The sequence below is a fragment of the Tamandua tetradactyla genome, chromosome 5 (genome assembly GCF_023851605.1).
Source record: "Tamandua tetradactyla isolate mTamTet1 chromosome 5, mTamTet1.pri, whole genome shotgun sequence".
Taxonomy (NCBI): Eukaryota; Metazoa; Chordata; class Mammalia; order Pilosa; family Myrmecophagidae; genus Tamandua; species Tamandua tetradactyla.
In genome coordinates, this window is record NC_135331.1 from 136,038,723 (window position 1) to 136,182,901 (window position 144,179).

At 38.6% G+C, this 144,179-nt stretch overlaps 1 protein-coding gene and 1 long non-coding RNA gene across 3 annotated transcripts; both read left to right on the top strand.

Moving 5' to 3' along the window:
* The first annotated feature begins 733 nt into the window (after positions 1-733).
* On the top strand, positions 734-9,880 carry LOC143682765 (uncharacterized). Its single transcript, XR_013175268.1, has 3 exons — positions 734-817; positions 8,494-8,587; positions 9,787-9,880. It is a non-coding gene; the product is annotated as an uncharacterized LOC143682765 (long non-coding RNA).
* A 13,614-nt stretch (positions 9,881-23,494) lies between these two features.
* On the top strand, positions 23,495-95,974 carry SH3BGRL2 (SH3 domain binding glutamate rich protein like 2). Of its 2 annotated transcripts, none has more exons than XM_077162300.1 (4): positions 23,495-23,678; positions 64,576-64,761; positions 88,142-88,222; positions 91,659-95,974. In XM_077162300.1, exons 1-4 carry the CDS (start codon positions 23,670-23,672, stop codon positions 91,668-91,670), a joined length of 288 nt encoding a protein of 95 aa, XP_077018415.1. In that variant the 5' UTR covers positions 23,495-23,669; the 3' UTR covers positions 91,671-95,974. The 2 variants fall into 2 exon arrangements, with proteins under 2 accessions (XP_077018415.1, XP_077018414.1); XM_077162299.1 differs by lacking the exon at positions 23,495-23,678 and adding an exon at positions 23,695-24,083.
* Positions 95,975-144,179: the final 48,205 nt, after the last annotated feature.

Here is a 144,179-nt window from a genome sequence, read left to right on the forward strand (position 1 = left end):
GATCACAATTCTTCAAGTTATAAAACAGGATAAGGGGGTACAAGTGGAACCAGTCACAAGTTAACACAAGGCTTTTACAAGCATAAGGAAAAGAAACAATCATTATCAAAGATCAAGCCATCTGGGTTACAGCTCATTGAGTTTCAGTAGAGTTGGTATTTACTAGAAAGTAAAAATGTATTTATATAATAATTCAGTAATTATAATTGTTTGTTAACTCTTAAGTACTCAGTTACCACTCTGCCCTTTTATATCGTCCATTCCTCAATCTTGAGGGATATCCGGGCAACAAGTGCTCTGACTTCTTCATACGGAAAAAGAGCATTGACCTTATGGGGTAGAGAAATGAAACTGGTTGTTCTTGGAGTAACTGGTACTTCTAGTTTTAAGACATACTTGGTATAGGAACAATTTAAAGGCTTTAAGTGTCTGAAAAACCAACTTAAAAAGTAAATTGAAAATTAAAGCTTTAAATAAAAGTAGTAGAAAGATTCTGATTGTGTAATATAGTTGATGTGTAACTATATTACATTGGGGAAAATAACTTTTATAGATTTTTGGATAGCCTGGGATGTCCCTTAAGGATTTTAGGAAGAGTGTTGACAATATTTGCCTAAGATTTGCATAAGAGTAACCTCCAGAATGATCTCCTAACTCTATTTGAGGTTTCTTAACCAATGACAGTTTATTTTGTTTTATTTCATAGTACCAGGGAGGCTCACCCATAAGAGTCCTGTCCCACAGTGCCAGGGAAGCTTACCTCTGGAGTCACATCCTATGGTGCCAGGACAACTCATCCCTGGGAGTCACAGCCCAGGTAGTGATTATGTTTGCAGAGGTCACATCTGAACAAAAAGAAGGTTTGCAGGGGGTGACTCTTAAGTGTTAATTATAATTAGGCTTAGTTTTATAATTATGGAAATAAGTTTCATATGTGCAAGCCTCAAGATTGAGACCTGGCTTATTAGCATATTTTCTTATGAGACAGGACTCATCTATCTTAATGTTTATTTTAATAGGTTTTTCTGTTGTAAGTTTAAATAGGGATAATTTGTTTTCTAAAAAGGAGTGGATTTTAGATTGAGACCTTGAAACATTCTCTGATTATAGTTTCAGTAAATTGGGAGTCCCTCAGTGCTTGGGAGAACAGCAGAAATTCCACCAGATGGAGTCATCTTTTTTATAACTAATGCTGCTTCTTTAGCACTTTTAGAGCTGGAGAACCTTAACTTAGAGTCTTAGATGTCACACAGACACCAAAGTTCCAGGGAACAATTAGGTTACACATACAGAGTAAAGTATCTCAGAATTTAAAAGTAATAATTAAAGTTTATGAACAAATGTGACTACTGCAAGAGCTTACAATCTGGGCTCTAATTTTCCCACAAGTAACTTTTTTGATTAAAATTTTTTTTTGATGAGTACTTTTTAAAAATGAAGCTATTTCTAGAAATTAAAAAAACATTTGACAGTGAACTTATTTTGGGGTCATTAATTATAGACTACAACAGAAGTTTTGTTCTGTTTCATTCTTACACTTTTAATGGGGTTATGTTAATTAATAGGTACAACATTGCATTGATTTGCCTTGCTTCTCTTTTAAAGTTTATTTGTTGTTAAAGATGTAGTTCCAACTTGTAGCTGACTGCATGCATTTCTACAAAAGCATCAGAGTAAAGCAATGTAACTGAGAAGGAAATGTGATTGTTTCTGTGATATATGACATTTAAAAAAATAACTAAAACTAACAATTTAAGAAAATTTATTATTTTAACAGAGAATAAACGTTTAGTTTGCACAAATATGTTTGATATAAAAGCTTTTTACTAAATTTTAGTCAACATTGACAACAATAAATAAAATTCATTTCCACAAACCTTTTTTTTTTTTTTTTTTTTTTTTTTTTTTTAAGAGAGAGGAAGGAAAGGAAGGAAAGGAAGACAGAGAAGGAAGGAAGGATGGAAGGAAGGAAGGGAGGAAGAAAGGGAAACATCTTTATTTTTATTATATTTTGTTTGTTTGTTTGTTTTTTACATGGGCTAGGGCCGGGAATCGAACCGGGGTCCTCCGGCATGGCAGGCAAGCACTCTTGCCCGCTGAGCCACCGCGGCCCGCCCAAACCTTTTATATTTATTTAGATTTTGCCCTATACATTTCTGCTTTATATCCTGTGAAAAAGTTATTTTTCCTTTTGAAAAACTGTACCTTTAAATAAGTTTATTACATTTTGTCAGCATTGATTATGAAAAACAAAATCTATTTTTATAAGTCCTTTATAACTTTGTATATTTATTCAGGTCTTGTCTTATATATTTCTGCTTCTTATTCTGTGAAAGCTATTTAATTTACTTTAGGACAAAATTATACTTTCTCTTTATCAAAGTATACTCTACATGCTTTATACACCTACACACTTCAAAACAGATCTTTGAACTGCTTTTATACATCGTATAAAACAGAATAAAGCTTGTCAAAATAATACTTTTTTCACATTGAACACAAACTTACACTTTTCATCTTAAAGATTTAATAGATACAATGTTAGTTTATTTTATCAGTAAACTTTGTATAAATTTAGGGTAATGTATCTAGATAGAATAAAATTGTATGCATGTATTGCATTTAACAATGATAGTTCATAGGAGATGGTTTCCAGAAATTTTGCTTTCTTTAGTTTACCATTTTACCAGTATTTTAGTGAGATATATCATTTATAGTATCTGAAACAGCTGTTTTAATAGTATAGTACACTAAAATTATGAATGACTTCAAAAGCATACTGATTATCAGGCTTTGAAAAGCATAATTATTTAATTTGTTCCAAGCATAATCCAGGAAACCTTTTCATAGCTCTTAATAATATTTTCTTTTACTTACTGGAGCTTTCAAATTTGGTAATTGTATTGTATTCAATTACCCTCATCCCAAGGCTATAAAAATGTTTTGATAATGAGTTATCTTCTGTGGTTACAGTTGCAAAGGTATTATTATAAAAAAAAATTCTAAATTGGGGAATTACAGGACAAACTGTGCAAAACATGGCCTATTCCACAACATTCTTTCAGTCCTTATCACTCTTTATCTCCAAGCTCAGTAAAAGGAATGTTTAAGTCAAGCCTACACCTTTTCCCAATACTTTATGCACTCAGCCTTTCTCTGATAGCTTGCCTTGACTGGTTTACTTTTTTTTTTTTTTACTATTTCTGTTTGAATTTGGTCGAAGTTCAGGAGAAAGCTGTGGTAGCAGGGATAGGTGAAATAAAAGAATATGGAGGATTTATTTTTCTTAGTTATTTTACATTTTAAAAGCTGGAAAAAACTGTTTTAAAATCAGTTTTGTTTATTTAAATATCTACATGGCCTTTACCAACAGTCCTTGCCTAGTTGGGCTTTGATTCAGAGCCCAGGTTCTCAAAAACTTTTACAAGGTACTGCTTCTTGAATCTTCTTGGCTTAGGGAAAAAAGGTCTGAGTATTTGGGTTTATTGGTCTGAATGACAAGATTGAATTTTTTCTAATCCCACAGAGTTTTTAGTAGAATTTAGGAACTAAATTAAGCCAGAACACAGTAGGGGAAAGTAGGAGGAGTTTAAAGAACACTAGAAATTCATTTTTCTTAATATCTTGGGATTCTAGAAGTACATATACGTATATATATGCACACTATTTATCTTTCTATTTAAATAGAGCTCTTTTAGGAAATTTTTGTTTGTTAGTTTGGTATGTACAACTGGAGGTTGGAAAATACACATTGAACAAACAGATACAAATAGAAAGACACACAAAAAACAGAAACACAGAAATGTGACACTCACTAATTTGAACCATCATTTTTCTTTTTTCTGGTATGACTTGTAAGTAAGATATCATCCACATACTATAATAATGGAACAATTCCTTCTCTGGATTTAAGTTGCAGTGGATATTGTTTAATATGATTTATAGTTCCAGCTGTTGGAGTTTCATTTGAATTGGGATTACCATTTTGCATTTCGAGGTTTTCCATCAGCTTAAGTCTCCATCTTCTCACTTCCAAACCTCACAGAACACACATTTTCTAGGTTTCTTTCTCTGCTGTATTCCATTCTTTGCTTTCATAGGAGCCTGGTTCTAACTTTTTAAAAATGATTCACAAATGTTTTTTCTTGCTGAGTAATTCTTTGAAGAACACCTATTCTTTCAAAACTTATGATATGCCTCTGCTTTTATGGCTTTTAAGATTTTTTCAGGGATGGGGTGGTTTGCCCCTTTTTCTGAATGAACATCAGTGCCACTTGCATTGTACAAGTTTGTCCTGGATGCACTATTATTGATAAACAATCTGGAGAAAAAGTTATTTGGGCCTGTAGTTTGGTTAACAGATTCTTCCCTAGCAAGGGAACCAAACATTTTAGGTACATACAGGAAGCCACTGAACATTCCTTTTATAGTAGCTGATTGGTGGGAAATCATGTTAGGCTTTTATTCACTCTCCTGTATTAATAAGAAAGTCAATGAATTGTTCTCCTACCTGTACTGTCACCTGAGGTTCCTGGTGGGAGATTCAGAGAGTGGGGTTTCTTCAAGTAGAACCACTGAGCCCCTTTACTCCAGGTTGCTGTCTGGTGCATTGTCTCATTGAGGCATCTGGAATTTGGGTTGCCCAGCTTCCGTTGGTGTTTTTCTCCAGGGGCGTTGAGGGAAATCCCTCTTTCAGCACCCTTCTTTCATGTAGTATGCACATTGGTTGGTTCCTAATTTCTTAAAAATTTCTCCTATTCCATGGGCCCAGGGATCTTACCTTTCTGCTGTTGTCTCATACTGGTTGTCTTTGGTTCAGTCTTCTATAACTTGATCTCTGTATTACAAATATTCAGGAGTTATAGCATTTGGTTTGGTAGAAAGTAAGGAAATATTTCATTGCATACTGAAGCTGGAGCTACCTGGGCTACGGTGGCTCAGCAGACAGAGTTCTCGCCTGCCATGCCAGAGACCCGGGTTCATTTCCCGGTGCCTGCCCATGCAAAAAAAAAAAAAAAAAAAAAACCACCAAATATGAAGTATGTGAATTTTCTTTTGTTGACATTTTCCCCTGCTTCCTCATCTCCAAACCTCAGAGAATACACATTTTCTAAGTTTCTTTCTCTGCTGTGTTCCATTTGTTGCTCTCATAGGAGCTTACTTCTAACTTGTTTAAAATGGTAAACAAATGTTTTTTCTTGCTGAGTATTTATTTCCTTGGGAAAAAAAATCTATTCTTTCAAAGCTCATTCCTTAGGTTATTTGTCTCATTGCTGCCTCACTGTTTTTTTAAAAAAAAATAATGAAGTAACTCATTTGGTTAAATTGAAATGTTTTTGCCTTTCCCTAAAAAATGCTTTCCTCTGACCTTTATGAGAGTGACATTGCAAAAAGAAATTAATGCAACAGATTGTGTTTATCAGCTAATAGATGCACCTTAGATGTATGACTATTGCCTAGCTCATGAATTACTTAAGCTTTTATACATGCAGAATAAATTGACCCATCTCTGAATACATCACCTATTAGTCATTAGAGGATAACTGTTTCACAGGAATCTGAAGAGTCCTGTGTGAGGGTCAGCATCCATTTTAACCTTGAAGTCAGGAACATGGTGAAGCAATGATAATTCCCTGGCCTGAAAGGAAGGGGAGACAAAAGGAATACATGTGAGGAAAGAGGATGCAAGAATAGATGTGAGAAAAAGTGGTGAAGAGGGAGAAAAAAATAGAAGAATGGGGGAGGTATGGAAGATAATGCAGGTCTTAATATATAAATAATAATAAATATAAACTAATATTTATAAATACATAAGTAAATAAATAATAAAGGGGTCTGTGCTGGTTTGAAAGGAAGTATGGCCCCTAAGAAAGCCATGTTTTAATATAAATCCCATTTCATAAAGGTAGAATAATCCATATTCAATACTGTATATTTGAAACTGTAATGAGATCATCTCCCTGGTTGATGTGATTTAGTTAAGAATGGTTGTTAAACTGGATTAGGGGATGACATGTCTCCACCCATTTGAGTGGGTCTTGATTAGTTTCTGAAGTCCTATAAAAGAGGAAACATTTTGGAGAATGAGAGATTCGGAGAGAGCAGAGGATGTTGCAGCACCACAAAGCAGAGTCCACCAGCCAGTTACCTTTGGAGATGAAGAAGGAAAACACCTCCCGGGGAGCTTCATGAAACTGGAAGCCAGGAGAGAAAGCTAGCAGATGATGCCATATTTGCCATGTGCCCTTCCAGCCAAGAGAGAAACCCTGACTGTGTTCACCATGTGCCTTCTCACTTGAGAGAGAAACCCTGAACTTCATCGGCCTTCTTGAACCAAGGTATCTTTCCCTGGATGCCTTTGATTGGACTTTTCTATAGACTTGTTTTAATTCTCAGCCTTAGAACTATAAACTAGCAACTCATTAAATTCCCCTTGTTAAAAGCCATTCCGTTTCTGGTATATTGCATTCCAGCAGCTAGCAAACTAGAACAGGGTCTAAACTATACCACAGATGCTATAGGTTTGATAGAAAGAACGGTCCTCTGAGGATTGGAAGCAATGCTTTCCAGTTCTGCATATCCTGCACATGTGCTATCCAGGGAATCTAAGGAATTTGACTGTAAATCAAGTACTTTGGGAAATGTAGTGCCTTTTTTTAAAAGTAACTAGTATTTATTTATTGTGTGCTTATAACATAACAGACATTATTCAAGCACTTGAATGGATTATGTCATTTAATTCTCACTCAAGCTTAGGAATTAGGTTCTATCATTGACCTCATTTTACTGCTGTGGAAACTGAGGCACAAATAGCTCTGTAATTTGCCTGAGGTCACAATGGGAGTTGTAGCAGTTACTGTTTGCTGCCACTCATCCCCTACTGTCTTCTTCTTGAGCAGAACCCAGGTAGTTTGGGTTGGCAATATAACCCCAACCCCAGTTCGGGGAGAGGAATCATAACAGACTAAATCAGTCTGGTTAGCCCATTCTCCAGCCTTCTACACATTTCCCAACCGCCCTTGCAAATGACCACGTGACCCGTTTCTGACCAATGAGATATAGGGAGAAGTCTGCCGGGGGGGCTTTTGGGGAAGTTTTGATCCTTGTTAAACGTAATGCACGTTTTCTGCTCTTCTCTTCTTTCTTCTTACTTGGGTTGATGGGATGAAGATGTCGCACTTGAAGTTGTGGCAGCTACTTTGCAACCACAGGGAAACAAGTCTTAGGAAGAAGGTCATTATGCTGAGGATGGCAGAGTGGAAAGTGAAAGGAGCCTGGACTTTGAACACATTCTTGGGCTACCACGCTAAACCTGGATTCACCTCCCCGCAGATTTCTTAAGATGTGATGATGTGAGGCAATCAAATATTGTCAGTACTGCTAGAAATTTGACAGGCTTGGCCAAATTTGCAGCTGCATGTACATCAACTGATATGGGAACAGAACTAGATTTTGGACATAAGAAGCCTTTTTTGTTTTAGGCTAGCAGGTTGCTGCTCAGTACTGCAGAATTCCATCTCCTCCAGCACTGCACATCCTCGACCTTGACTCCACATACACAGTTATTACTTTTAACCCAGGAACAGAGGCAAAATGTAGCAAATTTTAGGACTATGAACACTGATGAAGTTTTAATGAACTAAAATATTGTTTAGTCTAACTTTACTGTCTAAAACCAGAATGATGATGATAAATTTTGCAAATAAACCTTACATCACACTACAAATATTCTTTTCAAAGGACCTATATTCTGTGTCTCTCTGCACTGTTTTCACACAACTACTTATTGACCTTTATAGTCTTTTCCAGGAACTTTATGCTAAAATAGCTTCACTTTCCCGCACACACATTCTCTGTTTTATTAATCTTCATATTCCCAGCATCAAGTACCTAGTGCATAGTAGGAATTTGATAGATACTCTGTTGTGGAATTAAAATTGCATAATATCTCCTTCTACTAAATAATTATCAAATTCATAGGCCATTCAGGAATTACAAGGACGTATTAACATTTTCCTGGTCTTCAGAGATCATTTCATAATAATTATTTAAAATTTAAAGAAATGTAAATTGATGAAGAAAAGAAATTTGATAAGTTAGCAATAAATGACAGGTTTTCAATGAATAATTGAACTGAATGGAATGGGATTTTAAAAAGCTACATGTTCTAGGAAAATGTAAATTGTCATTGAAATAAAATATTTCACTACATTGTTTTTGAGGCAACAAGAAATTAGTGAACTTTTAAAATATGTCTGATTTACAGTCAAGGAGCAATTAACATTGAGGAGGCAAGAGTTCCATTATTAAGTGTTTCATTTTGTCATAAATATAATGATATCAGATGAGATCATGGCTTCTGAGTATGGTGAGTTGCATTCATAGGGAACTCTTGCTCTCTGACATCAGTATTAAATGGAATTCCACTTAATATAAAAACCTTTCCCCCTCTGAAGATGCTATTTAAACCTAGAGGCTCTCATTGCATTGCAGGTCAAAATAGAGTGACATCTGAAATTTAAGCTGTACTGGAATGAATGAACTGGATGGAGTTAACTCTGGACAGAGATGGACACAAAGATCTAAAGTAAATGAGAGGTGAACTAATGCTAAGATGCTCTTGTTTTTCTCGTTCTTTTTATTTTATTTTTAGGGAAGAGTAGAATAATTTAAAGATAAAGGTCCCATTGTTCTTTTCAAAATCATTATGGTTTAAGGTGGTAAGAAGTACCACAAGTGCACCCTTCAAAATCACAGGCAAAACAATAATAAAAATAATTACTACAGCTATAAAGACACTTTATTTTGTTTAAGCCGCCCTTTTCATTTTCTGAAATTAAACATATCTATAAATAAACATTTATTCTAAATGGCCTTTATGCCTAGCATAATGAGAAGTTATAATAAATTCTGCAAACTCATTAGTAACACATTTATGAGAAATAAAAACAGTTTCAGAATTCAACCATAACCTAAATGCAAATTTTGTGCTTATTGTAACATGGTAATCATTTACAAAGTAGTTACCTAATAACCAAAGCATATTATGGAGTATTGGAAATACCTATAATTTGTGTTGCCTAGAACCATTTAAGCCATAGTCAACTTTCAATCTTCATTTCATTATAGTGATATCATCTCCTGACCCAGAATGCAATCTTGGAGTACACAACACATGCACAATATATTACAAAGAAAAAGTTGACTAGGAGAATCTAACAAGATTTAAAAAAAAAAGAAACTAAAATCCAAACAAACAAACAAAAAAACCCAACTACAAATCTGGTCTTTTCCTTTAAGGACTTAGTGTAGACATAACAGTATATTTAATTTTCATCTTCTCTCTTGGACCATAGTCTCCATGAGGATAGGAACTGGGTTTGATTTACTGCTGAAATCCATAGTATCTGGTATATACTGAATGAATATAGAATCAAGAAATGTGGCTACCAGCAGCTCTCAAAACTTCCTTGTTATACTTCCAAGATGGTGGATGTTGCCATTCACCTCACTTCTACCTGTTGCCCTTCTCTTGGTTTTCTGTAATTTGCAATGGGAATAAGGCATTGGAAAATGAAAATTAGTCCTCTTGTCAGGAAGGATAGGGAACCCTATTAGTTGGATTGAATGTGAGTTGAATTAAGGATATGTCATGGATATTGGTTTCAAGTCTAATTCCTTACTTTATGGTTTGCCTCCAGTTCTTAAAGGTTAGTGCTGAAAGTTTCATCTAATTCAGAGAGTTGGTTAGTATGGTTCTTGTTAATCAAAATTTTATTTTATCAGGGAAAGACAGCATCTGCCTGAAGAAGCAACACGAATCAGTGGATAAATTTCCTTATTATGAAATTTAAGCTTCATCATTTAACTTTATTGCTGCTTCATTTCAATAAAATATTTCTTTTATATTAAGTGTGGCTTAAAAACATCATTAATAAGAAATAGAAGGTCTCAACAAATGAATTACAAGTAAAGAGATTCAATCAGTCATCAAAAATCTACCTACAAAGAAAGCCCAGGGCCAGATGGCGTCACAGGGGAATTTTATCGAACTTTCCAAAAAGAACTAACACCAATCCTGCTCAAACTTTTCCAAAAAATTGAGGAAAAAGGAACTCTACCTAACTCATTTTATGAAGCTGATATCATTTTAGTACAAAAACTGGGTAAAGATGGTATAAGACAAGAAAACTACAGACCAATCTCCCTAATGAACATAAATGCAAAACTTCTCAATAAAATATTAGCAAATTGAATCCAACAATACATTAAAAGAATTATACACCAAGATCAAGTGGGGTTTATACCAAGAATGCGAGGATGGTTCAACACAAGAAAATCAATTCATGTAATACAACACATTAACAAATTGAAAGGGAAAAAATCACATGATCATCTCAATTGATGCTGAAAAAAACATTTGACAAAATTCAGCATCCTTTTCTCATAAAAGCGCTCCAAAAGATAGGAATCAAAGGTAACTACCTCAATATGATAAGGGGAAAACTGATAGCCAGCATTATTCTCAATGGAAAGAGATTGAAATCTTGCCCCTAAGATCAGGTACAAGGTAAGGATGTGCACTGTCACCACTATTGCCCAACATTGTGCTAGAAGTTCTAGCTAGAGCAGTCAGTAGGGGCAAAGAAATAAAAGGCATCCAAATTGGAAAGGAAGAAGTAAAACTCTCATTATTTATAGATGATATGATACTATACTTGGAAGATCCTGAGAAATCTACAGCAAAGTTACTTGAGCTAATAAATCAACAAGGTGGTGGGATATGAAATTAATGTGCAAAAATCAGTAACTTTTCTATATACAAGCAATGACCTAGCTGAGGAGTCAGTTAAGGGAAAAAAATCCATTCAAAATAGCAATTAAAAGAGTCAAGTACTTAGGAAAGAACTTAACTAGGGATGTAAAGGACTTGTACACAGAAAACTACATAACATTGTTAAAAGAAATCAAAGGAGATCTAAATAGGTGGAAAGACATTCCTTGCTCATGGATAGGAAGTCTAAATATAGTTAAGATGTCAATTCTCCCCAAATTGATTTACAGATTCAACACAGTATCAATCAAAATTCCAACAACCTACTCGGAAGATTTGGAAAAGCTAACTACCAAATTCATGTGGAAGGGAAAGAGACCCCAATAGCTAAAAGTATCCTGAAAAAGAAGAATGAAGTGGGAAGATTAACACTCCCTGAGTTTAAAACCTATTATAAAGCCACAGTGATCAAAACAGCATGGTACTTGCACTGTCACCACTATTGCACAACATTGTGCTAGAAGTTCTATCTAGAGCAATCAGTAGGGGCAAAGAAATAAAAGGCATCCAAATTGGCTTTTATTGGAAGCATTGACCAGTGGAATAGAATCAAGAGTACAGAAATAGACCACCAAATCTATAGTCAACTGATTTTTGACAAGGCCCTCAAATCCTCTGAACTGGGACAAAATAGTCTTTTTGATAATTAGGCATGGAAGAATTGGATATCAATAGCCAAAAGAATGAAAGAGGACCCCTATCTTACACTCTACACAAAAACTAATTCAAAGTGGATGAAACACCTAAATATAAGAAGTATCACCATACAGCTTCTAGAGGAAACTTAGGGAAACATCTTTAAGACATAGTAATAATAGGAGGTAGTTTCCTAAACTTTACACCAAAGCACAAGCAACAAAAGGAAAGTAGATGAATGGTAACTCCTCAAAATCAAATGCATCTTCACTTCAAAAGACTTTGTCAAAAAGGTGAAGAGGCAGCCAAGTCATTGGGAGAAAATATTTGGAAATCATATATCAAACAAAGATTTGATTTCCTGTATATACAAAGAAATCATACAACTCAACAACAAAAGAACAAACAATCCAATTATGAAATGGGCTAAAGATATGAATAGGCATTTTTCTGAAGAGCAAATACAGATGGCTCAAAAGCACATGAAGAAATGCTCATTTTCATTGACTATAAGGGAAATGCAGATCAAGACTACAATGAGATACCACCTCACACCTGTAAGAATGGCTGCTATTAAACAGTCAGGAAACTATACATGTTGGAGAGGATATGGAGAAACTGGGACACTTATGCACTGCAGGTGGGAATGTATAATGGTGCAGCCACTATGGAAGACTGTTTGGTGGTTTCTTTGGAAACTAAATGTCAAGTTGCCCTATGACCCAGCAATAGCACTACTTGGTATATACCCAGAAGAGCTGAAAGCAACAACACAAACAGACATTTGCACACTGATATTCATAGCAGCATTATTCATAATTGCCAAAAGATGGAAACAAACCAAATGCCCATCAACAGACGAGTGTATCAACAAAATGCGGTATATACATACAAGGGAATATCATGCAGCAGTAAGACAAAATGATGTCCTGAAGCACATGACAAGATGGATGAGCCTTGAGGACATAATGCTGAGCAAAATTGGCCAGACAAAAAAGGACAGATACTGTATGGTTCCACTTTTATGACCAGCATAAATGTATAATCAGAGGCTTATAATACAGAATATAGGGGACTTAGAGATACATAGACGCTAGAGAAGAGTGATCTGTTAGCTAATGAGGTTGAACTCCAATGTAAGGGAATAGATAGGCGTGAAGGTGGTTCTCTGCTGGGTCTGTAAGTAATATTCCCATATTGAAGATGAACAAGATTGAAAGGGGTTGTATAGACCTACATATCCCACTGATTAACCCTAGAAATATGAATTAGTTCTCACAAGAAGTACTTCAAAGATATGATTCTTGTATAAAGAGTGTTTAAGTCCAGGGTACAGGGGGAAAAACTGCTATTGCATGCTATGAGCTGTGTTCAAAAGGAAACCATCAGCACTACCACAGCAACAGCAGAGCTAAATAATGGGGGAGGGACAAGATTTAAGAGGACGTTTAGATTTCCTATTGGGTGAAGGTGTGTTTGTTGGCTTTCTGTCACTTGGGAACAATGAAATTATCTAAAACTGAGAATGATGAACTGTGGACTTTGGGCCTTCTACATGATGCTTGATGAATGCAGGTGGCTGAAGGATGCACTAACGGAGAAGTAGTTTATCGAACGATGGTGCATACTTATGAAGGAAGGTTGTGCTGCTACAAAAAGGAACAAAGGCATGAGGCATGCAACGATGTGAATGAACATGTGGGACATTTGGTGAGACAAAATAAGCCAGAAACAAAAGAACAAGAATGATATGGTCACCTTTAGAAAATGCTTACAAGAAAACAGGGGCCTAGATTGTAAGCTTTTAGAGTGGACACATTTTTAGAGTGGTGATTATTATTTCTGAATTTTGAGAGGCTGTTTTACATATATAACCTGATATTTAGAGGTAAGAATGAAGCCGAACAGCTTGGGGTTAAAGTAATTCAGAACATAGAGTAAGGAAGACAGTGTCTATATTTTAGAACCACACATACACTTTGAGACTAAGGGAAAAAAGATTTATTTGGTCTGGAACTAAAATTTTCTGTAGTTCATAATCTAATTCAACCATTTGAACAATTGAAACACAGGGAGCACAGAATAAGAAAGAGGTCCTTTAATCCTCTATAGATTATTGTAATGCTTGGATACATCCTAGAGTATATTAAGCAGATAATCAAAAAGCATTGGCAAAGTCTCCTGAGGGATGGGGAAAAAAAATGAAACTATTAAACCTTACCATCAAGGATGGTAACCTTACACAAATCAATAGTCTATGCCCTTGATCAGGAGGGCATGTGAATCTTGCCTTCTTTTGAAGCTTATGTAGATAGCAGAGAAGCTTAGACTACCTATAGACATGCCTAAGAGTTACTTCTGGAGGACCTTTGTTGTTTTTAGATGTGGACTCAGTTTCTGTAAGCAAGTGAAATCATTGCCCTCCCCTCTATGTGGGACCTGACATCCAAGGGTGAAAGTCTCCCTGGCGATATGGGAGATGACTCCTAGGGTTGAATCTAGACCTGGCACCTTGGTATCAACAATTCTATCCTGACCAAAAAGGGGAAAAGAAGGGTAATTAATAAAGTATCAGTGGCAGAGAGAGTTCCAATAGAGTTGAAAGGCTACTCGGGAGGTTGCTCTTATGCAAGCTGAAGTTAGATCTATCATAACCTGCCAACCACCAACCAGGATTACATTACAGCCAATCCTAAAGAACACCTTAGGGCAATATATAAGATTCCATAAGGGTTCCAGGCACTAGAGCAACTTTCCAGAAACCTACAACCTCCAGATGGGTCCCTGGTCCAGATAAATCCTAAAACCTAGCCCAGCCTCTCCGAAACATCAGATAGTTCCATCTCCCTACCCAATATTAGTGACAGGCCCTTCCAATGTGAAAAATTTGGAATCTCCATAGCCCAGACACCCCTAAAGAGAGGGATGGAGAGATCAAAGGTGGTGGTGGAATTATACAGAGAAGATAGGATTTAACAAATGCGTATGAATGCTGAATCATTAAATTGATGTCTTTTAGTCTCCAGTATTTTAGAGCAAGTGGAAGTAAAAACCTTTAACCCATGTCAACTCTGAAATATGTTCTACAACTAAGTGTGGTGCTGTGCTTCGAAACTTATAGCTTTTTGTATATATGCTATTTTTCACAAAAAAAATAAGGGAAAAAGTGGATTGTGATGATTAAACAAAATTATTAACCCTCTAGCCTACTATATCCTTGAGCAGCTAGAAGGACATATATGAGAGGATCATGTGGTATAGCCCATGGCAAACTCTCAGATCTTTCCTATAACCACTTGCTCAAGAGTGCTTTGAAAACTATTGCCTTTTTATTTCTTTGCTTTGTATATATGTTATAGTATACTAATAAAAAAAGTTTAAAAACTACATCATTAATGTGAAAAAATTATTAAATACTTTAACTGAACATGGTTTATACGAACCTTGTCATTTAGGAAGTTAAAAATCACACATATGAGGCAGAAATATTTGTAGGATTTAAATGCTTTATGCAAATACAGACAGTTCCCTGATATAAAGTTTATGATTAATAATAGCTAATACTTATTGAGTCCATACTATGTACCAGGCAGTGTGTGAAGAAGCACTTTATGCATATTATCTCCATTATCCCTCCAATGATACATGAGACAGGTATTTAAGTATCCTTAGTATACAGATGAGGAAGGTGAGGTATCAGCAAATTAAATAACCTGCCTAAGGTCACACAGCTGTGACATGACTCCGGGTCAAGTGCCAAGACCCAGGCTCTTAACTTCTCTATCCCTCTCCACCCCTCAGCTCACCTCCTCCTCTCCTACAAATCTGCCACCTACTAACAGCTAAATTTGTGGGCTCTGCTTTTGGAGGACCATTCTCTTGGAGTAGGATAAGGATTGTGACAGACAAATGGCATACTGAATGTAACAACTGAAATCCTTGGGAAACTAGGTAGTGCTAAAGTGCTGTTGAGAGCAGAGCACTCTGTGTGTAGGTGTGTGAACACTATATTTTGCCTATTTTTTCTTCCTGTAAACCTACAACTGCTCTATAAAATAGACTCTATTATTAAAAAAAAAAAAAAAAAAAAAACAAGAAAAAAACAGGGCAGCCCTGAAAGAACCAAATTATTAGTTAGATCAACTTCATCCTACACTCTGGGCAATCAAGGCTCCAGACTATTTAAAGGAACTCTTCTTTATTTAATCCATAAATAAACTTTAATAAAGGAGGTTTATGTCTGATTCCCCTTCAAGGTTCTGTCCTGGCTCTCTGCCCTTCCCTTCATTCTTGACTTCCAAATAAAAGAGCCTATATTGTTGCCTCTACTACCTCATTGGCCATCACTCCTCAAACCACTGAAATCTGACTTCTACATCCATCCCTTTACTGGAAGTGCTCTCACAAAGGTCAGCCATATCATAAACCATCATCATAATAACTAGTGCTTCTTGGGGATTTATTGGGAGCTAAATGCTGGGATCAGTGCTTTATACATTGGTGAGCCATGGAGCCATACAGGACCAGCAGATGGTTTTAGCTTAGTGGTCTCAGGTTTTGAAAATCAAGTAAAAAATAGAAAAAACCAGAATGAGATATGCTGCCCAGTTAACTATTCTCATGATACCCACCTCTTACACAATGGTAATGCACATACACTTGGCTCTTTCTCACCTCCATCAATTATGTCACCTGTCTGACCCTTATAGGAACATGACTTACTATTCCTGTTTTGTTTTTTTTTTTTTTTTTTTACATGTGCAGGCACCGGGAATCAAACCTGGGTCCTCTGGCATGGCAGGCAAGCATTATCCCTGTTTTACATTGATAATCTGGTTAGGACTTTATGGGTGCCAGGAAAAGAGACCCCCTTAAACTAGCTCAAGTAAAAGGAGGGGTGTTATTAAACAGATGTATTAGGATAACAAGTCAAGGGCAGGAATTGTGGTAGACTTGGACTCATGGAAACTGAAACTGGCAGTAAAAGAACCACAAGCCTCCATTTTTAGTGTCTCTGCTTCTGGTTACATAGTAGCTCCATTCCCCTCTTGCCACTGACAGGTTTTCTCTGCCTACACATCATTTCAGTTCCTTCATTGCCATAAAGTTTCTCATGCCCACCTCATCCCCAACCAGCTAGCTCCAGGCATCCTTTCCTTTATGTTCTGTGTTCATTTGCAAGTTGCCAGAATGTGATATACCAGAAACAGAACTGCTTTTTAAAAGGAAAATTTATTAATTTGCAAGTTTATAGTTCTAAGACCGTTAAAATGTCCAAATTAAGGCATCCAGGGAAGGATACTTTGGCTCAAGAAGGCCAATGATGTTCAGGGCTTCTTGCTCAGTTGGAAAGGCACAAGGCTAGCTTTCTTTCCAGGCTTCTTCAATGGCTTCCCCGAGGCTCTATTTGTTCTGTTGGCTCTGTCAGTTCTGGTAGCTCTAAAGATTTTTCCAAAATGGTTCCCTCTAAAAGGGCTTCAGTAAGCAATCCCACCTTGAATGGGTGGAGACACATCTCCATGGAAATCATCTAAAAAAGTTACCACCCACAATTGCGTGGGTCATATTTCCATGGAAACAATAAAAAAGATTCCACCCAGCAATATTGAATGAGGATTAAAGGATATGGCTTTTTGGGGTACACAATAGATTCAAACTGGCACATTCCACCCTTTGGACCCTAAAAAGACATGTTCTTTCCAAATGCAAAATACATTCATTCCATCACAATATCAGAAAGCCTTAAACCATTTCAGTAACAATACAAACACAATACAAAGTCAGAAACAGTACAAAATCTCATCATAGTCAGCTACAGGCATGGTCTGTTCTAAGGAAAAATTCTCCTCTGGCTCTGGACCTGTAAAACTCTTAACAAGTTATCTGCTGCCAATATACAAAGGAGGGACAGTCAGATTCATGTTTTCATTTCCACAGAGAAAATTGGAAGGAACACAGGGTCAACCGACCCAAAAGCTCCAGGCAAACTCCATTAGATTTTAAAGTCTGAGAGTCATCTATCCTTGGGCCTTAGGAAGTGGCACTTTCACCTTTTCCAAGGGCCTATGCAGTGGCCCACCTCTCTCCAAATACAGCCTTTAGGGACACTGGGGAGACCACCTTTTTCTCTGCTCCATCCTCTTCAAACATCGGGGCTGCACCTGGGCTCTCTGCCTTCTCCAGGGAACATGCTCAACATTTCCAGAACAAGGGGGTGACAGCCAGGCTCTCCCCAATCCCCAAGGAATATGCTCTACCCTTTCCAAGGCCTGAGGTGGCAAAATTCTTCCTGAGCAAGGAGGTGGAAGGCCCACCTTCTGCCTTCAGGGCAAACTCACCCTCTCCAAGTACATGGATGAGTACACTCTCCTGGCAAGTTTTCTTAACTTCAGACCTTAGCTTCCACAATTCTGCCTCAGAAGTTATTTTTCCTTTAATTTGTCTCTTTTCTCTCCTTTTTGGTCCAGACTGACTGTGATTCCATTTATACAGATCCCACAACACTCTTGTTGGTTTCCTATGCAATACACTGGGATCATGCCCATCAGACAAAAGGACTTTCCACAAATCCTTCCTGGATGCCATCCTTTCTTGTCCTTTAATGGCTGACTCCTCCCATGTTTGGTTAAATCCTCATGTGGGACATTATTCTCTGGAGTCTCCCTTTCTGGAAGCCCAGAGTTTTTCAGACCATCAATTTCTGGTTTCTTTATACACAAGGGTTCAGTTCTCATCTTTTCTCTTTCCTGTCATATTTTACTACAAGCTACAAGGAGAAGCCAGACTACCTTTTCCACATTTAGTTTGGAAATCTCCTCAGCTAAGTATCTTGGGTTGTCACCTTTAAATTCTAACTTCCATCCAATAGCAGTACACAATTTTGCAAGATTCTATGCCACTTTAAAACAAGGGTCACCTTCCTTCTAGTTTGCAATGGCACATTCCTCATTTCTCAAAGCTTTGTCAGAGATATCTTTAGAGTTCATATTTCTACCAACAGTCTCTTCAGAGCATTCTATACTTTCTTTATCAAGCTCCTCACAACTCTTCCAGAATCTTCCCCTTCTTGATTTAAAAAGCCATTCCAACATGTTTGGTATTTGCAAATATTGCAGCACCCCACTCCTGATACCAAAATCTGTGTAAGTTTGTAAGTTGCTGGAATGTGATATACCAGAAATGGAATGGCTTTTAAAAAGGAAAATTTGTGAGTTTACAGTTCTAAGGCTGTGAAAATGTCCAAATTAAGGCATCCAGGGAAAGATACCTTGGTTCAAGAAGGCCAGTGATGTTCAGGGTTTCTCTATCAGCTGGAGAAGGCATATGACAAAGTCTACCAGCTTTCTCTCCAGAAATCTTTGACGGCTTCCCTAGGGCTCTATCCGTTGTATTGGCTCTGTCAGTTCTGGTGGCTCTGAAGCTTTTTCCAAAAGGTTCACTCTTAAAGGGCTCCAGTAAGTAACCCCACCTTGAATGGGTGGAGACATATCTCTATGGAAACCATCTAATCAAAAGTTACCACCCACAATTGGGTGGGTCATATTTCCATGGAAACAATAAAAAGATTCCATCCAGATGAATGAGGATTAAAGGACTTGGCTTTTCTGGGGTACATAACAGCTTCAAACTGACACATGTGCCTACTGCTAACTGCCTCAGTCTTTCAATTTTCTATTTGCAAATTCCTGAAAGAGGAATTTTATGGAGTAGCATATTTTATCCTGGTCAAATATGTCATAAATTACTTTCAAGCTGCCACAGGTCATGCTTGGGCAAGCACATATATGTGGTCCCAGCATCTGTGGCTAGGTGGACTGGGGGTTTCCTTTAGAAGGGCTGTGGAATGGCAGACACTAAATGCCATAACTTAGGCAATATCCTAACCATAGTTCATGATTATAACAATCTTGAGTGGTAAGCATTATTTATGCTTATATTATAGACAAGAAAACTGAAGCTTAGAGTTATGTCCCAATTTGTACAAGGTACTAAGTGGTAGAGCTGTAATGTGAACTCAGGCTGCATAACTAACCAACAAAGTCAAAAACCTCATTTTCATTATCATCTTTCTTGACTTTGAGATTGAGTAACATTCTTTATTATTCTCTATGTCTTGAAACTTAAAAATATTCTCTTGGGTTCTGTGATACAGTACTCTTTCAGTTTCATATTTTTCTGATTGTTCCTTCCCTCTTTTTTTCTTTCTTTAATTTCTCTCCAATTCTTAAATATAGTTGTTCTCCAAGGGACTTTTCATGGTTCTCTCTTGTGTCTTTCTATACTTTTTCCTTGGGCAAATTCATAAGCTTCAACATATTTGGACATAGCCAGACCTCATGGTTTTTTAATGGGTTTCTTGAATAACCCCCAAGAAGTTTGTGGATAGAATTTAAGGGGTCCATGAACTTGAACAGGAAGAAATTCGCAGCTTTATATTTTCACTAAACTCTAACCAATATTTAGGAATTCCTTCAATTATGCATATAGCCAACAAACCGCTGTAATAGCAGCAACATGTGACTTTGTCACTAATAGAAATCACAGGTATTTTCATATTTTCTAGTTATTGCAAATATTTCAAAATTTTATTTTTCCTATTGCTATATCAAAATCATGGTGGCTATTAGACCCATCACTATATCTGGGTATTTAATGCATAATAAAGAAGTGTGTGTGTATACATATATATATATATATATATATATATTGCTATATCACAAATTTATGTGTTTAGTAGTTTGATAACTTTCTCAGTACAGTTTTCAGAACTCTTTTTTTTTTTTGGTAATCCTATGTCTTTTATATTCTGCATCCAGAAACTCTTTTTTGTTTAAGAAAGTTTCCACAGACTTCCTTAGATTGTCAAAGGGTCTTTGCATGCGCGTGTGCGCACACACACACACACACAAAAGCTAAGAACTCCTGCTTTGAAACACTCTAGCCAGATTGTCTACCATGACTTCTGAAAGGGATCCAGTACTAGGGATGCAAGAGCAACTTCCCTAAAGCTTAATGACCTACTCAGTTTCCTGAATCCTGTCTTCAAGTTTCAGTCACTTGTCCTATCTGTAGACTTGTCAGATCGGCATCTAATTCTGTCTGTGGTATGTTGAACTTGGCCCTCTAGCTGACATTCCAGATTGCTTTTCTCTTCCTAATCACCACTCCACCTTGTTTCCAAACTCTGGGTCTCTACCACATGGGTGGTGGATCTGGGTTCAAAAACCACACTTTGTTCTGCACATAAGCAGGGCAGAAAAGTAGGAGCTAATTATTACCATAGTAACCCTCTTGAAGTACTTCTGATCATATCCTTCTCTTCTTCAGAATGCTTACAAATTAAGGGCAAACTTCTCAGGACACTTTTGGTTAGAGGAAATTGAAATCCATTCAAGCCAGCTTGTGCTGGTTTGAAAGGATGCATGTTCCCTAGAAAAGCCATATTTTAATCAAAATCCCATTTCATAAAGGTAGCATAATCCCTATTTAATACTGTATGTTTGAAACTACAATCAGATCATTCCCTGGAGATGTGATTTAATCAAGAGTGATTGTTAAACTGGATTAGGTGATGGCATGTCTCCACCCATTTGAGTGGGTCTTGATAAGTTTACTGGAGTCCTCCAAAAGGAAACATTTTGGAAAATGAGAGATTCAGAGAGCGCAGAGAATGCTGTAGCACCATGAAGCAGAGCCTACCAGCCAGCGACCTTTGGAGATGAAGAAGGAGAATGCCTCCCAGGGAGCTTCATAAAATGGGAAGCCAGGAGAAGAAGTTAGCAGATGATGCCATGCTCACCATGTGCCCTTCCAGATGAGAGAGAAACCCTGACCCTGTTCGTCATGTGCCCTTCCACTTAAGAAAGAAACCCTGAACTTCATCGGCCTTCTTGAACCAAAGTATCTTTCTCTGGATGCCTTTGATTAGACATTTCTATAGTCTTGTTTTAATAGGGACATTTTGTTAGCCTTAGAACTGTAAAGTAGCAATTTATTAAATTCCCCTTTTTAAAAGTCATTCTGGCAGCTAGCAAAATAGAACACAGCTCAAGCAAGATGAGGAATTTATGCTAAGGATACAAGGATATCACACAGGCCTCAAGAGCAGGGATATAAGAAACAGAGTTGAACTATAAATGGGAATCAGCAAACTTTTCTCTAAAAAGCCAGATAGCAAACATATTAGATTTTGTGGATCATATGGTCACTGTCATCTGCAGCAGACAATACATAAGGGATGTGCTCCAATAAAATTTTACTTACAAAACAGACAGCTGACCAGATTTGATCCCTGGTTTGAAGACCACTGGATTAAAGCATTATCAGGATTCTCTCTGATATTCATCTCTGCCATCCTCCATGTGTTTGCTTTGTTGTTCTCTTCTCACGACTGGCTTCTTTGGTTCTCTTGGGTTTTCATGTGACAAATTTAGGCCAGAGAAAGTTTTCTTCCTCTCCCACTCCAATTCCAATTTCTTAAGATAGGGATGATGCCTGGCCTTGCTTAGGTTGGGTGCTCACCTCTAGACCCATCGACTTTGGCCAGGGGGTTGAGTCTTCCTCAATGAACATGGCTGTGAAGTACCAACCCCTACAACCTTTTGGATCAGAGAGATAGTAAGAGATCCCAGAAAAGGTCAAGGAGCTGGGCAGACAGCCAGGGTGAGTTCCTTGTTGCATTAATTCAAACTTACTCTTCCCTACCGGTTTCCATCATACCTCTCATTTCTCTCTCTGAAGCCAAATCATCTCCTTGTTGTTCTTCTCCCACATGCTGCATGTTCTTACTCTGCTTGGCCTGTGTCTGCCAGTTGAAATCCTACTTATTTTAAAGTCCCTTCTAAAAGGCCATCTCTTTTCCCTCTCTTTCCTTTATGTCTGCACAGCACTCTATGGGCATACCATGACTTATTCGGTGGATAACCCTGTACCTTTTACTTTGCTGGCTCAGGACTTGAGGTACTCAAATTTTAACCATTCTGGTTCCTTTCAAAGACTGGCTATAAAGTGTAAGCTATTTGTTGAGTTAAACTACACCTGTATAGCTGAACAATTCCAAACTGAAGAAAAATTTGATTTTTATAAAGACTTGCATTTACACAGGAAGCATGATAACTACTTTCAAGACAATTATATTTTATAAACATTTATTTCCAAATTTATGGTAACAAAACTAAAGTACATTTGCAGAGAGATATTAACCACAGCAAAACTCCATCTTACATTTTTGGACGTTAAGAAATAAAGTCCCATTAGGATTGTATTTTCTGTTATTGCCCTAAATTTAAAAAGAAAACCACAGAAAAGACACTTTAATGGGAGCAATAGGAAGGTTATAAACTGAGAAATATTCAAATTTGCTCTTCAAAAATAGTCTAAAATGCTAAGTATCTGTGCAAGAAATTTACCAAAGGGCCAGAGAGCTCAGAATCTAATTTCTTTCTTTCTAGAACTATTAATTAACATTGTTCCCAGAACAGTGCTAAACTCCCCTGCTGAAAGGAAGAAAGTAAATACAGTACTGCGGAAGAAAGCAGTTCACTTCCACAAAATCATGAGAGGCTTGTACTTTTGTCAAAATACAAAACACTGGCCCAAGAACCAGTCCTAAACTATTAGCAACTACATAAAAGGTTTTTATTTAACAGGAGTCTCCTGGGAGATTGCATTGGAATGTGCAGTAGTTCTGAAAAAGGCAAAGATTTGGCTCAATTGTAACTATTAGGTGCACAGAGGCGAAGCCATTGTGTAGGGTAGGGGTGGGACGGGTGGGGTCCTGATTTCCAGCGTTGATAGAAGGATTCTAATTTCTCTTGGCATTTATTTTTTCTACTGCCATTACAATTTTAGCAAGAAAAATAAAATATCGGTTGTGCTCTCATCTGGGTTTCTAATTTTCAGCGTTTGCGGAAAAAAGGAAACCTCTCATTTACCTAAAAGAAGCACCTTTCTGCAATCTCTAGAGCTGCTGGGAAAACAGAGGAAAGAGTCCAGCCCCACGGCCACCACCACCTGAAAAACAGGCCCAACCCATCCTGTGGTTTGCGGGCCGCGGGGGCGCAGTCCTGTCTCTTGGCGCGTTTCTCGGTGGCGATGCTCTAACCAGCAAACCACAACACAGAACCCAAGCTCGGACTTTGAACCAAGCTCTTTTGCCTAGTTTTTCTTTTTCCTCGTTCCGGGGGAGTCTCTCCACCCCATGGCTCAGGTACTTCCTGGCTTCTCCGGCTCCCCTCCAGCCACCTGCGCTCCAACAGGATTGACACACACTTAGGAGGGGGCTATAGTAAGCTCAGCCCACCAGCCACTTTGGGGAGAGAGCGAAACTACAACTCCCAGCAGGCCCCATAGCCAGCTCCCTCCTCCTCTCCCCACCCTCCACCTCTACCGGCGGTCGGGCTTTGCTGGGCTTTTATCCGCGGATTAGGCGGGAGGGAGCCAGATCCCGGAGATTTTCCCCGACGGGAGCTCTCTGCCGGGCGGCGGCTTAGAGCCGGCTTCTACTTCTGCGTGCGCGTCAGCCCGGAGCCCTCTGGGGCGTAGGGTCCGTCCCGGGCGCTACGAGAGGATGGTCATCCGCGTGTTCATCGCCTCGTCCTCCGGCTTTGTAGCGGTGAGCGCGGCGGGGGCCGGTCGCAGGCTGGGGTCGGGGCTGGCGGGGCAGGGGGCGCGGTTCCTGCGGGAGGCGCACGGCAGTCGCCCCTGAGCATCCCGCGCGCCGCTCGTCCTGCAGCTGGAGCCCGCGCGGGTGGAGGAGCCTTCATCCTTAGACTACAATGAGAAGGGCTGGAGGAGAGATGCGTGGCGGGGACCCTGGCTCACCTACAGGCCCATCCTGCGGGGCCTGAGAGGGAGAAAACGCGGCGGGTATAGTCCACTGGAAGCCCCTGGCTCTTAATTGTGTGGCTCAGGATTTTGGGTAAGGGGTTGTCCTAGAGCTTCGGAGGTCCCGGTTCGCGTAGTGTTTAATTTTTTCAGTTGGGACCGTTCAACTTGGTTATTTTCTATACCAGTTTCTTCAGCTGCTTGGCTTGCTAACGTAACTCCAGAACCAAACAAGTTAAAGCGGTTGATTGCACTCCCCCGCTTCTTCCCCGACCCCACATACATTTCTATAGTTTTTACCTGCGCAAAGAGAAAGGTAAACCAGGTCTGTTCTGAAGTGTTTTTTGTTTGTGTCACTTTTTTACCTAGTGTTTTATAAATATTTTTACATCTTTATGTAAATGTGTGTTTGTTTTCTTTCCTCTTGTAATGCTGCCATAAATTTCATCATGGGGACCTGTAAACTAGGGTCTGTTTATTTACTTAATTTTTAAACTACTTTTGTCTGGTGGATGTTCTTAATCTTCTAGGAAGATTTATTTTGTTTGGGAAGAAAAGTTTAATAGCCAGAGATGTCCTGATTATTGAGACATGTTTTCTTTAACCAAGAGTTAAAATATAGATTTAAGAGGCTCTTTGATGGAGATATATAATCAAATGCTTCAAAAAGTACATTATTGATTGCTTAAAACTTGGTCTGCCCAATTTCCTTCCCAGCAGTTCAACCAGATTGTTCCAAAATTTGTTTCAGAAGTGGGTGTTGTGGAATAAAATACTGTTTGCAAATCTTTATAATCATTAAGGCTTTGCAATTTCAACAGAAACCAACACTATACTACAAAGACCTCCATTTACTTTAGAAACAATAGGTGGGGAACTCCACCTTATCTTTTTGTGCCAGCCAAGCTGGTCCTCAGAATCCTGGTAGATAGTTTTTGGTGGTTCTAGTTCTAGTTCTTTGTGGTTGCTTAGTCATAACCTGCCTTTTATACATCTCCTCACTGAAACTACATTTCATATGTTTGGAAACCCCTACTATTTCATAGATAGGCATATTTTTTCAAATGCACGCCTTAGTAAGAATTCTAAAAAGCTTTTGGTTTCACCTTTAACTTGCATGCCTCAGTAATTGTTCCAATAGCATTTTATTGATTGTTGAAAGGGTACTTTAAAGTGTTAAGAAGCCTAGCCTACTCTGGGCAAATCAAAGTCAACACTTAAGGTAATTACTTGGCTTATCCTTTCAGTAGGTAGTATATCAAGATAGTTCTGGAACGCTGCAACTGCACTTCCTCAATTCCATTAATATATTTATTGCCTGCCTGCTATGTGCCTTTTTAATTTTTAAAGTTAATGTTATGCATTTGCAAATGAAGCTAGAGTTAAGAGACCAAAGTTTTAGTGGTGCTCCATCTCTGTCTTAGTTTCTCTTCGGTAAAAATGAAGGGTTTTAATGACTGAAATCTCAATTGCACACTAGTTTTAAAGTCCTTTAACTTTATCATTGGGTAAGTTTGGATAAATCCTTGTTACAGCTTCTTTTACTTTAACAATATAGTTATTAGCCTCAAGGTGAATTTAATCTTTCCCTTGGTCATTTTACTGTGGATGGCTTCGGTCCCTGCAGTGCGTGTTCTGACATGGTTTGATTTCAGCTGGAAGATGTACTCAGTTCCTACATACTTATAGCTTATAAAAACTAATGATCTCTTTTATTGGTCTGCTGTTTGAAGACCTAATCTTTTCTGCTCTCAAACTGTCATCATTCATTGAGTCTCCCAAATTGTAATCTTATCTCCTATGCCAGTACACAGTTTTTCTGTAGAAATATAATTTTGATAGTTTTTGTGATGTTACATTGATGTTCATAAGCAAGAATAATGATTACTCTAAGAAATAATGAAGTCATTTAGGTCACCTATTGGACTGGTGAGGTTAATGGTCCTTATAGTATCAAGCTTATAGTATGAAGCTTTGATGACATAGCCATAAAATATTGGGATATCAGCCACTTAATATTTTCTTTCCTGTAGTGTTGGGTTGACCATGGGCACTGTTTTATTCAGTGCCCAACCACTACCAACAAGCATGTGTGAAAACAATTTGATTTGTTGAAAGTCAGCTTAGTTTTAGCTGAAGTTTATTAAATCTCCAAGGAAGGAATGTGTTTTAGATTCTCAGCTGGTAAAACAAAACCTTACTGTGGTTTTGGCTTATCAGCGGGAATTTGTTGACTTAAAGTTTCAGAGGGTAGAAGGCTTGCTTCCTCTTGGGGTTGGCATCTTCTGGCTGGCCAGCAAGCTTTGGGGGATTCCTTGGATTTTCCATCATATGACAGTGCACATGGTAGTAGTGTCTTCTCCTTTCTCTTGGGTTCTTCTTAGGTTTCATTGACTCTCAGCTTTTGACTATTTCCTGTGGCTTTTTCTTCTGTGTTCAGTTTCCTTTAGTTATAAGGACTTTAGCCATCCTGGATGAAGGCTCACCCTCAGGTTTGACCCACCTCACTAATAGCATCTTCAAAGGTCTAGTTTATAAATGGGTTCATACCAATAGGGTTAGGGAGAGTTGGGACCTGAACTTGTCTTTTATGGGGGACATGATTCAAACTCCACAGAATATGATTAGAATTAGACTTAGCAAGTAAGTCACAGGAATTTCCACAAAGATGCTCTGTGACAACCAGCTATAGATTTAACTAGGCAATCTATATAGAGAAGCTCCTCATATTTTGTTCTGATTTCCCTGAGCTTTCCAGCTTCAGTATATAACAGTCGTAGTTGTAATAACTAACACGAACAGATGATTGCTCATTTATATTCCCCAGGTCCTGGTGAATTATACTTTTACTGGGAAGTGAAAATGCTGCCACATTATTTTGCTATGAATACCTGAAAATGAAATTTCTTATGTAGCTGTCGTTCATATTGTGATGAAGGACATTTTATTTCAGTTTTGAGAAAATTAGTATATTCCTAGAAACGTCATTTTAAAATTTAATTTATTCTGGGTGTACATCCGAAGGCAATGTCGTGGTAACCTTATACCAGAAGCATGCTAATATGATGTTTCAATTTTAAAACATTGCTATCAAATTACTTCACTCATTTGTTTATTCAGCAAGTATTTCCTAAGAGTCTGTTGCTTACCCAGTTCTGTCCTTGGTCTCTTGTAGGGACCTGGAGGAAAATAGAAAGGGTGGCTTCTGTCCTCAAGGAGTTCATAGAGCAGGTGGGGAGATAAGACAGGGAAGGTAAAACCAGCAGTAATAAAGTACATCCCAAGGACACATGCCTTTTTCAGGAACATTCTTACCAGAGAAAGAAATAATATAGGCAGCAGAGGGATTCATTGCAGAATGTCAGATAAGGAGGAAATGTGCCAGAAATCATAAAATATGCATGTGGGAGCCTTAGGCAGATGGCAGGGGGAAGGATTGGGTTAGATTTGGAACCTGGGAGAGGGTGCATGAGCCCACCTTGCTCAGGCTGGAAAGGGAGGTGTTTCAGATGGAAGGGTGTGGGCAGCAGAGGGACCTCTTGAGGAGAGGGTAGATTCTGGATCCCTGAAAAAAGCCCATGATAATAAACAAACTCCACACTATTCCAGGGGTTCTGAGATGTCTTCAGTATCTTCAGCTTGTTTGATGTCTGGAACCTTTTGTTCCCCAGGGAACAAGGTGCTATCTGGTAGGGAGGGAGCCCTGGAGTACGATTTTAGACAAATCTTTACCTCCCTGCTTGCCTTGCCTAACATTTCTATCTTTTACTCCTTGTTAAAGTTCCTGGGCTCAGTTGTTGGAGCTGGAAGAAAATAGCTTAAAATAATTTTTCTAGTGAAGTCTGGCCATCTCATTTTACAAAGAAGAAAACCTGGGCACAGAGGTTAAGTGTTTTAACCCAAAGTTATTTATGTCAGTCAGGGCAGAGCTGCAAGGTCTTCTGATTCCTGAAAGTGTTCATTCATGCATGTATTCACTCCTTCGTTCTGTTGTCATTGAGAATTGACTAAGTATTAGGCTCTGTGTTAGGTGCCACATGTTTATCGTGGTCAGGAGAACGGACATGGACTCTGCCCTTGTGGCACAATTTTTGGGCTAACACTCTTCAGTTCATACACATTTTCTTATGAAGTTAGAAAAATGGAATTTTGGCCAGGGCAGCAACTGCTCTTTCGGGGGGGGGGGGGGTGGAGGTAGAGGAGAAACACATTGAAACTATGCTGCCGTGTTTTGCATTTTGCAACTGTAGAATGCATTCCTTGCTGCTTTGTATGACTTATAACTACCTTCAAATCGCAACTACCAGTTAAGGAGTTGCATTGCCACAGAATGTATTCACTGAAGTTTCACTGTGTGAGGAAGACTGGGAAGAACGTTCCAAGACAGCTTAAAGTGAGGATGTGATCATGGAGAACAGACTAGATACTAATTCCTATGGAAGGTTTAATGTCAAAAGGAGCAAGTGAGAGTAAGCCTGGGCTCTTTAGGATCTTTAACTCATTGAAATCCTCTGAGCCACATAGTAAGGTAGTTATTTATGTCCATTTTACAGACAAGGAAGCTGAAGTTAACAAACCTGTTTGAGATTATAGTCAATAGTTGGTGGAAACCCAAGTCAAACCCAGGTGGGTGAGTTGCTCCAAGTTCTCCACTGGAGGCAGTGTCATGCCCTTGGGAGAAGACAGTACCAGGGATGGTAGACATCCTGCAGAGAACCCATCCAAATGTCAGTGGCCCCTGTTGAGAAGCAGTGCTGAACGGCATTGGCAGGAAGCGAGTGGAGCAAGGTTAGGGAAGTAGTGGGAGCATGTAGGAAATGATTAGAAGAAGCAGGAATAAGTTGGGGACAAGGGATAAATAATGTGGTTGTGATGGGAGGTCAGGCTGGAAAGATTGAAAAGAAAATGAGGGTAGAAGAAAAAAAGTGTTTGGGGCAAATGTATTGAATCTTAAAGTCAGCAGCTAGATAAGCAGTTATATGGAATTATGATTTATGTGTAAGATCTATTACTAGAAAGAGAGATCTGTCAATATCCGAAGTGAAGATCTGATCTCAGCTTTTCCCATTCATTATAATTTTCCCTGACTTTGGTATGTTTTTCCTATTCCACAATAATATTTTAAACTTGTAAATGTAATCAAGGTTATAGGCTTATTTTATGAATTTAGGGGCTTTATATCCATTTATATTGGGACACTATAAATGAGCATTTCAGTCTATTTGAGGAAACTAAATTTGCACAGATATTTATAATGTAAAATATAAGGTTGTTTCCATATTGCAGGAGTGTAAGACTGGATGAGTCTTGTTTTCTCCATGCTTTTCAATTTTTTCGGTCCAAAACAGAAAAGGAAAACAACTATTGTGGAGAATCAGCTGTTTAGTAGGAAGCAGTGGACATACTTACTCTAAAGAATATTTCTTCTTTAGATTTTTTCCATGATTAATTTATAAAAGTTTTTGAAATGAATTGTGTGTGTTTTTTTTTTCCCCAGTAAAGTTAGGAATGATTGACAGAGTGGAAAAAGTTTAGATTCTTAATAAATGTTTCACTTTCTTGAATGAAAATTAGTGTGACTTACTGGCTGTTAAGTATAAATAGTTTAAAATATATATATTTTTGAAATGCAAATTTTAAAAAGGAATCAACAGATGATCAGTTCAGCTGCTAGTTGTCAATTGTTTTAAAAATTGCCCTCCAACTTCTAAATTTAGAAGGAGACCCTTTCAGGTTTCAGCATTTTTTTCAACAGGCACTGCTTTAACCTGTGTTATTTTAGCTGCAGTTTACTTAGTTAGAAACTTGGTGTTCTAATTTAAATTACAGTTCTCTATTGATCATTTTTCTGTGATTAATTATATATTATACCATCTGGCCATTATGCAAAAAAAGGACCTTAACCTTCCAAATTGGACGTTAAGTGATAAATTTCCCTCTTCCTGTGAAACGGTAGATGCTCATTAACATAAAAAAGAAATTTTCCATGTTTGATTACGGACAACTGACTTTTCTTGGATTACTTTGTAGTTGTAGCTTAAGAACACGGCTTTGCACCTTTCTGTTGAGTGTTTTTTATGCCAGTAGTGAGTATGTACCATCATTGCTTGGTTTCTGGGGCATAGACTGGACCACTCGGAGAGGTAGGGATAGGGCAGAATAATTTGGGAGACTGGAAATGGACCAGCTAGCTACTGAGCAACTCATTTAAGGCAGTGCAGGGTTTCCATTAGGTCCCCTCTCCTAACTGATTTGTCTGAGTTAATCTGCCTGCAATGGCTAGTTATTCGGGAGTAGGGCATGGTGATTTAAAAGATCAGTGTTGTTACCACTTTTATATTTGATATTTTTGTCCTTCCAAACTCCAAAAAAGAAATCAATCTCGGAAAAGCACTTAATTGAGTGTTCCCCTTATGGACTCATGGCGGATTTGTGTAGGGCGGAAAGCTGAACTTGGGTGCCAATGTGTAGGCACACGGCGCCCCACCTACTCACAATCCTGAGTACTTTTAGGCCGGTGCAGCCCCTGGGAGACTGGAACACCTTGGTGGGGCCCCCGGATGTGGTTTCTTTTGTTAATGATCTGCAGCTTGTTCCTGAACCGAGGTGACTGTTGGGCTGGCTCAGGCCCGACAGCATCTCTGAACGTGCTGGGCCAGGGCGAGGTGTACATCAGGGTGTGTCTGCCTTGTGGGGCCATGGTGGGCTTTGTGCCAGCACTGCCTCGGAGCTGCCAGGGCAGGAAGTGGAATGCTGGCCATGGCTGAGGGCAGAGGTTTCTAACTACTTCAGGATGCATTTTCCATTTCCTCTTGATGATGGCCCAAATCTAGAAATGGCTTTTTGCCATCTGGGATCTAGTGACTTTGAGAGTAAGGGAGACCCAATTAGGTGGCTTGCTTGACAAGTCAGTTGAGTGGTATTTGATAAATGCATGTATACTTCAAGTGAGCAGCTCTTGCATGCCAATCCAGTATTAAAAACAAAATAAAACAAAAAACTCAAAGCAACAATGACCAGCATAGCTTTTGAGTTAGTTTGTTTACCTTCTGTGAGTTGCACAGAGAGTGGGAGTGTGGTGTTTTTCATTCATGACATTCCTATGTAGATTGAAGCTTGCTGGTTCTCTTCTTTAGTAGTTGCATTCACTGGGACTGTGACAGGAGTTTTGGGTTATACTGTCCTTTAATGATCAGTAACCTGTTTACTAGCTGAACTAGGTGTTTGGGTTGAATCCATGCTGATTTATTTTATTTTGGAGTCACTTTGTATTCAATTCAAACATCTACTTCTGCTCCATCTATGGGCAATCTATCATTGCAGTGCAGTGTAGCACCGTGGTTAATTCAAGGGCTGAAAGTACAAATCGTATCTCTGCCACTTACCAGAAGTGTGATCTTAGGCAAGTAACCTCAGTCTCTTCATTTGTAAAAGTGGCATAGGAATGATGCCTATACTATTTCTATGAGCATTAAATGAATGACTTATTCCACATAAAGTATTTAGCAATGTGCCTGTCCCATCATGAGTACACATAACATGCATTATAACAGCAGTGTCATCTGTACTAGTAGTGATACTAAAAATAAAAAACCGTGGCCTTGGACCGTGTAAGATCTTTAATTAAGAAATTATGTTTGTAAGTCAGGGAGGTATGCTGATATAATTTTAGGACAGTTTTTTGTTTGTTTGGTTGGTTTTTTGGCATGGGCAGGCTCTGGGAATTGAACCCAGGTCTCTGGCACAGCTGGCAAGAATTCTGCCACTGAGCCACTGGTGTACCACCCTAGGACAGTTTTAATAAATGTAAGTATGAAGAGTTTTCTTCTTAAACTTTAGTTAATAACTTTATAATTTGAGCAGGTTATTTCACAAACATGCTGCTTAGAGTTCGACTGTAATTTTTGAACATTTTATAGGTATACACAGCAAGCTGGATATGAACCAGTTAAACCATATTTATTCACTGTTATGGTAGTTTGAAGCTGTATGTACCTCAGAAAAACATGTCCTTACATTTAATCCATTCCTGTGGGTGTGGGTCAGTTGTAAGTAGGACGTTTTGATGAGGTTCCTTCAGTTAAGAAGGTGTGGTCCATCTCAACCAGGATGGGTCTTAATCCTGTTACTGGAGTCCTTTGTAAGAGAATGAAATTCAGATAGAGAGAGAGCAGGCCACAGGAAGCAGGAAGCTGAAACAGAATCAGTAAGAGAAGGAAGAGACCAGTGAGATACCACCATGTGACTTGCCATATGATGAACTAAGGAACACCGGCAGCCAGCCCCCCAAATTCACAGTCTTCGGGAAGAAAGCATGACCTTGATGGTACCTTGATTTGGACATTTTCCCAACGTCAAAATCATAAGCAAATAAATTCCCATCGTTTAATCTGACCCATTTTCATGGTATTTGCTTGAGCAGCCTGGGAAATGAGGGCATGTGGTCACTATTTTTTTGCTGTCCATAGTAGATGGTCTTAGAGTTCTGGCTTGATTTAAGGCTTTGCAAACTTGACAAATAGATTTCGCCCCAAATGACAGCTCTGACTGATGGATAGTGTCCTCCTGGAATCCTGGGGAGAGAGGTTTGGGAGCTTTGGCTGGAATCAGCAGGAAAACAGTGTCATTGATTGTGGGTGTCTCCTTTGGAGGAGGGAGGATCAAGACTTAAAGCACAAATTTTCTATCCCTGTCTTAGATTCTGTACAGTTGGGTTTTGTCTTTCAGATTCATTTAACTAAATGTAGAGTGTTTTGAGTCTGTGAGTAACAGGGAAGAGGAATCAAAGACACTAGGCTGACTTGATAGATAATAAATATCCTTTGCACACATCCTGCCTTGTCTGTCACCTCATATCTGGGAATAGGGCCAGGATTTCTGTGTTTAATGAAGATGATTAGTACATCCTAGGAAAGACAGCGGTCATCCTGACTATGAAACTGAGTACTGTGAATATTCAGTGGCTGGGTACTTTCAGATCTGGCACTTGGGCAGGTGGATGGTGGTAAGAGAAAAAGTAAGCATGCTTTGTGGTAAAAGGTTGTGGAGACAGGAAAGGGAGAGAAACTCTGGAATAGGTGGACTCTAGGATGTATGTACCTGTGCACTATGTTGAGCTTTGGAGCATTGAAAGGTCAGGCAAACAGTTGTCTACTTGTGCTCAGAAATGTGGTAGGGTTTTTCTTGCAGATTGTTTAACCTTTGCAATTGCTTATAAATCGTGCTTTATTATGCCATTTTACAAAGCAGAATGTTGAGGCACAAGGTTATTAATTATCATGCCCAGAATCATTCAGGATCATTCAGTAGAGAAACTCAGATTCAGACCCTGTCTTCTGCTTTTGTGCCCAGGGCTTTTTTTTCCATTGTCCCATTTTACCCACCAGAAGAGCCTCTGACCAGAGACTAGCCAGAACCTAGATCATGCTGATTCAGAAAGCAGACTAGGATAACCGTGAATGTGTTCAAGCTATAGAAAGGGGGTGGGGTGGGGGGATACCTAGAGAGCAGTTTCAGGGGCCCCCTTGAGCTGCTGAGCAGGTGATTGTAGTAGGCAAGGTGTACTTCGGACACATGAAAGAAAGCAAGGGCTTTGCCTCTGCAGAAACTGATAAAAGCTAAAAGGAGTATACGCTGAAATGAAAAACTAATAATTGGTGATAATAACTACCATTCATACCATGGGCAGGAGGTATGCTAGGGACTATGTGTTTGTTACTTCTAGTCTTTAAAGAAACTTTGGTGTGGAAGCCATTCATATTCTCTCTTCCTCTCTTTTCTCTAAAAGAAGGTGGTTGGAGGGGAGAGAGATGAGGACTTACGTGAGTGCCAGCATACTAAGTCTAAAGGGAAGGATGCAGTCAACATACATACCGAGGGAAGAGGTCCTCCTCTTGATGAGGGTCTGCACAGTGCATAAGCTTTATCTGTCCAGTTTAATTGTTCCAGGATGGTTTATTGCTACCACCTCCCTTTCTAAGATCAGATTCTTTACATGTGATTTGCTAACAGAGCCTTATAGGCTTGATAAGAAAATAAAATATAGTAGATAGAAGAAAATTGTGTCATGCAAGTAAGCCGATGAATGGAAAGAATGTGGATTTTTGTGAGCAGAAAGACCTGGGTTCAAATTATGACTCTGTCTTCCTAATTGGCAAGTCCCTTAACTTCTCTGAATATCAGGATCCCGTTTTATAAAGTTGTTGAAGCTCAATTAAATAGCAGACATTGTTATATTATTATGACTGTTAATTAAATTAAGTGGGCAACAATTCTTTGGTCTTTTATGTGGGTTTTTTTTCAACTGTAAAGTAGCTATTAAGATTTAATTAAGGGAGGGAAAGAACACCTTGTTCCTATAATTAGAAATAGATTCTGAGTAGATGGAAAATTTCCTTAGGAAGACCTGAAACTGACATTGTTTATTAGGGTTAGTGTAGGCCAGAGGTAGAGACTGGTTGCAAAGGCTAGCAACCCCCTCTCTTTTGGATTGAGTTGATGTTTCAAAAATTTTTGAGCAGATAGTTAAATACTAGGAGATGCCTTTCTCTCTTACGTATACAATCTGAATTTTCCGCTCCCTTTGAGATATCCAAAGATGTCTTGACCCCAGACTTCACAGCATGGCATCAATCACCAGAGCTGGGTAGCTGTAGTCCCTTTTAGTGGGGCATGTTTGGGTCTCCGCGTTTCCTGGTCACTCTGCTGCCTTCCCACCTCAGCCATTCTTTCTTGAGCTTGTGTTCTTCCTTTACTTCTAATAGGAAGTATTTTTCGACCTGTCTACCACAGGTGGAAACCACAAGATGTATTGATCGGGCTATATATATTTCAGAAGAACAAGAGCTAGCTAGTGTAGTTGTATGTATATGTGCATGTGTGCATGAAAGGAAGGAAAGAATGGCCTTAAATGTTTATTCTGTGTTGGCTTCATTCCTTTGGGTTAACTGATGACCCCTCTGGGCATTTGAATTTTCAAGTCTTTGTGGAGGCTAATTACAAGGGAGTAAAAAAGTGCCTCTCTATTTCCTATCTGTGTTTGGTGCTGATTTCCTAGTAACTATAATCTCTGAGAATTAACTACTGCTCTGAGGACTTATACTCTATATTCAAACTTGAAAAACTTAATAATGAAGTTGATGAAATCCTAGCTAAGTCAGGTTTTCTCAACAGTGGTACTGTTGACATTTGGGGCAGGATAATTTTAGGTTGTGTGTGGCTCTCCCATGCATTGTAGGGTGTTTAACAGCATCCCTGGTCTGTACTCACTGGTGCTAGTAGCACCACCCACACCCCAGTTGTAACAACCAGAAATGTCTCCACACACTGTCAGGTGACACCTGAGGAACAAAATCACCCCAGGTTGAGAACCACTGCTCAGGGCTATAATAGAGATAAAATGCCCATAGTATGAGAAGATTCATTGTATATCAAAGATTGCTTTAAAACTATAAGGAACTGAAGAGATCATTTAATTCATCTTCTTGAGATGCAGTGTGAGCTGTTAAATGACCAGTTGAAGTCTCCATAGCTTTATGATTGTTCAAGTCTACACACCTTTCAAGCTCATAATCCATTGTCCTGATACTTCTAGAGTGGTGAATTGTGGACAGAGAATGCTACGTTGGAAGTTGGGAAACTTGAAGTCTAATTCTGGTGGTGTCATTTAATCCATTTTGTATCTTTAGACAAGACCAGCTTCTCTGGGCTTCAGGTTTCTCATAGTGGTGCTGTTTTTAAATTGAGGTATAACATATGCCATGAAACTCACCCTTTTAAATTATACAGTTCATTGTATTTTAGTATATTCACAAGGTTGTGCAGCCATTACCACTATCTAATTCTAGACCATTTTCATCACTCCAAAAGGAAACCTGTACCAGTCACTCCCCATTTTCCCCTCCCTCCAGTTCCTGGCAACCACTAATCTACTTTGTACCTGTAGGGATTTGCCTGTTCTGGATATTTCGTATAAATGGAACCATCACTATGTGGCCCTTTGTGTCTGGCTTCTTTCACTTAGTCTGTTTTCAGGGTTCATTCATGTTGTAGAATGTATCAGAACTTCACCTCTTTTAATAGCTGAATAATGTTCCATTCTAGGAAATAGCATGGTTTGTTTACTCATTTGTCCGTTGATGGATATTTGGGTGTTTCTTCTTTTTGCCTATTATGAATAATGCTGCTGTGAACTTTTGTGTACAAGTTTTTATATAAGCATGTCTTTGATTTCCTTGGGTATATACCTAGGAGTAGAATTGCTAGGTCATAGGGTAACTTTATGTCTACCTTTTTCATGAACTGCCAGATTTTCTCTATAGTGGCTGCATCACTTTGCATTCTCTCTGGCAATATTGTTGAGGATTCCAAATCCTTGCCAACCCTTATTATTGTCTGTCTTTTTAATTGTAACCATTCAACTGGGTGTGTAGTGGCATCTTGTGGTTTTAATTTACATCATCTAATGATGAATGATGGTGATTTTTTAAAGAGTTGTTTTGATTATTTTTTAGAAAGATCTCTTCTAGCTCTAAATGTTAATTTTTTCTCTTATTCCACATGCAAATGAATACTAATAACACAAGAATTGAGTCTTAAGGGTATATGTATTTTAGAAACGTAATCGGTATTTTAGAAACATACGATTACCTGCTGTTATTCAGAATTGTGTTCAGCCATGTTCAGGATGCAGAACAAGGTTAGGCAATATTTTTTCTTCCAGAATAATTCATAATCTGATTGGAGAAATAAAAGATGAACCCAGAAAATAGAGAACAATGTGGGGTCATATGGAATATAATGCTAAAGTTACTTATGCCATAGATAAGTCACAAGGGCAAGTATATTTATTTGTATAAGAGCAAAGAGAGTCATTCACAGCTACACAGAAAAGTAACAACTCTTGAGTTGGGAAGATGGCTTTTTTTTTTTTTTTTTTTTTTTTTAGTTTCTAGAAATTTTCATTTAAATAAAAGGCTCTCATGGAAAGTTAAAGACTGTTTTTCCAAAATGTTTTGTATGAGCTTGTGAACTAGAGCATTTCTTTTTTCTTCAAGAAATGAATTTGCTTTGTATATCCATCTGCCCTTTATTCTAGACTGGATGCCTCCTTTTCCATTTGTACCTATTTCCTGTAGTGTGACATGAAGGCCAAAAGTAGGTGCTCTGTAGTTATTTCCACAGTGATATTTTAATAGGAAATCTGGCTGTAGGAGATAATTAGTAGGGATGAGATGATTAATAATTTAAGCGTTGAATTCCTTTTCCATTAACTAAAAATAAAAACATTATCCTTTGAACATGAGTAAGTCTGTGTCTTATTTTCAGAAAGCCTAGATGGACTTCAGTGCCCTTCAGAGCTCGTATCTTTAAGGCCCAATTTCCTAGCTTGGCACCCTGAGCCCTCTGTGATCTAGTTCTGATCTCCTTTTGCAGCATTTTCTCTCACTACTCTCCTAACTGCTTTATAAATATACCAGACTTTTTTTTTTCCTGTTTCTGTGCCCTTCGTCATGCCATTTTCTTTGCCTTGACTGATGGTGTTCCCCCTGTACTGTGACTCATTAGATTCACTCCTTTCTTCTAAGACCAGGGCCAATGCCATTTCCTTCGTTCCCCCCTCTAGCCTAAAAGGATTCTGCTTCCACAGCCCTCCATGGCACAGCCTGTGGAACCCCTCTCTTGTGGCCTCAGTACAGTCCCTCGTTGGTTGTAATTATTTTGTATCCAGGTTGTTTTCACTACCGGTTTCAAAATTCTTAGAGATCAGGGACTGTTTGTTTATTTTTTTAGCCCCCTATGTTCCCAATAGACAACTTGGTGTGTAGTGTGTTTTACTGAATGACCGAAAAAGACATTGTTTTTGTGGTTTCCACATCAACACTCATGTACGGTATTAAATCGATTCAAGAGTTTTTGACCACACCAAAGTGAGAACTGGGGTGCTGTAGGTAGGTAGAAGTTTGCTTTAGGAAACGTAAAGGCTGTGAGGACACGATTCATTTTACTACCTCTTAAATAAGTGGCATGAAGGATTCTATGTTATTACAGATAATTTTAATTTAGTATCACTTCTTTAATCTAGATACCAGAATTCTAGAACCCCTGTGTAGAATGAAGCTGGAAACTTAGAAGGAAGCAGTAAAGCCACTGAGAAGCAGTTGTGTATTTTACATTTTGTTGGACTGGGGACTGCCTTTAAGGCCACAGTCTTTGGCCCAAGTGAGAGAACCACAGGGGAACCTCCGAGAAGTGACCACTGACTTTACAAAATGGAAGCACATTTTGGAGCTTTGTTTGGTATATAGTAAAACAACACAAATTTCACACATAAATGAACTCTGAAAATGTCAGTGTATCACTTTTCAGATACAAATTTGAAATTTTGTGCAATTTCAATATTTGTGCAACTAATTTGTGCAAATATTAATCATAATGAGGAATCTGTTCAGAATAGGTTAGATCGGATTTGGCATATTTTGGTTTAATGCACTCGTGTTAGCATTTCAGGAACATGTACCATGCATTTTGAGATTTCTGAACTAGAAATAGTTTAAATAAAATAATAGTATATTTGTGTTTAAAGAGGTAAGCTTCAATTACACAGAAACCTTAATTTTCAATTCTGGGACAAAGTAATTTATCTGCTCCTAACTCTTATCCCACCTTGCAACACCTTTTTAGCCTTTTCTTTCCCCCTCTCTACCTTTCTCCTACAATACCTGTAACCTTTTTTCTCATCATCCTAGGAATTGTCCTTTATGCTTTTCTCCTTTTTATATTTCTAATGTGTTGCTTTTGTTCTTTGCTTAAATATCACCATCCTCATAGCCTTGCAGCCTCCTTGTTGCGCCTTCCCAAAGAGCCACCTGCTGGTGGCTGGCTGCCCTTCCGGAGGGTCTCTGTTAATGGCAATTTCATACTGAAGTTACTTGTTGGCAAGTCCTGGCACTGCATCAAAGCAGAAGCCTCCGTTCCCTTAGTGCCTAGGGCAGTGTCTGGTACATCACAGTGCCTCGTAAACACCTGTTGAGTGAACAATGGCTCCTGGACCTTTTTAAGAGGTTTTTTTTTTCCTTTGTGCTGGTACTGGCTCGCTCTCTGTCTTTAATTCTCTTCTGTTAATTTCTCCATTGGTTGGTTTGCATCAAGATGAAAGGGAGAATTGTGTGGCTGAAGATATAGAGGATTTTGAGATATAAGAGACAAAAATGTGGAGGCATTTTTCAGGATGAACTGCCTTACATGGAATGGAGACATCAGGGGTCCTCTGTGGGAGGGGCAGATGCCTGTGGAGATTGGAAAAGCTCCCAGTGGCGATTGTGCAGTACCAAACAGAGTTGAGGGTTCAGCTGAACTTAAATAGTTGGAACTTTCAGTGGACAAGCATTGCTTAGAAAGCCCAAGGAGTACCCAAGACAGGGGAGACTCCCTGGAATGCTTGTAAGAGTACCCAGACTTTCTCTTAGCCATATCAATTTATGTCTATTATGGAAATGTGGCCTAATTATATGATCCCCTATAAAATGTAGTTATGAAGATGATCTGCTTCTCTCCACCTCTCCAAATGATTTTAAAATCTAAATAGAGGTGGTTTCTAGGTCATCTAAGATGGCTTTTCACACATGATTGAGAATTGACTGAGGTAGAAATGAGAACAACATATTCCCCAAAACACTGTGTTGCCGAGTTGCAGCATCTTTGGGCATCGATAAAGGCATGGACCTTGGCTGAAGTCCTGTAATTCTTACCCGTGGAAACTACTGTGCTCAGCAGGATTTCCTCCTTACTGCAGCGGAATTTGACAATTACAGTGAGTTTTGCTGGAGTAGCTCTTCTACAAAGTATTGTCTAATTAACAGGAAGCCTGTGCATATAATTTTCAGAGAGAATCTCATAAAATAATGGCACCCTGAATTCATCATTTAGGCTTGTCTGACTTTTTACTTTAAGAAAATAAACATGCAGTCTTGACAGGGAATATAAAAACAATAAAATCAAGCCACCCACATCTTTCTTTCCAGGTTTCTGCTAATGTTTTGTTATGGCTTCACATCTCTCAGTAATGCAGGTTTTCTTTTTAATGCAAGCTCAAAGGAGTTTGTTAATATGCATGTTGACAGAGAAACTAGTTAGAGACATTTATATCGTATCAAGCAGGTGGGGAAGAAGATAAATCAATTGACAGCTATTTGAGGAGCAGGTCCAAAGAACCCACGTGACTGCACCCCATGAGGGATGCAGATGCGATACAGATGTGGTCTTCATCCTCCAGAGGAATTTACAGTCAACTTGGGGAAAGAGGCTTAGACACATGCAATTCTCATTACAGAGTGACAGTACTAGGCTGTACATCCTTAAAGGATAAGGTGGTAGTGACTGTGGGTATAACGGGAGTTTGGTGAAGGGGATTTCTGAGAAGAGAGTTGTTTGAGTAAGTCACTTCTCAACCTCAGCACTGTTTGCATTTTGGCTGGATAATTTGTCATAGGGGGCATCCTGGGCATTGTAGCAGCATCCATCCATGGCCTCTACCTAAGAGCCAGTAGCATTCCCTCCTCCCTGCATCCCCACCACCCAATAATAGCAATCAAATCCAGACATTTGTCCTCTGAGAGACAAAATCATCCCAGTTGAGAACCACTTGACAGGCTTAGTTAAGTGTGAAGATTTGGGGCTGAGCTTTGAACAATATGTAAAACTTGGGTGGGAATGTAGATTATATGGTGACAATTTAAATGGAAAGAAACCATTTAAGTGAAGACCCATGTGCTTGTTCCACATTTGGTTAAATCTTCACACAGGGCACTATTCTCTGGGGGTCTCCGTTTCTGGAGGCCCAGAATTTTCCAGAACTTCAATTTCTAGTTTCTTTGTACCCAAGAGTTCAGTTCTCAACTTATCTTTTCCTGTCGCATTTCACTATAAGCTGTGAGGAAAAACCAGGCTGCACTTTCGACATTTAATTTGGAGATCTCTTCTGCTAAATATCCAAGTTCATGGCTTTTGAAATCTTCCTTCCAGCCAAAGCCACTAGTCAATTTTGCGAGATTATCTGCTATTTTAAAACAAGGATCACCTTCCTTCCAGTCTGCAATAGCACATGCCTCATTTCTGTCTAGAGCCTGGTCAGAAGTATCTTTAGAGTCCATGTTTCTACCAACAGTCTCTTCAAAGCATTCTAGGCCTTCTCTATCAAGCTCCTAACAATATGTCCAGATTCTTCCCCTTATCCATTTAAAAAGCTGTTCCAACATGTTTGGTATCTGCAAACCACAGCAGCACCCCACTCTTGGTACCAGAATCTGTCTAGTTTGCTAGCTGCCAGAATGCAGTATACCAGAAGCGGAAAGGCTTTTAATTAAAGGGGAATTTAATAAGTTCTAGTTTACAGTTCTAAGGCTGAGAAAATGTCCCAATTAAACAAGTCTATAGAAATAGTCAATCTTAAGGCATCCAGGGAAAGATACCTTGGTTCAAGAAGGCTGATGTAGTTCAGGGTTTCTCTCTCAAGTGAGAAGGCACATGGTGAACACAGCCAGGGTTCCTCTCTCATCTGGAAAGGCACATGGTGAGCACGGTCAGGGTTTCTCTCTCATCTGGAAGGGCACATGGTGAGCATGGCATCATCTGCTAGCTTCTTCTCCTGGCTTCCTGTTTCATGAAGCTCCCCAGGAGGCATTTTCCTTCTTCATCTCCAAAGGTCGCTGGCTGGTGGACTCTGCTTCTCATGCTATGTCGTTCTGCTCTGCTCTCTCTGAATTGCTTTCATTCTCCAAAATGTTTTCTCTTTTATAGGGCTCCAGAAACTTATCAAGACCCACCCAAATGGGTGGAGACATGTCACCTAATCCAGTTTAACAACCATTCTTGATTAAATCACATCTCCAGGGAGATGATCTGATTACAGATTCAAACATACAGTATTGAGTAGGGATTATTCTGCCTTTATGAAATGGGATTTTGATTAAAACATAGCTTTTCTAGGGGGCATACTTCCTTTCAAAACAGCACAACCCGTAAGTGCTTGCATATGAGCACCTACTGCTGTAAGTGCTTAGAATATCTTGGACGGATATAAGTACAGCAGTTGAGGGTAAACATTTACAAAGTTTTATAGCAATTTTACAGAGTAATTTTACATCCCTTGACTATAACAATGAAGACTTTGGGCTTCTGTTTTGCATGTATTATTTCAATTTTTGAGAAATTAATTTTCTTATATTTTATAAAAGCACCTGTTTGTGACAGTTTAATTTCTTGTTATTTTCATTATTAATTTTCTAATCTTTCACCACTGATAATTTGAGAAGCATTGAAGCTCTGACCAGACTGAACTGAGGGTCTGTGGAGGAATAATAAGATGGGTTGGAAGTGGTCCAGATGACTTCTGAGATTTTGCAGGGCGTCTGACACATTATAAGCTCAATAAATATTTTCTGGATGGGTGAATACCTGGAATCTTCAGGCAAAGGAGAATGGCCTGGGAATAGGGAGGAGGGATTGATATTTGTGAGATGATGGTAACTTTTAGAAAGGTATCTTGATGTCATTTACTTTGTCTCTGTGGTTTTTGTCTTTTTGTCATCTGATTTTTCCCCTTTAGAGACCTTCTCTCATCACTTACCCTTGGCCCATAATTTTGAACTGATAATTGCCTATTTGAAACTGTAATTTGTACATTTTAGAACTCATGTGACAAATTATGTACATTTTTCCCCCTTGTGACTTGTAAAATTTTTAATATCTTTAGCCCAAAGTAATTGTGTGATTATTTCATAGCTATCCCTTAGAGAAATAAAGGATAGTGCATTTTGGTTCATTGGCTTTTCTGTGAGCAGATAAATGTCTGTTCCTTTGGCACTGTGCACTATGCTCTATGGTGGATTTGTTATGTCCATGTGTACGCCTAGTTTGGATTCCTGTTTGGACCCAGGGAAAATGGTGGTGTGAGGTTGTGAAGGCTGGTTGCTTAGATTGTGGCTGTGGGTTTGTCCCTTGTCTTCTCTAGGAAGCTTTGGAGAACTTTAGTTTGTTGCACACACATCAGTTGCTTTTGTTTCAGAGGCACCTATCACTTATTTTCTCTTGCTCCCCTTTTATTTCTTTGACTATATTAAGCATACTTGTTTTATATTTTGTGTCTGATAATTTCAGTATCTGAACTGTTAGTAGTTTTTTCCCCCCCTTACTATTTTTGCAGGTCTGTCTCAGTCTGCTTTCTCTCTTTCGTGGGAATTCTTAACTTTTGAATATTAACTGCTTCCTTGCTAATATCTTTTTTTTTTGCATGCTGTGTGTTGGGGGGTCACATTTCATTCTTTTTCCATGTGACTATCCCGTTATTGTAGCACCATTTGTTGTTGTTGTTGTTATTTTTTCCAGGGGGAAGTGCATGGGCTGGAAATAGAACCCAGGTCTCCCACATGGCAGGCGAGAGTTCTGCCACTGAACTACCCTTGCACTCCCTTGCTAATATCATGAAACTAATTGCTTTAAATGTTATATGGAGCATAAGAATTTGTGTTTTCATTTGGGATTAAGGTAATGGGACAAGAGTTATTGGTTTTTCAACTTCTGAATACATATTTTGTGGCAGAATGGGGATGTAGGACTGCTTGTTAGGAGATTGGGTTCCAATCTTGACTCCTACTACTTACGTATTGAATTATTTTGAACAAGTTACTTAACTAATTTCTCTGCATATCTGTTTTCTTCCTCTTGTCAAAAGTCTAGGTTGATGCTTCATTAAACAGCTATAGGACCGTAACTGATTCAGGATTGTGATCTAGATATTGGCAAGTTCACATCCATTGTTTCTGCAGTTTCATCATTTTCTGAGGGAGTGTGTGAGGTACTTAAAAATAAAAAAAAAGATAAAACACATATTCTCTGCCCTCCAGGATTTAAGATTACCTGAGTAGAAAAGACCAGTAGCTCTTGGTAGTGGAATGAATACAGAGAGCCTATTCTCTGGCAGTTCAGAGAAAGTAAGAGGAGATATTCTGGACTGGCGTGGAATTGTGTGAGCAATGGGGTATAAGTTGGACCTTGTAGGGAGAGGAGGACTTAAATGTTGAGAAGGCAAGGAGAACAGAGAAAACCAAAGAATAGTTTCCAGGTGTCAGTTGGTGGAAAGGAGGAATCTAAGTGTAGGGAAAGGAGAGGAGATTACATAAAGAAGCCAGTTGGGACCAGACTCAGAGTGAGAGCTTTAATCTATAGTCAGGAGGCTCTTGGAGGTTTTAGACGAGTCAGAGCCTTCTGTATTTAAAACTACAGAAATGAAGTTTTAAATGCTAATGGATACAGAGTAAGTAGGAGGTGTGTTGGTGAGGGTCCTGGCTGGAAAGAGATGGCACACTCAGCAGAGTAATTGAGAAGGGCTTAAGAAAGAGTGGACAAAGAACCAACAACTGTTTGGAAAGCACCCCGGGTTAGAGGCAGGAAGCACTGGGTGGGTGATGGGAAAGATGATCTGGCTGTTGGCTGTGGCCGTTGGGAAGATTGGGCTATGACCTCTCATTGTCCCATTAGCTAGCTCAAGTGTCTTTACTTGGTGGTGATTTTAGGGTTTCAGGAGCAGCAGGAGGACAAACCTTAAGGGCTTTCTAGGACTGCTTGCATCAATCTTGTTACTGCTTCATTGGCCAGAGCAAGTCACATAACCAGGCAAGATTCAAGCGGTGGAGAAATTGACTCCACCTTTTGATGGGAGGTGCTGCAATGTCACAGGCTATGAGTGTGGCTGCAGAGAGGAGGAGAATTTGTGGACATTTTTATAACCTTCCACAGTGTGAAAGAAGAGAGAATTTTTCTCATTAATCTTCTAAATCTTTAAAATATATCTTAAATCGATTGCTACCCATTTTTGAATATAGCTGAAATCAAGTACTGTGACTTAAAATTCTATTTCACTCATTTCATTTATGAAACGTGAGTACATTTGGTGAAGTTTTGAAAAGGAAAGGGAGGAATACTGTATGATCACAATGTTATTTATTAATACTAAAAAATAAGTGCATTTCCCAACCCTTTTCAGTGAGCAAATGGATGGACTTTGTGGGGGGTTTTGTTCGACAATATGTCCATTGTGATACAGGGTTGAGAATCTTAGTGTTTTTTTTTTTGTTTTATTTTGTTTTTGCAATTTCTGTTTTAGTCTCTTTGTGTTTTCTTTTCTTATGGCCCTGTACTCCTTAGTGGGCAAATATCTGTGGTGAGCCCCTAATTTGGCTCACCATTATTATTCCGCCTTAATCACTGTTCTGTCAGGTCCACTAAGCCAGAGGTGAGCTGAATTAGACCCACTGAGTAGATTTATGCTTTTATCTTTATTTCTCTCTTGGCTATTTTATTTTTATATTCTCCCTGCAAACTTCAAGAGGTCCAGCAGAGATGATTTGATGTGCGCTCCGTGTCTTGATCTTGGAGAGCTTGCTACACATCTGGACAAACATAGGGAAGGACCAGGTGGGATTGGAAACGTCTTGTGCCTGCTTGAGGGGTGGTGGTGTTACATAAAGTTCAGCACTTTCACAGGCCTTCATTCCTTCCATGTGCAGAGATCTGCTGAGATTCTATTATGGTCTGCCCCTAGAGAGCCGTTCCCTATCATCTTACCAAGTTTACACCCATGTGGGGGACATACACTTTAAGAACTTATTACACATTTAATTAATTTAAAATATAATTACTATTACAAAGACAGAATTCAGGATGCAGTGAAAATGTTTGCAAGGGAGATCTCTATTAACCTGGGGTTGGGGCGGGGGCCAGTTGTCAGGGAAGATTTAGTTGAGAAGGTGACCTCAAGGCTGAGGCCAGATGAAAGAGAAAGTTGAGTTGAAGGGGAAGTGGGGACCAGCTGGAAAGAGATTTCAAGGGAGTGGACTGCTTCATGTGAAAGTTGTGACCTAGCAAGGAGAGCCGCTGGATCAGGGCTGCAGAAACGGGCAAAAACTAGCAAGATGTGAAGATTAATAGCATCCCCAGGACTGGGAAGGACTAAAGAAAAGAGGAGGATGACTTCATGGTTTCTAGGAGTCTGGAAGAGGATATGGCTGTTGTGGCTGATAGTGGAGGAGTTGTGGGGAGAGAAGGGTTTGTGGAAGACACTAATTTTAGTTTTTGACATGAACACAGAATTACGTGTGATTAAACATTTAAGCATAGTTTTGAAAATAAAGTTATTAGAATTTGACGTTGAAGATGTTTTACACTTGTTTATCTTTTTAACTCAGTTGTATATTGTACTACTTAGATGTCCTTTTAAATTACAGAAAAGGTTTAGAAGCAAATATTGTTTCGTAAACCTGTCTGTGATCTTGAATTGAGGGAAAATGAATAAGCTATTCTGAAACTAGTGGTTCCCAATAAGGACATATATAGGTAACATTTTTTGTTAAATGTGGATTAGATTAGATTTCATGGAGAGAATCATTCTGAGAACTGCAGAGCTGTAGTAACCTCACTGATCTATTCTGAAATATTCCCTTAAACTCGGAAAGAGTAGACTATAAATTCCGACACCTGCCCAAGTTTCAGTTAGGGATCTAAATGAGGTGATTAAATGTAATTACATATTAACTTCTTGATCTTAATCTGTGGTTTCAAAAGAAAGAGGACTGACTATGACCTGTAATAAAAAGGCTGTTTAAATTGATAATGGTATCAGTTTAAAAATACTCCAGGTTGAGGAAACCAGAAGAGCAGACACAAGGAGAGTGAGATTGCCATGTGCCAAGAAGGCAGAAATGGAAGCCATCGCCACAAAAATTTGTGACAAGCCAGCACCAGAACACCGCAGACTTGAGGGAGAAAACACGGCCTTGCCAGAGCCTTGATTTTGGACTTCTAATCTCTGAAACCCTGCCCTTGTCGGGGTTTCTGATGGGGAGCTGAGGCCTGCCTGCAAAAACATGAGTATGCTTGGAAGTAGATCTTCTGAAGTGAGCTTGGGAGTGGATCCCCCAGCCCCAATTGAGTCTAGCTTGACTGCAGTATCACGAGAAACCCTCAGCCAGAGCCCCCCTGAGTCATACTCAGATTCCTAACTCACAGGAACTATGAGAAAACAGGTATTTGTTGTTTAAAGCTGCTAAAAAAAACACACACACACACACACACCAGAGTAGGCTTTGTCTTAGAGGGCAACCATGGGGATATATATTGGTTCCTCTACTTTACTGAAATCTCTTGTTTTCCCTGTTCCACTTTCTAATTTTAATTTTAGTGTTCCTTTTCTGAGCTCCAGTATACAGCACAGGTGGGAAGCAATCAAAAAGTTTATTCTTCTAACAAAACAAATAGTGCCTTTTTGCTCCTTGGCTTGGCTAATCTAAAACAGGGCAGTTGAGGTATGCTCTGCTAATGACAAACCTCTCTGAGTTGATTAGATCCATGCAGAAGGAGACCCTTTTCTGTTCTCATCACTTTCAGTCTTATGGCTGGTTGGTATAAACCCGCATAGAAAATAAATCCTCAGAGAAGGTGTTCTCTAATGTGACACCATTATGCTCATATTTAAAGGGAAACCCATTCCTAAGGTATATGTTCCCAGAATGCAGATCCTGTGTCTGTTTAAATCAAATTTTATGTAGTTTGGGTACTGTTGGTACTTGAATATTGGCTCCCAGTTGTAACTCGACTCTCTTGGAGGTGAAGGTGAAATAAGGCAGAGGCAGGCGTATACTGTGCTCCCCCAGTACCTACAACAGGGCCTCAAAAAATACTCGTGGAATGAACCAATGAATGACTCATTGATGGAGAAAGAGAGGCAGAGTGACAGTGGATTTTTACTGGGCTCAGATGTCCCCAGCAACTTGCTGAAGAACAGAATAGCTGATGAGGTTTGTGGCTCTAGAATAAGAAAACATTAATAATGATAGTAACTAGCATTGTTGAGCTATCTCAGTGTCTGAGGGACTGCACTAAGAACTGTGAGCATTACATCATTTAATTTTCATTGCCACCTTCTTCGTTGAATTATTTACATTTCACAAATGAGGAAACCGAGGCTTCAAGGTAACACAGCCCATTCCTTTCTGACTAGAAACGGACCATTAGAACGTAAATCAAGGCTAACCAGTTCAAATAATCTAACAGATGTTCTAACCAGCTTTGCTAACTGCTCATAGCTGAACTAGGGTCTCTCACAGACCTGAGTCAAGTGTTTTTTGTGGTCAGGCTTATCTTGCTACTCTCTCTACATCAACCCTGTTTTATTGGTGCCAAAGTAAGCACAGGAGAGGTTCCCTTCATCTAGTTTAATAACCTTTGTGTGAGTATGGAGGGTTCCAATTAGGTAGTTTATTTTTGTAACAGCATCTTGCTGTTGTAGTGCTGAGTCATCACTGACAACAAAGTGGTCGTGGAGTTAATAGAAACAGGAAGATTAGGAGAAGGAGATAGCTGTTAGGCTGAGATGTGCCAAGGAAGTTTTTAGTGATGTTTTTGTTTGATGTGCCAGTGAAGCTTGAGGGGATGGTGAGACATTTAAGCATAAATGTCCACAAAGGTTTGGAACAATGGGAGAGGTTCTTGTGAAAGAAGATGGTTTTAAAATGCAAATGAGAGTATGTGATGTCTTCAAGGGCAAAAGTATTAGTATGAAGAAAAAATAGATTACAAAGGATTCTGTGAGATATTATGATGTCTCATCTGCCTGATCCAAGTGCCTTCGTTTGTGTTAACTTTATGTCTTTTCTGCCTCTCGATGTGATTTATGTTAACCCATAAAAAATCCATTAGCAGTCGTAGTATACTTATATATTTATAGTGACGCTCTGATTAATTCTGGAATTTCTTTATCAGTTTAGTAAATACCCCCATAGCTATGCTAGAATGCTTCTAGACAAAGAATATCAAAATTTAAACCATACTTTTAGAAATAAGGTGGTTCTTTTTTTTCCCTACAATTTTGCTGATTTTGGAAAACAAATTTATAAATCGACTTTTTAAAAATTTTTAACCTTTTTTATTGTATATAACATATATACAAAGTAAAGAAATTTTAAAAAATAGTGTTTAAAACATTCTTCAGCAAGTAGTTACAGGACAGATTCCAGAGTTTGTCATGGGCTTACGTATGATCCTCTTATATTTTTCCTTCTAGCTGCTCAAGAATACAGGAGGCTAGAGGGCTTAAATATTTTTTTATCATCACAATGGATGTTTTTTCCTTCTTTTCTTTTTGTGAAAAATACCACATATAAAAAAAGCTATAAATTTCAAAGCACAGTACCACAATTAGTTGTAGAACATATTTCAGAGTTTGACAGGGGGTACAATTTCACAATTTTAAGTTTTTACTTCTAGCTGCTCTAAAATACTGGAGACTAAAAGAGATATCAATTTAATGATTCAGCATTCATATTCATTTTTTAAATCCTGTCTTCTCTGTATAACTCCACCATCACCTTTGATCTTTCCATCCCTCTCTTTAGAGGTGTTTGGGCTATGGCGATTCTAAATTTTTCACACTAGAAGGGTCTCTCACTAATATGGGGTAGGGAGATAGAACTATCTGATGTTCTGGGGAGACTGGCTAGATTTCAGGACTTATCTGGACCAGGGACCCATCTGATTATAGGTTTCTGGAAAGTTATTCTAGTGTCTGGTACCCTTGTGGAATATTGTATATTGCCCTAGGTGTTCTTTAGGATTGGCTGGAATGGTCCTGATTGGGGGTTGGCAGATTATGATAGGTAGCAAGGTCTACTTGAAGCTTGCATAAGAGCAACCTCCAGAGTAGTCTTTTGACTGTATTTGAACTCTCTCTGCCACTGATACTTTCTTAATTACACTTCTTTTACCCCTTTTAGTCAGGATGGAATTGTTGATCCCATCCAGGTCTGGATTCATCCCTGGGGGTCATCTCCCATGTTGCCAGGGAGACTTTCACCCCTGGATGTTAGGTCCCATGTAGGGGGGAGGGCAATGATTTCACTTGCAGAGTTGGACTTAGACTGAGGCCACATCTGAGCAACAAAGAGGTCCTCCAGAAGTAATTCTTAGGCATGCCTACAGGTAATCTAAGCTTCTCTGCTAACTGCATAAGCTTCACAAGAGTAAGCCTCATGATTCAGGGCGTGGCCTATTGGTTTGGGTGTCTCTAAAGTTTGACACAGTATCAGGGGATTCCCTGATAGTAAGGTTTAATAGTTCAATATTCTTTCTTCCATCCCTCAGGGGACTTTGACAATACTTTTTGGTTATCTGCTTAATATACTCTAGGATGTATTCAGGCATTACAATAATCTATACAGGAATAAAGGACCACTTTCCTATTTGTGCTCCCTGTGTTTCAGTTGTTCAAATGAGCTATTCAGGTAGTTTGAATTAGATTGTGCACTACAGAAAATTTCAGTTCCAAACCAAATACAGCCTTCTTCCATTGGTCTCAAAGTGTATGTGTGGTTCTAAAATATAGATGCTGTCTTCCTTACCCCTATGTTCTGAATTACTTTAACCCAAACCTGTTCAGCTTCATTCTTATCTCTGAATATCAGGTTATATATATAAAACAGCCTCTCAAAATCCAGAAGTAATAATCACCACTCCAGACTGCTCTAAAAGCTTACAATCTAGGCCCCTGTTTTCTTGTAAGCATTTTCTAGAGGTGACCATACCATTCTTGTTCTTTTGTTTCTGGCCTATTTTGTCTCACGAAATGTCCCACATGTTCATTCACATCGTTGCATGCCTCATGCCTTTGTTCTTTTTTGTAGCAGCACAGCCTTCATTCATAAGTATGCACCACCATTTGCCAGTCTGCTTCTCCCTCTGTGCATCCTTCAGCCACCTGCATTCACCAGGCATCATGTAAAGGGCCCAAGGTCCACAGTCCATCAACATTCTCAGTTTTAGATAATTTCATTGTTCCCAAGAGACAGAAAACCAATAAACACACCCTTGCCAAATAGGAAATCTAAACGTCCTCATAACTCTTGTCCCTCCCCATATTATTTACCTCTGCCATTGCTGTGGTAGTGCTGATGGTTTCCTTTTGAACATAGGTCATAGCATTCAATAACAGTTTTTCCCTGTACCTGGACTTAAACACTGTTTGTACCAGAATCATATCTTTGAAGTACTTCTTGTGAGAACTAATTCATATTTCTAATGTTAATCAGTGGGAAATATAGGTCTATACAACCCCTTTCAATCTTCTTCATCTTCAATATGGTACTATTACTTATAAACCCACTAGAGAACTACTTTCACTCCTATCTATTCCCATAAATTGGAGTTCAACCTCATTAGCTAATGATTCACCCATCTCTAGCTTCTATGTATCTCTAAGTCCCCTATATTCTGTATTATAAGCCTCTGATTATACCTTTATGCTGGTCATAAAAGTGGCATCATACAGTATCTATCCTTTGTGTCTGGCTAACTTCACTCAGCATTATGTCCTCAAGGCTCATCCATCTTGTCATGTGCTTCAAGACGTCATTTTGTCTTACTGCTGCATGATATACCATCGTTTGTATATACCACATTTTGTTGATTCACTTGTCTGTTGATGGGCATTTGGTTTATTTCCATCATTTCATGACTGTGAATAATGCTACTATGAACATCGGTGTGCAAATGTCTCTTTGTGTCATTGCTTTCAGCCCTTCTCGTTATATACCAAGTAGTGCTATTGCTGGATCATAGAGCAACTCAATATTTAGTCTCCTAAGGAACAGCCAGACAGTCTTTCATAGTGGCTGCACCATTATACATTCCCAGCAGCAGTGCATAAGTGTCCTAGTTTCTCCACATCTCTCCAACATGTATAGTTTCCTATTTGTTTAATAGCAGCCATTCTTAAAGATGTGAGGTTGTATCGCATTGTAATCTTGATCTACATTTCCCTTATAGCCAATGCAAATGAACATCTGGTTATGTGCTGTTGAGCCATCTGTATTTGCTCTTCAGAAAAATGCCTATTAGTATCTTTAGACCATTTTATCATTGGGGTGTTTGTTCTTTTGTTGTTGAGTTGTATAATTTCTTTGTATATACAGGAAATCACACCATTTTTCGATATATGATTTCCAAATATTTTCTCCCATTGGATTGGCTACCTCTTTACCTTTTGACAAAGTCTTTTGAGGTGCAGAAACATTTGATTTTGAGGAGTTCCCATTTACCTATTTTTTCTTTTGTTGCTTGTGCTTTGGATGTAAAGTTTAGGTAGCTACATCCGATTACTAGGTCTTGAAGATGTTTTCCTACATTTTCTTCTAGAAGCTTTATAGTGTTAGTTCTTATATTTAGGTTGTTCTTTATAGTATAAGTTAGTTCTTATATTTAGGTTGACCATAGATTTGGTGGTCTGTTTCAGCACTCTTGATTCTTATATTTGTGCGCTTTGTTTTGTCTATCATTTCCTAGAGATCCGATTTAAATTTTTCCACCTTTTTTTTGCCATTTGCTGTTTTGAGTCTTTGAAGTCAATTATCCTGTCCTCTATATCACTTATTCTTTCTTCTGTCTCTTCAAATCTGGTGTTGTGTGCCTCTAGTATGTTCTTTATTTGGTCAACAGAGTCTTTAATCTCTGTGATTTCCGCTATTTTTCTATTTATACTTTCAAATTCCTCTTTATGCTCTTCTACTGTCTTCTTGATCTCCTTTATGTCATTTGCTATCCCACTTATCTTATTAAGTCGAGTTGTATGAACATCTTTGATAGCTGTTCCAATGTCTGTGTCTCCTCTGGTGTTTTAATTTGATCATTAGGCAGGACTATATCTCTCTGCATTGTGATATGCTTAGTAATGTTCTACTGTCTTTGTTTCATGTAAATATCTTGATTGATTTACTTTGGGAAATGATTTCTTTCAGTAGTCTAAGGCCTTGTGTTTGCAGGATGTTTGTTCAGCAGGGAGCAGGGTACCAAACAGGGTCCTCAGTGCGGTGATTTGTTTCAGGTCAGGTATAGGCGCAGGTTGGGGATGTAAACGCTGATGCTTGTGAACACGGGCACCCAGTGGCCAGGGAGGATATAGCTGTGAGGGTGCACTGGTGTAGGGGGTGTAACCCTGGTGTGCACTGTTCCAATGCAAGGGTCCCTTTGTGTGCATGCGTAGAGCTGTGGCAGCAGGTCAGTGTTATGCCTTTATGGATTGGAGGCAGATGTGACCTGGCTGTGCAGGTCGACACTTTCCCAGAGCTGGAAAGTGTGGCTGAGGGTTGCGTGCATTCATGGTCCTAGGACTGCTGTACAATGCGGTTCCCAGAGCTGAATGACGTGATTGAGGGCCCGTGTGCATGCCTGGGCTTAGGAGTGCTATAAACAGATGTGCAGAGCTCAGGGCAGGTGGGGTGAGGCTGTGCAACACTATGGGCAGGGGCAAAGGTGCAAGAGAAGGCTGGGTTTGGAGACCAGCACCTGCAGCCTTCATGCGCTGGCAACAGCCCACAGGGAACGGGGAGGGGGAGGTAGTACTTGGGAGTGGCACAGGAGAGGTGGGTTGGGCTGCATTTGGGGTGGGGGAGTGGGGCAGGTATGTGCACTGGGTATTGGTGGAGTGGGGGCGCCTGGAGTGCAGGGAATGGGAGTGGGTGACGGGGTTCAGGTGCGTGGGGTATGGGGTGAGTAGCTAGTCGCGGGGCAGTGCTGGGAGGGTAGCGCGACCAAGGAACGCAGCTTGGCTTGGTTCTTAGTCCCCAGCTCCTGTCCGTGCACTCCTGTGGGCTCCATGCCTCCACACGAGGCTCTTGTCCTCTGCCTCTCAGTTCCTTGGCCTCTGCAACCAGGGCTGCCGCATGTGGTGCAGGAGGCTCTCTCAGGTCAGCCATACTCCCCAGTTGCCACCTTAGTCACCCTCCTGTCCCTTCTCTAATTTTCCGTGGAGCAGAGCTAAGCTCAAGCTACTTTATTTGGCCATCTTCCCGGAAGATGATAATCATTTTTCTGATCCCACTATTAGTTGTGCAAATGTTTTGGTAAAATTTTGATTGTCATGCTATCTTTCCTGATATCAGTCAGCTGTTCCTGAAAGACAGTTAAAAGATGTTACATTTTTACATTAAAACATTCATGCACACTGGAATTATTCATTGGAAAGACTTCTAGAAGATTAAAAAGTTGTTTCTAGGTTTTTGTAGTGATAGTTTCTACAGATTAAATGATTGTTATGTGTAACAAAATAACTTCATTTCTAACATTTCCTAAAATCCATTTTCAAAAATGCTTACCATGAACAAAAGGTTGCTTGTTATAATATCGTCCTTTCCTTGAAGGACAAATCAAGAAGGAATAGGATATGTATATGTGAATGTGTGAGAATCTGTGTGTATCAATATATCTGCTAGGTAGCCTGCTACTGACAATCATTTGTCATAATGAAAATAGCAAACTTGTAACAGTTGTCTTTTTCCATAAAAGAAAATTTAGAACATACCTAAATTTTCAATGTTTTAATAATGTTTTTAATTGTGAAATATAATATATACAAAGTAAATAAAGAAAAAAGCAATACTTTTCAAAACACATGATGAGATGCTCATTTTCATTAGCTATAAGGGAAATGCAAATCAGGACTACAATGAGATAACCTCATACCTATAAGAATGGCTGAAATTAAACAAACAGGAAACTACAAATGTTGGAGAGGATGTGGAGAAATTGAATACACTTATTCACTGTGGGTGGGAATGTATAATGGTGCAGCTGCTGTAAAAGACAGTTTGGCAGTTCCTCAGAAAATTAAATATTCAGTTGTCCTATGATCCGATACTCAGTATATACCTAGAAGAGCTGATAGCAGTGACACAAACAGATGTTTTCACACCAACCTTGAGGACATAATGCTGAGTGACATAAGTCAGACACAATAATTTTTTAATACATTAGAGTAAGTGCTCAGATTTTATGCGTGCAGTTTTTTATGAAGATTACAGAAAAAAAAATATTGATAATCTGAGTGAAACATTCTATCCCCAAACGTGTGTTATTATTGCAACAACATAAAATATATTTTAAATATAATCCCTGGAAGTTAATATAAGAAATATTATGAGATGTGTTTTTGAATAACTTTTTTTTAATTGAAAAGATGATTTAACTTTAAAAACATGGTAAAAAGAAACCAGTACAAGATGGTTATGAATACAAGACCAAAAATATTGACTAATATAAAAAGAATATATGTTAAAAGTGTTTATTCAATCTCAGCCATATTTATTTGTTTAACAAAAGCATATTGAGTGACTAGTAAGAACCGGGGATTGTGCTAATGATGCAGAGATGAAAAAGTGCAGTCTTTGCCTTTGTGTTAGTTTCCTGGCTACTGAAACAAATACCACACAGAAGACTGTGGCATCCTGGAGCTGGCTGCCTGCCATCCTTGGTGCTTGGCTCTTCCATCATACGGCAGTGCACATGGTGGCATCTTCTCCTTTTTCTTCACAGTTCCATTGACTCCCAGCTTCTGGCTGCTTTCTCTGGCCTTCTGTATGCAGGCCTCTGGGAATAGGATTCAGTTGGACACACCTTAGCTAAAATTAGCATCTTCAGAAGTCCTGTTTGCAATGGGTTCATACCCATAGGAATAGATTAAGATTAAGAACATGTTTTTCTGGGGTGCTTAAGTACTTCAAGCCACAAGAGCCTTATTGAAATGCATTATTTTAATTTACAACATGCAACAATGATTCTTTCAAATATTGCCCTGTATTTTGTACTCATCTTTCTGATAACTCTGATTCCTTAAAACTCATGGTTTAATCTCTTTAAACACAGCCTCTTTCACTGCTGTCTTTGGCTTGGTAACCTGGTATTTGCTTTCTAGTAAGATAAAACTGAAATAGAATCCAGAGAGACACCACTTTAAGTGTAATCTCATGTTTAGTTAAACAGCATTAGTATGTTGACTGTTAGCAGATGGTTTCTTGGGGGTGTATTCTATACTCCTGTTCTGCCTCTCAACATAGTGGTGTTTCATTTAGGAATGTGTTCATCTGCAAGTGTTAGAGAACCTGACTAATGGGAATTTCAATCAGTAGAGGTGTTTGGTCTCTCCTGGTGGGTATGGAGGTGGACATCTGCTCTTGGTTCCTTGGCCAGACTTGTTCAAGGACTGTGTTTCTGGGGATTTGCATGGCCTTTTCCTTATGCCTGATGTCGCATGGTGGAAAGGCTGCCATTGAACCTCTACTTCTCACGTCTATGTTCTAAACAGGAACATAGGCAGAGGAACAGCAGAGACAAAGGAGCCTTGCATCCTGATCTGCCTGCTTCAGCAAAGAAGCAAAACCTTGACCAGTAGGCTTTGGCTCACATCTTATTGGGCAGATCAGTGTCACAGGGCTGCCCTAGCTGCAAGCGTCCCTGGGAAAACTGGAGCTTTAGTTTTCTAGCTTTCACAGGAGAGATAATGAGTGGCTTTGGGGAACTAGTCTAAGGTTTACCACAGTACTTTCAGCCATTTACGTCTTCTTTGTGACAGTAAAATGTGTAGTGAGGCAAATAGTGTAGCATCATTTAAAGAATCTGTTGTGAAATTAGCCATCTTTGAAGTTAACCTAGTTAATTTCTAGAAATTTGCCAGGGACTTTGACAAGAGAAAGGTCCTTATCCATCCTTGCCTCCCTTTTTAACTGGATGGAGTTGTCAACCCTTACTAGTACAGCCCAGACACCCCTTTTGACATTTTGTTCAGTTATAAGAATGTCTGTCCTTTCTCTTCTTTTTCCTCTGCTTGTCTTGGTCCTTTTTCCACTTGAAGTACATGAAAGACCCTAATCTGCCTTATATTTAGCTCAGGTCACAAAAAAGAAAGGTGTGTGTTTAAAGTTGAAAAAATAGGTAAAATAAAGAACTGCTTTATCCAATACCTTAAAGAGAAAGTACCCAGAAGTCACGAGGATCTAATATATTTGAATGAGTGAAATAATTGAGCAATACTTATTACTGCGTAGCTATTTTCTTCTTTACTCCTCCCGGTAAATCCATGGAAAAAAATATACTGGGTCCCGTTTTAGTTTCATAGAATGCTCATGCAAATACCATGCAAATGGTTCAGCTTAAACAATGGCTGTTTATTCACTCACAGTTTGAGGTTGAGAGAAAGTCCAAATTAAGGTGTCATCAAGTATTCCCTAAAACTGTGGTATTCTGGGGCTGGCTGTTGGCAATTCTTGGTCCTTAGCTTATTACATCGGTAGGCACATGATGGCATCTCGTGGTCTCATCCTTCTCTTCTAGCTTCCATTGATGTTCAGTTTCCTGTATCCTATGGCTATTTCTCTCTCTGTGCCTGTCATTCTCTTATAAAGGACTCAAGTAATATGATTAAGACCCATTCCGATTGAGCTGGGCCACACCTTAACTGAAGTAACCTCTTCAAGAGGTTGTACTTACAATGGGTTCATGCCCACAGGAGCAGATTAATTTTAAGAGCATGTTTTTCGGGGGTACATATAGCTTCAAACCACCACAGAGCCATTTCACATTTCACAGATATTGAGGCTGAGAAGAAGCAAAGCAATTTCTTGTAAGCTACCCAACTGATAAGGCCAGGATTAAAACCAGGATAGTCTAACTAAAATATACATTTTTCACTTTTCCTCATTACCTTCCATCTGTGTCTCATTTGTCTTTAAACTTACTTTCTCACAATTACTACATTAACTCTCAATTTAAAAAAAGTCATTTAAATTGATTTTATTTCTTTATGTGCTAGTGAATCCCAACATCCCAAGTTGCAGCATTAGCTGTGTACACTGCAGAATTCAGACAAGACTAGACATGTTGGAAGCTTATGGAAGGAATCTGGCAGGAGCTGCTTAATTATATAAGTTAACTGATAGCCTCCTGGGAAAGAACTAATCCTATAAGAAGAGAAAATGGAAATATACAAGTTTACTTAGAGGTCAATGCCATAGAGTAGGAAGGATGTCTGAATCAAGGGCAATCTAAGTTACTTAGCCTACCCTCTCATTTCTCAGACTAGGAGATTGCAAGTTAAAGCCACATGTGTTCTTCGCTAAGATTTCCATGGGTCATTGAGTATTCAAGCCATGTCAGCAGATGCAGCAGCACCAGCTCAGACAGCTTACTGCCCAGGTGCCTGTGGGGGTGGCCATCAGTCCTTGGGTGCAGGCACTAGGGTCCTCAGTAGTTCCTGGTCCTGCAGGAGCTAGGATTGAAGGGTATAGACTTATCCATATAGAGGCCGAGAAGACTTTTTTAAACAAATCTGAAGAATTTACTTCAGATCTTCTGGAGAAATTTGGGGGAAGGTGGTTGAGTCTAATAGTCCTGCAGTAGCAATTGGAAACTGAGTCAGAGAAATACCAACATATTTGCTTAATTCTGTATTAGCATCAGTTGCAAATTTATCAACGATTTGTTAAAATCATTTGTGCAGAACACTACTTCATGCACTTAAATTTAAAAAATTAACTGACAATAGGATTTATTTAATCATGCAATCACAAACGTTTTTCTTCAATATCATCAAAGTTAGAAGTGAAGCCTTTTTCAAATTTAGGGTCTAGAGAGTCTTCTAAATCGTTTTGGCTATATGCAGGTGGAGATAGCTTACTAAATACTACTTTTAAAATTCATGCAGCTTTAGTATTAATTGATAAATATTGGAGTTTGATCCACATTCCTGGTTGGCTAAACATTAGTTACATTTGTGCCTTTGTTAAATTACCAAGTCAGTTTGAATAGCTTCTCTTGAACGTCACCTGGAAATCTTTGATGTTCCAGGCTGGAGGGATAATTCTTTAATCATCCATTCAAGTTATATTTATTGAAGGCCTCCTGCATCCCACTCCCTATACTTACAGAATTGACGTGTTGGAGAGAGAGATGTGCACTAAAATAAGTAAACAGATAAAAGAGTACGTTGACCAATTTAGACAACATTTATGAGGAATTAGAGAAGAGCGCTAAGAGAATAAAATATCAGCTAAGGAGTGTAGGGAGGGCTATCTAAGGAGGTGATACTTAAGGTGAAACTTAAAAGATGAGAGAGTCAGTACTGTTGAGAGTTAGGAGGCATGCCTTCCTGTCATAGGAGCCCCTTGTATTTGTGAAAATTTTTTCTGTTCATTGACAAATGTTTATTGAGTGCCTTCTGTTTGCCAGACACCATTCTAGGCACCGGGGACACAGCAGGGAAAAAACTAACGAAAGCCCCTGCTTTTGTTGTATTTATATTTATTATTTATATTCTAATAGGGGACAGTGGACAAATACATAAAACATAAACTTCATAGATGCTAAGTGCTATTAGCTGTTAAAATTTAAAGATCAGGTGAGCAGGGGAAGCCTTCCTGAGAAAATAAACTTTGAGCCAGAAATGAAGAGCTACCCTCTAACCCTGGAGGTTAGCAAGCTTTCTGTAAAGTGCAGCTAGTAAATACTTCAGAAAGGTTTTGGGTACCATAGAGTCTCTTGCATCTGCTCAGTTCTGCCATTGTAGCACAAAAGCAGTCATAAATGGTAGGTAAATGAGATGGCTGTGTTCCACTACAACTTTATTTATGGGCACTGAAATGTTAATTTCACATAATTTTTATGTGTCATGAAATACTGTTACTCTTTTGATTTTAATTTTCAATGATTTGTTTGAAAATATAAAGACTATTCTTGCCTTGTGAATCATACAAAAAATTAATTGGCTGGGTTTGGCTTGCAGGCCACAGTTTGCCTACTCCTAATCTACTTTAAGAGATTTAGCAATGGCTGTTCCCCTTAATTGTATTGCATGCCGTGTAATGACATATATTCAAATGGGAAGCTGAAATTCAGCTTTCATGCTTTTGTAGACATCTTCCTGTTTTATGTCTAACAACTTGGCTGTTGTTTTACAAAGAAAATAATAAAAATGTCTGTAACAAATATTCATTTCACTTATATCTTAGAGCTTTTATTTTCCAAGTTCTGCTATTCAGTAGTAGCTTTGTTTTTCAATCCTTCATCATAATATAGTATTTCTGAAGACATTTTAAGTGGCAGTTAAGTACTTTATCAGGTAGCACTGTATTTAGATGTGGGCTATAGAAAATGAGATAAAGAGCCACTTAACTAGTTATTTTATTTGTCTAATACACAAAGACTAAGCTATCACAAGACTGGTCTGGCAGCTGCAAAATGTCATCAAAGACCCAAGTTCCTGTGTCCCTGGCCATCCTTAGCTTACAATGTTTGTTTTCACATTTGTAAAATGGTCGCTGCATCTCCAAGGCACCAAGTCTACATTTCTGCAAGGAAGAAGGGAGAAAGGCCAAATGCACAGGGGGTTGTGTTTTCTCATTCAGTGATGGAGCCTTCATCTCACTGGCCTGAACTGTGTCATTTGCTCACCCCTAGATGTAAGGGTAGAATTTGGGCTCAAGTTTTTGTAGCTGAGCACATTGCTTTCTTAAACAAAATGAGGCTTCTGTTATTAAGGAAGAAAGGGAGAATGGTTACTAGGCAAATAATTAACATTGCCTGCTATGGCTTCTGAGTTGGTTGAAGGAAAAGAAAGTGAGTTCCAGGTACCTTCCACGCATGGGATGAATTGGCATGTGGGTGAAGGCAGCAACTGTTGCCCCACAATTTGCTTCTCTTCCATTTGCCAGCACGTTTCTTATCTCACAAACATCGGGAGAATGAAGCTCTTTGTATCAAGGAAATGACTATATGTTACTATTATTGGACCCTGGGTCTTTGCCCAGCGCATGACGTGCCCTTGACAGCCTCCTGTTGTCACATGTATGGCCTTTTTATTACCTGGGCTCGACCTGGCCCTCTGGTGTGATCTCCCAAGTCCCTGCCCTCCTGTGCTGGCCTGTCCCTCTGCCTCTCAGTCCTGGGCGCCCACCGTTCCAGGCCACATTCACCTCAGCAGATCTTAAAAACATCCCTTGCTGGTGTGACTCATCTTCCTTCCTGATGCTAATGTCACAAACATCAACTTGAAAGCTTCCTTCTCTGGGTTAAATTTCTCCTACCTTGTTTGTCTGGGTGATTTGCTGTGGTATTAGTTAATTTTCTGTGATCTAACTTTTCTTAAAAAATAAAAATCATCCGGCCTTTCTTATAAATGTAAGGAAACATGGACACTAATTGACTTAAAAAAGAAAACAAAAATAAGTGCTCCAAGTTCTGGTTCATTTTGGGAAGATTTGACATATATAAGACGCTGCATCTCTAGGGCCATGATTTCCTGCTGCCCTTCAGGACACTAGGGTGGGTGCTCACTCGCTATGACTTAAAAAAAATAAATTTCTTCTACTGAATATTTTTAAATATAATCTTCTGAATATTAAATTCACAATGTTCAATAAACTTTAAACTTTACACATATTTAAGGTGAAACCTATTACAATTTGTCCCCATCTACCTAGTTCCTACACCCCCAGTCTTTAAATAACCACTTTTGTTAGTTTCTCATGTATCCCTTGAGTTGTTGGTTTTAATGTAAATACAAGCAAATATAATTGTTTCCCTCTTTTCCTCATTCCTTCCCCTTCCCTCAAAAAAACAAAAAAAAATGAACCTGTTTTACACAGTCCTGGTCCTTGGTTTTGGTTTTTAATTTTTTTTGTTTGTTTGTTTGTTTTTCACCTACGAATAATTCTTGGAGATCATTTATAATAGTGTTAACAGTACATATAGAGCTTCTCCTTTATTTCTTTTTATGCTGCATATTATTCAAATGATGTCTTTTGAATAATCACAAAACTGGGCATGTCTCCCTGCTTTTCTCTTTTAAAATAAAGATATCATGGCTTACGTTTTGCTCCTTATCCTACTCTATTAATCATCACCATTGTTGGTATGGAACTATCCTTTGTATTGAGCTTTATTAGAGTGTTGATGATTCATTTGAATTTTAATATTCCCTGATACAGTTTTCAAATACTGGCAGTAGGAAGGGATGTTGGGGCATGGACAGTTTCAGATACTGTTAATGGGGGTGTAAATTGGCATGGCCTTGTTGAAGGGCATTTTAATGGGGGCCCACTGGGAGCCTGAAAAATGTCCCTTTGACATAGATCATAAAGCCTTTCATTCATAGGGCTTTCTCCTAAAGCAGCATTGAGAGATATAGTCAAAGATTGTTAAATAAAGATGATCCCTAGCCAATATTATTTCCAGTGGTGAAAGTTAGAAGTATCCTAAAATCTAACATTAGAGTAGTGATGAATTATATATCTGTATGATGGAATTGCCAGGCAGATATTAAAATTCATGGTTTTAAAAGGTTTTTAATGATAGGGGACAGTACTTGTGATATATTATTGAGTGAAAGGGGCAAGATGCAGTTATTTTTACCAAATGTGATCCTGTGAAAGGAAAAACCTATTACCTCTTCCTAATACATAATTGGGTTCATATCTCCATTTGGGCTGTAGGGGATTGTAGTCCAGTAATAAATGCTGTGTGTAGGGTATGTGTGTGTGTCTGTGTGTTAAGCAAGGAAATGGAGAAGTAAGGAGGCCATTCATGTGTCTTTGATTATATCCCATTATTGAGAATCCATGAATTTTTGAGGAGACTCATTTTGGGGTAGGGGTGGATGTTGTGTGTGTGTGTGTGCGTGTGCGTGTATTATGTGGAAATAAAAGTTTTTAACTAGATATTGGTTTTATTTTTTATTACTATCATGAGCATTCTGCAAATGTTGCATACATAGAGCTCTGTATATGAACAGATAACCTAGATCCTTTCCTCTATTACATTTTGAGAATGGTTATCTACATAGTGGGATTGTAGGTAACTTTTTTTTGGTACATATTTTTAAAAATGCAGATTGAATTGCTTTTATAGGAGCTAGAAGGGCATTGTGTTTTGCTAAGTGTGTATGCTCTCCCAAGCCACTACAAAAAGGATTTCAAGCAGGAGAATGACATAATTGTTTTGATAAGAACACACACTACCTTTAGACTTTGATCAAAAAAGGTAACCACTTTTGACCTCAGTGTCCTCATCTGTAAAACAAGAACAATAAAATATACCTTTTAGGGTTTTGATGGGAATGATGTTGTTTTGTAAGCTCTAGTTTCAAAATAATGTAAATACCTTTCTGAAATTGTGTAACAGTGAGGAAAATGTTTCACATTTTCAGAAATGAGAAATGACTTAGTACAAGAAATTGAGATAACATCACTATCATTTTGGATGCAAAACCATGCAGTAATTCTCTCATTTTAAATCATTGACCTTAAGGATGTCCTGTTTTGCTAGCTGCACCATTTTGGAAGTTATTCACGGACGTAAGCCCTGTCACCAGATCTCTTAGCTCATGGCATATAGCAGATCTCCAACCCTAAATATCTTATGGAGGCTTTTTTTCTTGGGGGAGGGGCAGGGGAAGTGTTGGGGGGGGGCGAGTAATCAATTATGTGAAAGTATTCCTCAAACAAAAACTCCTCATCCCTCAAGACATAAGTCTTTGTGGCTGCTTGCTATCTCAAAATGATTCTTTTCCTTGGCCTTTACAAAATTTACTTTAGCACTTAAATTTGTTCTTTATGCAGAGTTCCCAGAATTGCTTAGAAAAGCAAGCTTGTGTTCTCATATTTTACATGCTGTGTTTAAGAAATTGAATATTGTCACCCCATTTAAATTATTTAATATGTACCCTAAATTAATAAGATAGGAAAAAATTTTGAAAACCTGCAGATATAATTGCAGCTCTTCAAGGGTACACCTGACCTCTAGTGACAGAAGAAAGAAAGGTATACTAGTAGAAGAAGGAAAAGGGTTAAGAAATAGAGTTGAGAGTAAGATGGTGCTTGCTGTTTACTCCCACCTTAGGGGAGGAGAACATTTTTCTCCTGTGAATTGATGAAAGGACGTTTTCATGACAGTGGCTGCAGCTGTGGAATATGTGAAACAGGCTGCCAATGGGAATAAAAATGTTGCTGCTCCCACAAATCAATGAAGTGTTGACATCTCAGATAGGCTCTACATGGTTTTCAAATGGTTTTGGGCAGAGGGAGCTTTTGTGACTGTAAATGTCAACTTCCTGGTGGGGGTAGGGTGAGGAGTGGTTAAGGCCCACTGAGAACTAAATGAATCTGTCACTTCGCAGTCTGTTCTTTCCAGGCAACAAGTTGCCCTCATGGTTCTGGGGAGTCTAGGGGAAGAAATCACCACCAAGACAGGACTTGGTTAGTCCTCTGCTGAATATCTACTGAGTGGGCAGGGCATGAGTCTTGTGTAAATCACCTCCTTTATGATCAGTGAGTGACCTCTGCAGTGAGAAATCAAATCTGGTTAAATTTGGAAATCTGATGAGCATTTCTCCTTATTTGTTTGTTTTCTTTCTTTAGATAAAGAAGAAACAGCAGGATGTGGTTAGATTTCTGGAGGCCAACAAGATAGAATTTGAGGAGGTAGATATCACAATGTCAGAAGAGCAGAGACAATGGATGTACAAAAATGTCCCTCCAGAAAAGAAACCTTCTCAGGGCAACCCTCTACCACCTCAGATATTTAATGGCGACCGATACTGTGGGGTGAGTATCTAAGCTGATATGGCACTATTTATTTAGGTCATTTGGTCACCTAGCATACATTTTTTTGTTTTGTTGTGTTTTAAATGCAGTTTTATTGAGATAAATTCACAAACCATCTGAGGTATGCAATCATTGGCTCACGGTATCATCACATAGTTGTGCATAAGACCCCATGATCAATTTTAGAACATTTTCATTACTCCAGAAAAGAAATAAAAATAAAAAAGAAAACACAAATCCTTCCATACCTCTTAATATCCCCTCCTATTATTGACCAATAGCATTGGTGTAATATTTGTTGCTATTGATGAAAGGGTATTAAAGTATTGCTTTTAACTATAGTCCATAGTTTGCAATAAGTACATTTTTCCCATATATCCCTCTAATATTAACATTCTTGTAATAGTGTTGTAAATTTGTTCTAGTTCATGAAAGAATTTTTTTTATATTTGTACAGTTAATCACAGACACTGTCCACCACAAGATTCATTGTGTTATACATTACTATGTTTTAACCTCAACTTTCCTTTTGGTGGCATACGTGACTCTAAACTTCCCCTTTCACCACCTTCACACACCATTTAGCCCTGTTAATTAGTCTCACAATAATGTACGACCATCACCTCTGTCCATTTCCAAACATTTAAGTTCAACCTAATTAAACATTCTGCACATGTGAAGCATCTGCTCCCATTCTTTAGCCTTATTCTATATCCTGCTAACCTATATTCTATATTTTGTATCTATCAGTTTACATATAATTAATTCATATATACAGATTTGTCCTTTTGTATCTGGCTTATTTCACTTAACATAATGTCCTCAGGGTTCACCCATGTTATCACACGCTTCAGGACTTAATTCCTTCTTACTGCTGACTAATATTCCATCCTATATTTATGCCATATTTTGTTTCTCCATTCATATGTTGGTGGACACTTGGGTTGTTTCTGTCTTTTGACAGCTGTGAATAATGCCGCTATGAACATTGGTGTGCAAATGTCTGTTTACATCCCTGCTTTCAACTCTCCTGGGTATATCCTGAGTAGCAGGATTGCCGGGTTATAAGACAACTCTATACTTAGCTTCCTGAGGAACTTCCAAACTGTCCTCCACAGTGGCTGTACCATTTTGCATACCCATCAGCAGTGAATACATTTTCCAATTTCTCCACATCCTCTCCAAAACTGGTAGTTGTCTGTTTGCTTAATAGAAGTCATTCTAGTAGTTGTGTGATGATATCGGATTGTAGTTTTGATGTGCATTTCACTAATAGCTAGTAAAGCTTTGCATCTTTTCATGTGCCTTTTAGCCATCTGTATTTCCTCTTTGAAAGTAACATATTTTGCCCATTTTTTAATTGGGTTTGTCTTTTTATTGTTCAGTTGTAGGATTTCTTTATATATTCTGGATATCAAACCCTGATCAGATATGTGGTTTCCAAATATTTTCTCCCATTGAGTCAATTGCCTTTGCAGCCTTTTGATAAAGTCCTTTGAAGCACTGAAATGTTCAGTTTTGAGGAGTTCCCGTTAATCTATTTTTTCTTTTCTTGCTTGTGCTTTGGGTGTAAAGTCTAAGCCAACCTTACTAGGTCTTAGAGATGTTCTCCTACATTTTCTTTTAGGAGTGTTATGGTACTGGTTCTTATATTTAGGTCTTTGGTCCATTTTGGTTAATTTTTGTCTAGGGGAGGAGATATGGGTCTTCTTTCATTCTTTTAGTTATGAAAATCCAATTCTCCCAGCACCATTTATTGAACAGACTGTTCTGTCCCATTGAATAGGCTTGGTATCCTTGTCAAAAATCAGTTGACCGTGCAGCAGAGAAGCTTAGCCTACCTATAGGTATGCCTAAGAATTACTTCTGGAGGACCTCTTTTGTTGCTCAGCTGTGGCCTCAGTCTCTCTAAGCCCAGCTCTGAAAGTGAAATCATTGCCCTTCTCCCTATGTGGGACATGACATCCAGGGGTAAAAGTCTCCCTGGCAACATGGAGACTCCCCGGGATGAATTTGACCCTGGCACTATGGAATCAGCAATTCCATCTTGACCAAAAGGGGGAAAGAAGTGTAACTAATAAAGTACCAGTGACAGAGAGAGTTCAAATAGATTCAATAGGCTACTCTGGAGGTTGTTCTTATGTAAACATCAGTTAGACCTTGCTACCTATCATAACCTGCCAAACCCCAACCAGGACCATTCCAGTCAATCCTCAAGAACACCTAGGGCAATATGTAGGATTCCACAAGGGTTCCATTGCCTAGAGTAACTTTCCAGAAACCTGCAACCTCCAGATAGGTCCCTGGACCAGAAAAGTACTGAAACCTATACGGCCCAGCCTCTCTAGAACATCAGATAGTTCCATCTCCCTACCCCATATTAGTGACAGACTCTTCCAACATGAAAAAGTTAGAATTGTGATAGTCCACACACCCCTAAAGAGAGGGATAGAAAGATCAAAGGTGATGTTGGAGTTATACAGAGAAAATAGGATTTAACAAAGGAGTATGATTGCTGAATCATTAAGCTGATATATCTTTTAGTCTCCAGTGTCTTAGAGCAGCTAGAAGTAAAAACCTAAAATTATGGAATTGTAACCCATGCCAAACTCTGAAATATGTTCTACAACTAAATGTGGTGCTCTGCTTTGAAATTTTTTGCTTGTTTGCATATGTTATTTTTCATAAAAAGAAAAAAAGTCGATTGTGATGATAAAAAAATATTTAAGTCTTCTAGCCTCCTATATTCTGGAGCAGCTAGAAGGAAAAATCTGAGAGCTTCATATGATAGTCCATGACAAACTCTGGGGTCTGTCCTGTAACTGCTTGTTGAAGAGTGCTTTGAAAAACTTGCTTTTTTATTCCTTTGCTTTCTTTATATATTATACAATAAAAAAGTTAAAAAAAAATCAGTTGACCATAGATCTGTGGGTCTATTCCTGAACTCTCAGTCTGATTCCACTAAACATCTGCCATTTTGTTTTGGTCTTATCTCTCAGGCACGGTGGGCTTTCCTTGAATGTCTGGTGAGCCCTGTCTTTTGTTCACTTAAGAGATGAGAAGCTGCCTGTGTTCCTATAGATGTATGTAGGCTTGCTGCCTGGTGGCCTCTGTAGAATGATGGTTGTTCTAGTTTGCTAGCTGCCAGAATGCAACACACCAGAGATGGATTGGCTTTTAATAAAAGGGGATTTATTTCATTAGTTCTTTGGAGGAAAGGCAGCTAACTTTCATCTGAGGTTCTTTCTTATGTGGGAAGGCACAGAATGGTCTCTGCTGGCCTTCTCTCCAGGCCTCCGGGTTCCAACAACTTTCCCCGGGGTGATTTCTTTCTGCATCTCCAAAGGCCTGGGCTGAACTGCGAGGGCTGTGCTACACTGTGCTCTCTCATTTAAGCAACAGCCAATGAAGTCAAACATCATTCATTGCAGCAGGCACGCCTCCTAGCTGACAGCAGATGTAATCGACAACAGATGACGCTCAGGTACCATTGGCTCATGTCCACAGCAACAGAACTAGGCACCTTCACCTGGCCAAGTTGACAACTGAATCTAACTACCACAATGGGGTAGCCTGTTAGTGCTCTCCTTGCAAATAATAGTAATAGTATCTGAAGTTCTTTTCTCAGGTAATGGTTTCGTTTTTCTAGGGAAAGGTCTTTCAGTCTCCCGCTTTGAGAATATCAGCCTATCAGCCTGACTACTGAAGTCTTAGAACTAATTGGAGGGTCTTACCCTCTATTTTGTACATTTTCATTTCATATCCCTGTTTCCACTTCCACTCTCTTCAGTTCCAGTTTTTAGTTTGTCTATTAGTAATGTACCTTCCAGCCCATTCAGGGAGAAGGAGGCAACCAAGGAGTCCTAACTGTGCCTTGTATATAGACTTTCAGACAATCTCCTTCTTGATTTTTGCCTTTTCTGGGGCACTGCAACTTGTTTCTTTTTTTTTTTTTTTTTTTTTTCTCTATAGAAATGTTTTATTTAAAATAACAAATATTTTATTTGCATTTTTCTAATAGCATGGAGGAAGATACATAGATCATAATAAGATTTTCCATTTTTCTTCTTCTCTCCCATACATTTCCTTTATTCATTGCAATGACTTCCACATTTCTTTCTCTCTCTCTTTTTTAAGCTTTTTAAATTGCATAATATAACATATATACAAAGCAAAGAAAGAAAAAAACAATAAATTTCAAAGCACTCTTCAACAAGTAGTTACAGGACAGATCCCAGAGTTTATCATGGGCTACCATACCATCCTCTCAGATTTTTCCTTCTAGCTTCTCTACAATATAGAAGACTAAAAGGAATATATAGTTTTTTATCATCAAAATTTACTTTTCTTTTTTGTAAAAATATCATATATACAAAAAAGAAATAAATATCAAAGCACAGTACAATAATTAGTTGCAGAACAGATTTCAGAGTTTGGTATGAGTTACAATTTCACAATTTTAGGTTTTTACTTCTAGCTGTTTTAAGATATTGGAGACTAAAAGAAATACCAATTTAATGACTCAGCAATCATATTTGTTTGTTAAACCCTACCTTCTCTGTATAACTCCACTAACACCTTTGATTTTTCTATCCCACTCTTTAGGGGTATGTGGGCTATGTCCATTTTAAATTTTTCATGTTGGAAGAGGCTGCCAACAATATGGGGCAAGGAGATGGAACTATCTGATGTTTTGGAGAGGCTGGGCCCTCTAGGTTTCAGGACTTAACTGTTCCAGGGACCCATCTAGAGGTTGTAGGTTTCTGGAAAGTTACCCTAGTGCATGGAACCTTTGTAGAATCTTATATATTGCTCTAGGTGTTCTTTAGGATTGGCTGGAATGGCTTTAGTTGGGATCTGGCAAGTTAAGATATTTTACCTGGTTCTTAACACTAAAATTATAGCCTCCTTTCCTCAAATACAAATAAAAACAAGATTAGGGTCAGGACTAATTTTGACAAACACTGTTTAAATTGGAGACACCTGTATGTCATACCTCCAGTTAAAGCACTTCCAAATTGGGTTTTATTGAAAGGTCTCTTAAATCAAGGCAAGAAACACCTGCAGTATTGTGTGTGTGTGTGTGTGTGTGTGTGTGTGTGTTGGTGTGTGTGTGTGTGTGTGTGTGTGTGTGTGTGTGTGTGTTGGGCAGGGAGTGGGGAGAGTCCTTTTTAGAACACATTACACCTCATTTATTTGCCATTCAGGACATTAGAGGCTGAAAAGAAAAAATCTAATATGTTCTTGCTCCAAGATCCTATTTCTTCCCACTATGCCCCTTCCTAATATGTGTACTTATGCAATCTGAACAGTTTAAGGCTTGTGAATGGAAGTTAGTGAAGAAAATTCATACTGGGAATTTTATTCACGCTAGTAATAAAATTTCTATTGAGGGCTAAAGAGGGATGGATAAGATGTCCAGATAGCAGGCCCTTAATAAAAGGGCAAAGTCCGGTTGAGACTCTAGGACTTTCATCTAGAATACCGAACAGACTGATTAGTTAGTTACACTTATTTTACTAGTGAAATTAGTTGAATCATGCCTTAGTTTCCTGGCCGCTATGAGGAACACCACACAATGAGTTGGCTTTACAATGAGAAATTATTGGCTCACAGTATGGAAGGCTAGAAGTCCAAAATTACGGCATCACCCAAGCCATGCTTTCTTTCCAAAGTCTGGAGTGTTTCGTGTTGATGTGCCACAATCCCTGGGGTTCATGTTTTGTATTTTTGCTTCTCATTACTTGGGGTGCTTTCTCCTCATGTCTGCTCTTATGGTTTCTGCGGATTTCTGTCTTTCTACTCCTCACTCCTCCCTGTAGGCCTTCTCTTCATAAAGGTTTTCAGTAATGGTGATTAAAACCCATTCTGATTCAATTGGCCATACTTTAACTAGTGATAACATCTTCACAAGAACCTGCAAACAAATAAATTCATACCCATGGAAACATGGACTAAGATTAAGAGTTTGTCTTTAAGAGGATACATAATCTACATCAGTCTGTGCTCTAGACTGCCAAAAGACACATTCTTCCCATAATGCAAAATACATTCACCACATCCCAATATCTCAAAACCCTTAAGCAATTTCACTAACAATTCCTAGTCCAAGGTATCCTCAAAATCACTTATGGTTATGGACTATCTTGGGGCAAAATTCTTCTTCTTTGTGGGTCTGTAAAACTAGAACACGAGTTATCTGTTTCCAAAATACAATGGTAGAACGTCTTCCATAAAACAGACATTCCCATTTCAGGAGGGAGCAACTGGAAGGAAAACAGGTGCTACAGTTCCCAAACAAGTCTGATATCCAGCAGTGCAAACTTCCTTAGATTCCAAGGATTGAGAGTCATGTTTGGATCCAAGCTTTGTCCTCTGGGCTTGCTGGAGTGGCAGCCCCACCCTCTCCAAGCCCTAGGGCAGGGACCTTGATCCTCCTGAATACCAGAGTCTAGCCCCACCCTCTTAAAAGAGCTCAGCGGTATTAACAAAACTCTCTCCTAACAGCAAACATCTGAGCAGAAGGCATACCCCTTATAAGTAGTGGGGAGGAAATCCCTCCCTACCCAAAGGTGGAAACCCGTTCTCTTAGCCTGAGGAGATCTCTTCAGTTCAGACCTCTGCATTCCTCGTTCTGCCCTTGATGCCACTTTCTTTCATTTGGTCCTGCCTCTGTCTCCTTCAGTCCAGGCTGGCAGTATATTTGCTCATACAAAATCCTCATAAATCTTGCCAGTTTTGCATGTAGTTCAAGGGGGTCTAAATCATCAGACAAAAGGATTTTTACAGATCCTTTCTAGACAAATATATGTCCAATCCTGACTTTCTTTGAGGTGGTTTACTGGGTCCATGAGTAATATGCCTAATCTCTTTAGCAAAGGGTGATTCAGCTAAACTCTCATGCAGGGCCAAGTTCTCTGGTGGCTTGCCTCCTAGGAGCTCAGAGAGTGCCCTGATAGAGCTGCTTTTGGCCCTAGTCTCAGAACATGCTATCTGGATAGGCTGAGAACTTTGCATTTATCAACTCCTGGTTCTTTGTGTAAGAATAGAATTAAGTTAAGCTTTCACACAAAATGGCATGGAATGGGAGAAACGAAACTTACTAAACAAAGGGCTGCAAACCCCACTCAGACCAGTCTAATGGGCAGGAGAAGGAGAGGGCCTCTCATGTAAACCTAGAATTGGTGCCAGATCCTTATATGGGTAAAAAACAAGTTTAAATAAGTGACAAGCAGGGTCCGGAATGTAAAGTATAATAAAAAACGGGAACTTTTGGTGGGAGATTTGAACTAGGTAGACTATTCAGATAGGCTGTAACTTTTGGAGTATCCAATCAGCAGAGAAACAGGGAAGGGACGTCCCCTCCGTCTAGGCTTAGGAAATAAATGCTGCTGTTTTCTGTCATTTGGTGTGCCAGCCACCACATCTTGGTTGTGCACTGGTTCTTGTAAGATCATGAATAAATTCTTTTTTTTTCCACAATGGGTGAACATTTATTCTCTTTCAGGAACGGCTTTCTTTCTAACATTTGGGGCTTAAGAATTCAGTCCCCAGCTCATCCTTTTCCTCTTGCATTTTACTATATGGAGCAAGGAAAAACAAGTTTGTACCTTCCATACTTAATTAGGAAATCTTCTCAGCTAAATATCCAAGTTCACTGCTTATAAGTTCTGCCTTCCATCTTTCCTCGGGCCAACCATTTTTGTAGCACAAGAAGCCAGACCCATGCTAATCTTGGAGGGTTGATGTCCTGCCCACATCTCAGCAGATTTGGACACTCCACCAGTGCCTCAAGTATGTCTTCCACCCTCTTTGGGATATCCCCTTGTCCCTCTTGTAGCTGAGGTATACATGCCTGTGCCAGCTCCCATTCTCCCCTCCGCAAGCATTCACAGAAAAATCCAAAGAGCTGTTTCTGTGAAGCAGCTTCCTCTTTTCCAAAAGGATGATGCATTTTCCCAGCACAGAGCGCAGGGAGATAGAAAAATGAGTTATGCCGAAAACATACTCAGTTTTCTCATTCGTGGAATACCACCTGCTCCGGTGGCCCACAGCAATAGGGTTTTCAGCGCCGCCATGTTTGAGTGCAACTTGTTTCTTGTGGGTGCTCCCTCTGAAGATCCTTCCCTTTGAAGGTCCTTTGCTCCCTAATGTTTCTCACTCATTCTCTACCCATTTCCTACATGTTACAGTTTCAGACTGTAGTTGTCTCCTGGTTATATCAGAAATGGAGTATCTATTTCTGTTTTTTGTTCTCCTTGTTGTTTTGTTGATTGTTTAAGAGAAAGGGGGTAGAGACATCTTTGCTCTATCATCATAAAAGCAGACGATTTCAGAGTCTTTTGAACAGAAAGACTCTGAAATAATTGTTGAATGAATGAAAGACTGCAATGTTGTGAAATAAAGTTAACACCTCTTTGTTTTCATCTCTTTATGACTTTCTAAATCTTTATGTATCCTTGCCTGGTGAAGTCTGTGGAAATCGTTTCAGGTAGACTGTCTGGAAGGTGGCTCAAAGCTTACATGTTGATTAAACTGTGCCACATAAATAGCATCTTCTCTGCTGGAGTAATGTTAGTGCCATGGTGGTATGGCAGCAGCTGCCGGTGAACGTACTCAGTCATGATAGTCTGATCTGGCAGGAATCTTGAACACCTTCTCTGTTCTTATCAAGGTCAAGTAAATTTGACTTTGACAAAAGCATTAGAGAACAACTAGCCATAAGCTTCATTCATCCTGCCCCATGCACCTTGCTTTACCAAGTACTAGCTCAGGAGGAGTCTCATCTGGTTGGTTAACCTGTGGAAACCTACCACCTTGTAGGTGACAGGACCCAGAAACCCTGGAGATTCTCCTATTTCTGGAATTGGCTGGAAATTTATTACTTTAGTTTAAACTGGATGAGCTAGGCTTGTGAGATGTAGAGTAAGCAACTGCTAAGCTACTTGGTGACCAATATGGACAATTGCCTTCTGTCTCATTTAGCATTTAAACATTCTCCCCATTGGGAGGAATTCCCCACTGTGTGGAAGCTCCCTGGTAAAACCAATCCATTTTGCCCACCCCAAAATTTGAGCATTGTGGGATAATGCAGAAACAGAGTGTCGGTAAGAGGCTTTCTGTAGCAGGGAGTACCCAGGGGTGATGGGGCTGGTGGTGTCCTGGTGAGACTGAGCCTGCCGTGCGCCTGGGTGTGTGCTTAGCTGCCTAGACACAGAAGTTCCTGCCTGTTTCCTAAATTGTTTGTCCAGCTTGACTTTTTTTTTTTTGTACGCTATATGGTAGGGGTCACATTTCATTCTTTTTCCGTGTGACTATCCCGTTATTGCAGCACCATGTGTTGACTTTTTTTTTGGGTGGGTGGGTGGGTGAGGGAAGTGCACAGGCCCGGAATCAAACCCGGGTCTACCACATGGCAGGTGAGAATTCTACCACTGAACGACCCTTGCATACCCTGTCCAGCTTTATTTTGATTCTCTGAGTGCCCCACTGTCCCTCTCTCAATTCTTTTCATCGTAAGTGGCCAGTTTCTGTTTCAGTTGTTTGCAATTAAGAACCCAAACTGCCACAGACTTGTCTTGCTGATTCCCTAAGGTGAGCAAGAGTCTTCTCTTAGAATGTGACTGATAGGGTCCTAAAGGTAAACATGTGAATGCCTAGGCTTTCCTGAAGGGCTTTCTTGTCAGATTTGGATTTTAAAAAGCTCAGGTCATCATATTCAAGGTTTTACACCTTTGTTCTTGCTCTCTGGAATTGGCCTGCATGGCATGTGCTGGGAATTAAAATGCACTCATCTACACAAAAGGAAAATATCCACTCCCCTTTCTTCTCTCCTTCCCTATTCAGCAAACAAATGATTTAGATTTTTAAATATATTTTCTTTTTAAACGAGAAATGAGAATGTAGTCAAGTCTCATTTAACTGGAGACACATTAATCAGTCTGTAGATTGACCCTCAAAGAGGAAACAAGCCCATAGTGCACCAGATAGCTGAGACGAGTTGGTGCAGGCTCAGCAGAGGATGCTAATACTTGGAGTTGAGCATAGGGTGAAGGTGGGGAGGGAGGGAGAGTGGGGAAAACCTGTGGCTGGAGTGACTCATGTACAGTCCTGTCTTATAGCTAAAGAATAGATGACAGAATATGTTTAAAGAGAAGTAGCCTTTTGACCATTTTCCATTGATGTTTTAAAACTGTTGAATACTTTTTTGTGTGTACATTTAGATGGTACTTACAGAATGGTAAATTTGCTGATTGGATATATTGCTATCCAAGAAAGGTGACGTTGATGTCTGACTAGTTTTGTTTAAGTGGCAATGTGGCGTGTTCTCCTTGTTCCCAGGATTACCTTGGTTAGTTACAGGCTAGGGACAGGTCCTTTTCAGTAGGAACAGATGAGGTAAATGACCAACAGTGAATCTTGCTGGCGTCTCCTTTCTTCTCCCCTCCTTGCCATGACAGGAGACGAGGAGATGCATTAGCTTCTTCTAATCATTGACAGAAGCCGAGAATCTGAGTGTATGCAGTTGTTATTGTTATCAAAAGCTGTGTTTGTGTAAGACTTTGGAGAAGAGTCTCTTGGAATCATATATTTTAAGTGTGTTTGGGAGTCTCTTTTGAAACATGAGAAGCCTACTCCCTTAATTATCAATTTTTACAAATCCCTGTTTTATGCATAAGATTCGTTTAAAAAGGAGGGTCATTACTATAGCTCTATGTGTATATTTTAGTGTACACACCACACACATAAGAAGTGGTCTTCAGCTAAAAGTCCTCACAGGATATTGTTAGAGAGATGGTTAAATGTTTTGATACTGAACTAATTTGTCATCCAGCCGCATTTTACTGTTATTTCTTTAATGCAGCATTACAATGAACATGCTAAGTATAGAAAATTTGAAAAATGAAAATGTGAAAGTAGAGCGGGGGGGACAATCAGTTTTGACTTTCAAATAAGACTGTATAACCTTTGTCTTTTCTTACAAGTAGCTTTAAATTTTTAAAACTCACATTTTTATCATGCTGTATATGCCATTTTGCACCCTGCTTTATTCTCTATTAAAAAATAGTTTTTATGTTATTGTAAACTTATTTTTCAGAGGTTACATGCTATTCCATTGAATGGCTTACTATGCTTAACTTAATCATGTCTCTACTCTGCTCTGTTTAGTTTCCAGTAACTGGAAACAATAGTTCACCATGGTGGCAAGCTGTTCTGTAGTGTTCAGTAAATTGAATGCTTGTTTTAGGAATGTTTCCCACTCTTCTTCCTGTCTCTACAGCCCTCTTGTCAAACAACAAATATTTGGGGGTACGTTGTTATCAAGACATGAAGGACTGCTGTTAGTGATCCCAGCATTTGGGTACAAGGTCAAGAAAAGTCATTCGGTAAAATGAAAACAAGTAAAAATTAAAACAGGGTAATTGTTTATATAAGTGTTGCTGGTAAACCAAGTTGGCTTTCTCAGTTCCTGGAAGTGCCTAAGGTCACAGAGTAAAGACTGCCCATCTTCCTATAGCATGGATTTGACTTGAAGATTTGTATGAAATAAGCACATCTTACAAAATATAATATTTTAAAATGCAGTACAAACACTGTTAAATTATAGAGTGAGATACCCCATTGCCATGATCTTTTTTTCTTAAACAGGACTCAGAGGAATTTCACATTTGAGATGCTCTGTCGAAATTAGTTCCCCAATCTGCTAGATCAGGGGTTGGGCCACTTAGCAAATGTTTTAGGTTTTGTGGGCCACATACTTCTGTGTTGCATATTCTTCTGTGTTTTGTTTCATTGTTTGTTTTTGTTCTGTTTTACAACCTTTAACAAATATAAAAACCATTCTTTGCTCACAGGCCTTTGCCTAGTTTACTCCTAGTATGTAACCTTGGAGAAATCCTGGATTAGCTTTTTTCCCAAGCCTCCTTCATGAAAATTAGGTGTATCCTCTGACAGCATCAAGTAGAACAAAATGATAGAAATTTTGGCATGTGTGGTAGCCTGTCTGCATTGATTGTTTTACCTAGAGCATTGTTGTGGTCTGTTTACAGTCAAGAATGAAAAAACTGGAAAGCTAAGGTCTAAAATTTTCATTGTTATCCACAGGCAATTGTGCTTTGTCCTAAAATAGAGATGTTATTTATTTAAGGGTAATGGCTGCATTATCCACATGGTCTCAAGGGAAAGCCCTGAAATCATTCCCGTACCCATTTTCCTTTCCTCATACTTCCAATTGGTTATCAAATCCTGGAATTTTTTACTTCCAACATGATTCTGTCCTTTTTCTTTGTGAAATCTCAATTCAAATGTGCCTTGTTATTACCTGTTCCCTAAACCAGGACTCTGGTCATCACCCTACTGCCCACCTTCTCTCCCCCCCTCCCCCCAACCCCTCCAGACCCAGCAAAGCCTGTGTGCCATTACTGCTGTTAGGACATTTATTTCATTGTAGTGTAATTTTTTTTTTCTACATGTCTTTGTCTAACCTGATCTCAAGCTCCTTGTGTGCATTCTCACCAGACTCAATGGCCTATTTATCTGAATATCCTTGATACCCAATATAATGCCAGGAACTTGGAGCATACTTAACAGGGTTAGTTATATGAATGGTGAATGTACACTCATGTTTTCAGCTGAGCAGGTCGCTAACCCAGTTGGTTGGGTCTTGCTTTGCCGAGGTTCTGAGCATTTGCAGTGGTTTCAGGTCTGTTAGTCCCCACTGTGTTGGATTTCTCCTTTTTATTAGTAAAGTTCAAAGCCAGAGGTGTCAAAAGCAAGCTTTTATTGAACTTTTTCCTAAACTTAAATGCCAGGAAATCTATTTGGGAAGCTGTCTCTGTTAGAAACTCACATATCCCACAGGTAGAATTTTTTTAGGAAACATTTGATCTGAATTTAAGAATCTGTATTCCGAGGCCCTCTGTTCAAAAGATCACTTATTTAATCAAAGAGAATCTTCTCCTTTAAATGTTTTACTGTGAATGTTCTTATATGGCATCCTTACAGATAGCAGGAAGGGAAATGCAGGTGGTAGGGAAAGGTTGGTATACATTCCTCTTTATCTGTGATTGCTAATCTCTTAAATTCTTAAAGTTTATCCTCAAAGGATTAAAAAGAGGAGAGGCATGATGTTTATCTTGAAATGAATGAAATTATTTTTACACTAAATGGTTTTTTTTTCTTTTTGGGATGCTTTCCTGATATACTAATGTTAGAAATGTGTCTTTTCAATTAAAAAACTTCCATTCAAGCCTTCAGAAACTCTACCCTGTCCTAGAAATTAGCACAATTTTAAACTAAGTATTGCATTTTGAATTTTAACCTTTTTCCTTTTAGCAGTTAAAAAATGTTCTGATTTTGTCTTTTATTGATAATACTTTCAAATGGTAAAGAAGAAAACATTCAGCTCTTACAGGAGAGTAGTCAAAAGTAAAAAGTCATTTTCTCTCTGCCCTTTACATATGACCTCCCTTCACATTCCCCAGATGATACCTCTTTCAAGAAGTTCTGCTTTTGTAGTTTTCTAGTAATTATCACTCTGTTTCCTATCTTAATATCTATATTCCTTGATTTTAGAATTTAGGCAGTATTATTTACTGCTGTTTGAAAGGTGACAAGAAATTGTCTTCTTGTAGCTTCTTTCTTCCACATTTTGATTTTCACACATGCATACACATACATGATATGTATATCTTGTATTTTTTGAATTTTAAACTCAATAAAGACAGTATTTATATTGTTATCACTATATAAATTCTATCTTTTATAGAATTGTTTAGTAATGAGAATAGTCAGAGGAGGATATATAATCCTATTTACTAAATCTTTGTAGATTAAAGGAGAATGACACCAGTGTCAGTATCCAAGAGGTACTCGTAATTCATTTTACCCTTTTTCACTCACTACAGCTTATAAATGTCTGACAAAAATATAAGAGAGATTTTCTGTTTCTTGTATTCCTTTATTATTTGCTAGGCCTGCCTCCTGAAAAGAAAATTTTTAACATGCTTTGTCTATGTGGTTAACTTTCTATATGAAAAAACTTTTAAACTGTCTAGTTTACTTTCATTCTCAGTGGATAACTTGACTAAATAGAAAGCTATAGATATAAACTCACTATCCCTCGGGAAACATTAATCCATTGTCTTTTGTGTTCATGGTTGATCAGAAGACTTAATGTCTGACAGATTCTTAAAGGTAGGTTGTTTTACTTTTTCTCCCTAAGAGGTTTTAAGATTTCCTTGTAGTTCTGGAATTTCATCAGGATGCATTTTGCTTTTTTTTTTAATTCTTTCTCCTCAGCAATTTATGGGAATTTTCAGTCTGAAACCTAGTGTCTTTTTACAGTTTGAAGAAATTCTAATCTGCTATTACATTTACTTATTTTCCTTTGTTTCCATTTTTCCTCTCTTTTTCCACCTGTAAAAAGGTGGGGAGGGGGGATGAAATTTTTGCCCTTATGTTCTAACTTCAGTGTTCTTAACTTGCCCAGTAATTTCCATCTCTTGGTCTTGGTGCTCCATACTTTGGGGGACAGAAGAAAACTACTTTAGTTTTCAGGTCTATTACAACTCTGTTCCTTAATCTATTTATTAGAATTTTAATTTGGGAGTCAGTTTAATTTCTAGGAGCTCATTTTCTGGATGCAGTATCATCTTTAATCTCTCTGAGGATGTTAATATAACCATTAAAAATAATTCTTATGTTCTATGAACTATCTCTGTATTCTCTGGTGTCAGCTCTGGTTGTTTTTTTTTTCTTTCTCTTTTAGGAGCTAGTTTTGGATTTTCTCCAAATATGTACAGGTCTGCTTCCCTTTGAATGGGAGGGCTAAATTAAATTTTATAAGTGGGTAGGTGGCAGCAGAGCAGCAGTCTGGAACTTCTTAGGTACTAATGAAAGAACCCTTGCTCCGGGCAGTAAAAGACTGCAGTGTGCCACTCCAGTAGCACGTGTTTATCTATATCTGATGTGGGGTCTAGAGTGACCACAGACTCTGCTGTCTTCTCTCTGACCCCTGGAACCTCACTAGGAGTTTGTAGCAGGTAGGCAGTCAGGTGTGTTTTTTGAGAGCTCTCTCTCCACTGGGAAAAAGCTTCCTGGTTTAACCATGTACTTCTTTATTATCTTGGTGATTTTGCCTTCACCACCTACTCCAGCTCATTGTTTTCATTGTCTCAGACTTGGGGCTTCTTTGGGGCTTCTTTGGGAAGAATTGCCCTTCTGTTGTTTTGGGTTTCTCCAGCTGTTTTCTCTCAGTCTACGTCTGTTCGATACAGTTTGGGTATTTCTAAAAATTTTATTTCTGGCTCCCTTCCCTGTGTTTAATACAAAGTTTTTATTCCCTCCGGTTTCAATCGATGCTTGGGTAAAAAAAGATGTATTTTTTTCCTCTGCCATTTTGAACCAGTGTGGTCAGACATCTTAAATGTGAAGTAGGAATTTTCAGTCCTCAGCTTTGGACTTGCTCTTTTTTTTGGCATTTGGTGTAAAAATTACTGAGCAAATCTAGTTTAGACAATTGCATTTTACCTAACCTACCAGGATTAAAACCATCATCAAGTGTATCTTTCATCATCAAGATTTCATGAGATAGAATATAGCATTAATAGTCCTTAACCAGCAAATCAATAAATTCTGCTTAGAGAGGACCCTCAGGACTGAAAGAAAATTTAAGACGGAGCCTTGGCCTATTTTAACCTACAGCAGCAACTCTTGTAATCTTTAAAACAATTTTTTTTTTCCTCTCTTGGGTAAATCAAATTTACCTTCGCTCTTTTAGAACTGATTGCTGCTACCCTGTACTTGGAGGCCATGTGCTGTTTTTGTTCCCTGCAGCCTCCTGTTTGGTTATGCCCTTGGCATGTAGAAATAATACGGGCCTGTCACTTCATTGTCCTTGTCTCAGCTGTGGGAAGCAGTACAGCTTTTCAGCATAGCTGCTGTTTTCCTCACTATTTTCTTAGGGAACTCTTAAAAAAAAGGCAGAGAACGTTAAGGTCTTTGACTAGTCTAATCAGAGTTTATGGAACAGTGTAAGTTTTGTGGAAGAAGGAGACTATTGTTAATTCTACGTGTTGTAGATTTTTTCATGCACTTATAAATGTCTCTAACATAATTTTCACCTGAACACAAATAGAAGTGTAGGGAATGGAAGCTTTCTCTGTATGTCTTTTTTTATTTTTCTCTGTATGTCTGCCTGTCTCTCTCTTCCTTCTTCCTTCCTCCCTCTCTCCCTTTCTTCCTTTCTTCTTCCTTCCTTCCTCTCTCTCTCTCTTTCTTATAAACAGCTTTCTCAGCTTGCTTTATATTTAACACTACAGCATTAAGATAAATGTTATGTTAGTGAGTAAGTGTGCTTGGTTATGTTGATATCTATACAGTTCAGAAGTTTTCCTTTCTTAAGCACTTGGCACTAGGAACAAAATGAATTTTTTAAAATGAATTTTAAAATTCTTCATTTTAAATATAATGAAACTGCCCCAGTTTCTGAAACTGTGTATTTGTACCCTTCTCCAAAGGAGATGTTCTACAATTACAGAAAGTTGATGGTCCTGAATGGGGCCATTTACAGACAAGTGTTTACAAACACTTCACAGAGAAGGCTTTTGACCATAAGGAATTCAGCAAGTCTGTTTAGAAACTTTATAGTGAGTTAAAAAAATTTATTAGAGAAGTAGGTTTTCAGAAAAAGCATGCAGAAAATGTGGAGTTCCCATATAGCTCCCCTCACACACAGTTTTCCCTATTACTAGCACTTTGCTTTAGTGTTGTTATTTACAATTGATGAAGCAATATTATATCATTATGCTATGAACTATTGTCCATAGTTTACACTGGGGTTCACTCTTTTGTTTACAGTCCTGCATTTTTTAAAAATTTATATTCTAATAACTCATATACAACCTAAAATTTCCCCTTTTAATCACATTCATATATATAATTCAGTGCTGTTAATTAGCATTCACAATGTGATAGTACCATCACCATCATTCATTATGAAAACTTTTCCGTCACCCCAAACAGAAACTAGGTACTAATTAAGCATTAACTACTCATTCCCTACCCCAAGCCAGGCCCTTGGTAACCTGTATTTCTGACTATGAATTTGCATATTCTAATTATTTCATATCGGTGAGATCAGACCATATTTGTCCTTCTGTGTCTGGTTTATTTTTATAGTGAGTTTTTAAAATAAAATGCTTTTAATCTTTGTAGTAGGAATCTTAATATGATTTTTGAAACATAAGCCTGATAAGTGAAATGAATTCGATAAGAAAGCAGAAGTTTTTCTTGTATTAGAGAATGCCTAAGGCCATAATATAAGATCTTACATCTTGGTAAGAAGTTATTTCTAAATTCCTGATACTACATTACTCGTAATTGTTTCCCATCATGCAGTTTAATTTATTATCTCTGAAAAGAGGTATTAACTATTAAGAAATTCTAGATTGTAAATTATCAATCACCTACTCTGACTAAACATTACAAAGAAAATAATTTATCCTCTTGCATACTTGAAAATTCATCAGTCCACTCAAAAGCTTTAAAACCCCTATAACCAGGAAGTGATAAAGTAGAAATAAGATTTACTAGCATGATATTACCTAAAATATGGGATTTTGGCCATTAATTAGCAAACTCAACTCATTCATGCACTTAACAGATATTATTGATAAATTGGAAGTATGCCAGTTTCTGTTCTAACATTGACTTTTAAAAATGATTTCCTTTAAATCATTTTGCTCTTAAAATGAATTACCAAATGTATTTATCACTTTGGAAGAAGTTCATTACCTTATGCAAAAATTTCTAAACTGACTGATGGATCCAATTTAGATATGCAGTTAAGAAACCCCTTTAGTCATAGTGATGTGATACAGAGTTTTATAAAATAAGAATAATGCATGTGATTTTATCACAGAAATGCAGAGTAAGAAAGAATTTTCTTTTTATAAATAAGACATATTACCCTTATAAGATTTCTAAATATCTGAAATTTCTAAATATCTTTGTTGGTGACTAAAATTTATGAAAACAGTTTTGGTTCAATGTGGATAAATGCATTACTGATAATGTTATATATTTTCTCTACATATGTGTGTGTGTGTATCTATATATATATATGAAAGAAGTTTGCTTGTAAGAGTTTACCTTATTTCTAATTTTATGAATTGAAGAATTGTGATCATTTAAAGATTGAACATTTTAATCTAAGCACTGAAATCCGGAATATATGAACATTAAAATTCATTGTTACATGCTTTTTAAAAATTATTATTAGAGAAGTTGTCTAATTATTATTAGAGAAGTTTAAAAGATTAAAACTTGGTTTTTAATCTTTTACATGCACAGTATTTTCATGTACTGCTTTAGTCTTTTGAAAGCAGACTTCATTGTACATTTACAGAGATTGAATGAGTCAATAGTTCTCATTTTTTTATTTCTTTCATTATTAGTTTTTTCATTCCTTCATTTCAACTGATATCAGCAATTATTAATCAGGTAGATATAGGTAAAGACCTTTCAAAACTCAAGAAGAGAGACAGCATTTGAAGACTCCATCCTCAGTTTTTTCCCTCTCACTGATGTTTCTTCTTTTTCTCATTTATATAAACAGGAGAGAAGAGTAAACTTTTCAGATAGAAAGCACCAGCAATACCTAGGCTAGGTATTTGCACTTAAACACAGCTATTAGTCCACTTATAAGTAACTCCACTGGATGCTCCATTATTTCATAGAATTCTGGAACTCTGAGGCCTTTGATAATATCTGATACAGAGGAAGAAACCGGGTCTGAGGAGCTTAAATGAGTTGATCCAAGTCAGGTAATTCACTTGGACGTCCCATTCACAGTCAACTGAGTATATACACTGCTCAGTTTCCCAGAAATGAATCTGTGGACCAGACTGGTGCAGGTAGAGGTTATAAAACCTCTCAATCCTGATCACTTAGCGCTGGACCATACAGGGCAGTTTACCCCATATTAGAGACTTTAATCATCGTAAAGATCAATGGAGAGTCTTTTAAGGGAAGGATTTAAGCAGAGAGTGATAGGATCAAATTTGCATTTTTAAAAGATCAACTCTCACTTGAGAATAATTGGGTGGAAATAGGTAAAATTGGACAAGGGTCAATAAATTGGGGTGCTGTTGCTGAAGTCTAGTTTGGATTAGGGTGATGAAAAAAATGTAGAAAAATGCACAGGCTTAAGGAATAAGTAAGATTTGGTAGTTGAAGGAAGAGAGGAATCCTCTGATGCCTTGGTTTCTGACTTGTATAGCTGTTGAGATGGTGGTGCGATTATCTGAGAGGTCCAGCCTGGGTCTGAATTATGAGTTAGACATATAGTATTTTTAATTGTATGTGCAGTTGCTAATATGGAACCAGAGCACAGAGGAGAGGTGAAAATTAGAGCTATTTTTAAATTAGAACCATACTTGTGCATAAGATTTCCGAAATAATTTAGATTGAATATAGGCAAAATATGTTACAGAGAGGAACAAGTACACCAGTTTTCACATAATGGATATGTAAAAGGATGAAATAAATTTAATAATATAACTCTCTTTCTCCAATTACCACATGCAATATAACCAACAAATCTCAACAGATAAACTATGTATTGAGCAGAATTATTTCTTAAACCCATGTCCATGAAATATTACTCATCTTTTTGGACATAGCTTTGTTATAAAGAATGTTTGTAACCACATTTTCATTTCATGGGATTTTGCCCATAATACACATCAAATAGACCTATATTATTTGTGGCATAATTAAGATCATACTTTTTTATATTTTATATAAAATTATATGAAAATCTGTGATATCCTAGATCACATGGCTAATTAGAAGACTCCAACTGTCCAGTTGATATCTTCTCCATACCATTTCTCAAATTTAACATGTCTACACTCAACTTCTACCTTCCCCTCAAACCTGTTTTTTTTCATCAAGTTAGAGAGTGCAGAGCCATTTAGATTCTTTCTCCCATATCCACCAGACCAAATCCATAACAAGTGTTCTAGTTTGCTAGCTGCCGGAATGCAACACACTAGAGATGGATTGGCTTTTAATAAATGGGAACTTGTTTTTTTAGTTCTTCAGAGGAAAGGCAGCTAACTTTCAACTGAGGTTCTTTCTTACATGGAAGGCACAGGGTGATCTCTGCTGGCCTTCTCTCTAGGCCTCTGGGTTCCAACAACTTTCCCCAGGTTGATTCCTTTCTGCCTTTCCAAAGGCCTGGGCTGAGCTGCGAGTGCTGAGATGAGGTATGCTAAGCTGTTTGGGCTGTGCTATGTCGAGCTCTCTCATTTAAGCACTAGCCAGTTTAATCAAACATCATTCATTACAGCAGTTACGCCTCCTAGCCGACTGCAGATGTAATCAGCAATAAATAAGGTTCAGGTATCATTGGTTCATTTCCACAGCAATGGAACTAGGCTCCTTCACCTGGACAAGTTGACAACTGAATCTAACTACCATACCAAGTATAATTAATTTAATTCTGAAATATATTCCAGTATGTCTGCTTTCTCTCTGCTTTCCTTCTGGCGCTTCTCTCTCTAGCTCCACACACTTAACTTAGGTATTTTCTTAAAGGAAACTAGATCTTGTTGCTCACTTGATCAGAACTCTTACATAATCTTCTTTTGTGCTTAGGATAAAATTCAAAATCTTTTTCTTGGCTTACAAAGTCCAGCTTACGTGAATCCCTGTAGTACCTTCAGTTTCTCTCTTCACTGGTGCTGTTCCCTGCACTGAATGCCCTTGTCCCACCCCTTTACTGGCTACCTCTGCTCACCCTTTAGATTTCAGCTGAAATGCCATTTTTCAGAGTGGTCTTTGCTGAGCCTCTTTGGTGATGACTGGCCTTGGGGCTGATCTTGAGTGACAGAAGGAGTGAACCACATGAAGATCTGCAGAAGGAGCAGCAAGTGCAAAGCCTTAAGGCTGGGATTAATTTAGCCACAAATTAAAATCACAGCTGTCTGCCTTACCACATGGGACTCAACTTGCTAAAACTTTTGGACAAGAAGTGTGTCTATACAGAGTCAGATAATTCAAAGATGTCTAAGCAAATGAGGCATGCTTTATACAAAGCAAGACAGCACTCTATATGTTGTGATGGTATTGGCTTGGTACAACAATGGATTAATTTAGGGCTCAGTGGCTCCATCATACAAACTGTAGATGAAAGGGATGAATGGATGGATGGGTGCCCAGATAGATGAATGAATCCTAAAAGCAGTAGTAGCAATAAAATATTAATTTTCTAAGGGAAAGAAATAAAAGATATGCCTCTAGTCATTTAAAAATATGTACATAGAGAGAGATAGAGACAGACTGATGATTGTGATCCATGCCCTTTGTATCACTAATTACTCACAATTACTCCTTTTACTAATGAACTGGAGAAAATTGGTAAGATCACAGATTTCCTGAAGAGTACTATCCCTATCAGGTGGTAAGTAGCCATGGATAAGGAGGTATTGACAGCACAGGCAAGGCTTTTCTCTGATTTTTCACAGAAGTTTCTTTCCTGGGTCTGCCATTGATTTTTAGGTTTCTTATTGTCAGCACAGTCTCTTGACCAAGGCATGACAGACTCTCAATTAAAGAAGCTGACCACAACAGACAGAGAGGAACACAGCTATTTTGTAGAGGCTTTGCTTATATAACCATGAAGTTTTAAAATGAAATTAATAAGAAGGCCATGTCTGTACTGTGCAAGTCATTCACTCACTTGTGGAATTATTTGTGTGCCATTTATTATGTACTAACTTTGTACTTGGCACTGTCCTACACACTGGTGTTGAAATGGACCTTGCTGTTGCAGAGCACAGAAAATCACAGTAAGTCAGAAAAATGCAAAATGTCCATATAGGTGCTACAGTAGAAAAATACTATGGACACTTGTGATACAAAGGAAGAGGTAATTAACTGCATCTAAAATGATAAAAGGCTTGGCAATAAAGAGAAATAAACACTCATTTAAGACTTTTATTGTGTAAAATGCATGTGATACACCTTTTATTACATTTATCATGTAACTATTCTTCAGTTATTTTAATGATTCGCATAATGAGGCATGCAATTTTATGAAGAGATTGATAAGCTTTCCATTAACAAATGATGCCTTTAAATATTATGTCAGCTTTTAAAATTCATTCTCAAAACTATTATAGTTTTTAAATATCCTGCAAATAAGAACAACATTGCAAGCAAACGTTAGGAAATTTTAAGTTTGAATACAATTGCAAAATTTATAATTTTGTTTAAACTTTAAGAGATACTTTCATTCTGCATTTATTATACGCATTGCCCTAGTTGCATATAGATCAGGTATTTTAACTTTAGATGGGTTCTTTTACAAATCAAAGTGAACCATAGCTACCTTCTTCTTAGGCAGGAAGCATCTTGGAGTACAAACGGCATGAATTTCAAGGTCAGTGAGACGTGGGCTGTGAGCCTTGGGCAATTTATTTCTTTGCTCTCAGCCAGTGTCCAACCTGGTGGGCCGTGATGGAGATTAAATGATGTAATGTTTGTAAAGCATCTGGCTCATAGCAAATGTCAGTTTATAGTATTTATCTTTAGAATCAAGTAATCAAAAGAACTTCTACCAAATTTTAACATTGCTTTACAACTATTTAGAAACTATGTTCTAAATGCAGCAATTTAGAAACTGTTTACACAGTTTAAACGCTGAATGTAACACTATATGCAGCCTCTTGAAAAGAAATGTTTGATAAACATATTGGTCAGAATTCATTAGTGACTTCTCTTGTGAAAGTGGGAGGAGAAAAATGATTCTTTGTCGAGGCAAAGAGAGATGTTATAGAGAGTATAGTTTGTCTAGTTTTTATTTGATCTTTTTATTCTCTCTGAAGATTTAGCCTCAAAGAATGTGAAAAACTTCAAAAGCAGAATAGATACACTGACATTGACCCAAGGTGAACTTTACAGCTTTCTGTTTACCCAGTGATTTTTTAAGTCCTAGATTCAATATATTGAGTGAAATTGACAGGCTGCCTTCCATATTAAAGTCCTAAAGTAAAATTTAGTTCAAAAAGATTCCACAAAAATAAATGTTTGGCACATGAGGCAAAAGGAGTGTTCCTATTTCACTTCTGATGTCAAGTGTTTTACATTTTAATCCTGTCACAGGTTTTAGATTAAGCACTCATTACATGCATCATCATACTTAAGGAAACTTTTAGGTTCAAGCAGAGGGAACCCAGCAGATTTTTGTAGCTCTTCCCAGGCCTGGAACAATGGCACATTTTTTATTTCCATAAAGAATTTGTCAAATATATCAAATAAAATAATTATTCGATTTCTTTTTACTGATTTTATTTTCTCCTGTTTTTCCTAGGATTATGACAGTTTTTTTGAATCAAAGGAAAGCAACACAGTCTTTTCATTCTTAGGCCTAAAACCACGGTTGGAATCAAAGGTGGGTAAATGATTTCTTTTTCTTACTTGAGAATTCATCTTGAATTGCTCCTAAAGATTGAGGTTGAAGATGTTGAGGAAATGCATTTTTAGTCTCCTAAATTTTTAGCTTCCACTTTGTCAAATGCATAATTAGACACTTCTCAATGTTAAAACAACAGAGAAGCTCTAGGTTTTCTTCTTTCTTTCTTTCCAATTTTCAATTATCACTGTATATTTAAGAGTATGGTTTTCTTCTAAGAAGAATTTAAGATACTAAAACTAGTAGCTGCTTTCTATTTGACATTGCAAGTTTGCATTATTTTACTTTCTTTTTTTTTTTTTTTAAATAGCAGAATCAAAGCCATAGTTTTGAGATCTTTTGTATGTTTAACTTATTTACACTGGAGGGGAGATATGCCGTAATAACAGATGGTCGATTTTGAAAACATGCTGCAATTCCTAAACTAATCAAAATGTCTTTTAAGCAACTAAATTATGTTACATGTTCTTTTAGAGAAAATAGAAGACCTTTGTTTCTCTAATGTTTAGAACAAACACTGGTACATTTTGTTGTAAATTTGTGAAGCATGAGTTCACTTTCAAAATAAGAAAAAGCAGCTTTTTAAAATAAGGTAATACTTTGCTTCTCATTTCCTCCTTTATAAAGCACTGTTTTATTCTGATTATGAAAATTTGGGAAAAGATAAGATTAATTTATTTAAGATTTGGAAAATCAAAGAAATATATGAGTAGAAATTATAAAAATCACCTATTGCCCCACCACCCAGAGATAATCATGTTATTTTTGGTGTTGTTCCATGCACTTATATACTTAGTAATTGAGGCCTTGACTGTGTTTCAAATGGAAACTGAATTCTAACGCATTTATTTTTAACACTGAATTGAAATGAGAGTACATGACTTAGGAACTTTGATGTCTGTAAGTAATAGGTTCTTTTGAGGTTCCCCAGGATTTATGCCATCTCTGGAGCACCTGTGGGAGGAAGGAAGAGACCATCAATAATATAAATTATATACCAGCACCCGCAGTACATAGCTGAGGTGAAATTTTGCCTTGTTTTTACATCAGTAAGTCCACAGATGGTTGTGGGTGTTTTCCATGCACATCTTTTAAACAGAGACAGAACCCACACATGTAATATTTAAAAGTTCTTAAAACAATTTTTATAAAGAGGGAACATTTGAATACTTAGTACATGAAAATTATAGTATTTTTATAGCATATTTCATCCAAAGGTATTAAACAGTCCAGGTTTACTTTCAAAGAACTGGAAAAAAACTAGGGTAAGGGTAATCTAATGGATGCATAAATCCATGCATCCATGGACATCATCATCTGTGCATAACCCCCTTAAAAAAATATACCATGCATATGCAAGGTTTGTTCTCATTTCCCTCAAAGATGTGGATTCTTGGAGGCTCTGCAGGCTAATTTTTAAAATTATTTTAAAAAGTTAATCACCTCAGAATTTCTCAGGAAACCTATCATCTGTGTGTCCTCATGTGGCTTCTGGTCTTAAGCTAAGGTTGTTTTTAATGCCATTGAAGTTCACTTGGTTTCAGAAGACCTTTCTGCAAGCAGGAAGGCCACGGGGGCATCCTCACCCATTCAGCCCACCGTTTCGGGTGCCTGGCCAGCGGTGCCCAGATAGGAGCACGTGGTACCAGAGTGAATGTCAGTGGTGCAGTATGTGCATCGCTCACTGTCATGAGCCATTGATGGCCTTCGGGGTTGCGAGCAACTCATACTTCATCTTCTTAGAGGAGAAATGAACTTTATGTTCTTAAAGAACAATTCAGCATTTTCCCGTTTTCTAGTCTTTTTTTTTATCTTGGTGTGGGCAGCTTTATGTTTTGCTTTCTGTTTACATTTGAAAACTAGGTTCCAACAGTCACCTTTAAATATCTACTAAAATATAAACATACATTATGTTCTTTGATTTATGTTGCTGTCATGTGAAGGATAGAATATTCTTTAGATAATCATGCTAAGAACGATTTGTGATCAACAGAATTGACTTCTTTGGGAATTGCTCTCTTTGGGAAACTTAGGGAGAAGCAGTTGGTCAGGCCAGGCCTCCTGGTACAAAGGCTGGTACCTTTCAAAGGTGGAAACTGGCTTTCAGTGTGTACAAGCATGTCATGCTCAAGTTTAGAATTACACTGCCTGTTTGCAGGTTGTAGAGATGTTTACTTATAGACATTTATAAATGAGCTTGCTGTAGACATCATAACTTGGCTTCAGGAAAATCACTGGTTTAAAAATATTTATTTTGGTAATTCATTATACAATCTACAGCCTAAGGCCTTGACAATGTACTAAAAGATAGAAAACCTGCTTTTCTCCCCCCTTTCCTACTCTCTCTGCACACGTAAAAGCAGAGCTAGAAAGCCCAACAGGGAATGGGTAAAGACACCATTAGCATCTATAATTGCTCTTACGTGGTGGGGAGAAAAGACAAGACAGCAGGAAAAGAACCTTCGTGGGACAGCAGGCAAGGGGTAGTGCTGGTTTGACTGTCTTGCTCTCAAAAGTGGATGGAACAGAGGAAGGTCAGAGGTTGGGAAATGGTGGCCTGCAACCCATATTGACCCTGAATACATTGCTTGTCCTGCATAGAATTTTTTTTTTTAATTAGAATAGTTGTTAAAAAAAATGGGTTGTTAATATTTAAAATACAGATTTCCAGCTTCTCCCAAGAAGTTGGGAAGTATGGAACCCTGGTGGGCTCCGTGTTCTCCAGGGACTGGCTGGAGCCAGCAGCATCTGTCCTAGGGAATGGGTACATGCTCCTGGAAGCCTTGCATCCAGCCCACCATGATACATTCCTAACGCTGAGACATTAGTAATTTTCAAATAGAGTACCATCAAGCTTGTCAGTTTTTAAGGGCATGATAGACTCAAAGCAGAGCCTGTGGTAGAACTTTCTGCTTTTCAGATCCTTGCCATTCAGGAATGATATTCAAAATATGTAGCAACTAGTAAACCGTGGGATCTGACAGAGCTGGAATGGGTTGTGGAGACCCTAGTATGCAGGGTGCTGGGAGAGGGGGCACAGGTGGTACTTAGAGGACTGTTGGGCAGTGGCTATTTACCAACAGGTATAGCGGTAATGGTATTGTCCTTAGAGCCTTCTGCAGGCCCCCTGAATCAAGTAACCTCACCCAGGCGAGAATGAATGACACTTCTGGGAGGAGTTTGAGCAGATTGTTGAAAACATGTGGCTCTTTCCACTTTTATATTTGGCAGTTTGAGTGGGTGTGATTTAAATCTGGGTTCTAATTCTGAAACCCCGGGATTGTTCTTATCAGTCGCATGGGGGTGGTTTATTCTGCTTTCCAATGTCTCTGTTCCTGACATTTAAGAAAATCACTTAATTTTGCATGTCAGTGCTGTGTAATAACTGGCCTTTTTTCCCGCTCTAAATAAATAGGCAGAACCTTAGAGAGAAAAAATAGAAGATGATGAAGATGCATTTTGAAGCGCCTTCTGGTACTCAGCACACACCTGCTTACTTAATGCATCTCTGTGATAAAAGCCACATTCACCATCAGCAATATCGCTTGCCATGGAGAAGATGTTTTTGGAAGATGTGGGTATAATGGGGATTGCACTATTGCTTTAAGCCAATCAAGACTGTGGTGGGTTTTTTCTTGTTTTCAGATTTTCCTGCACTTCCCTCACGCATCTGAAGATACTTTCACCTGTTACAGGTGTCCTTCCTTAATGACTAAAAAGATAATTGGGTGACATCATCAGAGAGAATATGCAGGATCTGCCCTGGGTTGTAGTAGATGCCAATACTGATAAAACTCACTTCTTTTTAAGCCACCTGGATTACACCCTTGAAATTAGTTTGCCAGACTATTAAAATCTTTTGATCAGACGGAAAAAAAGCAATCCTGGGTGACAGAGGGCATTGAAGATTTTTGCTGCAGAATCATAAATGTCACAGTTCTAGTGATTTTTTTTCTACACCTGTAGAAAAAGTTAGATTTCCGTGCCCTCTTTTTGTTGTGGAAACTCTTACCCCATAAAACCTCCAAGTTCTACAGATGTTTCCAAAAAATCACTGTAACAACATGTGAAAAAAACCAGGTTACAGGGATGAAAATTATTGCTGTTTTGGAAAATATATGCTTCTTTATCTCTTGCAAGGGGAAAGTTTCACCTAAATGTGTAAGACTGTAGAAAGATATGTTTTAAGAGGTGCACTAATTATAATTAGATTGTAAATTTGTAGGAAAATTGTCTGACTGACATCTGAAGGCATTTTCAACTCTAATCATTTATTTATATGTAAATGCATATGAATTTTTAAATGTAGTTCCCCTATCTAACAGCTGCTTATTCTATTTTGTGATGGGATTATATTTTTTTTGAGTAAGGAAGACCTTGGTTTAGATATATTTTGTGAACCCTTGATGAGGCATATTAAAAAATACCAATATTGCTGTACAGTTTAAACTTTTTCCTGTGTTACTTTTCATCATTCTCTAACTTTGCTTCCTTATATTTCTGGCCAATGTACAGTGTCAGTTGTTTTTTTTTTTTTTTTTTCAGATTAATGTAGATATGTGTTCTCATTCCAGATATGAGCACTTGAGTGAGCTTTCAGAGCAGCATATACAGGAAAGGGGCAGCAGGCTATTTGGAAAGTAACTGAATTGTATTTGGCATACAAAATATCTACTCCAGTTGGAGTGGATGCTGATAAACACTGAATGTCTACTTCATTAGGGCAGAGGCCCTGTTTCTGCATCCTTGTCCCCACAACAGGGACGCTTGTAGTTTTTAGCATATTTAATTGTTAAATAAGGGAATAGGCTTGACTAAGATAAATGCTCAGACAGCTGCTTAGAGTATACAGCTATTCCCAGCACACGGATACTGGACCTGCTGTTAGGATTCTGAGAAGAAAGTTTATAAGAAATTGAAAGAGCAAAAGAATTAAAGCCCTGTTATCCCTTCTGACTTGCTAAATGTGGACTATTCTAATGAACTTGTTGAATGCTGAAGCTGAAATCCCAGCCTATTTGCAGCCTGAGACCACAACCAGAAGAAAACTACAACACAGATTTCCCCTCATTTGCAACAGACACGTGTTCGATGATCCAGGATTTTCTCTCCAGGGAAAGCTATTGTCAGATTATGGATTTTACTGGCTAGTAGGCATTAAATAAGATACAGATCAGATTCCATTTGGTGAATTCCAGGGACTATCCGGGAATCTTTTTGCTTTTGAACTGAATATTATATTTTAGATAACTTTTTGTTTGGGGGGTAGGGGGTACATGGGCTGGGAATTGAACCCAGGTCTACCACATGGCAGGGGAGCATTCTATCACTGAACCTCTCATGCACCCCTATTTTTATTATGTGAGTCTTGAAGATGGATTTTTATTTTAAGATAACAGCAATTTTTATTTCAATGTTACAATTATCCAACTTAACATTTAGTCTACTCTTGCCATTGAGTGCCAACAACTTGGTAGAGTTGAGTCTTGGCGAGTTGCATTCTGGGGCTGTAGGAGAAATACCATACTTTCCAGATTTAAAAAAAAAAAAAGTACCCAGTTTTGTCTTATTACATTTGAGCTAACCATAATATACCCAGCAAAATGATACTAAACTAGGTGGATAGTAGTCCTGAATTACTACCCCAGCATACACACATACACACCATCCACTCTCTATCCTGCTTTTTGTTTCTTTATTTTTTTTTAAATCAGCAAAGCAGTCAAAAGGCCTGAACTGGTGGTACCATACTTGTGAGTGAGCTAGAAGCACAATGTGTGATATTTATCTCAGGGCCTCAGCTCTCCAGAGTACCGAGGAATTGCCCTGCGGCACATTGTGTTCAGAGAATGCTCTGCCTTGTACCATTGGACCTCCCAAATTTTGAATAGAAGTGATGATTTTCTTGTTCCCTTCTTTAGATTTTGATAATCACAGTCTTAAAGCCTAGGAAAGAAGTAAATGGGAATTGCAGGAATAATTGTAATATGGGGGCATTTAAAACAATTTTAATTGTATTTTCTGTTGTTTATTGGGGCAAAGAAAACAGGCTGCTAAAAATCAAATTATACCACTTTAAAATTAGATAGAGCACTAAGTGCCATCCTGCTAAGTGTCTGAAGATGAAAAGAAAATCTAGGTAAGGAAATAATTTTTCCCCCCAAAAGCTGGTGTTTTATGAAAATCAAAAAGGAGAAAAGGAAGTTTCCCCCTCCCCAAACTCTAATATATTTCAGATTTGTTTCTCTTTTAAGGATATAATTCAACACTCCTAGATAGCTGTTTTTATACTGCATGAATTCAATAATGAACTAAACTTATTTTTGTCTCCTATTATTGAAAGATACCAAAGCAAAGCCCCTTTCTCTTTTGTTTGTTTGATTTTGTCACAAGGTTTTGTTTTTTCTAGAAATGCTTTACATTTAATAGCTTTTCTAAATTACCAGGGTCCATTTTGTCCTATATAATTTCTTTTTTTAGATTTCAATTTGTATTTGTCTATAAAGACATTGGTGAAATCACTGATTTTATATTTAGCATTAAAGGAGAATAAACCATAGAAAACACATACACTGAAAATGGAGTGTTTGTTCCCTTCCCTATCTCATATCTTTAAATTTTAGTTCTTGGTTTGGTTGAAAGCTTTCTGCTCAGTTGTGATGCTGTGTTTCCATTCCCCATGCATTAGTGTTCCCATGCATGAAAGCTACAGGTTCAGTTGTAAAAATGCAAACAGATTGTTTCACCATTCGAGAACCCACACAGGTAGGCCCTTAGTGAGACCTAACACATAAGGCTGAGTTAGGAGGAGATTGCTGAATCATCTCTGGCAGTAAATCAGGACTGATGAAATTAAATCACTCAGCCACTTGGTTCAAATGGACAACTGTGTGGCTTCCTGAGTACGCGGAAGCCAGGGGCTGATGGGAATGTTCTCCTAATTGGGCACAGAGAAAAGGGTAATGTAACGGCAACCCCTATCCGCAAATGTCCCCTTTGAGGCAGCCACCCTTGAAAGCAGAAGAAAACAGCATTTCTGGAGGCAATGTCTGAGACTGATCTCATCATTCAAGTATTTCAAAGTATTTCAACCAAGACAGGGAAGGTAAAGGGGTGGGATAAAAAGAGATCAGCTATAAGTTTGCAGAAATGTGCTAAACCATGAAACCTAATAAGCAAAGTAATAGTGCCTACTTATGACCCAGATTTTCAGTTTTCTGGAAATGCAGGTCAGGTTATGGTGATCATTCTTTCATTCAGCATGTTTTGAGCCCCTAGAATGTGATAGGGGTAATGACAAGACAATAATCTCCACCCTCAAGGATGAGACAGACAGAGAAGCAAAAACAGCAGTTACCACTGAATAGTAAATGATGTAGTTGAAGTAGGTGTGTAGTTCTTGGGCAGTAGTTCATCATCTGAAATATAAGGCATAATATTTTTGTTTTGTTACAACCATTCCAATTATTTTTAAGATTTCATACATGCAATGGTATATGCACACACACATGTATACACACACATATAAAGTATAATGAACAATAATCAAAGCCCTTGTGTACTTGCTATTCACCCTATTAAGCTTCCTTTGAAGCTCTTCCTGATCCCATACCACTTCTGTCCTTAGGGGAGCCTGTCTTGAACATGATGCTGATCACTCCCCTTCCTGTCCTTTATCATTTTACCTCTATGTATGTATCCTTAAAGAATAATAAATGGAATTAAACTATATACATTCTTCTGTCATTTCCTTATTATGTCTATTGCAATGGGAGTTATCCATTTTGAAACAAGTACTCTCATTCATTCATTTTCACTGTTAAATATGATTCCATTGTATGAATATATCATAATTTTCCCATTCTCCTGTGGCTGGTTATTGAACTTCATTTTTGTTTGAAAAAGAAAAAAGGAAATGTCGCTGTGAGCATGCTTTTATGTGACTTGTGGCGCATAGTCACAGTGTGAGTGGGTGTGTACCTCAAGTAGAATTGCTGGATTGTACAGTCAGCACATCATCAACTTTAATAGATGAGATCACATTGCTTTGCACAGTAATTGTACTAATTTACACTTCCACTGGTACACTAGAATTTCTGATGCTCTAGATCCTCATTGGTGTTGGGGATTGCCAATCTGAGGAGTGTAAAATGGTATCTCATTGTAGTTTCATTTTACATTTCCTTGAATACTAATAATTGAGCATGTTTTCACGTGCTTATAGGAATGGTGTTTCTTCTTTTGGGGAATGCCTCTTCATGTCTTTTGCCCTTTTTTTCCTATTGAGTTGTGGTTTGAAACTTCTATTGAGTTTATTGATTTTTAATTTTTGTGTACTTATCTTTTATCACTGAACACTCATTTAACTATTAGAGTGAAGAGAAACCAGATTCTGAATAGAACAATCTTCTGAAGCTATTTCTAGAAGCTGGTGAAATTTTACCCTATTAGAAGAAAGCAGAATTAAATCATGTTTTATGTACTTCTTTTCAGTTTGTCAGCCTATCAGCCAAGAGACATACTTTGAAAGCCCCTCTATACTCTAGAAGGGTTCCTTCCCTTGAGGCTATTTGAAGGCTCATCAATTCCAGTTATTTGGTAGGAAATTAATGTCATTAATATGATTTGCTTCTCTGCTGCTGAATTCCATGGAAAGGAAATCTTTATATATGTTTAATATATGCACATTTCCTTGGTATGTTAACATATAGTGGGCATATAGCAGTAGGCCAAAATGATCTTATACTTGAAGGAACATTTTAAGAAATACATTTCTTTAAGTTATAGGAGATTGTAATGAATCCATACTTGAATGAGGTAGAACAGCATTATGTGGAATTTAATCCCCCAATATAGTGTGGTGGCAAGATGTTTATATGTGCATAAACTGATCTGTTGATATAAGAACACAGAACGAGGTGGAAATCCTACCTCCTGAGGCTCCTGCTAATACAGGGACAGCAATTTTCATGCACTGAGGACCCTAGTATTTGAAAGCACATGAACTGAAAACTTGGTATCGCTTATAATGAATAGAACAAAGATTAGATCTTTTTTTATAAAATAATGCTTAATACTGTTATACATCATTTTTGGTCCTATAATAATAGTACAGTTCACTACCACCAAACTTTCCACTTAGGAGGCTCTAGTGCACAGACAAATATCTGTCATCACTCATAGTAGCATAAGCTCTAGAGTGTAGAACAGCGCTGTCCAATGTGGTACCCACCAGCTACATGTGTCTGTTGAGCTCTTGAAATGTGCCTAGTTGAATCTGTGGTGTGTTGTAAGTATAAACTATATGCCAGATTTTGAAAACAGTATGAGAAAAAGAATGTAAAACATCTCAATAATTTTTATATTAATTACATGTCAAAAAAAGTATTTTGGATATGTTGGGTTAAGTAAATATTAGAATTAATTTTTCTTTTTCCATTTTTTATGTGGCTACTAGAGCATTTGAAATTACATATGTGGCTTGCATGCATGATATTTCTACTGGGCAGTGTTGTTCCATACCAACCATTTCACCTGAATTTACAATGGAAACATAAATGCCTTTAAAAAGTTTTTAAAGTTTTGACAAAAATCTCCTTCCTTCACTTTCAAAACTGAGGGAAATGTGAACGTCTTCTGGAATACAATTTTCTAATACTGCTGCCGAGATAAATGCTTATCTCATTTTGCCTTTTTACCCCCTCTATCTTGAAGCATTTTTGTAGTGATAGGGGAGAATTTTTTTTCCTTAGAATAAAAGAATAATGCAATTTGTAATATGACATCTCCGTCTGTATACATAGTCTCTTGTTCCTATAGTCTGTAAAGTTGATGCATCCCATTGAATTGGTTCATATCTGTGAATCAAATCATGGGTAATCTTTTCTTCTTTTTTAAAGAGGGAATTTAATGAACCACACAGATACCATCTATAAGCTGCAGAGCAGTGCTGAATATTAATAGGATTTAGTCCTAGATTTTCTAAAATGCTAATCTCTGTATTTGTAAAACTCATTTGAATTCACAAATACATATGGATAATCTGCCTTTGAAAAGTCTCTTTCTTGTATCGCTGTCAAAGATTAAAACAGAATGTAGGTATTAAGGGAAACTTCTCTCCTTTCCCTACCCAGGGCTTTTAACCATTTCCCCTTTCCTGTTCTCTTAGCAAAATGATTTTGGGGGAAAACTTATATTATTTTTGTCCTTGAAACAGTTGATTTGTAACAGTGCTCATTATGTGAGGGAGTATTTTGTTGGAGTGTGGGAGCTTCCTTGAAATAAGAGCATGATTGTTATAGCCCTTGTAAGCCAAGCGATGCCAACCATCTGTGTTTCATGCAGCTACTTTGCATTTTGCTTTGGATCTTGTTTATTATTGTTTGTAATTCAAATGAACTGCCACACCTATGTTGTAACCTATTGTTACTACTTTTTATAATCCAGATGAACTACCACATCTGTATAGGATTTAGCCTTGGGAAATAGTGGAACAAATTATCCGGGGTAAATATAAACAAACAGTTTTCATGTTAATTTGATTCAATTTGTTATACCTGATTCCTGTGTGTTCTATTCTGTTTTTCTCCCTGTCAATCCATTTCATGTTAGGTGCTAAAAGCATCTCTAGCTTAAAATAGAGTTGCCCCAGATTCTGGGCTCTGGGACAGCCCATGGCTCCGCTCAAAGATGGACTTTGAGATCAATAGCAATTTGGCCTTTACTCAGTTATCCTTTCCTTTCTCTCTTCCTGTCTGAGTGGCAAACCACTCTTAAACAATCTGCTCCTAGCCACGTCCTAACTAATTAATACTCGTAGCAGAAGTGATGACAACAGCAATATTTTCACTCCCAGACTGAGAACCAGAAGGAATGGCTCCAGCTGCAGCTTCCCTTACTGCACTGTTTTACATGCCTAATAAATATTTATCATTATTACTGTATCCCAATCATAAATGTGAAACTGAACACTGACAGGTTTTCCATCCTAGTCATAAGTTGGCTGTGCAAGCAGAATTTTAGCAGTTGCATATTTAGCAGATAAAATGACTACAGCATTCAATTGTGAACGGTTTCTGAGCAACAGAAAATCCCTTCCCTGTTGTTATCCAGTTGAGGGCCATAGGCTGCCTCTAAAGTGAAACCATTCCAAAGTGACTCAATTCTCTAGGGATAGCTTTACCAGAACCCCAAAATATGTGAACAGTTATATCTGCAATGAGGAAGGACAGAAGTATTACTGGAGTCAGATAGATGCAGGCAAAATGATGGGTGGTCGTGGTACCTACCCTAATTATGAAAGACATCATTTTAGCAGAGCATGCATTTTAAGTATTGTGCTGGTTTGAAATGATGTATGTACCCTAGAAAAACCATGTTTTAATCCTAATCCCATTTTGCAAAGGCGGCTGTTTCTTCTAATCCCTATTCAGTATTCTACGTTTGAAATTGCAATTAGATCATCTCCCTGGAGATGTGATTTGATCAGGAGTGGTTGTTAGGCTGGATTAGGTGACAACACGTCTCCACCCATTTGGGTGGGTGGGTTTTAATTAGTTTCTGAAGTCCTATAAAAGGGGGAACATTTTGGAGAAGCAAGGAGATTCAGAGAGAGCAGAGAATGCTGCAGTACCACGAGGCAGAGAATCTACTAACCAGTGCTTTGGAAATGAAGAGGGAAAACACCTCCCAGGGAGCTTCATAAAACCGGAAGCCAGGAGAGAAAGCCAGCAGATGATGGCATGTTCAGCATGTGTCCTTCCAGATGAGAGAGAAACTCTGACTGTGTTCCCCATGTGCCTTCTCACTTGAGAGAGAAACCGTGAGCTTCATCGGCCTTCTTGAACCAAGGTATCTTTCCCTGGATGCCTTTTTTTTTTTTTTTTTTTTTTTTTTTTTTTTTAAAGAAAGAGAAGGAAGGAAGGATGGAAGGAAGGAAGGGAGGAAGAAAGGGAAACATCTTTAAACATTTTCTTATTTTATTATATTTTGTTTGTTTGTTTGTTTTTTACATGGGCTGGGGCCGGGAATCGAACCGGGGTCCTCCGGCATGGCAGGCAAGCACTCTTGCCCGCTGAGCCACCGCGGCCCGCCCTCCCTGGATGCCTTTGATTGGACATTTCTATAGACTCGTTTTAATTGGGACATTTTCTTGGCCTTAGGACTGTGAAGTAGCAACTTATTAAATTCCCTTTTTTAAAAGCCTTTCCGTTTCTGGATGCCTTTGATTGGACATTTCTATAGACTCGTTTTAATTGGGACATTTTCTTGGCCTTAGAGCTGTGAAGTAGCAACTTATTAAATTCCCTTTTTTAAAAGCCGTTCCGTTTCTGGTATATTGCATTCCGGCAGTTAGTAAACTAGAACAAGTATTGATGAAGATGTTTCCTCATATTTTCATCACCACCGAAAATGTTTATTAGTCACTCTCATGCAAATATCCTTCATTGGGCAGTGTTTTCAGTATCTTGTTATAATTTACACTCTAAATTTTGCTGATTTGGGATAATGTCCTTTGAATAGTTTATTGTAGAGAAAGGAGTTACCAAGTAATTTTTCCAGCCAAAGATCAAGACTGTGCTGTCATTATTTTTTTTCCTTTGTACTACGGCCTATGTTTTCATTTTTTATTTTGTTTTTAACCTGGTGATAAATTGAGAAAGGAGAGATTGGCCCTTTCCTATGTCACTCAGGGCATAATCATCAATCACCAGTTTAAGCCCAAATATATTGTCACAAAAACAACATCCATTATCTTATCTTGTTTTAAGTCCATTATATGGAGTTTGTTGTTACTGAATATTATGTTTGCATGATGTTCTTGATAAAAGTAACTTGCCCGTGAGCATGAATGTTTACTGTTTAGTATCTCTGAAGCTGGTTTCTTGGTGTTTTTTTTTTTAACTTTGTACTATGTTATCCTGAGTCAACTTTGTACTAAGAATAATTACTTGTATGTCCACCTCTTCCTTGTATACATTAAATTTGTTGTAAGCTGACCCTCTCATCAAATGAAATGTAGTTTATTACTATGTGTTCAACAATACATTTGGTAATTAAATATATAGTTATGTCTGAAAAGTCTATAGTATTTTTCTTATTGTATCACTAGTAATTTTGATACTTCACGTCTTCTTTTCTGGTAACAATTACCAGTTGATAAGTTTGAAATGTGTTCTTTCAGTTTGTGACTAATCAAGAGATAAACACCACACCACACAGTGATGTAAACGGGAAGTTGAATACAAAGAATTATAAGCTCTGATTAAAATGTGACTCTAAGATGTAGGAAAACTGTATTTTACCCTAGGGCTGAAGGAGAGCACAAAGGAAAGAAGCCAACTCGGATGGGAGATCCCACTAAGCTCAGTTCTCAGTGGAGCAGTGGTAGCTGCTGCCCACTGAATGGCAGAGTAGTGCCTAATTTGCCAGGGCAGAGGCTGGGTAAGCAGGGAAGCAAGAGCCAGGGGAGCCGCAGCCAGTGGCCAGATATGTGGGCTTGCAGAGAACACAGGAAGGTTATCACCAGGCTAGGAAGGCACTGCAAGGTTGCTGAGGGACATCCATTCTGGGACCATGCTCTGGGGTAGAGCATCAACTGATGTCCAGATTTCTACACCACCAACCCACAGTGCAGCAGCCAAAGAGAGCCCTTTCTGGTTGCAGAATCATTCCAGCACCCTCTTCTGAGAAAGCTTAACATGATGCTTACTGTGAAGGAGAAATGCTTACAGAAATTCTGTGCATTATCATAGAACATTTATTGAAGGGTGAATTTGGAGCTAAGTTGTAATAAATTGATAACCTGCAAGTTGTAAAAGGCTTTATAAAATAATTCTCTTAGGCACTTCTCATCTGAAGTTAGCCATGTTCATTAAAAGTAAAAGGATTATTAGTGTTTTGTAAAGTATTGTTAATTTAAATGACAATTTGCCTTACAAGCAGTAGGAATGGATCCCTTGCCACCAAGTATCAAATATCCAAAATTTCATTGTGAGAAGCTAGCAACTCAGTTATTAAGTAAACTAGTAAGTGGCATGTGACAAAAGTGTTACTGAAAGAAGCAAATCTTAAAATATTTAACAGGATTCATAGTCATTCTATGCTGTTTTATAAGCTGTTGAAATTTCAAGGAAAAAGCATGGTATTGAAGTATATACCTAAAACTCTTAAAAATAACTCACGTAATAAGTTATTCTAAAGATTTGCACTAAACTACTTTTGCAACATTGGTCTTAGCCTAGCACCAGAATTTCTCTTTAATTAAAAAAAAAATGTCAAGAACCCAACTTGGCATTTATAACCCAATGGTTATATAAAGTACATAACCTTTGCTTTTGTTTTTAATTTACTGTGACAAATTGAAAAATTTCTCTGTTAAAGTATGACCTAGTCACTCTTCCTAACAGAATACAAGGCAGAAGGTTATTAGAAAGTCGTAGGTGCCAGGTCCGATAAAACCCAATGGTTATGTGCATTTCACAGGCTCTTCTCAGTTCATTGTGGTTAGTGATTAGGGTGGGCAAATGATCCTACTAGATATCTTTGCTTTAGTAACTGTTTTAGTTTCCTAGACTGCTCACCAAACACCATGAAATGGGTTGGGTTAAACAATGGGGATGTATTTGCTCATGATTTTGAGGCTAAAAGGTCTGAATCAAGATGGTATTAGGGTGATGCTTTCTTCCCAAACACTGATGTTCTGGAACCAGCTGCTGGTGATCTTTGGTCTTTGACTTCTCTGTCACAAGACAAAGCACATGGCTGCCTTTCCTGGCCTGTCTTGATTTTCAGCTTCTGGCTCTGGCTTTCTCTTTGTGTGTGTTTGAGTTTCATTCCTCTTATAAAGGACTCCAGTAGTAGGATTAAGACCCATCCTGATTGGGCTGGGTCATACCTTAACTGAAGTAACCTCATCCCAAACTCCAACTTAGATGGGCTCATACCCACAGAAATGGATTAGATTTAAGAACATGTGTTTTTTTTGGAGTATATACAGCTTCAAACCACCAAAGCAACTAAACTTGAAGGAAAGAAAAATTAACTTTACTGAAAGTAATTGCTTTCAAAAGACAGCTGGTCCAGCAAGCTCTCAGCTTGTTGCATGAATCTTTGGTAAGTCCCTGCTTTCAGTTTTGATTTTCTCATCAGTGTGTGTGTGTGTGTGTGTGTGTGTGTGTGTGTGTTGGTGTGTTGGAGGGGGTGGGGGGAAGGATCTGTGTGCCAACAAGACATGTTTACTAAATTAAGATTAGCAAGCAAATACATATTCTGAGTACTAATTCCATTCTGGACTTTGTTTTGGGAATATAAAAGTAACTTCCTGTGTGGCATTTGGGGAATTGATCATTCAGTGTTGCCCTCTTTGTGGTGTGGTCAAGCCCACCTGTAGAAAAGATTTGTGTATTGGTGAAGAGGCTGTGAGTTCCAGTAATTAATGACCTTCATCCTTAAGCCCAGTCCTTGGCAGCTGCTAATATTTATGCCTGGGACAGAGAGAATGGAGACTATGAATTATTTTACGAAAGTATTAGGTAACTAAGCATTTTAATTTCTCCAGTAGCCAAATGTAAGAAGGGTCACCACTGGTTTACAATAAAAGTAGATGAAAATCTGGTACTCACTTTTAATTTAGTACCCATTTTTTAAAATTTGATTCATATTCTTTCATATTCATATGCTTTTTTTTCTCAACACTTAACTAGCACTGCCAGTTCAGTTACTAACATAACCTTTGGGTTGTTTCTCTGCTCAGAAAAACAAAACAAAACCCTGGCCTTTCCTGGGTATCTTATTAATTTGAGCTCTAAAGTCAGGAATCAATATGAATTGCTTTTAGAAGTCTAACAGAAATATGACAGTTTAGCAGTTACTAGATATAGCCCATAACACGAAGTAACTGCTGTTCAGTATTTTTCTTGGGTAGAGCAAGTAGGTGGATGATAAAAACAGCATGTTCTCTTTCTAGCAATTAACCTGATTATAGTCAAAGTTTTTTTTTGCCAAACAATAACTCTGGTTATATTCAAAGCTGTCAGAAAATGACTGCATAAATATTAAATGTAAGATTTGGAAAGCTCTCATTTTGGGATGTGTGTGTGTATGCATTTGTTTCCATTTTTAGTTCTTCTAAGTTTAAAAAGAGGCAATGAGTATCTAAACAGAATGTTCTTTTCTGTTATTCATGTCATGTCTTGGCCTTTGAGGTGTGACTGTAACAATTATCAGAAGTCAAGTGTAGCAATTACACAGACATTAGCTAGAAGAATCAGGGAGAGAATCGCAAGGAGAACTGCAGAAGTGGTAGCTTTGCCATGGCACAAATGAGGGTATATGTTCAAAGAAGGCAATTGTAGCGCAAAGAGAAAATCTGAACTGATGTTTTTTGCACAAGCTTGTTTTAAAATCAAGACAGGCAAGTTTTCTGGATTTGTCAATGTAAGGTAAAACTGTTCATAAAAATCTGAAGGGGGATAGCTTAGGAGGGCAAGTTTTCTCCTGTTATAAATTCTATTAAATTCTCTCACCCAGCATTCTTACTAGATTTAAAATGCCATATGTTTACATTTTTAAGATAAAAAATTTCAGAATGGGGAAGGACCAAATTTTAGTGACTAGCGAACTTTCAGAATTTCCAGAACTCTAAATGCATCTACCCTTTGATGTTTGCTGCTTTCCGCTTGCTTTGAAAATCATATCAACTCACAGAACCTCCAAAAATATATGCAAATCTAGAGGAAGGAAAAATATTGAAACTGTTGTACAAAAAACCCCCACATTTTTGTGTGTGTCTATGAAACTGAGTGCACCTTCAATGAGTACTCTGATAGACAAACAAAATCCAGGATGTTCTAATGCTAATGTGGAAAGTAGAACAAAAGAATAAAATTAAAATGTCATCAGGAACATTTACTCTTTTACTCCGTTTGGATTTTGCACGGAAAGCTAAAGCTGGAATGGAACAGAGGAAAATGGAAATGTCCTGTGATACGATACAATAAAATCAAACATGTTTTGCTGGAGCCTTGAAAAAATACTAGATGCTTAGCACCTATATACCAAGCTGGGCATTCTTCAGTAACAGGATTTGTGTGGTGGTGACACCTAGAGGGCTGATGTCTGAGTACAAGTGTGAGTTTTGTGTTTCGTTTTAACCATCACCATGGCAAAAAAAAAAACAAAGACCTGTGAATATAGCTGTGAGAAAGAAATTCTGCCTTAAAAAAAAAAAGCCTTTACTTTCACTTACTTTAAATTGGAAATGAAAGCTTGGGGAAGGGGAAGCTTTGCGGTTCTTCAGAAAAGTTACCTGTGTGGGTCAGGAAACCTGGGCTGTCAAAGGAGGTGGGTGTTGGTCTTAGAGTGTGGCAAGAGGGTAGAGAGGCCTGGTGGAGGGCTGGGGCCAAGTGCCAAGAGGCATTATGCTCGGATTTCTCTTATTGTGTTGCTCATTCTCATGGAGATCTAGAGAATTTGAAAGAAAATTTAGACCGGATAAGATTTCCCATAGCACCAATGACAGGGTCTTGCACGAGTGGGGGACAGAAAAATTTTAATTAAGCATGGCCTTACATTTTGTTATAGTGACATAGCATGGAGCACATGGCTCACCTAGCTTTGTGGCAGGAGCCCCGTGTTACCATCCCAGCCCAGACCCAGCTGGGCCTGCAGATCACTAGAGGCAGGACACCTGTGGATACGAAAGACACCTTAGTCAGGTCCTAGAGCCATCACCTGAGGCTTCTCTTGCTGTTCAAGGAGGAAGAAACAATGGCTAGGGCATAAGTACACAGAGGATGGGCTCAGAAGCATTTTTCTATTCATGCATCTTTTTTAAAAATAAATTAATCGAACACTGTATTAGTTTCTTATTGCTGCTATAACAAATGGCCACAAACTTAATGGCTTAAAATAAGACAAATTTTATCTTACAACTCTGAGCATCAGAAGTCTGAAATGGGTTTTATGAGGCTAAAATCAAGGTGTAGGCAAGACTGCATATCGTTCTGTAGGATCTAGGAGAGAACCCATTCTTTGCCTTTCCAGCTTCTAGAGGTTGCTTGCATTCCTTGGCTCCAGACCACAACACTCCTTCTACCATACTTCCATCTCTGCTCCCATTGTAGCATCTTCTGACTCAGACCTTCCTGCCTCCCTCTTATAAGAACTCTTCTGATTACACTGGGCCCATCTGGAATCCAGGAGAAATTCCTTATCCCAAGATTCTTAACTTAATCCCAACTCCTTTTGTCATGTAAAATAATACATTCACAGGTTCTGGGGATTATGATGTGGACATCATTCTGCCTACTTTATACTTAAGCCAACATTGTGCCAGGCAAGGTGATATAAGATCCCTGCCACTAATAGGGGTCTATTAGATCCTATTAGATTTATTTAGGGATATATTTACTTAGGGAGTATTTACTTTGTTACTATATTTATTTAGGGATTTATTTACTTCCCCCAAGGAAGTAAATAAATCAGACTTCAGGAAATGCAGAAGGTTGTAATAGGTAATTCAGTACGAAAGCCTAGCTCAGCTGGGGAGACCAGTTCAGTCTTTCCAAACACAGTGACGTTTGGCCCAGGTCTGAAGAATGAGAAAGAGTTAGCTAGGTGGGCAAGGAAAGGAGTTTTAAACATAGTGAATAGCCTTCACAAAAGTGCAGAGATGTGTAGAAATAGCTCAGCAGTTTTGGTGATTACAGAGATGTCAGGCTGTGTGGTTGGAAGTGGAGAGAGATGAGGCTGAACCTAATGGCTCCTCCACTATGCTATGAGAGAGAGTTCTTACAATAATATCTGTTCTGGACTCAAAAAGGAGCAAGTTGATCGTCTCTCACATAAACATTGCTTCCTAGTGTCCCGGGTGCAGGAAATTATGCTCAACCTTAGCCAAACAGTCAAATGTATTTTAATCTACCTATTTATAGCCACTTCCAACGGTAAAAGAAAAAGGAGCTGTAAAGCTAGAAAGAAGGTATACAATCGATAATCCATTGAAAACATTAAAAGCCACAATTTCCGGAGAATGAGATATTTTTCATAAGGCTCTTAATATAGTTCTGTTCTTTTACTTCATGAAAATTTTAGTGAGATTTTCATTAAGAAAATATCACCTTGGTAAAGACCTAAAGGTGAGTTGTTAAAAAATGTGAAGCAAATGTAATATTATTGAACCATTTCAAACTAAAGACCTTGTAAAGCACGTACATTCTTGCCATTATGGCAATTTTATTCATTTTTAAACTTTTAAATATGGACTAATCCACACGTGGTACTTATTTCGTTGATTGAAAAAAGAAGTAAGAAATGTGACTAGAAGACCACTGGGTCTCCCAGTCTGTTCAAACCCAGTCCCTGAAAGGCTTGAGGAGGAGATTTTGATAAGGAGAACATGAAAATTAACAAACACCTGAAAACCCAATATATGCCAGTCATGTGCCAGACCAGCAAGAAACAAAGAGAGTAAGGCAAAGCTTCCCTCGGAGAGCCACAGGCCAGCTTCAGGGTAAAGATGTGGAGACAAATATATAAACAGTCATGTTGTTTTGTATGGTAAATGCTATACTTGAAATATGTTCTGAGTAAAGATGCTGCTAAACACAGTGGAAGGACTTTCAGCCTAATACTGTCTGGGAGAGTCTGCTAGGTAAATCTTGTCGTAAGAGGTGATTCTTAAGCTCAATCTTAAATAGGTTTCCTGGTGAAGGAGACAGGCAGAAGACTGCATCTGTCAAGAGGGAATGTGCAAGGGACAGAGGTGGAATAAAGGTTTAGAATAGTGGGCGACTCTCCAGTGTATTCCAGGCAATGTCGGGAATTGTGGAAGGAGTGGTAAGCAGGGACCAGCTCATGAATGGCATGGTATTCTCTGCTGTGGGATCTGGACCTAGAAGCCCTTACCACTCTAGGTGTGGCCCCGGGATCAGCAGCAGCATTACTAGAAATGCACTAGACCTGGTCAAAAACACATTTTAATGAGATTCTTTTGTGATTCCGAGTCGCATTAAGTTTGTTGTTGTTGCTATTAAAGGGTTTTGAAAGACTTAAAGTAAGGGTGTCAAATCATATTTGCATTTTGAGGAAATCACATATTTGACAGTAAGGGAAAAGGCTGGGTGTAGAGGGTGATTAGGAAATGAGTTGGGGAAAGATGAGGGTTGAACTGAGGTCATGGCCATGGGGACGTTCTATTATATGTTGGGGAGACGGAGGAGTACAGAATGACTTCCAAATTTCCTGGCTTGATTGATGGATGCAATTAACCTAAATACAGAAGATAATGAGGCAGCTTTTGGACCCCCAGATTTTGAGGTGTAAAGGGGACAACCAGGTAGAACAGATCACTGTTGGACAGCACAGGAGCTGTGATGAGATGGCTCAGGGAGCCCTGGACAACAGAAGATAAAGGAGCAGTTAGTGATGTAGGAAAACCAGTAGAAAGTATTGTCCTGAAAGCCAAGGGACAGAGGCGTCTCAAAGCAAAGACACATCCTCTGGATATGACACTTTGGAAGTTGTGGACAAGTTCCTCAGTTACTTATATTCCAAAAAATGGGAAGAGGAAATTCTAAAATTAGAAGATAGTGAAAAAAACTGAATAGAGTCAGTGATATACACTAAAGAAAATAAAGGGGGAGGGAGTGGAATCCTAGTAGCAGGTGTAATTGTTAAGGACTTTCATGGCGATGGGTAAGCCGCTTGCAAGGGTGAAGATTACTTCAGCAGTAATCTCATAAAGATCCAAGTGAAGCGTGGATCAGTCAAATCAGAGACCTTTAGAGACTCAATGATGGTTTTTGCAGAAGGAAGCTGAAAATAATTGATGGAGAGAGGGGTGTCTCTTCTTTTGAAATGGTGGTAATTAAGACCAAGTTTTGTGTTGTCTCTTTGAGAGCAGATGTATGGAGTTAAACCTGCCTGTTGCCTTAAATAACCGATAGCTGCTTGGTCTCCTGTTCATGATGAGCGATGCATTCAAAACTCTCCATGCAATTGGCCTATTAGCGCTCTGCCTTTTACTCCTAGATAAAATTCTTCAGTGCAGTAGAAACTTTTAGGCTTCATCAAGTTCTTGTACTTTTAAAATTCACCATGTACATGGACTATGGTAAGCTATTTCTTATCCCATTTCTTTACTTTTTCGTATCTTCCAAAATACATATGCTTCAGGGGTCTGCTTCACCCAGGAAGCAAAGCCCCAGGAAGGTTTCTGTATATGTGAATGACAGACAACATCCTTTCTCCCAGCACACTCCGTTTTCTGGGGAAGAAAGTAATTTAATGGGAAGGGAAAAGGGCTGAAGTCTGGCACATACAGACATTGAATTCTTGGTGCCAAAAGAACAGAAGCTTGGATTCCATGCGATCTACTATTTTGTTTTTGTTTTCTATGAATCATTTTGTTTTTCTGTCTCCTCACTGGTATATTGTCTGCAAAGATGACCAACAAAATTTTCCTACTGGTACCACAGACCACTCCTCCCCTCAAGAGGTGGTATCTTTAGCCCCTCCCTTTAAATTTGACAGGCCTTTTGGGCTTCCTTGAACACACACTATGTGATGGAAGTGACACGGCACCAGATCCAGGACTAAGCTTCAAAAGCCTAGCAGACAACATCTTTTCTGCTTTCACTTTCTTGGGCCCTAGCTACTAGGTGAAGGAGCTCAGTCATCTACAGTCCCCAGCTATTCCCAGCCACCCCAGCTGAGGCACCTGACTGTGAGTGAAGGCTTGTGGACCAGAAGTGCCCAGCTGAGCCATCCATCTCACAGAAGCACGAGAAATAACAGACTAGTTGTGCTAATCCATTAAATTTGGGTTGGCTTGCTCACTGCAGTAGAATGCTAAAACCCTGCCTCAAGTATTCTCCCTTCTTGCTCCTCTTCCCCAGCAGGAGATTTCAGAGCTCTGCCCCATCGCTGCATTAGAAGACAGCAGAATGGGGGAGGTGATAATTCAGAAAAACTGCCCAAGTAATCCTAGAGAGTTGCTTATTCTCTCTCAGTGTAAGTTAGTTTGGGCCACAGGTAACAGAAAAATTCCACATACAGTGACTTAAACAACATAGAAATGTATTCCTTTGTCATGTAAAAAAGCAAAATAACTGGTCAGAAAGAGCATACAGGGCCAGAACTCTTTTCACTTTGGTCAAAAGTGTGCCTTTTCCAACACAATAATTATACAGCTTTACCTTAAATCAGCATTCTGTATTTCAAATTGCCACAATGAAGCTTACTTTTCAGATTGGCCACATAACTTTGAATATGGGTATACATTGATTTTAGCTTAGAGCACCTTAGAGGAAAGCTCACATTTAATTATTTCATTCTACTCGGTTTCACTGCATGAGCTTGGAGAGACACCAACTTAATGGTAAGTAGCTCTTTGGAGAAACCAAGATGTTTATGGTGGATTGTCTAATAACCAGGAGAGGTAAATTGAATCATGATCGTTAAGCTTCATGGCCCTTAATTTGCACAGTTCCCCTTTAAGACTCTGGGAGTAATGTACTTAGTGATCTGTATAAAATAAACAAAAGACAGGTTAAGACTACTATCTCTCTCATTTCTGTCACCCTTTCTCTTATTTCAGGTGTGTTGGAGTGGTCACGGGCTCCAAATTTCCATGTTTAAGGGGAAGCTGAATTGTGGGTACAGTTAGTTGGGAAAATATTAATACCTGGAAGTATAAAAAAGTTGTTGGTAACTGGCTTGATAAGGCAGTGACCTCCAGGAATCTCCTGATTGCCCTCTGTGCCAATTCACAGCATCATGATACAAAGTGCAGGGCCAGAGGTGGAATCATGCTAAACATATGTCCTACAGCACCAGTCTTCAAAGCTTATAGCAGAGGAAAAAAATATATGGATTTGAACATAAAGAGTCTTAAGTTAGTTCATGAGTTATCAGATGTGTGAAGTTGTGAGCAGAGGATTCAGTTCACATTGATGCCTTGTCCAAACAGAAGTTTCTTCTAATCAGGAATATAGTTAACAAAGTAGCATGTGCAATTATAAAAGCACTTGTATTAGTTCCTTATGGCTGCTGGCTTTACATATTACCACAAATTTGGTGGCTTAAGACAACTAAAATTTATCCTCTTATGATTCTGGAAGCCCAAAGTCTGAAATCAGTTTCACCAGGCCCAAACCAAGGTATCACAGGGCTGCACTTCCTCCACAGGCTCTAGGGGAGAATCCATTTCTTTTCTTTTCCTAGCTTCTGCAGATGCAATCTTTGCATTCCTTCTTCCATCTTCAAAGCCAGCCACACAACATCTTCAAATCTCTCTCTGCTTCCATTGTCACATTGCCTTCTGCCTTATGTCTATAATCCTTCTCTGCCTCCCTTTTTAAGGAAAATTGTGATTGCACTTAGGGCCCACCCAGATATTCCAAGATAGTCTCCCCAATATCCTTTACTTAATCATATCTGCAGAGTCTTTACTTTATAAGATAACATTCACAGGTCCCAGGGATTAGGACATAGCCATCTTGGGTGGCCATCCTATATCAAGCACCATATACTGTCTCCTCTCCCCTTTTTTGATGTGAATTGTGCAAAATAAAATTTATTTGAATTTTTACATTTGAGAGTACAACTCTGCAGCAGATCTTCCAAAAATGAAGATATCTGTACATGACATTACATGTTTTATGCATTCCAACATATCAGATTTATTCTTAGTAATTCTGAAGCATGTTGTCTTGACATAGTCTGGTGGTTCCAGACTAAATGACCTACATAATTGAATGTCATTAATTTAAAAAATATTTAAGATTAGCTGCTGCATAAGAAAATTTGAAATACCCTGAGCTCTTACAATACATATGGAAAAGAAATATGAGGTTTCCTAAAAATACATACAAAAAACTTAAACTATCAATAACTTTTTAAAAGTTGTATCTATGTTGCTAAAGGAAAAAAAAGAATTATTTCTATTTTCTTTAAGGAAGTCACATTACAAATATGATTTATAATATATAATGTAATGAATTCTATATATAATATAAATATAATTTTATAGAAAGGTAATTAAAGAACAGGTAGCCAAAAATGTAGGAACAGATATTATAGAGATTTGTCACACATGTAATTTTAAGAATTATGTTATTTTTCTGAATTTAGGAAAATTGGTTGTAAAGAGTTAGTAAAACCTGAGGTTAGGAAAACAGTCATCTAGACTGCCAAGTCTGCCCAAGACTTCTGACACCAACTGCAGTTGAGTTAGAGTCTAACTACCAGAGGGAACAGTTCCCACAAGACTGCACTCCAGACACCAGCCACAAGTTCAGGGGTCCCCAGAACCCCCTTTACTTCAAACGAGCTTGCTACAAATTTCAGAGATCCCACAGACTTCCTCAGGTTCGATCATTCACAGAACTCAGGAAAGCACTCCACTTACAATTACAAATTTATTCTAACATAGGATATAAATTAGAATCAGCCAAAGGAAGAGATATATAAAGCAAAGTCTGAGAGGGTTCCAAATCAGAAACTTCCATATTTCTCAGGGACACATCACCCTCAAAAAGTATTGCCAACCAGGGCAGCCCATCCAAACTTCAGTGTCCAGAGTTTCAAATGGGGTTTCATTTCATGGGCTTACTTGACTGAATCAAATCAATGGCCATGTGATTGAAATCAATCTCTAGACCCCTCCTTTCCCCAGAGGTGGGGCTGAAACCACATGGCTCAAAGCATTAACCCCCTAATCAAATGGTTGGTCTTTCTGGCCTTGGCCATCCTGAGTTATCTTGTTAGTGTAAACTATCAGGCATGGTCTGAGGGACCTACCATGAATAATAAAGAACTAGAGAAACTCCAGGTGCTTAGAGGTTACCCCCCACCCCCAGCCCCAGCAGCTGGGACAAAGGCCAGACTTCTCTTTGAAGGCCAAATTCCTTCAAAGGAATACCTACACACTGGTATTTCCAACTTTCAAAAATATATAATTTGATGTGATATAACTAATTTTGTATTCTTACTTTTGTGTGTTTTTTTTTTCCTTAAAGACTCCGTGAATTGTATAAGCTCCAGGCTCCATAAAACTCTAATTCAACCCCAAACACTAGAAAGAATTCTTGAACCGTTTAGCTAAATAAGAACAGCTGAAGAACGAGGCTTTACATATGTTACGGTGTATAACTGTGACACTGGCATTCCAAAAAGGCTTTCTGGACCTACAGACACAATTCTCCTGAAGCCACAGGATTCAGGGCCCCCAGGCTGTATGGCTGATACATATCTCGGGGTGGTCTCCTGAGAGGCACCATTTTGATAAGATTTTGGTGAGGACAACTGATAGGGACTTTCCTAGTCTCTGTTGAATTCCACATTCTGTCAGAGTGAGCCAAGACCTGAAGACAGGTCCACATTCAGTCACCCGCGCTGCTGTAGGCTCTGTCGGGCAGCTGTGCCAAGTGCCGTGGTTGTTTGTGTTCAAAACACTTGTTATAGGAAAAGAAAGATGCTTCTGCTTCTTTTACTAGCCAAAAATGACTGTTAAATGAAATATTTTTGTTTTCGGTTTAAATTCGAACTACAAGCATATCTTTACCCCATACACTATGTATTTTCCTGAATCTACCTTCATTTTCTTGATATCCCACTTAAAAATAAACATTTCCCACAGGGCAATTCAATTTTAAGCAGAAAGCAAAGAAACAGTTAATAATCTAGGATAACCATTACCCAAAATAAGTTCTCCTTTTCATTCAAATGTATTTTCCTCAGATGGTATCCCAACTCCAAATATGTTAGATTGGTTAGCATGAAAATGTTTTATGCATAGCCCTCTAATTAAGGCTCAGGAAGTGGCAATCCCAGCAGATTTGTAAACGTATTCCTTTATACTAACATTGTACTATTGTTGAATTTATGGGGCTGGAGAAAGAATCAAAATAGTTGTTCACCACATATTAGTATTCACTACAGGAACCGACCTGAACTTCTTAAGTGTCTGGATATTTAAATATGTGCTTCATTTTTATCCGAAAAGTACACAAATAATTTTTTTTCCAAACTGACAATTTACTTTTACTTTTGAAATTTGATTTCTTTCTCCCTTTCTTTTGGAAGAGTTTATAACCTAAACCTAGTTATCTAAAGAATCACATTAAAATGTAACGAGAAGGATTTGAGAAATTCTTTTTTTAAATGTAGAACAAAAGCTCTTGAAGTTTCACTTTCTAGAATAAGCCAATTATATTTTATTTTTAGGTTTAATCGTTTGTCTTCCTTTTCTGTTAGAAGAAATTAATTCTGTGTTATCATAACATTTTACCCTTTTGGTTTTCATTGAACTTGGTTCATTTAGTAGTATAAACATCCGATTCTTCAGAAATCAGTCCAGAAACATGTTTCAACTTAGCAAAAGCTCTAGATATTTTGCATATTTTCTTAAATATAAAACTATATAGTTCATGTCTTCTCGCCATCTACACTAAATGTTCTTGTTTATACATGTAGACAAAGAACTCTGTTCACCAAGAAATAATGGTGTTAGGTTTTTAACTTTTTTTTCATAATGAGACTGTTTCCTCAAGCACTCAACGTCAGTCTGATAATTGGTTATTGTTCTAGTTTGCTAGCTGCCGGAATGCAACACAACAGAGATGGATTGGCTTTTAATAAAAGTGAATTTATTTTGTTAGTTCTTCAGAGAAAAGGCAGCTAACTTTCAACTGAGGTTCTTTCTTACGTGGGAGGGCACAGGGTGATCTCTGTTGGCCTTCTCTCCAGGCCTCTGGGCTCCAACGACTTTCCCCGGGGTGACTTCTTCCTGCATCTCCAAAGGCCTGGGCTGAGCTGTGAGTGCCGAGATGAGGAATGCTGAGCTGCTTGGGCTATGCTATGTCATGCTCTCTCATTTAAGCACCAGCCAATTAAGTTAAATGTCATTCATTGTAGCAGGCACACCTCCTAGCTGACTACAGATGTAATAAGCAACAGATGAGGTTCACGTACCATTGGCTCATGTCCACAGCAACAGAACTAGGTGCCTTCACCTGGCCAAGTTGACAACTGAATCTAACTACCACAGTTACCTTCTATTTCATACCTACAGTGAGCCATTTGAAGCATGGAATAATTTTTTATTTATGATTCTTTTTCTCCAATCATTTTATTCCCATTCGAACATGGGCCTTTAATATCAGTGCTGACAGGAATGTCCACATAAGATGAACTGGCCTTTGGGTCCATCATTCCAAGCCCATTCTGAGCAAAGGTTACTGATGTGGTGGTAAAACAAGTCTTCTCTAGTACATTGCCCTTGGAACTCAATGACTACCAGTAAAAGCTATAAGCAGTGCTAAATTTGATGCTAATACCAATAAAATTATTTTTCTTTGACTTATAAAAATGGTTTGGTTTTATTGTTTGAGCCAAAATATAAAAACAGTAGCATTTGCTATTAGTCATTTAGTGAATTCTCTGGAATGGCTGTTCTTTTTATCATTATCAGAGACAGATGATCATGGACCTTCATATAACACTGAACATCCTTCTGATGGTCTTCTCCAATGCCTCTTGGCATTCTTCTTTCCCCTTTACCATCCACTGCTGCCCTAAAGTGTAGCTTCCATCACTGCTTCTCAACATTAACAATGGGGATGTGGTCAGCCATCAGCCCACTGAGATCGGTGATTGTGGCCACATTTCACTCTAACTATCAGTCACACTGAGATGAGAAACACCTCCCTAGATCAAAAAAGAAGACAACCAGGCTCCATGTTTTCAGTAGCTTCCCTAATAGAAAATACATAGTTTTTACTCTTGAGCACTACACTTCTTCCACCTTCTTCTCTCTAGGAATTTGGAGAAAAGCTCTGGAGTGGCTGTGAGGAGATAATAAGAATACAATCACTCAGAGTGCCACACACAAAAAGTCTCTCATCCACCACAAAGGGTTGATGGCCTAGCAAGTGACCTCTTAATCTCTCTACTTTTGAGCCACTTTCCCTTTTATTCTAGTCCTTTTAGTCCAGTAAGTTAAGGGCATGTGTGGTTCTCAGTTGTTTAGGTCACTTTTCTTAGGGCACCAGTTGTCTGTACCAATACTTCTTTTTACTTTTCAAAGAAGTTCATCAGATCCTTGTGTAAACAAAGCCATTAGCAGTGTGACCAGCAGCTGGTCATGCCATGGTGTACCTGATTTCACAGCAATGTGTAATTTCCATCTTTATTCTACCCTTGCATATTTTGTCCTCAAAATATGTATATGATGTGTTAGGACTATTTGTTCCCTATCTTGGAAGGATTAAATTCATTCTATTGTTTGCTGCTCATCTCTCTCTTACAAAAATAGCATAAGGCTTTTCTTTGCAATTACAAACTCTTCCCTGTGCTTAATGAATGCCAATTTTATATCCATCCTCTTTACCTAAATAAGCTAGTTTCCATGTTATCACTCCAACAAATTCCTCATCCTGGCTTTAAAAACACTTCCCAAGCTCCCATTCCTGCTCTATCGCTGTCCATCTTGTTTCTCCCATCCTATCTACCTGATCTCTCCTCTTCCTGAGTGTGCCTTTTCTCCCACTCTACTCCAAACCATTGCTCATCCTGTCTCTCCATCCTGAGTGTCTTTCATTCCCTCTCCTCTCCCCCGTTAGTCTCTAAGCTCTATCCTGGGTCCTTCCTTTCTCCTTCAGGAGACCTTTCTTAACTACTTCTGATGATTTTTATTTCATTCTTTCTAAATGGGTCTATAACTTATTTCTGGAAATTCTCACTAGATTCTTTATTTTCTAAATTTTTTTTATCTGTCTGGAAAATTACACAATTTGGAGAATGGAGCCATAATTTAAGCTTCCCCTCCTTGTCTCCCTTAGAATTAGCACAGGACCTTCCCTTGGAAGGCATTAAATAGGGATTTGTTGAGTAAATGACTTGCAGTATCTGGTTCTGGAATCTCCTGTGTTGCAAATGGACATTTGCCTGATGTGCAAGAGGCAGCTTGTACTTTACCCCAGGCTGGAGGGGGTGGGAAGCTTGTGAACAGCAGTTGCTGATTCAGTCGAATGCTTGACACGCTTGGAATTTGTCTGCTGGAGGGAGAGCTGCAGTTCAATGATATTCTTGTTTGATATTTTGAAACACTATGTGTTGGGGATTGAATGATGTACTCCCCAGAAGTCATGTTCAAGTCTTAATCCATGTTCTTGTGGCTATGACCCCTTTGTAAATAGGAACTTTGAAAACATTATTCTTAGTTAAGGCATGAACATGGTTGTGAGTAGGACCTTTAAAGATCCTACTTAGATGAGCCAAATTGAATCCGAGTGGGCCTTATCCACATGACTGGAGGCCTTATAAAGAGGAAATTCTGAGATAGTCAGTAGAGTCAATAGAGGCCAGAAGCCAGAGAGAGCAGAGAAAGCACCAGGTGTCAAAGGATCACCATCATCAGAATGCCACCAAGGTTAGAAAAGGCATGGCCTTGCCGCATCTTGATTTTGGACAGCTAGTCTTCAAAACCATGTGATAATAAGTGCTTGCTGTTTAAGCCAACCCATTATGTGGTATTTGTCATAGTAGCCCAGGAAAATTAAGACATTATGTGTCTACTAACTCTCCTGTAAAGTATTGTTCGGTGTCTCATCTTTCACCAAAATGTCATCAAAATCAACTTCTTAATTGCACTTATTATCCATAGGAATTAGACCTTTCATTTGCATGACATGTAAATATTACAAAGCATTTTAATATATATACTTGCATTCGAACCACCAAATAACCCTATGAGGTATGAAGAACAAGTGATATTGAAAGATTAGATGAATTGCCTTAGGTTACAGTTTTCTGTTTGTCCTCTTTCCTGTTATTATCATCATTAAAGATTTAACAGTTCTCTCATCTTCCAAAACCTTCTGTTTTTTTCTTGTTTCCCATAAGGTAGCCATGCTTTAATGAAATTTTTTTCTGGCCTAGTGGTTAAAAAAAAAAAAGATTCTATTAATGGCTGAAAGAGTAAATATTTTTGACTTTGTGGACCATATAGTCTCTGTAGCAACACTCAACTCTGCCATTGCAGCAGAGGCCATAGGACAAAACATAAATGAATAAGCGTAGTTAGCTCCATTCCAACACAATTTTTATGTTCATTGAAATTTGAATTTTATGTAAGTTTCATATGCCGTGAAATATTATTTTGATTTTCTTCAATTATTTCAAAGTGTAGAGACCATCATTAGCTTGCAGGCCTTACAAAAGTAGGCAACTGGCTAGTTTTGGCCTGTCGGCCATAGTTTGCTCACCCCTATTATAATATATTAAAGTACTACCCAGATATCAGCCAGGGTCCTTTAAATTTAAGTAAAATTGGCTTAAGCCCAGTTCTGTGGTTTGTGGGATTTCAACGCTGTCCCTAAGGTTCCTGCCTGTTCTTGGTGGGCCTCTGCTTTCCTGACCTCCTCAGCCTCCTGGGTCCTTCTTCCTTATTTCTGGCCTCTCTTTTACACCATGGATCCCTACCCATGGAAGTCTTCTGGAACAAAACAAACTTTACTTAATATTTCAGAGGAGAAGTTTGTCATAGAAAATGCAAACACTGCGCAATTGAACTAGGACATTGCTCTTTTTAAGAGTCTTCTTATCACTTCACTACTGGGTCTTATTTTAAATAAAGATTACATCCTTTTTTAGAAAGCTAGTACAACCTTTTACCAAAGCAATAAAATTTCTTCCTTTTTGTTGTTGTGCATTCATTCATTCAACTTTTATTTATTGAATGTCTAATACAATATTGTCCAAAGACACTTTCTGCGATGATGAAAATGTTCTATACCTGTACTGTTCACATAGTAGCCACTAGCCCCACGTGGCTGTTGAACATTTGAAATGTTAATAGTGAGACTAAGGAACTAAATTTTACATGTGCTTAATTTTAAATGATTTAAATGTAAATAACCACCTGTGTCTATCCTAGAGCTACCACTGTGGACAGCACAGGTCTCAAGAGTGCAGGGTACTTAGATGCCCTAAGAGGCTTTGTTAATTAGTACTCCATTCCTAAAACTCAGGACAAGTTTAGGACTGGGCTTTCACTGCACCATGCAGAATTTAATTAAAGCTCCTTGATTAAACATGTTTGCATTATAGTCAATAGCTTTCACATATTTCACTCCTGTCAGGTAAATGTAGATAGTCCCTGGTTTTAAAGGTTCATTTCTATTTTTCCACTTCAGTTATACACAAATGCAAAAGGTCTCCCACCCCCAACCCCCCAGGGCACATTCCTCACACAAAGCACATCTTTGGCCCTGTGTCGAAATTCTATATCTATTCCAGCTGTTTCTTCACCAAGAACATAGATACAACAGCTGGTCTTTGTTCTTAATGCCTCTCTATTTAAGCTAAATATTTCATCTTAAATACTATTTTAATATGTTAACATGGAGATGATCCATATGGAAACTATCTCTGAAAAAATATGTATGGTTTGTACACAAGAGGATTCATCTAGCTGTATTAGGAAAGCTGTGACATAGTATTAGAGCATTTCTCAAAAATGTTGATGAGTGTTTTCCTTAATCACTATATAAAAACAGTTCCATGGGTTGTGAAGCCAAACTTTTGGCAGCCCCCAGGGAAATAATTAACCTGTGTATGAGAGCAAAGCTGGAAAATTAGTCCCAGTCCACTTGCTATAACCTGCCAGAAAGTGTAATTTTCAAACGTGTAGATGTTGGGAAAGCCTGTATCTACAACCTTAGAAGCTAAATTAATGTTGGGATTTACCCCAATATTATGGGTCAAAAGCAAGAGGGTATCTAAGAGCGATTTTTTTCTGGGCCAATGCATTTGGGAGACCAACTCCCTAACTGCTAGTGTATGCTCATAAAGTGGTAGAGGGAGAGGGTGCTTATACTCTTTAAGATACGAAACACAGATAACTACTTTCCAGGATTCTTGGAAAGATTAAGAGAGGGGTTGAACGTAAAACTACAGTTTGGACTCTGTCATATAATAATTACGTGGATTTTGAGACTCAAGTCCCTAGGGAAGTGCCACATCTAATGGAGCCTTCTCCCAGGGATGCTATGACAAGACAACCTACCTTCATGGAAGAGAGATGTCCCAAAGGGGTTGTGAGACAAGGCATAGGTGAGAACTATTTTTGTACAAGCTGCTCCAAATAGTGTCATGAGCAGTAGCAAATAGAATGCTTCTCTACTGTGAGCATTATAAACCAAGAGCACAAAAAATTCTTACAGAGAATGTTCCAGGAAACATCAGCTCAAATTAAAAACCACAAAATGCATGAAGAAATAAACCACCATAACCAAGTCAGTAGAAATAATAACCTGAAAAATGAGATTTACAAAGATTGCAAAGATTGGATATTGGAAATGTCTGGGATGAGAATATAAAATAAGTATTCTAATATACTTAAAAATATAAAAAAGAAATGAAAATGTGAGTGGGATCAAGGAATTTACAAAATGAACAAACACATTAAAAATGAAATTTATAGATGTAAATAAATATATAGTGATTGAAATTAGAAATGCCATAGGTAAGTTAAACTTATCTAATTTGGCAGGTAAACCTTGCCAAAAGATTTATGAACTGAAAGCTAGAGCTAAGGGAGAAACGAGATAGAAAATATGAAAGAAGGAATTGTAGTAAAGACATTTAATTATATTCAATTCAGAGTTTCAGAAAAAGGTAATAGAGACAATTGAGGAAAGACAGTATTCAAGAAGACACTGAAAATTTTTGAGAATTAATGAAAGAAAAGACTCGAATTCTCAGATTCAGGAAACCCAAACAAACTTCAAACCAGATAAATAAAAAGTGTTTTTCCTTAAACATGTTGATGTGAAGGGACAGATAATTTTGTAAAAGAAGACAGGAAAAAAGAGAGGTTATACTACAAATTAGACCTACAGATAACTTCTCAACAACATCAATGGAAATTAGAAAACAGTGGAATAATATCTTCAAAGTGCTGACAGAAAACAGCTATCAACTTATAACTGTATGCTTACAGTAACTATCTCCTGAGAATGAGAACAAAATAAATTTTCAAACAAATGAAAGCCAGAATGTTTGTTACAAGTTCTTTATATAGTCTACAAATACATGTAATATCAAATATACAAGATCATTTATAAATCATCCTCAATGAACATATATGTAAAATATATTTAACAAAGCTATCACTCATGGGTGTAACACTGAGACAAAAGGTGCTCTTACATTTTAAATTTCTATGGTCATTGCCTAGTTTCCTCCCCTAGGATAATGACCAATAAATATTTGTTGATTGGCTGAATAATTGACATAATTTCATATTTTTCCATCAATTTGACTCTTCCTATTTTGGTATCCATTTAAGAATGTCATTTCCTAAAGCTAGCAAACATATCAGCAAATATGTCATTATTTACAAGTGGCTAAATTGGCTTAACTAAGCTGGAGAATTGGCTTAAGTAAATAGGGCTGTTCTAAACAAATTTGGCCTCAGTTTACATTGTAAGATAACTGATAGTAAGTAGTGGGGAAAGGAGAGATTTCAAATCCCACCTCAAAGATGAGCGCCTCATTTCCAGTTCCACAAAGGTCGGTAAATATCCACTGAGGCAGTGAGGCTGCAAGGGTAGTTCAGTGGTAGAATTCTCGCCTGCCATGCGGGAAACCAGGGTTCGATTCCTGGTCCATGCACTTACCCCCAAAAACAAACAAGCAAAACAAACAGAAAAATTCAACAAATGGTGCTGCAATAACAGGATACTCACATGAAAAAATAATGAAATGTGACGCCACCACACAGCATCCAAAAAAAAAAAAAGAAAGATATCCATGGCAGCATAGTATCTGGGTACTGCTTTAACAGGGGGAGCAAAGGAGAACTTTGGGCATAAGCTCACACATTTGGGCATAAGCTCACACAAGGGTTTAAAGAATGAGGGAGGGTGTCGTAGAAAGAACACTGCCTGGTGATCAGGAGAACCTGGTTCTAGGCCTACCTCTTTACGGCTCTGAGTGGATCACTTTGACATTGAGTCTTAATTTTTCATCTGCGAACTGTGGACCTTGAAAGAGATGGTCTCAAGGTGGTCTGATACCTTGGTCATTCTGTAATATTCTACATAAGAATGATTTTGGCAATCACTCTTCTATTCCCATTAACAAAAGAGTTATTGCTATTGTTGTTCCCATTAAAAATATCTTTTGGCTGTGTCCTCATAAGTACTATTATTGGGGCCAACCTACCCTTTACATACAATAGACACGAAGCCCATGATACTTTTAGAGACCCATGAAAATGTTTTTGTTTTAATTTATTTTTAAAAATGAATATAATAATCATGAAAATATAATAATGAGTCCAACCTTGATTATATTTGTCTTTCTACCAACTCACAGTCATAAAATCTAATTTTTAATATGTTTTTATGGAGGAAGGGATCCATGAGTCACAATGCACCCAGATCCACTATAGGTGTTGATGCACAGGAATTTATACAAGTTCATATTAGGAGAAACTATAATGATCTCTGCATTCTGGACATAATAATTGGTACTTTGTGGTAGCACTTAGAAATAAAGTTACATTTTGAGAGTTAAACTAGTAAATTCAACATAAGGAATAAAATCAATAATTTGCAAAAACCACCTTAAAATACAGGAAGCCTCACAGGTTGAAACCAGGAAGAGCAAAATTTGGATAAGTGTGAAATTAATATAATAATTATTGAGAATTTATGGGTGCTGGTTTGAAATGATGTATGTACCCTAGAAAAGCCAAGTTTTAATCCTAATCCCATTTTGTAGAGGCTTTTGTTTCTTCTAATCCCTATTCAGCATTGCATGTTTGAAACTGTAACTAGATCATCTCCCTGGAGATGTGATTTAATCAAGAGTGGCTGTTAAACTGGCTTAAGTAAAGGCATGTCTCCACACATTTGGGTGGGTCTTGATTAGTTTTGGAGTCCTATAAATGAGGAAACATTTTGGAGAATGAGAGAAATTTGGAGCGAGCAGAGAATGCTGCAGCACCATGAAGCAGAGAGTCCACCAGCCAACAACCTTTGGAAATGAAGAAGGAAAACACCTCCCGGGGAGCTTCATGAAAACGGAAGCCAGGAGAGAAAGTTTAGCAGATGACGCTGTGTTCTCCATGTGCCCTTTCAGATGAGAGAGGAGCCCTGACTGTGTACACTGTGTGCCTTTCCAGATGAGAGAGAAACTCTGTGTTTGCCATGTGCCCTTCTACTTGAGAAACCCTGAACTTCATCAACCTTCTTGAACCATGGTATCTTTCTCTGGATGCCTTAGATTGGACATTTCCATAGACTTGTTTTAATTGGGACATTTTCTCAGTCTTAGAACTGTAAACTAGCAACTTATTAAATTCACCTTTTTAAAAGCCATTCTGTTTCTGATATATTGCATTCCAGCAGCTAGCAAACTAGAACATTATGACATACCAAGTGCTGTACTAAGTGTGCAATATGCATTATTGCAATTATTATTGTTAATCTCATTTTATAGAGAAGGATACTGAGTCTGATAAAGTTAGATTAACTTGATGAATGTCTCACATTTAGTAAGTGGCAGAAATCAGATTTGAACATAAAGTTTGACTTGGAAAATGCAATAATACTCCCAACAAGACCCCTCATCTTGAGAAAGAACACTAAAACTCCCATGGTGTTTGCAGAGCTGAGCCAAGGCAGAGTGATTCTGCATGAAGCACTGGAAAAAGGGGACAAGGTAACTCAGATGGATTAAACTAAACATGCAAGATAAATCTCTAAGGCTAATACATGAAAATCTAGTTTATTTCATAACCAAGTATTATACGAAGCCATCTTAAACAAGATACAAACCAGTGGAACTCAGTAACTCTGCAAATCACTATGATTTTCAGGTAAGAAGTAATTGTCAGTGGGTCTTTCATGAGGAATTCTGGAAATTTTTTTATTTATTAACAGGTTGATGAAGTTATTGAAATACAAACGGGAAAGACTGTGCATTCATGAAGTCTAAGCTTTCAAAGAGAATGAAAAAAAAAACATTGAAATTAGTGAAAAGGAATATAAAGAAGTGACCATTTCAACAAGACTGACAGGAATCACAAAGAGAGGATCAGCAAATGATGAGATATCTGGACTGAAATTGAGGCCAACAAAAAGTTCCTTTAGCCATGCTATACTAAGGGCCTTTTGTAATTCCTGGTGAAATTGCATTGGGACTTATTATCTCTCCAAATAGTGTTTATAGTTTGTAGTAAATAACTATGCTCAAGTTAATTTAGAGTAATTTGTTTATAGTCTTTTTCCATATGGCTGCCATTAAGTTATTCTCAATTATTGCCTTTTATGAATCTTTATTAAGGGTTGAATTAATAAGCTTCTCTAGATTTAAGTGTCTACATCAGATTGCTCCCAACTGGTGCTTGATCATCTTTAAGTTCTGCTAACTGGGTCAGCAGAACAGGTTAGATGCTTTCCTCAATGAATGCCACCTTAACCAGGTTTATTCTTTTCTGGGTGTGTGATGTATGTTACTAAAGAACTTGACAGTATTTTTTCAATACCATCCATAGAAGGAAGACATATGGTCTGGCAAATGTTAACGTTTTGGACACTAAATAAAGAATCTCTATGGCTGGGTGAAATGAATGAAATATAATTGTATCTGGCCCTCTTATTTATTTGCGTATTCATTTATTTATTTTTTATTTCTATTTTTATTTTGAGCATGGGCAGGCTCCGGGAAATGAACCCAGGTCTCCAGCATGGCAGGTGAGAATTCTACCACTGAGCCACTGTTGCACTGCCCTGTATTCATTTATTTTTATTGTGAAAAATAAGTATATACAAAAATAATAATAGATTTCGAAGCATACCACCACAATTGGTTGTAAAACAGATTTTAGAGCTTAAAATGGGTTAAAGTCCACAATTTTAGGTTTTTCCTTCTAGCTGCTCCAAAACACTGGAGACTAAACAAAATATCAATATAATGAATCAGTAGTTATACTCATTTATTAAATCTTATCTTCTCTGTTATAACTCTACCTTCTCTTTTGATCTTTCTTCCAACCTTTAGGGGTATTTGGACTATGCCAATCTAACTTTTTCATGTTGGAAAGGCTGTCAGTAATATGGATGGGGATAGAATTAGCTGATGTTCTGGAGAGCTAAGTTCCTCTGGATTTCAGGACTTAGCTGGCTTAGGAACCCATCTGGATGTTTTAAGTAAAGTAAAGGTTTACTTTACTTTGGAAAGTAATCATAGTTCATGGAACCTTTGCAGAATCTCAGATAAAGCCCTAGGTGTTCTTTAGGGTTGCAGGAATGGTTTTGTTTGGGGTTTGGCAAACCATGATTGAAGCAATATCTAGCTGAAGCTTGCATAAGAGTAGCCTCCAGAGTAACCTCTTGACTCTATTTGAACTCTCTCAGTCATTGATACTTTATTATAATGCTTTACCCACTTTTGGTCAGGAAGGCATTGTTGATTCCACAGTGCCAGGGCCAGGCTTATCCCTGGGAGTCATATCCCACATTTCTAGAGAGACTTTCACCCCCAGATGTCATGCCCACATTGGGCGAGGGTAATGGTTTCACTTGTAGAGTTGGGCTTAGAGAGAGTGATGCCACATCTGAGCAAAAAAAGAGGTCTTCTGATAGTATCTCTTAGTCATAACTATAGGTAGGTTTAGCTTCTTTGCTACACAAATTAGCTTCCCAAGGGCAAGCCACAAGATCAAGGGCTTGGCTTATTGACTTGGGAATCCCTAATGTTCAAGACAGTATCAGGGGTTTCCCAGGTGGTCGAGTTTAATAGGTCCATATTTTTTCTCCCATCCCTCAAGGAACTTTGCCAATAGTTTTTAATTATATGCTCAAAATACTCTGGGATGTATCTAGGCATTACACTAAGCTAAACAGAATTTCAAGCAGCCCTCATTCCCATTCTGGGTTCCCTATATTTGGATTGTTTAAATAATCTATCCAGACAGGTTGAGTTAGGTTATGTGTGATGGAAAATTTAGGTTCTGGACAAAATAAAGCTCTCTTCCTTTGATCTCATAGAGTAGGTGAAGTTCTAAAATACAGACAATGTCTTCCTTACCCCTGTATTCTGATTTACCTTAGTTGCAACCTGATCGGTTTCATTCTTATCTCTAATTGTAGCCTGATCTCTTTTACAATTTCTTTAACAGTTGCTGTATGCATCAATGTTGTTCTTCAGAACTGCAGAACTCCTACTCTGAGTCTCAAGTGTCACAGAGATACCCAAAGTTCCAGGAAAATACCAGATTATATATATATAGCACAGCCTCTCAAAATGGAGAAATAACAATTTACCGCTTCAGATTAAATGTGCCGGCTGTAAGAGCTTACAATCTAGGCCCCAATTTTCTTATAAGAATTTTCTAAATGAGACTATAAATTATTTGCTCTTTTGTTTCTTGCTTATTTTGTATAACATAATGTCCCACAGATTCATTCACAACTTGCATGCCTCACAGCTTCGTTCCTTTCTGTAGCAGCACAATATTTGATCATATGTATGCGACATTGTTCGCATTCTACCACTCAGTGTATCCTTCGGTTACCTCCATCCATTGGGCATCATGTATATCCAAAGTCAACAGTCCATCAACACATTCAATTTTCAACACTCCCAAGAGAAAAATAACCAATAAACACACCCTCACCAAATAGAAAATCCAAACCTCCCTTAACTCTTGTCCCTCCCCCATTATTTGCCCCCAGTGTTTCTGTGGTACTGTTGATGTCTTCCTATTAAGCATAGCTCACAGTATGCAATAGTAGTTTTTCCCCCATACCCTGATATTACCCATTCTTTTTACAAGATTCATACCTTTGAAATAGTTTATGCAAGAACTAATTTATATTTGTAGTGTTAATGGGTGGGATACATGGCTCCATAAAACCCCTTTCAATCATGTTCACCTTCAATATGGCAATATTACTTATAGACCCACTAATGAACTGCCTTCACTTTTATCCATTCCATTATATTTAAGTTCAACCTCATTAGCTAACCATTTACCCATCCCTAGCTTTTATTTATTGCTACGTCCCTTATATTATGTATTATGAGCCTCTGAAATTACCTTTACCACGATCATAAAACGAAATCATACAGTATCTATCATTTTGTGAGGCTGGTTTATTTCACTCAGTATTATGTCCTCAAGTTTCATCCATTTTGTCATGTGCTTCAGGACATCATTTCATCTTACTGTTGCATAATATTCCATCGTATGTATATAACACATTTTGTTAATCCACTCATCTGTTGATGGGCACTTGGATTGTTTCCATCTTTTGGCAATTGGGCATAATGCTGCTATGAACATTGGTGTGTAAATGTCTATTTGTGTCACTGCTTTCAACTCTTCTGGGCATATACTGAGTTGGTATATTGCCAGGTCATAGGGCAATTCGATATTTAGTTTTCTAAGGAACTGCCAGACTCTTCCACAGCGACTGTACCATTATATGTTCTCACCAGCAGTACATAAGTGTTCCAATTTCTCCACATCCTCTCCAACATTTGTAGTTTCCTATTTGTTTAATAATAGCTATTCTTATAGCTGTGAGGTGGTAGCTCATTGTAGTCTTCATCTACATTTCTCTTATAGCTAATGAAAATGAGCACCTCTTCATGTGCTTTTTAGCCATCTGTGTTTGCTCTTTGGAAAGATGCCTCTTCATATTATAATTGCCTATTCATTTTATAATTGATTTGTTTATTCTTCTGTTGTTGAGTTTTATGATTCCTTTATGTATACAGGATATTAAACCTTTATCTGATATGTGATTTCCAAATATTTTGTCTTATTGGGTTGTCTGCCTCTTCACCTTTTTGACTCTGGCCCTCTTCTTTTGCCGTGGGAGAAAGTTAGGGAGGACAGAGCAGAGTTTTGGATATACTCCTTTCACTGCTGGTCAGTGAGGGAAAGTTTAAGAATGCACCACAGAAAAGTAGGCTATGAATACACTCAGCAGCTTGAAATCAGGATTATTAGTTGACTCAAAATAAGAGTCAAAATATTTAGATAAGAGGAATATGAATTGCTGCTTAAAGCCAGATGGAGATGTGGAGATTGGGAGAGAAAACAAGTTTCTTGTGGTGCAATGTGTGTGTTTTTAGGCGATATTTTAGGTGACAGTGATCCCAAGCTGGATTGGAAGATATCACCAGTGTGCTTCCTGTCCACATCATAGAACATAGAGTTCAGTTTTCCCTTCCAGCTCCTACTTTCCCTCCAAGATCAGTAGATCCAGAGAGCAGTTTACTCACTTGTCCTCTGCAGAGCCAGGGGAAACCTGGAGAAGGAGCAAAGCCTGGCACCAGGAAATGGGAAATTTAAAAGACCTCACAGCTGAAATAGACCTTGATCATTTCTTTAAGGAGGGGCACTGCCTCAGTTTCCTTTCTGTAAAACAGTGATAATAAAAGCACTTGACTCTGAAGGTTGTTGTCAGTTGAGATATGTATAGAAGGCACTAGGGAAAAGCCCTAGTACATTATAGCTGCTTAAGAAGGGTTGCTATTGGTATCATCCGCACGACATTTTACAGATGAAGAAACAGGCTGCAAGAGAGACTACGTAACTATCTGGGTCTTATATAGTGGGCAATCGGCCCAGCAGGGCTCAAACCCAGGTCTGATTGACCCCAGAATCCACAAACTCAGCACCATGACACATTCTCTGGTGCAACAGAGGGCATTCCTCTTTTGTGAGGCTACACTGAGGCTTCTCTGATTTAACATTTTTTTTTTTCTTTTTGCATGGGCAGGCACCAGTAATCGAACCCAGGGCCCCGGCATGGCAGGCAAGAACTCTGCCATTGAGCCACCATCGCACCACCCTCTGATTTAGCTTTTGAACCCCACCTTCCTTTGTTCCAATTCCGTGCTCACCAAGCCACCTTCTGATGCCATCCCAGAATCCTGCTATCAGAGTGAGCACTCTGGGAGGCACAAATATACGACCAGCCATTGGGAAGGAATATTCCTGACTAAGGATTAACAAATCAACCTGTGGTTAGTACATAAGAGTTTTCTTGTTACTGTTGTCTTGTTTTGCTTCTGTTTGTTTTTCAGATCACTCAAGCCTGATATTTCTGAGAACACAGCCTGATATTTCTAAGAACATTCCCCTCTGATCTGGTCAACTTTTCTACCTCTTCTCTCTCAACCTGTCTCAGGGATCATGGAATTCTTCTAACAAGGTCCTAATTTATTTTGCTATGTCATTCTATGGCCTTTATACAGGTCAATATTAATGTTCCACTTGACACTGAAATAATTCTCCAACCTCAACAGCTGTCCTTCCACTCCAATGAAGATTTTAAAATCTGGTCATTATTCTTGATTTCTCACACTTTAAAATTTCTCTTTATTGTTCATAAGAAACCAGAGACTTATTCCTGAGCAAAGGTGAAGTGGAAGTAAAGGAAGACCTCTATAGAAATTCTCCAACTTTTGGTGAGGAAATACTAGTATAGGGTTAAATTATGTGATTTATTTATTTTTTCCCGGTTGGTGGGAATATTGGAAATTGCTATCTTTACTCTGTGGCACTAAAGTAACTGTTTTTTTCTTGCACACTTAAGTTTGGGCCTCACCAGGGGTGTGTGGGTAAAATGAAAGCAGCAGGTCTTGCTCAGGAGAGAGGCTGCTCTGTATCTTGGGTTGCCCCAACTTCATGCGGTACTTCTTGGCCATCTCTTGGAGCTCAGTGCCTTTTTTCAGAAAAGGTTTTCATTCCTTTTTGGGGGAAAAAGCAGGTATTCTTTGCCAGTTGGTTCCATCACTGTACCTGACAATGATAAATACTACATAAATGTTTGTGGAATTAACAAAATCCCTTTGCAGGTAAATGAAAGAAAAAATATTCACCTAATCTGTTATAAAATATGGCAATAGGCAGTTGTGCCCGAATAGCAATGAATTTAAAAGTCCAATCTTTTTAAGAAAATAAATGAAGTTATTTTCACCATATAATGTTCATTGTTCACTAGAAGATTCCTTTAAGGACTGAACATTGGTTCATCTGAAATAACACAGAAAAATATACATTAGCACAACTTTTAATACGTCTTCTTCCTATGGCCTGTATCTTAATTTCCAGCCACATACGGTGGCTTCTTGTTCCTAAATGTGCCATCCAGTTCATGTCCCTGTGCCTTTGCATTCCCTCTGCTCAGAATGCCCTCCAATGCACTCCACCTATTGAAATGCTACTTGAATTTCCCAAGCCCTTTTTGAGTATCAATATTCAAATGGTCCCTTCTATTAACAGATTTGATCATCTCCTGCCTATCAGCAACTTTTTTTTATGTTAATTATGAACACATTTTCTGCTCCTAATTATAAGCTCAAGGAGTAAAGGGGCCATGGCCAGACTGTCCTTCTCCTTGCTATTTGCCTAATGACCGGTCTTACATAGAGAATTCTCACACTTCCCCCTAAGTAGCCCCCCTACACGTGAATGTATGCCTTCCGACTGCTTTAGGTTTGGGTTTCTTTGCATCTTTGTTTTATCTTAAAAATTCACATGAACCTTGCATTAAATTCTATCATATGGGATAGCAATTTTAATATTAAGATGTCTTTATCGATTAGAGAGTAAAACTGATATTTCAGAAACTGCCCCACTGTTCATGCTTTTGCCAGTTAGACCTAGCACATGGCCCTGGGGATACATGTTTTCTCAGTTAAAAGGGATACAAGCGGGAGCTTTAAAATGTCTTTTGCATGGAATTAAGTATAATACTTGCAGTATTTCTTTACCAAATGCTAAATAATTGAGAGAATAAAGTCAAAACAGAGGCAGCCTGTCATTAAGAAGCTTAGAACAACATGTCAGAGAACCTTTTTAAAATAGTATAAGGCTCCCAAAGCGCACTGCATCACAGGTGCTAGTGTTAACAGCCCCCTCCCCCCCCACCTCTGGTCCTCATATCAACTTGCAAAGTGGTTATGTTAATACGCTTGCAGGCAGGTTGCAGTGAAAGCCACAAATGCAGAATCCCACGAAAGGAAAAGTGGTCCTTTGATTGACATTTTGGCAGATATTTTAGTCTCAGAACCTCTGTACCCATGCTTATTTTCAAGGCTGTGTTAGAATAAAAACCGAAAGGACTATATGAGTAACTGATGCCAGGTGTTAATGTGCTCATCTGGCTGCTAAAGAGATATAATTCAGTGTTAATGGACAAGACGAACAGAAATTTTGAAAATGGTCCAGGACAATACAAGATTAATAAAAAGCCTTAGTAAATAAAGAAATTCCTGAATTTGAACATGTAAATAAATAAAAAAACTCCTCACATTCACTCTTCATTAAAATTAATACTAATGTGTACTTGAAGAAATTTCCTAAATAACATTCCTGTGGGTCCAACAATGCTGAATTATCCCCTAAGTAAATATCTCCATCATTATATAATAATAAAGGACAGCATAATAGAGATCTCTCTGGACTCTGTGTGGGGAAATGTGTTCATTCGAGAACCAAATGCTTTTCGTTATGATCTCCAACTACAATCAAATCTATAATGGCAAAGTACATTTTTAACCAAACTACGCTACTAGAGCAGAGACCTGACCTCTTCCCTTTATATCCTCTAAATATCCTAGTAAGATCCTTGTTACTATCTGTTAAATGGAGAAAGGAAACAGCCACAGAATGAACAATCACCTGATGAAAATTTCTATCTTCTATCCATTCTGCCTCCCTATAGCTCTTTCCATCCTCTTTTGCAGCCTGGTATACTTGGTCCAGGTGTGGAAAGAATGCTTCTATATTTTCCTTGTCTCTCCTCAAATATTTGCTGATATTTCTTCTTCCTTACTTGCTCACAATACCAGAAACAAATCATGTTTTTCTCTAGCATGGCTTTGACAGTATAACGGAATGCCTGGCATCCACTGCTCCTTTCTTTAACACTGAGCTGCAGCTGAACCGTTCCTTGAATCTGGGTTCTCTGAAATGTCCATTCTGTCATTTATGGCTTGGCTGTCTCTCTAGTGTTGTCCTTATTCTGAGTGTTTTCTGTTGCACTTGGCAGGTATTTTATAGATGTGGTAAAATCACTGAACTGAAGAATCTCTGCTTGCCTGCTGCTCCCTCAAGGCAAACAATGTCCAGAGAAGCGACTCATCGTGGATCAGATGATTATTTCAGTCACATTGTGTTGGTGAACTCAGGTTTAATCAACTTCACCACAGAAGTAATTCACAGTGGATCCCTTTTGTTTTACTTATGAATGAATACACACAGGAAGCTCATTTAGCCCCCACCTTTCCTCTTCGGCTGCCATGTTAAACATCAATTTTATTTTCTCTCATCATAAAAAGTGAAATCAATATCTAACATGGCAAGTATATTTGCTCATATCTTTTCATTCAGATTATCTGTCAAATTTTAAGCACTTCACTTTGTGTTTATTTTTAGGACTAGGTTTGTGAGTTTATAGATTTAAATGTCAGTAAAGGTAGGCACTAATTGCGCATGAAGCTTGTTTAAATCTTAAAGTGAGAGTAAGTTATACCCCATACATGGAAGGATTGCATTATCTTATTGTTATGATTCACTCAGTCATAAGTTAATTTGTACATTATTCACTTGACATGTGTTAATGGAACATTTAGTATTTTTTCAGAGACCTGAAAAGTAAAAGGTTAGGCAATGATATACAACAGGGTTTTAAACTCTAAAACTCCATAAAAATATTAATCTGAAAGTGCTTTTTGGTTATTTTATTCATTCATTTACAAAATGTTAGGTTCCTACTGCATGTCGCTCAAGCTCTGGGGTAAGAACTGTGGATTCACTGACAGATGGGAACTGGCCTCCACTCTCTAGGAGCTCATAGTTTAACGGGAAGAACAAGCGGACGTGGAAAAAGAGAGAATTGGTAAAGGTGTCATAGATGGAGTTACCTCATCCATGGGAACTTCATGGCAAGTCCATGGTTCCCTCTTCATGGGCTCCATGGTGGGGACAGAGGAGGCAGAAACCAGAGACAAGAGAAATTTCAGTTCTGAAGCGGCTGGGGGTGGTGTGGGGGATGGAGGTGGGGGAGGAGGAGGTGTTTGGGAATGTAGAAAAATTATAGTGCTGGAACAGAGATAATAAAAAAGGGAAAAAAATTGAGGAAGGCTAAGATTTGAAAGGCCATTTGGACCATACAGTGCCTAGACTTCATCCTTCAGTCATGGGAAATGGCTGGAGATATTTACTGAAAAGTTTAGGAAGTGAAAGGGTGAGAAAGATAAAAGGTAGACCAGGAAATTTAAAGTGGGCGAGTTTATTTCTGCGCTCCTGGGTAGAGCTCACCGAACCCAAGATGGAGGGAGATGAGTCCGCGCCTGGGTTTCGGAGCAGGCAGCTTTTAAGGATGGAGGTCAGGTGACATCAGAAAGGGGCAGTTCATTAGTTCCAAAGTCAGGTTGGGAGGGGTGACAGCCTCCGCAGCTCCAGTTGCAGTGCCCTTCCCCGTTCCCCCGAACTTACATTCCAGCCTTTTTGTGATAATAGGATGCCGAGATCTTTCTGGCTACTTCCTGCTGTAATGGGGCAACATGGGGTGATAGGCTGGAACCGTCATGGCCAGGGGAGTGGGGAGGCTGGCTGTAGGGATCTGGTGAGGAGGGCAGGTGATAATAATGATGCAGGAGCATTTTTGACTTTCATGCATCCCTGAAGGAAGTTGAGGAGGCAGGGAGCTAGGAGGAAAAAGAGACAGATTAGGATAACTGGTCCTAGTAAGGGGAGGATCCATGTTGCCAGGGGAGAAAAAACCAGTTTAAGGCAGAAGAAAACCAGTTAAGGCACTTGCTTTCTGTGGTAGAGTTCCTCCTTTAGTTTGTTTAAGGTTTGGATATTTTGTTTTACTAGACCCGACTCGTTGAGGTAATAGCAGCATTCCTCTTGAAGGAATGTACACATTCCTCCTTCTTCAGCTGTCAGCAGGTCTAAGGCCTGTTGATTTTGAAGAGTTACCTGGGCTAGTGAGGTGAGTTGGCATTGTAGAGAGGAGAGAGATTCTGATGTCGATTCCAGGGCTACCTGTAGTTGAGTTTTGAAGTTTTGAGAGGTTAAAATATTGTGTCCCAGCACCCCTCCCACTGTGGCTGAGGCTGCAACCAAAGTGGTTAGGCTGATGCCTACTAGGATAGGAAGAAAGGCAGCCCTTTTTGAGTGAGGAGAGGGCAGTAGCCAAGTTAGTTTGGACTCCCCATAGAGGGTCAATTGAGGAACAATAGTTACCAGGAAGCATGGCCCTGGGGCAGTGGAGTTAAGGTACTTGGTAAGAGTTCCATTACCCCAGAAATATTGTCCTTTGGGGGCATGATTGGTGTTGTGGATAATGACATTAGTCTGGCATGTGCTATGAAGTTTTGTTTGAGGGTTTTTTATGCGGTGTAGTGAAGCTCTTAATTTGGCAAGAAGATCTCACCCCATTAGTGGGCTGGGGCAAGAAGGCATTACTAAGAAAGAATGTGTAATGGGGTACCCTTCTATTAAATATGTAAGCGGTCCAGTAGTTAAGGGGCATGAAGGTTGGCCGTCTATGCCCATAACCATGGCCTGGGAAGGAAGGAGTTGACTTGAGTAAGAGGGGAGGACAGAAAAGGTAGCCCCTGAGTCCACTAAAAAGGAGGTGGACTTACCTGCTACCTTGATTGTTACCCTGGGCTCAATGAGGGTGATTGGGGTCGCTGAGGCCGGGCATCATCAGTCATTGGTGGCCAGGCCCAGGACTGCCAGAGGTGGGTCAGGGGTTGGAAGGATGGCCCCTCCACGGCCAGGCGCCGAGGGGCAGTCACTTTTCCAATGTCCCTTTGTTCCACAGAGAGGGCATGGTCCCTTGGGTGGTCAAGGATTGGGGCACTGGTGGGACCAGTGTCCATTGAGGCCACGTTTGAAGCACTTTCCTGGTGGTGGATTAGTCATAGCCACTTCTTCTCCATTGAAGTGAGCCGCAGAGCCACAATCAGGGATTGGGTTTGTAAATTCGCCTTTCGGCGGTCCCGGGATTCCTCTTCTGCCCTTTCTAGTTCATCACGAGTATTAGAAATTTTAAAGGCCGTGTTTACCAGGTCATGGAAAGGGGCCTGAGGACCGTCCTCAATTTTTCTAAGTTTACGCCTTATATCTGGAGCCGACTGGGATATAAAGTGTGCGGCTAAAACAGTTTTACCAGCCTCCGAGTCAGGGTCTAGGTATATTGGAAGAGGGCTATATTGGGAGAGTCAGGGTATATTGGAAGAGGGCTTCTGTGAGCCAGTGTAGAAAAGTGGCCGGGTTTTCATCAGGACCCTGGGTAATTTCCCTTAGCTTATGGAAGTTTACTACTTTATGTGAAGCTTTTTTCATGCCTACTATGAGGCATGTATGCATTTTGTCCCATCTAGTCCACCCATTTCTTCCTGCTGGAGTGTCAACCTGATATTCCCACTCTGGCTCTTGGTCTGGCACAGCCTCGGCCCCTACCAGCACGGTTATATGCACCTGGTAAGCATGAGCCCTGACTGCACTGAAAATGCAGTCCATTTCATCTGTAGTTAGGGAAGAAGAGCAGATTACATGAATGTCATGCCAGGTTAAATCGTAGGCATTAGCTAGATATTGAAATTCCTTTGTATAGACGGTCGGGTTGCTGGAGAATGAACCTAGCCACTTCTTAATATTAGAGAGCTCAGCTAGGGAGAAAGGGGTGTGTACTCGGACTAACCCCTCAGGTCCCGCAACTTCCCGTAGTAGACAGTAAAGAGTTCTTTGAGCGGGTATGAGAGCTTATAGGTGAGAAGGGCAAGGCTGTTGAGGACAGTAGGGGACTGGATGGAGATGGAAGGAGAGGATAAGATGGTGACAGGAGTGCTGCCAGGGCGGTAGGAAGTGAGGATGGGGACGGATAAGATGGCAGCGAGGGTGCAGGTGGAAAGGGAAATGGATAAGATGGTGGCTGGGATGTCGGAACAGAAGGAGGAAGAGAAGGAGAAAATGGCGACTGAGATGTTGCTGAAGCATAAGGGGGGAGGGAAAGGCAAGATGGTGACTGGAGTTCAGCTGGAGGGAGGAAAGGGTAGAGGGAGGGAGAGGAGGATAGTTTCCCAAGATGCAGTGGTGGCCCTGGTCTTTTAAAGGAAGATGAATCAAGGGGGTCAGAAAAGGAGGAAGTTCTTTGGAGAGAAGTGGGGATTTGGGAGTTTCCTTGGCTAGGAGAACCTGAGCCGTAGAGCAGGAGGTACAAAGGGAGGGGCGGGAGCGCAGAAGGAAAAAAGCCTGGACATAAGGAATTTTGGCCCATTTGTCGTTCCTCTGGCAAAAGTTGCGGAGGTTCATAAGGATATTAAAATCAAAAGTCCCATCCTCAGGCCCATGAGAGAGGACCTACTGCCTATACTGACGGGTCTCAAAGGAGAAAGGACTGGCCCAGGGGGTGTCGGCGTCCCGACGCCCTGAGAGAGTCCTCGGAGCTCTTAGGAGAGGGGGCTCGTCTCCCCAGGGGATGTCTCACCCTGATTTGAGGCCCTTTCAGGTCCTGGACCTGAATTTGGGAGGGAAATGAGAAGCAGGGTGTCCCCACAGCTTTTTGAGTCTTAACAGTGAGGCTTACAGGCGTCCCCGCTCACCTCAGCCCTCGGAAGAGAACCTGACGTGAATTCATGATTTTCGGAGAGTAATTAACAGACAGGCTCTATCGGAACTGTGAGACCCGGCAGCAGGACAAGGAGGGAAGGGACTTACCCAATCTGTGGTGGATGCAGCGGCGGGGGCCAAGAGATTCCGTGTCGCTGGCCATGTGGAGGAAGGAGAGAGGAAGCTGGGGCGCCTCTGGCCAGGCAGGCGGTACCCGTGCTCCTCGCCCGGGTTTCCGGCACCAAGATGAAAGGTTTAGGAGGTGAAAGCATTAGAAAGATAAAAGGTAGGCCAGGAAATTTAAAGTGGGTGAGTTTATTTCTGTGCTCCCGGGTAGAGCTCACGGAACCCAAGATGGAGAGAGGTGAGACTGCGCCTGGGTTTTGTCCTGGGCAGCTTTTAAGGATGGAGGTCAGGTGATGACCAGTAGGGGTGGTTCATTAGTTCCGGAAGTCAGGTTGGGAGAGGTGACACAGCCTGCACAGGCTCCGCAGCTCCAGTTGCAGTGCCCTTCCCCGTTCCCCCGACCTAACATTTACATTAAAGAATTGCGTGATTCAATCAAGCTTTTCACTCCATACCATAGTTTTTTTGCATTACTTAATGAAGCTTATTTTATGGTACAGTTAATAATAGTAATGACAGGTCAAGGATGATTTAATGAAACGCATTGATTTCCAAAGCACTTCCTTTGGTCTTGAACCATACCATGCATATTACTAGAACTTGTAGAATATCTCAAGTTCAGTTTAGACTCAGATAACAGGGTTCCAATTGTCATTTAATAGCTTCATGACCTTGAATAAAACATTTAGTGTCTTCTGAGATCTAGTCTCCTTATCTAGCAAATGGGAGTAATTATACCATATTAAGCTATCCCATAAGATTGAGATGAGAATCAAGTTAAATTATATATATCAGTTGATTTAAAACAGTTGAGCATGGCACATGAGAAAGGTTTTATCATTATTGTTTTCATTATTGTTGCTATTTAAGAAGATGAGGTAAACCTGAATTATTTGGCTCTTAGTCATCAAGAACTATCTTGGACCAGATCTGTAATACAAACATATAGTACAAATTTCCTATTTAAACACCAATTTTTTGAGAATTGACAAAAATGCCTCTTGTGAATTCAATGAAAACAGATCGAAAATGAAAGACTCGTAGACTCTCATTTTAATGGTGTTCCTAGAGATGTGCAGTGTGTTACCTGTACAATCACAGACAGTAGCTTTGCCAACATAGAAGAATAGGGAGTCAATAGTAAAAAAGCAGTGTTGGAAGAGATTTAAACTGAGAATTTTCTGGAGTTGAAGGACATGACTCATTGGCTCAAAAGTACATGCTTGAGAATTGAGCATATTGGCATTGGTTAAAACACTTCAACTCTAGTTTTTTCTGTGCCCTTAGCTAAAACATTGGGGAGAACAGTAATAACTTGCCTAATAGGGTTGTTGTGAAGCATAAGAGAATTAATATTTGCAAAATGCTTAGCATGCTGGTACAGATTAACACTCAAAGAACGTTAGCTGTTGTGACAAGAAAATGACAATTAGGCTAGCAATATATTTATCCCTGCCAGCAGTGAGTGAAAGGGGCACTACACTAATATTTTTGTTGCATTGTTGTTTTGCATGGGCAGGCACCCAGAAACAAACCCAGTCTCTGGCATGGTAGGTGAGAATTCTGCCACTGAGTCACCGTCACACCGCCCTACACGAATATTTTTAAAGTGCTGAAGGGAAAATAACTATAAGCCTATAATTTTATTAAACCAAAAAAGGTTACACTCCATAGATCTCCACTAAACAATTATTAAAGGATGTACTGTGTATAAAGAAGTCAGAAGGAAAGCACAAAACAACATAAAAGGGATAAAAATAACCTTTAACTATGGATCATACAGCTCTCACTATTTTTTGTGTTGAAAAAATTTAAGACTAATACTAGATTAAAAATAATGGGAGGGCAGGAGTGTTCAATGAAGAGCTAAAATACATTAAGGTCTATGTCCTATACAGGAAGAAAATAGAAATAATAGAAAACCTTAAACACTGTTAGGCTTAAATACTTAATATCATTAAGTATTTCTATTTTAAAATTGAGATAACTTGTAATGCATAAAATACAATATCTAGCCTTCAAATTGGCAGAGGGAAAAAAATAGAAGGGAAAAACTCAGAAAAGAAAAATAAGGGTAAAGAGAAAATACAAAATATGATAGTAGGAAAAAGATATCTTTACTTGCAATAGTGAAAGCTGGGAGATAGCATAATAAGAGAAGAATGGATAAATAGTTGTACAATTGTTCAAGGGTAAGCATGTGAATGAACTGGTACAGCAAGTATCAAGGGGCTAGAGTGAAGGAAAAACTGGCTTCAAGGCATATGCCTAGTATGATAAGATAAAAATTTCTCAAATGTAAAAATTTCAGGAGGGGGAGAGAAGTGGGGAATAAATTTTGGCAACTCAACAAATTTGTCTGAAGTTAATATTTTCATGTGCTGGTAATTTTTCCTTTACTGCAATTTTTCAACTTATTTGATTCTTTTTATGAGGCCTGTGATGTTTTGCAATTTTCCGTATGCTTATTTGACATTCTTTGTTTTTCAGGTTTTTTTTTCTTTTTAATTGCAAATTCTTTTCAGCCAAATAGACCTATTCTTCTCTGCATATTGAAAAGTTTTCATTTCCTCTTCTCCTGGAGCTCTTAAGCAAAGAAAAATAGCTATATTTAACATACAAAAACTACCCCTTACATTCCAATCATTTAAAATCTGTTGACTCCTCAACTGTGAACCCAGCACTGAGATAACCTCATAATTATTCAGACATGGAATAGGCCTTAGCTTAATTGAAGAACATATATTTACAAATTGTAATTTAATTTGGACAGCTACTAACTGTCCAAAAACATTGGATTAAATTCTCAGTGACCATTGTCTTTAGTAAAAACAGGGATCAAACAGTTTAATAGTTAGCACAGTCTATTTTTAATTATTCTCTTATAAATTCATACAATTTCTGAATTACAAAAGAAAGGTTTTAGAGACCTTTTGTCCAATGATCCCATTTAGCAAAAGAAGAAATTAAGTTCAAGAGGATATTTCAATTATCAGTAGTTACAAACCAGTAAATTGTAGCTCTCTTGAGCTACAGTTTTTGTTTTCTTTTTGCATGGGCAGGCATCGGGAATTGAACCCAGGTTTCCGGTTTGAGCTACACCTTTAACTGTTGGGAATTTGAGTATAATCCATTGTGTACTTTTTAAAGTTTGCATGAATTTGGATTATGGAAAAACACGTGTACGGATATGGTTTTGCTCTTCTCTGAAATACCTTTCATATCTTTCATGTCAGAAGAAGACTGATAGAGTATGAGAAAAAATACTGAACAGTTGGTAATTTTACATGACTAGATTTCCTGAAAGAATCCAGAATCCATACTATCCAAGGCCCTTAATTTTAATAATCTAGCACTTTCTCATTGAACCTTCTATTTTCTTTATCCAAACCAAACATAAAAAGAAAATAAAAGATTTCTCCAGTTAGAGTTGCAAGGTTGAGTGCTCAATCTGAGCGGGGTATAGGTGCAGACTTAATGGGACATCACAAGCAGGAGGCCTAGGGAAAGAGGACATAAAAATGAGGATTTCTGAAAAAGGAGAGGAAAAAAGATTACTTACCAACTTCTAGTGTAATTAAAGAAGTTTGAGGACTAGCCTGAAAAATAAGCAATGTGAACTTCTAGTGCTAGCAAGATGGGATAATTCCGCTACGGTTCATCTTGCTGATTTAAACTAAAATTCTGGACAGAATACAAAAAATAACTACTACTTGAATACTCTGAAGAGTGAGTGTGGTAGTTAGATTCAGTTGTTAACTTTGCCAGGTGAAGGCACCTAGTTTTGTTGCTGTGGACATGAGCCAATGGTCAGTGGAAAGTTAGCTGCCTTTCCTCTGAAGAACTAACAAAATAAATCCCCTTTTATTAAAAGCCAATCCATCTCTGGTGTGTTGCATTCTGGCAGCTAGCAAACTAGAACAGATTTGGTACCAGAGAGTGGGGTGCTGCTGTGGTTTGCAAATACCAGGTATGTTGGAATGTTTTTTTTTGAATGGCTAAGGGGAAGATTTTGGAGGAACTATGAAGAGAATGAAGGAGAAGTCTTGGAGTGCTTGAAGAGACTGTTGGTGTAAATGGAACTACTGCCAATCTGGACAAAGGGGGACACAAAGGGACAAATTGGAGTTTGCAGAGTGAGAACCATGGAAGCCTGGGTCTGAAGCCAAGAAACCTCAGCCAGGAGAGTGGACCCACCCACATACATGGAGAGGGTGAGTTTACCCTGAAGGGTGAGGATGAGTCTCCCACCTTGTTGCAGTGGAAGAGTCGTGCAGCCTCAGGCCTTGGAGAAGGTACAGCACACTCCTTGGGGGACTGGGGAGAGTCTGGCTGCCACCACATGGAGGGGTTGAGCATGTGCCCCGCAAATGGCAGAGAGCCCAGAGGTGGCCCTGATGCCTGGAGAGAGTGGAGCTGAGAAAAAGGTGGTCTCATCAATGCGCCCTGAGGTTGATTTGGGAAGAGGTGGGCCACTGCATAGGCCCTTGGAAAGGGTGGGACTGCCACTTTCTAAAGCCAGAGGATAAATGACTTTCAGACTTTGAAATCCAGTGGTGTTTGCCCTGCAGGTTTTACATCCGTGTTCTTCCAATTTCTCCCTATGGAAATGAAAACCCGTATCCTGTGTATATTCTCCTTTGCATATTGGCACCAGACAACTTGTTTTGAGATTCACAGGTCCACAGCCGGAAGAGAATTTTTTGCACCTTAATATTATTGTTTAAGGTGATGTGTGTAGTTTCCAAGTTGACAATGAGTGGACATGTGGTAGTTAGATTCAGTTGTCAACTTGGCCAGGTGAAGGCACCTAGTTCTGTTGCTGTGGGTATGAACTAATGGTACGTGAACCTCATCTGTTGCTGATTCCATCTGCAGTCGGCTAGGAGGTGTGCCTGCTGCAATGAATGATGCTTTACTTAATTGGTTGGTGCTTAAATGAGACAGCACAATGCAGCACAGCCCAAGCAGCTCAGCATACCTCATCTCAGCACTCACAGTTCAGCCCAGGTCTTTGGAGATGCAGAAAGAAATCACCCCGGGGAAAGTTGTTGGAATCTAGAGGCCTGGAGAGAAGGCCAGCAGAGACCATCCTGTACCTTCCCATGTAAGAAAGAACCTCAGTTGAAAGTTAGCTGCCTTTCCTCTGAAGAACTAATGAACTAAATCCCCTTTTATTAATAACCAATCTGTCTCTGGTGTGTTGCATTCTGGCAGCTAGCAAACTAGAACAGTGAGCACTAGCAGGTAGTTTGGAGAAGAAAGTCAATCCTAAAGCACAGCCAACCAGTACTATTTTGGATTTCCTGTATTTCTATCCTTCCTTTATCTTCCAGCTTTGACTAAGGGTGAACAAGTATAGGATCCATGCCAGGGGCAAGTATGGGCCAAAAAAACTCTGAGAGAATACCTCTTCCTAGCCAGGAGCCAAGGAAGAGGAGCCAGCTGGACAATCCCCCTTTTCCACCTTTTCCCCTCTGCTAGCCCTAATGGCAAAGTTGCACAGCTGAAGCACCAGACGCAGAAATGACGTGAGCACCTAAAACCCCAGAGAAAAATCTCTCTGGCCAAGGGAATCAAGAAAAGGAACTCCTGTGGTCTCTATTTTTTTCTCATATGTTCACCCCAAGGGCAACCTCAATTACACAGAATTGCATGACAGAATAGAAAGCTAAACCTCAAAGCAAAGGGGATCTACTAGTTCTCTGTATGAATGAGTCTCAGGCTCACTTCCAAGCTTGCATGTGTGGAACACACCCTAAGAAGCTTAGCAAAAGATTTGAGGACTAAACTATGATGTAACCTACTGCCCAAATCCAAGATTAGCCCCTTGGTGGTGCATACTCTAAGGCTTTGAAAGCTAACCTAACGTTGGAACCACTGCCCACAAATGTAAGACAGAACTTGCAGTTTGATCCTGTTTGGATTGTTTGCCTACTAAACAAACAAGCAAGCTAAATGAGCATTCTTCAGAGGATTTTATCAGGACCCAAAGTCTCACAATATAATATTCAAAATGTCCAGGATACAATAGAAAATCACTCAGCATACAAGGTGCTCCCCAAAATCTGAATGCTTCTTAAGAGAAATGATAATCATGAGACACTGTGGTAACTTGGAGTTATGTATCCCAGAAAAACAAGTTCTTAATTTTAATCCATCTCTGCAGGTTATTAATCTATTGCAAATAGGGACTTTTTATAAGATTGCTTTAAATATATGTATACGATTTATTTAAAGGAACTGACTCACACAACCGTGGAAGGTGGCAAATCTGAATTTCGTACGGCAGGTTGGCCGTTTGGAAATTCTGGTAAAGGTGATATTGAAATATTGACACTGAATTCCACAGGGGAAGCTAGAAAGCTTAAAAGTTCAGTAGGAATTGATGTTGAAGTTTTGAAACAGAAATTCTTCTGATCCCTGGAACCCTCAATTTCTTGCCCTTGAGATCTCTGATTGTATTAGGCCTGCTCGCATTATGGAAGGTAACCGTTCCTTTACTTAAAGTACTTGAGTGGACTCTGACTTGCAGGCCACTCTTCATTACATGTGAAAATATTTGTTTCATGTCTCAGTGTATTTCACTGAAGTATTGACATTTCAAAGAACAACAAAAAGAGAAATAGCCAAAAGCTGGTAGTGTAGCCCAAATTAAAAGAATTTATTACACAGATAAAGACCGTACTCTAGCACCTTTATGATTAAGCTTTCCTTTGATGTATCAGTCTTAAAACATTTTTTAAAAATTACATTTAGATAGCCTATCTTGTGAAAAGATAAAAGATGCACAATTTTAAAGATTTTCTGAGGAAGCCATCAATCATGATGATTGAACTTGGCTTACTAATTTTCCTCCCTCTGTCAATGAACTAGAATCAATATTCTCTTTTAATGAAAAGCAGACATACAGAACCTTACTTTATCTTTTCATGGAGTGTATGCTATAAAGAAATCATTAAACAAAGCATAAATCCATTTCCAAATCAAAAGACATATAAGCTCCATTATCTTTTTTTTTCTCTCTCTCTCTCTCTCTTTCCCTTTCTGCAAGTTGACTGCAAGGGTTCACCTTATGGGTTTAGCACACCCTGAGAAAATCAAATACACACTGATCTCAAGTCCATAAATTACCAACCA

Coding starts and splice junctions, on each gene's coding strand:
- SH3BGRL2 (XM_077162299.1), top strand. CDS start 24,039: ATGGTCATCCGCGTGTTCATCGCCTCGTCCTCCGGCTTTGTAGCG. Junction 24,084..64,575: donor CGTCCTCCGGCTTTGTAGCG/GTGAGCGCGGCG, acceptor TTCTTTCTTTAG/ATAAAGAAGAAACAGCAGGA. Junction 64,762..88,141: donor ATGGCGACCGATACTGTGGG/GTGAGTATCTAA, acceptor TGTTTTTCCTAG/GATTATGACAGTTTTTTTGA.